This window comes from Festucalex cinctus, chromosome 7, assembly GCF_051991245.1.
Source record: "Festucalex cinctus isolate MCC-2025b chromosome 7, RoL_Fcin_1.0, whole genome shotgun sequence".
In the NCBI taxonomy this organism is placed as follows: domain Eukaryota; kingdom Metazoa; phylum Chordata; class Actinopteri; order Syngnathiformes; family Syngnathidae; genus Festucalex; species Festucalex cinctus.
The window spans coordinates 17939481-18070971 of NC_135417.1; the positions used below are offsets into that span (position 1 = coordinate 17939481).

At 39.1% G+C, this 131491-nt stretch overlaps 4 protein-coding genes and 1 long non-coding RNA gene across 5 annotated transcripts; 4 read left to right on the plus strand and 1 right to left on the minus strand.

Annotated features, from left to right (window-relative positions):
• Nucleotides 1-8660: 8660 nt before the first annotated feature.
• Nucleotides 8661-23488, plus strand: vegfaa (vascular endothelial growth factor Aa). The gene is made up of 7 exons (XM_077527778.1): nt 8661-9339; nt 10557-10599; nt 11915-12111; nt 13100-13176; nt 13261-13293; nt 18696-18827; nt 20577-23488. Exons 1-7 carry the CDS (start codon nt 9274-9276, stop codon nt 20596-20598), a joined length of 570 nt encoding a protein of 189 aa, XP_077383904.1. The 5' UTR covers nt 8661-9273; the 3' UTR covers nt 20599-23488.
• A 36519-nt stretch (nt 23489-60007) lies between these two features.
• Nucleotides 60008-64142, minus strand: LOC144022460 (uncharacterized). Its single transcript, XM_077527279.1, has 2 exons — nt 64031-64142; nt 60008-62016 (listed from the first exon to the last, which is right to left on the minus strand). The coding sequence occupies exons 1-2, from the start codon at nt 64050-64052 to the stop codon at nt 60539-60541; spliced, it is 1500 nt and encodes a 499-aa protein (XP_077383405.1). The 5' UTR covers nt 64053-64142; the 3' UTR covers nt 60008-60538.
• Nucleotides 64143-65318: 1176 nt separating this feature from the next.
• Nucleotides 65319-71475, plus strand: LOC144022894 (uncharacterized). Its single transcript, XR_013284431.1, has 2 exons — nt 65319-65622; nt 70351-71475. It is a non-coding gene; the product is annotated as an uncharacterized LOC144022894 (long non-coding RNA).
• Nucleotides 66563-69968, plus strand: rrp15 (ribosomal RNA processing 15 homolog). Its single transcript, XM_077528083.1, has 5 exons — nt 66563-66737; nt 67146-67429; nt 67660-67757; nt 67837-68029; nt 69465-69968. Exons 1-5 carry the CDS (start codon nt 66578-66580, stop codon nt 69573-69575), a joined length of 846 nt encoding a protein of 281 aa, XP_077384209.1. The 5' UTR covers nt 66563-66577; the 3' UTR covers nt 69576-69968.
• A 1335-nt stretch (nt 71476-72810) lies between the features above and the next one.
• On the plus strand, nt 72811-110890 carry tgfb2 (transforming growth factor, beta 2). Its single transcript, XM_077527926.1, has 7 exons — nt 72811-73831; nt 100108-100271; nt 104291-104423; nt 104506-104616; nt 104728-104902; nt 106550-106703; nt 106790-110890. The coding sequence occupies exons 1-7, from the start codon at nt 73486-73488 to the stop codon at nt 106946-106948; spliced, it is 1242 nt and encodes a 413-aa protein (XP_077384052.1). The 5' UTR covers nt 72811-73485; the 3' UTR covers nt 106949-110890.
• The last annotated feature ends 20601 nt before the right edge of the window (nt 110891-131491 follow it).

Consider the following 131491-nt stretch of genomic DNA (forward strand, 5'->3'; position numbering starts at 1 on the left):
CTCAACTGGCAGAAAAATGTGGGCAAAATTTTTTTTTTTTAAATCAGCTCCATCAAGTATGGACAGAGCTGAGGACGCAGTAATGAACCCCCAAAATCTCCTGGACTCACAGCAGTAGTTTACTTAAACAAGACACACATAACCTCAACTACATCCAGGACCGCCTGCTCCTGTGTGTCACTAACAGTGTGTTTGCTCTGTTTACTGCTGTTTTGGTTTAAATGCAGAGCAAAAATGTCATGAATATGCATGGTCAGGGTACTTCAGATTCGATCCTGCCAAGATTCAAGTACCGACTAGCCGAGGGAAAATGCTGAGGCCAGGCTAGCAAGGACCCCATTATTATTATTAATATTTTTAAATTGTCCAACAAGAGACAGAGATGTGAGATTGAGTATATTCAAGAATTTATTGTCAAATAAAAAGACTAAGATGGTTACAGACCAGAGAAGGCTCTTGCAGATCTATGAAAACTTTCCTGAACTTGTTGACTTTCCCCCCTCTTACTATCTCCAGTACCTACTTGAATGAGTTCCAGAGACCAACCACACAGCCTTACTCAAAACCTCTCAACCCACACTTCACTTTCAATAAATCCACGTTCTTCCTGTCTATCCTCGTGTGGGTCTGCTCCTGGGTCCAATAGTTCAATGTTGGATGCAACCTCTAAGTAACTTCATTTCCCCAAATGTCACCCCAAAATAGTGCCGCATTTTATATGATACAACTGGGTTTGTAATCAACTACATCTGGATAAAAAAAGAATTGGGTATAGGGAGATATACAGGTGAATGAATTACTATTTTACATAATAAATGATGATATATTAAAAGAAGTCAAAATTTGCAGATAAGCAACTTTTGGTTGTCTTATGATTATTGTGACGACCAAGGAAATGTTGTTTGACACAATACCATTATTCAGGATGCCTGGTAAAACTCATGATCAAGACATTTCCTGGTCTGTCTGATAGAAATCCAACTTTTTAAAAGTATATTCTGCGCTAGCAAGCGGATTCGTGCACTGTGCAATGCTTGCCAGCAGTTCTGACCTTAACTTCCAGACATCCTGTAAAGCAAGGTTGACTGCACGTTTCAACTCAGACCATCCAAACGTCATTTTCTTTACTGCTTATCATGTTCAGGGTCACGGAGAGCTGCAATCTATCCCAGCTGACGAGCGACGACAACACCATGCACTGGTCATCACTCAGTCACGGGGCACAAGGCAGACGAACAAGACCTCATTATTTATTTATTTATTTATTACAATCATTGTTTTGAATTTGGTTGATCAAATTGTAGCCTATGACCAATAAAATATGTGTGCCTAGTGCCTACTTGACAATCAATAACTCCAAGAATTTTATGAGGTCTGTAGCAAATAGATTAAAATAACATGAACATTGTCATTTAGTTGAGTTATTCATGTCACGCAGATAACAGCATGCAGTGCAAGTACAAACCGTTTTCAAGACACTCATACATCAACCAAGCACATTATGACCACGTATGTAATGATTCAATACAGGAGCCATATCAATGTTTTTTGCCTTTATATGATGTAATAATGTTTTGGTTTTGTTTGACATTTTGATGACAGTACTGATTAAAAATGTGTTTAATATTGTGGTTGTATACAAATATATTGCATCTTAATGAGAGGCTAGCTGTGTGAAGGAATCTTAAAATTAAATATTCACAAAAGTAAAATGGCAAACAAGGTGGGTGGGATTATCTAAAATACGAAATTATCGCTCAAATCATTGGTTTATACATTGTGTTGAAAGATGAATAGAATAATCCATTGACTAACTTTTTTTCCCCCTTTTAAATCGTATGACAACTTGCAACCATATTTCAACAGCGTTTCCCCCCCTGCAAGGATTAAGTGCAGATGGGAAAATCTCTTTGTTTGACAAGCAAACATCGACTCTTCTTTTAAGCCAATGAAGTTATGGGTCATTAGCAGTTCACTTTCGAAGTGCTTTACACCATCAACTGGTTTTATTGTTACACATTTTACCCTCCCATCCAACGCTTCTTCAAATAATTCAGAGGCCTACTAACTGACTCATCAGATTTTCTACTCTTCTGTGGTGGTCTTTGTTTCTGGGACTTATTTCTGTTGTGTTTTGAGAGGTTGGATCCCAAACGCAGACACAAATAAGTCTTTATTTATTCACATTGAGAGGCAGAAACTAAGAGAGCGGTACACAGGAACAGTTGAGCAATAATCCGGCAAAACACACACAATTCTCAGACCCTTAAATAGACAGTCAATCAATCTCATTGGTTGTCGCTAGACATGTGAGCGCGAGTACTGACATATAATTCTCTGATTGGCTGTTGACTCCGTAATTGAAGATAGTTCCTGACATCAACAAACATCATATAGCATAAAAGATCCTTAACATCATATAGTCCAGACATCATACAGCCTAAAACCAGTTGAAACCGGATGCTGTTACATCAATGCCAAAAGAGACACGTAACGGGTCGTCATGAACTCTACTCAAACTTAACCCAGGCGTGACCCCAGACATGAGACCAGACCCGAACATTTCTCCTGCATGACTCGAGTCATGCCAATTTCTCATTGTTTTTCACTACCACTTGACATGTTTCCCCAAAATAAATACAGTAAATAAAGATCTCCATTCATTCCCAATGGATGGATGGATGGATAGATAGATAGATAGATAGATAGATAGATAGATAGATAGATAGATAGATAGATAGATAGATAGATAGATAGATAGATAGATAGATAGATAGATAGATAAAACTTTGTGTGCTTCTTTTATTGTTTGATGTTGTAATTTAAAAAGGTTTGCCAATATCTGAATTCAGTCCCCTAAAATGAGCTCCTTTGGCATTAGTATTGGAATTATTATACCATGCTATATGATTGTGTAAAAGAAAAGTGAAATATCCTGACAGGGATCTTCTATAGAGTTAATAAGGTCCAGTTGGTGATATTTTACAATGGGTTGTAGCAATATATGAATACACACAAGGACAACCAGTGGGAAAAAAAGCAGATTAAACAAAAACAAAAGGTTCAATTGTTGAACATTTAATTTCATGCATGCTTTGGAGAGTTATACAAGATGGGTACAATCACCAACATGCTACAATCATGACTACCACAAAAAAATAACTGTAAAATCCCAGTCTGACACTCTATACTGTAAATTATCCCTATGCTTAGCATTAAATTTAGTGTTATTAATGTCTGCCTGAAGCTACAATCCTGGGAAAAGTTTTTAGGCCACAACTCATTTTCAGTTTTCATGACCTTTTTCACTGTAGTCATTTTTTTTCTTTTTTTTTTGCAAATGCAATTAGCATCTTCCGGGCCAATTTTTGGTATTCCGGGTATTTTTGGACATTTTGATAACTGTTGACCCAGAAAACACGGAGAATAAATCTTTTGTAATTTGGTTTTGAGTGAAATGCACATTGTTATGGAGAAGATCACCCGCAGCCAATGATGGCCGGCCCATCACAAATCATTTGAGTCGGGTGTGGTTCTTTAACCTCCGCCGAACTCCTGAGACTGACTCACCGAACCCCTTGGGTTTGATCGAACCCAGGTTAAGAACCACCGCCCTAAACACAAAAGTGATAGAAAATAAATGAACACCTGCCTCTGAACTGTGAAAATCGATTATTTGTACAATGCACCATTCCAAGCATAGCATGTGTAAATGTTATTTATTGTAATAATTTATTTGAGATACAAATTACGTCATCTCCCCGCTGCTGCTGCTGACCGAGGCACCTTGTCATGAACTGACGACTCGAGAGACTGTCGCTCACTCTTATTTGTTTTTATGTGCTATATTACATAAAAATATTTACACTCCTTTAAACGTCGCCTTTTCTTTTTTTGCCACTTTTTTCGGCTAAAAACAAACCAGTAAGTATCGCGACTGCTGCTCCTCCATGCTTGTTTACTCGGAAGTCAAATTTAATCTTGAGAGGTTTTGCGAGACTTCCCGTCTAAACAGGAAACATTCATGAATGAAATCAGTTCGTGGCTGCACACCACACAAAATTGTTGTGATTTTTTTTCACGTCGTGTGTGGATTCTCTCACAGTTTAGAAGTTGGCAGACAATTTTAAAATCTTGCCGTGTGAACCAGGCTTTAGCTAGTGCTAGCGCTTGTCTGCGTTCACCGGGAGTAGCTTTGGCTTTTTCGCCCTCTTTCCTGGCTTCCCCTCTTCTTTTCCATCCTCTAAGCAGTAATGACAGAAAAAATCAGACTTTTACGGAAATTGGGGTTACATCGCCAGCTTAGGAACGGAACTCGTTCGTAACTCAAGGACTCCCTGCACTTGGGTAGACGCCACATTAGCCGCTAGCTAGGAGAAACGCATTCCAATGAACGCTTGTCCCCATAAGGAGTGGTGTTTCAGTGAGTGGTTCTTTCCTTGGTGAATCATGAATAATTCATAACAAGACTACGTTCACTGACTGATCTGGCATGGCAGTATGTTCACTCACTGATACATTCGCGTCTTTGTGAATGGGAAGCTCCCTTACGGACTTGTCCATGAAAGCCAATAGTGCGGAAGTATGTTCAGTAAAGTCCCGCCCCTGTCTGACGCTGGCCGCTGATTGGTCGTTCGCGAAGATTGCGAACATGCGCGTGGCTGAGCTCAAATTAACTGAGAAAAAAATGAGTTAGTTCAGGAAGTGATATGTTCGCAAAGATGTGTTCTTTTTTTAATGAAACGTATGCAAACGACACAACACTAGAGTACTTCCTATTTTGTTTTTGTGGTTTGATGAACTTTGATCACAATATTGCTCAATATATTTAAGAACTCTGAACTGTAAAGAGGAACTGTGAAATCGATAATTTGTGCAATGCACCATTCCAAGCAGAGTCGCTTCCGTTTTTGTTATTGTGGTTTGATGAACTTTGCCCACAATATTGCTCAATATATTGAACAACTCTGCCCCATTAAAAACAAAAAACTATCAGGGAACTGAAAATAAGACATTCCCGTGTAATATTTTCCCATGATTCTATCACCGTCTGTGATTCTTCAGCATCCTGATGCACAGTCTGCTTCGAGCCAATCAGCTCAGTGGGATCCATCTGGGTGGTCCTGTGTCCCACCGAGGCCCAGACAGAGCGGGATGTTAGCTTCCTGGTGTTCGGCTCCATGGGGTGACCCATGGGAATGCGCAAATTGTCCGTAGGCACCCCACACACACACCAACCTTCCACCCAGAAACTTCTGTCTCTTGCTCACGCATACGCGCACACGCACACATCTCTACATGCAAACATATTTGGGGTTCTACAGACTACAGGTAGTCAACTTCACTACTCCATAATGGTGTTTAGATGTCAACTAGTCGCTAATTACACAAAACTCATATTTTCTCAAGATATGAGTCCGCTAAGCGAATTGATTCCATCATTTTAATTGTTTGAAATTGTCTTTTATTTCTGAATGTGCAGCTTTAGTTTGTGAGGGAGAATCAGGGAATGTAACCATTTTTTTGGCCCACAAACTGAAAAGACAACAGTGAAATATTACACATGAAGCAGGTCTGTGATTATTTGTAAACATTGCAAATTCCAACTATGCTTAGCCCTCTCCTGTGGTGGGCCCACAGTGAGGACAGTTTTCCCCATTAGCTGTCCATACTCCTGCAATTTTTCCTCATTCCTGTGATTTAAAAATAAGTCCCGGTACTTCTAGTGCAAAAAAATATCAATGACATCATCAGCGACTAATTAATGTCAACTTGACCTCTTTCCCATTCGTGTGACACAGAGAATACCAGTAAGCATGTCAAAACTTATGTCATTCATTAAGCTGTACTCTCAATTGAGGAAAAAAAAATAATTCAAGAGAGGCAGTAAAAATCCAAAAATTAATTCAACTCAATGTTAGACACTTCCTATTCATCAATGGGGTCTGGGGGTGGTGTATTCGCGTCCGACATGCGTTGTTTACTATTTGTTGATGGGTGGGTGCGTTGTTGGGAAACTCACCGCCCTTGACTGTAAAGACAAACAATCATCAATGGGAAAACGTTCTAGCAAGACTTTGTATCTGAAAATTGATGTTGATTAATTCAAAAGAAGATTTGGCAGACATGCGCCACAAGTCTGACAAAACCGGACACTGAAAACATGAACTAATGCAATTAATTTATTAGATTATTCATTCATTCAACACTTGTGTTTAGATAATGTATCACGGGGTTTACAGTCAAGTTGTGTGATATTATCTTTTTCGGAAATGAGTGGATTGGAGAAATGACATAATAGCACAGCGCTTGTTAACGTTACAGACCGCACACCTGTTCCTACAGCCGCGCTAATGCGTCTTGCTCTCATGTGAGCTGTCATGGAAGACTCAAACACAGTGTTTTGTATTTCTAGAAAGAGTGATAGCGACTTAACCGACCAGTTGTCTACAAACTGCAGTCCCTGCCCACGACAAACGCAAGCTAGCCACCGGTGAAGTGAGACTTATCTTCTGAATCTCTAATTGCCTCGCACAGGCAAGGGGCCAGAGAAATTACATCGGTGTCAACAGTACATCATAAATAATAATTAATGATTGAAAATAAGAATGGAATGTACACAGCAGAATTTGCTCCTTAAGTGAAGCGACAGATCCAAAGTACAAGCATTTCCGTCACTAATCATCAAAGATACGTGTGAGTACATAATGTATTTCTGTGAACAGTAACTTATGTTTACCATCCATTCACATAACTTGAAAATATTATTTTCGTCATCACATTTCTCCCCTCTTCCGGCGGATGGAGTCAGAACTGATGACATAATTGTGTAATTCACTATTTTACTACTCATGCTGTCTGGAAAATTAATTTGTAGTGACTTGTGCATGTGACATAGAGTATGTGTGTAATATGTATCTGCATCATGCTTTACTCATCAAACGCTGACCTTTACCGTCTGAGTGGAATAGTCATCCGAGCTCTCCAGTTTGAAATAATAGGGTAGTGTTTTTTCAAGCTGTTTTTTTCTTTTTTTAACAAATTCATGACATTAAGAATGTATCACAAATGTTATTCATAAAAATGTTCCGCATCATGCACGCTAATCTATTCTCAATCAGTGACCCAGATACGTTTCTGTTGACAGAGGGCGGGGGAAGGCGGGCCCCCCTGAGGTGGATGCCGGGGGCCACAACCCCATTGGCCCCACCTGATGCACACCCCTGGTTTTACAACTTATTTAGTCTTGATTTGTGAGCATTTGCCTATAGCCAATAAAACAGCTGCACAAATCATAGATAATTGTCATGATGAGAAGAGTCAGGGTTTGGTACTTGAGAGATATTTGTACTGATCTTGAGCGTTCACTCAAGGCCGAAGGACAGCTGATGCACACACACGAAGCAGCAAGACAAGTGGGCCAGGAACCATGGAAACTATGTGGAGTAGTTTTAGTGGCGCACTGTACCATCTCGCGATAAAATGGTCGCACTACTTTGAATGGAAGCAAGTCAGACAAATGTTAGTTGACATCCTCAAAATGAAAGGTTAGCTTGCTAAAACAAACTTAAAAAAAAAACATAAAGCTTAAATTAACTAAATTGTGTGTTTATGTGTATGTGTTGAGAGTTTCTCTAGGTTTTGTGACAGCACTTTACAGTCAGTCGTAGAATGTGTTTTTGCCTAAAATGCTTGATTCAGTGTCATGGAATTAAAAAATAAGAAATGTACTTAAATGATATATTATTCAGCATTCTATTGAAAGTGAAATAAATGTTTGTATAGCAAAAAAACGAGTTCATGAACATACTTGAAGGGATAAATTCAGTCCAAAAGCATTTGTGAATGTTAATGTGGTATTTATTAGCTGTTAATGATACACAAATGCAAAAGAGTATAAAATGATGGAAATAAATGTTCTTTCCTATTGCCATTATTTTGTGCATTTGAAAGGAAAATCTGTGTCCAAAAGTGTGCATACTTCTTCAGATGCATATTAATTGTTTGATTACGTTTTTTTTTAATAGTGTTGTAGGTCCAAAGTTACCAGGATGTCTTCGAATGCTACATTGTTTTCGCCAATATTTCCAGGAATAAGAATAACTTTCATAAACAAAGACAGTGCCAAAAGGATGGGTGAGTACTGATCGGGGCGATACCAGCTTTATTTCAAGTTATCGGTACTCGCTACTGTCCTCTTGTGTCCGTTTTATGATCAGGAACTAGAAATTAGAAGAGCAGAAAATTGCCATTAATTTCATGCAATTTTGAGGAAAATACTTAGTTGGGATGTCTTGATCTTTCTTTTAAAATTATCTGTCTTTTTTTATGTTTCGAAACAGCACGTATAAACAGTGGTATCTGTACTTTGTATCGGTGCAGTGTCTACCTGAGTTGGGTACTTGTACTGGTCTGAGTAAAAGTGGTATTAAACATCCCTAGCAAATATTAAAATATTATAAATATTATCACAGTGTCAGTGATTATTTATTTGTTTATTTATTTACGTGGCCAGGACATTGTTAATTGTGCCAATAACTGTCCATTTTCAGACAAACTTGATGGGTGAATAATGTTACATTAATATCAGGCCAGCTCGAGCTGTTATTGGCTGTCTCCGACCGTTGCCCCGCCTCCTCCACTAGCCTTCTGCTCTCCGATGCTGCTGCACCTTTATTAATAAGCATTGCAACCCGGCTCCAAGCACCTTAGAGCAGTTAGGACGCGAGACAAGCTGGTACAGCTGAGCTAAGCCGGTGAATAGAAACCAAACAAGCACACGCAACAAACGAAGACGGCGGCTTTGGCCAAATAAGGAACAACAAAAGGCGTGAAGAAAAGGGGGAATTGGATCACTTTCTCCCGACAACCACTGCCCTGATCCCGCCACACTCCTTCATGCGGCCGTGGGAGCAAGACAACCGGCGCGTAAAGTTGCTGAGCTGAGTTGAACGTATGTGGAGGATCGACCTGTTCCCGTGTGGATTTCAGACCCCATCCCAGCGTCTTTGTCCGTGGATGAGCAATGCCTGTCGGATGGTAACATTTCCTGCGGAGTGTTGCAGCGAGGAGACGACAGCGTGACACATGCTCCCGGAAAATATTATGGATTCGCTTTCACTATAGCAAAGATTTGCCGCGGGTTTTTAAAATATTATTTTTTCCCTCTTTAGACTGTTTACTCATTCTTTTTTTTAAAGTTTATTATTATTATTATTTTATTATTATTTTAATCGACCCCTGGGATTTTTAGACTATTGTGGAGTTACAATCATGAACTTTGTTTTTAGTTTGGTACAAATTCTCTTGGCAGCGGTTCTTCACCTATCCACTGTAAAGGTGAGTTTCCTCTTACTATAATTAATAACTAGTTGACAAATTGGCAGCGTTTTATTGGCATATGTTGCGAGAAAGTCTCAAGGAAGTCAAACGTATTTATTCGAAATTGTTTGGTGTGGGCTACGTCTTCCCAGTTGGCCAATTAAAAATGTGATTCTATTTGTAACTTTAGGGGGAAATTGCTTCAATGGAAACTATAATGTAATTTATAACGTTAACTGTGGCATAATGTGCCTCGTCACCGGTGAGATGCGTATGCTACATTATGCAAGGCTCGATATCAAAATATTTCGACACAAAATCCCTTTTATTTGCCACATGTGCAATTACACAGCGAACATTATTCCCTGGATTAAACTCCTCCCAGCAACCTTGCTGCCTTGGTCAAGGAACTAGAAATATAACCTAGCCAACATGTGTTTGTTTAGTTGTGGTGGGAAACCGGAGAACCTACCGGACAGCTCACGTAGTAGGAGAACATACAAAGAAGGAGGGAACAACCCCCCACCACCACCACCAAATCAGGTGTTAAAAACGGCTACGCTGGAATCGAACCAGGAACCGTCTTGAGGCAAGACTCATGCAGGCTGAAATTATTTAAAACAGCAGTAAAAAAGGCAACACGATCCCGAGCAAGATCTTCATACAATTTAGATTCGAACATCAATCATCACCTACTCTAAACGGAGACATTACACAGACATGGTTTAAATGCTCGATCGATGAGACGAGTTCATACGCGCAATACATTATTAGATCCAGTGGCTCAAGAGTTCAGTCTCGGTCATTTTTTTTTTCTCTCTCACGGTGATCCGGCATTAGTGGACACCGAGAGGTTCGGTTTCTCGGAGCCGGCCTCCGAGCAGGGTGCCAGCCTCCTTTACACCACGTTTCCCACACGCAATTTCTCACGCAATACCTTCGACCAATTGCAGCAGCCACGAGGTAAACGGATGATGCAGCCGTCGTCACGTCACCTTCTCTCACTGAGAGAGAGAGAAAAAAAAAGGTTTGCCCACGTGAGCAAACAGATACAGAATAATAGAGAATAATGCCTACTAGAAACGCCTTTTACAATTTAACAACGTGACTGAGTTATAGTATGCTGATATTTCTTCACAGGGCATTTAGGCCTACTATCATGGTCGATTCAATCATATTCATGTGCTGCACTTGTTTCAAAATGACACACGTGTGCTCCTGTGCATTTCTTGCAGACTGCCAGCATTAACAAGGGAGTGGATAAGAGTAAAAATGAAGGTAGGTGTTCTATTTCTTATTGAAATGACAGTCATAATCTGCAGTAAGGCCATCTGAACATAAGGCCACCTAGTGGACGTTTAATGAACATTTGTATCTTCATAAATGCTTCATATATGATTATATATACACATGTACAGTGTTTACATTTTAAATCGTAAATGTAGTATTTTCCCGTTCTCTAGAGGAGATAGTCAAAGTTCCCAGGATGGTTAAAGGTCTGACTTGGGACTTTGGAGTCCCAATAAAAGAGGTGCAGATTACTCTGCCGGGATATCTGTGATAATTTGCATTGGGAGGAAGTAAGTGTGGCTTTATTTGAAAGCATCTGTTGCAGCAGCAGCTTGCCAGTCAATACATCTGCAGTCAGCCTTGGTTCAGTGTCATATGCTTGTTTGTTTGACAGTAAACGCTGTTGTGCTTAGGCCAAGGTTGGACCCTTTCAATGGTGATGGATGTAGACACCGACATCATCTGAGCACAGGGTCGTGCGATTGTTACTGGGGTGATAGTGTCGGTTTGTGAAGTTCAAGAGCACGCAGGTGGCAGACTTGCTGCTCCTTTTCAAACGCTATCGCGCCACCTGTCAGATTGACAAGAACAACCGCTGGGTTTTTAGCAGTATGGATTTGGTGGTCGAATAAGGCTGTTGAACAAACGTTGAGCTAATTCGAGTCAATGGTTGGTCAGCATTTTGAATTAGTGCACAGTCAATCAATTTGAGTGGATTCTACAATTAGGATCTCAAGGGATCACGTAGTTGTCGTGAACATAAACTAAAAACAGTTAGCTCATTGACTCTCATTAAAGTCACCTGGCATTATTCCAGATACTCAGCCAACACAGAGCTTATTGGGTCACATGTCAGACATGACCTGTGGCGCCGCAGTGCCTGAGGTGAGGCTGCTCTGACCAAGCACAGGGCAGAAGTTTTGCAAAGGGTCGCTGAGGGCTCAGTCGGGTGGGCTGCTGGGTGGATTATTCTCGGCTGCTGTGATGGAAAAGCAGGGACTGAGTCTGTCATTCTAATATTGACTTAACATTTAACAAAGGATGTACTGAAAGCAATTCCAATGCCTAAAAAATGCTCCAAGAGCACCTGGTACTAGGGTTAACAGATACAATGGAAACAACAGAGGCCCCAGAATTGAACCCTGTGGAACACCATACGTTCTGTTATACATGTGTATTAATATTGCGCATATTTGTCCGACCACTTTACAATAATAAAGAAATCACACGACGTACCATCGCAACAGTCGCAAGTCGATTACTATTATTATAGTATTGAAATTGAATGTCCCCTCTTTTTCAGTTATCCAACTCACAGATGTCATCTTGAAGAGTCGATGCCAGCCCAGAGAAATGCTTGTGGACATCTCCCAGGAGTATCCGGAAGACACGGAACACACCTACATCCCTTCCTGTGTAGTGCTCACTCGGTGTGGAGGATGCTGCAATGATGAGGCGATGGAGTGCGTGCCAACGGAAACCCGCAATGTTACGCTGCAAGTGAGTTGAGGATGAACGCCGAAAATGTGAGGATGACCAATCATAGCTTACCTGTTTTCTGGAACTGAGCCGTGATTGGTTGTTAACTGAGCAACTGTGATGTCATTTTCACTCGACAGTAAGTGGCAAAATGGCCGCCCGCTTAGATGGATAAAATTGGGTGGATTTTTCTGCTTAATTCATATTCCTTTAATGCAATATTAGAATATCGTGTTTGGACTAGTGGTGGCACGCACACACAATATATTATTGTAAATAACATTTTTGGGTTGACCTTCCCTTTAATGTTCAGTTTTATCTGATTTAAAGGGACAGTGTGTATATATATTTTTTTCCATCTAGTGGTGAACTTATCGAATGTAACGACCTAAGTTCGAAGCACGCATTTTGAAGCACTAGAGAGACCATGCTTCCCAAGCCTACCACCCATTACTACAAAGTTCTTCTCCTCCAGCGTGACATATATAATTAGCCATTACTAGACCTTACTAGGCCTGCGATTATATTAAATAAAAATGTACATTGCTGTGATAGAACATTTTTTGTATACTATTGAAATTAACATTGGTATTTTAAAATGAATGAACATTGGAAAAGAAAATTCTAGAAATTCTACACACTGTCCCTTTAATGTGAAAATTGTCAGACCACTTTCCGCACGCTTTTCTAGAGCGACAAATTTTCTTTAGAGCAGAGAAAGTGAATCTGCAAGAAATGGCATTCCAAATATGCTTGTTTACTTGACCGTAATGTTTCCAACCATATCCGTGTGGTCAAAGCTTCTCCCGGCTTCTGAACACGCGAGCAATTTGGCATGCAAGGTGGTCGAAGAAGCATGATTGCGCAGACGTTCACGTCTTCAAGTCTTTCCATGAGGGAGTGGCGAGGTCATCGGGTTTATGCACGTGTCCCGAGCAAGCAACCTTGTGGAACAGTTGATATCTTTAAGCTTACCCATTTCTTTGTCATGTCCTGTTTTTTTTCCAAGGTAATGCGGGTCAGATCAATGGTTACGCAACATAAAATTCAGATGAGCTTCACAGAGCATCAAAAGTGTGACTGCAGGTGAGAGAGTCTGTTTTTATTCAATTTCATCACAAGAGCAAAAAAAAAAGCAAAATCTAATTTTCACGTTATTTTTCATTTTAGATTAAAGCCTGAAGTTCAAGCAAAGCAAGAATAGTAAGTATGTTGTGTGTGTGTTTATGTGTGCGTGTCAAGGGGGATTACGGGTTAGTTGAAGATTTTTTTTCTAAAGCTCTATGATTTTGCTTGGATGTGTTCTTGTGCTAGAAGTAAAGCAGACTTGCATATTTTCCCCACTGTGTCAGATAGTTTGGCTAAAGATTAATGAATGGTTCCGTCTAGCATTGACATAATACCACAAAATAATGGAAATATTTCTAATTTAAACTTTTAAATGTGATAGACATTGAATGGTCCTCCATTAGGTGGCAGAAGGTGCAATCATGATGTTTATTCATCTGTTGCCATTCATACAGCAGAATAAGTCATGGCTTCCTGTGAGTATATGAGCTTTGTGTTCAAACTTAGTTGTGAGTAAATTGAGACGAGCTCACCATTACTTCAGTCAGTATTTATACCTTTTGTGACATTTTCGTTTGGTGGTGTGCTGTGAGATATTTCTAATGTCAAATGGCTGCCTTAAACCAGTCAAGGTTGGGAAACATTGCAATAGTTCCTCTCACTTTGTCAGGAAGCACATTTGGGACATATTTTGGTTGACCAAAAAGTGACATGTCCAGCCTTAGTGCTACAATTTAGGAATTCCAACACATGCAATCCAGGCCAAGTGCGCGCTTCAGATTCTTTTGTGTTCGAAGTTAGGGATGGGCAGTTGACTTAATAATCTCCTTAACTGATTGTTCGGAACTCTGTGTCATAGTGGAGGTGTGCATGGATGCACTTCCCTGATCATGACAGTCTTTTTAAGACCCCCAAAACTGTGATATTAATTATGGACCATCAATTCTTCTTAAATATCAAGGACATTATAAAAACTCCACAATTCCAAATTAAATTTTGTAGCAGCAGTAACTGGTTAAATGATTTAGTTTATTAACGAAAGTAACACTTGTCATAATCACATGCTACATAAACATTGACATTAGGGATGTAACGATAAGGGCAATATTGTGATATCGTGGTATTAAAACTTCCACAATATTGTCGTCGTCATGTTCACAATATTTACACATCTGTTAAAAAAAAGTCAGGTTGATTTCCATTTGTGCAGTTCTAGCACCCTCTAGTGGCTGGTTTATTAGTGCAACTTAATTTTCATTAGGGATGTTTTGGCCTTCTATGTTTAAAATCTATGCTAATTGTCAGATGAAGGGGAACCTAATTTGCTTGTGAAGCGATCATTGTGTGCTTGCATTAGCAAGAAAGTGCCTCAATATTGTTATTAGAGATTGTAGGTGGTTATACGCATTGCTATTATGTACAAAAGCACAATATTGTGCTTTTTTTTTTAGTATGAACTTTTTTTTTTTTAAACAATATTGTGATCTTATTTAAATATCGCCACCCCCACAATATCGTGATAATTATCGTATCGTGATATCGTATCAGGATATCGTATCGTGATGTTTGGATATCATTACATCCCTAATTGACATCAACAAGAATGTGATGAAAATGAATTGTCTGAAAGTGCAGTAAGTCAAGTCTTTCATAAATATAAGAAAAATCTTTAAATTCACGTGAACATCATATTTCAAGAAAACAGTAAGGTACACAATTATGGCCTATTAAAATTCTCTTTTTTTAATGAATTTATGGGAAAATTAGATATTAAAATAATCGATCCATGGTTTATGAATTGATATCAAAGTCCAAAAGGAAAATCTTTTCAATATTTATTTTTTTATTTTATTTTTTTAAACCAGCCCTCAGTCAAGGAATGCTGATATTTTGGAGTCGATATTCACTTTCACTAAACGGGAAAATATTGGTGACAAAATAAATAAATAAACACCATCTCCAACTCTTAACTTTGTTGAAATGTCTTGAGGCGTATATTTGTTCAACAATTTTTCAGATTTGTAAAATGTTGTTGAAAAAAAAAAAAAATTTGACATTTGACATCTCTGTTCCGAAATTCTAAGAAAAGTTCAGGGAGCTCCCAAGGTCATCAGCATGTCATTAAAAAATGAAATGAAAACTTAAACTGGTTTCTACAGTAAATAAAGTGTTCCAAAATTTCCAAATATCTGAAATGTTAAATTTTCACTTAGTTTTAATTTCTAGCAAAAACAGAAGATGCAGAGAGTTCCCAGGGTCAGCAGCATTTTTCATAAAGTGAACTGAAAGTTTCAATCAATATTTCCCCAAAGTTAACACAGCTTTAGATTGATCTATGTCAGATGAAAAAAAAAAAAAAGACCAATTGCGATATTTGTCAAAATGCTTTATATCAGGGCTGATATTCAGTCTATTTCTAATTCATACTGTATACGCGTGTAGCATTTTTCAATGCCGTATCCTGGTCTGCCACTCGTCTTTTTTTACGGCAGCGTTTGTTTCACGGTGTGGCAGTAACAGTGGGAGTGACAGAGGCACCGTCTGCAGCCTGCAGACCACCCGCTGCTGACTGCGCTCTGACTCCAGTTGCACAAATCTAACTACCTCCCCAGTCTAATTGTAGCAACAGGTGTCAGGCACTTAATCTATTTTTACTTCTAGTGCCACAAATAGAGGATGAAAAGAGTGATGAGCGGAGACCTTGTCGGTTAAATCAGTCGACACAAATCACTGTCTTTCGATAACTCCGCCGTCGTCACTTCATTTTCGGGTCAGGTTTTGAGACTCACATTGTAACATGCAGCAGCGGTGTGCACACTTTAAATCGGTCAGTCAGTGAGTGTGTTATTTAGAGTGCAAGAGCATGAACAGGTCCGCATAAATCATTCACGTCTGACTTCCCTACTTAAATGACAAAGCAGAAAAATACTCTGCAAAGAAATGAAGGTGAATAAGCAGTAGGTCAAGCTATATTTAAATAAAACTCCACCTCTCACAGTCAATCCATGCGGACGCATTTATTAATACAGTGACATATACATGTATCCATCTTTCCCACCTCTAACTAGGTCAGGTTTTTAAAGCAGATAAGGGCGAGCGTGCGACCTGTTTTTACGACAGCATCTTAAAAGTTGAAGTATTTAGAAGTCAAGGAGCCATGAGATCTGATTACCAAAGTCAAATCCTTTTGTTGTGAGGCTGAAGTGACCTAAGCTTCACTATGCCGTGTTGGAGGCTTGCCTGTCTCTGTGCGCAGTCAGCTACTAAAGAGGATGCACTCTTTCATCTTTGGTCACAGGGACATACTGTACGTCCAGTTTCACCTCCACGATTTGGATCAATAACCCCCCACCCTGCTAATGACGAGACTCGATGAGAAAGCAGAGGCACTAGTGGTTGATTAGTTTCTTCTTGATTTTTTTTTTATTGATTTTGCCAAGCACCAACCTGCCAGGATGCCCTTCGTTTGCCTTTAATTCCACTTCAGCACTAATGGAGAGAAATGAAGGAAAAGTTTTCTATGATCAAATCTCTAACGTGTATACTCTCATCTGGTCTGTTTTGTCCTGCCCTGATAATTGTTTGCTGCTCTTGCGGCGCATCTTATCTTCTGTCGTGTCTCCTTTTGACTTCAATGATAGGTGTATTTAGAGGCAACAGTCAAGTCTTGCATAAATATAAGAAAAATTCACCGCATGGATTTTTGTAGCCTTGAGGTTTAACTGATAAGTAGAATGCTGTGGGTCATTAAGCATCTGTTTTCAGACAGACGTTTGCAAATCTGATACAGAATTGATCACAATGCCTGGACGTGAGACAAAGCATTCCTCTTTACAGTCTCACTATATCCACCAAACAAGCACAATATATCAAGTTAGTTCTTTGTTTTGTCTCAATGGTGACCTTGCAACTTGGGAGAGCACTTTAACAGATAACGTGACGACTTCAATGTCTAGTTCAAATTAATTAACATTGTATGCCTGCTACAAGTATAAGCTATATATGATCCCTTTGTTTTCATTGGATATTGTGTACAGTATGTTATGTACAGGGTTTGGAGGGTTACTTTAAAAATGTATTTCGATACAGTTACTATAGTTACCTGTTATAAAATGTAGCTAGCAACGTAAACCGAGTAATTACTTTTGAATTACAATACCAAAATATGATATACATTTTTAGATTTGTATTTTGATAAAGTCAAATCAAATGAATTGTCTCATAAAAACTATGTATTCATATTTATTTATTTAAATTAAGAGTGTGGTTGCGGGCCACTCCCAACTTTCTAATCTTGCTCTAGATTGAGAGCTGGATAGTTAGCTAGCTAGATAACTATGATAGCTATCTTGCCAGCTAGACAGCTAGCTAGCTAGCTCGCTAGATAGATAGATAGATAGATAGTCGTTGTTATAACAAGTGAAAGGTAAAAAAGAGGAATTAGCTTCAATCCCCCATCTCATACACACATGCGCGCACACACGTGCAAACTTTTGATAGGATAATATGTGACGCAAACAGCGAAAAAGACTCATTGTTTTTTCCCGGTGACAAATTTAGCAGATGATATTGATAATATGGTGTTTAAATAGTAAAGCTGTGGGTGATTGATTCGTAACAGGAAGTATTTAAGCTGCAGCCGTAGGGCTATAGCCTGCTAGCTTCTCCATGGTAACAAGCCGTTCCGGATGAGTTTGACAGCTCACACCTTTGTTTGTAAATTTTATAAGCCAAAATGGTGACCATCCATTCTCTTTGAGTCACTTTTGAACCTGACCAAGCTAAAAACACAGGTAACCAGCGAGTGAACTGTCTGATTTACTTGTTGGCCAACAAAAACCTTACGTGGGACGACCACTGAGCAAACTGAAAGCTTGTTTGGCCAACAAGTTTGAGAGCAGAGTCGAGGAATTGACTGCATTTTCTCTCTCGTCGCATTAAAAGTCCAATCGTGTAAAATAATCTCAATTTTAAATAAATGTACCTGTAATCTGATTACGCGTTTTTTTTCGGTAACTGTAACGGAATACAGTTTATATTTTTTCCTGAATAAATAACGCTGGTACAAGCTCCTTCAACAAAGTGTGTCACTTGATACTGAAGCAAAATAACAAAATCAATCTAATAAACAAGTATTTTCAGCTTGACATGACATAAATTTATTGCAGAAGCCTTGGCACTCACCGTGTCATTTTACACAAATACACATCGTGACCATGTATGAACTTGTGTCATTCCTGGAGGAGATGAGACAAAGGTCTTGTTATGCGGGGGCCAAAGGGCACAAGGATCCCAGAGTTGCTGGATTAGTCCAGTGCTGAAATGTCAAATCTGAGCCACAAATCTTGTCTGCGCATACATTTTCTTCACTCAGCAATCTTGATCAATAAGCCGATGAGGGGCGGGTTGGGATATTGCAGGCATTTGGGATTTTGGGATTTTGCATGAGTGTCTGTGTCTGTCCTTTCTGCCGAATTCGCTCTGTAGCTTAGATCTCTCTCTTTCTCTTTTGTCTCTCCTTTTTGCTTCCCTTGCAGCCAGTGTGCGCCTTGTTCAGAGAGAAGAAAGCGCTTGTTTGTGCAGGACCCTCTCACCTGTAAATGCTCCTGCAAATTCACACAATTAGACTGCAAGTCCAGGCAGCTTGAATTAAACGAAAGAACTTGCAGGTTTGTTTACCATACGTACGATAAACAACGTGTCTTGAAAAAAAATATATATACATATCCCGGCTACTTAGATCTTCACCAGCTGCTGTGCTTAAGCATGCCATCGCTTGCTTTTTGATGTTGTGGTGTACTTGTACATGAATGTTGCCGTTTCCTTCTTCCCAGTGCTTGCATTGTCTTGTCGAGTGCTATTGAGACTCTAATTAGCATTGAAACAAATTGTTGTGGTCATTGATTATGACTTGTCATTTTAATTCAAAGATGTTGCATAGAATTGGGTGCACAAGATTGTTATTCATGTTCAGACTCATTTTTTTAATCGCAAGAATCCCAGTTCCATTTTATGTTTAGTTTGTCAACAAGAATCATTATTAATTTAAGAATCTGGTATCTTCCATTTTCCAGTTAAATTCATGCATAATCATAATCTCAGCTATGCATAATCATGCAAAATCATAATCATAAACTCAATCACCAATCTCAGATTGGTTCCACCAAATTAGGCCCAAAAAATAAAATCAGTTTGGCACAAATGGTATATTTACATAGAAATGTTGTAGCGTTTGCATGCATTTATGTATCAAGTTTTATGTGTGGATGAAAATGCTGATAACGCTTGCCATGTGCATGCCCATCAATTGCTTATTCTCCCCGTCTCATCATAAAGTGTACAGTGGACACTTGCATATTTGCAGTTTGACATAGGTGAACTTATCCACCATTATTCACAAAAATCTCCTCTTATTAACATTTTTTTTTAGATGGGGTTGGAAAAAAGTTTTGTTGTGGCAATTACAATGAGCCTGAATTATTCGCAGATTTTTGCTTTTCTTGTTCAGGCTGGTTCCTATGCCACGAATAGTGATAGTCACATTATATTATGTAAACTTCTCTGGAGTAGTACTAAAAATATCATACAATCGTAAATAGCATTTAATGTAAGTTATCACAGTCACACAAACAAAAATACTTTAGATTTTTTTTGTTGACAAAATTGAAAACACATAATACAGATTCATTCATGACTGTCCATTTTAAAGAATATTTACACATTTCCAAATACATTGATAGCCATGTTGCTTGATTTATTTATTTTTTTATTATGCTGATGTACCATCCATGAATTAGCATAATTCAGTTGAGTAAATGTAGAGTCGTCCCCATACCTCCATGAGGTCCACACCCCAAACGAGAGGTAGTCGGACAACAGCCTGTAGTTAACAAGGGTACACGACCTCCTGTGACCCAGTCACTTATATGACCTCAGAGCTCCCTGGGCCCCCCACACTGGGCCCCACACACTGATCTGGCTTTAGAGAGCCCCACACATGTCAATGAGGTAGTGGGAGTTCAGATCCCTTCAATTTACAGTTCTAGTTATTAATGATGCTGGCGTTGATCCAAAACCCCGTAAGTCACAATTTGACAATATAAACTTTTGATTGACCAATCAAAAGTGTTGAAAAAGATTTTTCTCTTTGATGATGCAATGCTAATTGGTTGAAAAGTGACGATTATGGAGGTATAAGGTTTTGGCCCAATGCTAGCAATGATCATTTGCTATGAAGCTTTAAACGAAAAGGTAGAAAGCCATACAACCTCGACCCAAATCACCCTCACGCTCCATCCTTTCTTTCTGCCTGGTCTCGGAATATGTTTATTTGCATGCACTATGTATTTGCAAGACAATACAAGTAAAACTACCATGTCTCCAAAGATGTAATCATATTTCTGTGTCTTCTTCTGCAGATGTGACAAACTGAGGAGATGAGACCAGGAGGTGCAGACTACACTGTTATGAAGGAATTGTTTATGCCACAGCACTTTGAAATCTGAGGATGCATTCCCTGAAAGGACACTCAAGGACAATGCAAGACAGGACGTTCTGCATTCTGATCTTGCCACTGTCTCTTTTCCACCTAACGCTATTAATATATATATATATATATATATATATAAGTGCATATACTCCAAGTACAGTACATTAACAGTATGTATTGCTGCTACTATTTAAAACGAATGCGCTGTCAGCGTGTGAATGGGAAATGTGACAGAGCTCCTGGGTAAAATTGGGGAGAAGATATTTTATTTTATGTGAGACTTCACTGGATGCTGGTCTGCTGTGGATATGAACCTGAAACACGTCCGACTTTCTGGAAAATTCGGTGACCACAAATTCATCCATTGATGCCGACAAACGCCGAACTTGCCCTAGTGGGGGCAACTGGATTTGAAAATAACGATGGGGGATACCTGCGGCACTTGAACTGTATGGCAGGTTTCTGAACTTGTTCTCCTCTGTGACACGATTAGACGTTTTGTCTGTACTGTAGGAAGCGACAACACTTAATGTGAGAATATAACGACATAATATGACACAACTGCTGACACAGGTTACGTGCTGTGGTGACGAATAATGTGACCTTCTTCCCAAATAGAAGTTCAGTGACGATGGCAAGATCCACAAAAGTTTGCCAAGTAAGTTTGATAAAGAATTAGCATTAATGCTAGCTTGAAAGAGAAAGTTTTGTCAGGGTTTCAAGGTATCGAACCACTACATGTCTGGTCCTGCCTCCATCACATAACTTTTTTTGGGTTGGAAAATATTTTTTTTTTTTTTATTGATATGCAGAGTTTATTATGGTTGTTCCATGCCAAATCACCTCCATAAAAATCGGGAATTTTAACCAAGCAGATTTGGATTTTAATAAAACTTGGTGTACATGTTGATCGTGACGGTGCCATATTAAATCTCAAATTTTAGGTCAATCAGAGCAAGGGTTTTGGCGCTACGGCCCACCAAATTTGTTGGAAAGGGGATTCAACAAGTATTCATATTCAACTTTCAATGAATATTCAATGAATTTCTTAAGACATGGATACTTTGACTCCTTATTGCTGTTAAAAAAAAAAAGATTACATCTCTGAAACTTTGATATGTTTTGGAGAACTTGTGAGAGATCACGTTTTATGAAAAATTTTGCTAAGAATGACCTGTTCCATTTCAAGGTCAAATTATAGGTCAAAAAGGTCAAGTTGCTAAAATATGCACCAATCTTCTAGACGATTGAAGATTTGGAATCCTCGTTGAATTCCCTTTGCAACCGTACCTGTTTTGTAAACATTGACCCAGTGTTTTCTGAGATATGAGGGTTCAACAGGTGGCCACAACCCATTTTGCCATAAAAAATAAATCAAAATTTGGTGGACCATACCGCCAAAATCCCTGCCCCGATGGACCTAAAATGTGAGATTTGATGTCACGCCATCACTATCAGCAAGTAGACCGAGTTTCATTATAATTCAAATCTGTTTGGTTAAACCCATTGGGTGATTGTCATAGAACAATCCATTATTTGTATTTTTATTTAGAAATTGTGTTAGTTTCACAACATGTGTTGAGACCATGCAAAAGGGATATTAATGTAGGTATACACGACAAAGGGTATCGACTAGATGAACTCATAGGTCAATCTAGAACCCCTCAACCTTGCTGTTTTTCTATTTAATGGCTTTGTCTGTGTTCCAAAGAAATAGCCACGCCTCCACAGCAGAGCAAGTTCTTGTTAATAACGTCTGTATATACTTACTGGATATCCCTTTTTCAAATAGACTCCATTTAATTTATAGAATGTGTTCAGTATTCTGTATTATAATATTTATATTAATTGTTACAGTGATTTTCGTTTCCCCTCCCTTTCAATCTGCCTTGAGATTGAACATGTTTGACTGTGGATTTTTGCTGGGTGAAAACAAAGCTCTGACATTCCTGATTTCAAACAAGCTATGTTACTCACCAGCCAAACGGGGGCGTGAAGTTTCCGGAGGGGTTGGAGTCGGAGGGAGTGGTCATAATGGGCATTTGACCGATGGAAACCCCAGTCACAAGTATGTGCGTGTGATGCACCAGCACAGGTGCTTTTCATTTTGGACGCAGGACTCGGGCAGCAGACATGTGGTTTTGCACTTTGCTTGCCCGCAGACACGTCATATGCAGGACTGAAGGAGTCTAGTTGCTGCTGCCGCTCAGCTCGGACCGAATTGTGTGAAGATTCTTGTCTGGGTGGGCTCTAGTGGAGGGGTGGTGAACTGGCACTGCACTTTCTCTGGCTTTTCTGACAAGCACAAGTGACACTCCAGGATTTTGTTTAAGCAGGAGGTCACAAGTAAAAGTCGACTTTGCGTTTTAACTGTTACCATATGAGGTCAACTCGCTTTCAGAGTTCAAATAACTGTGCTGTATGTAAAACAAGCAAACAAAAGAAACAGATTGACAACATGACATGCGCAGCACTAGATGCAAAATCTGCTCAATGACGTCAATTACACAACGAAGCTTTTCTACCCCTTGCAACACTGTTCTTTATCAGCCATGTGAGCCAGCAGTAAGTCCTGATATTGCCACCCTCAAACTAAAGTCCTGAGACTGAGTTCACTAAGACTATCAGCTGGGTCAGAGCCAATGCCTCTCAAGTCCTCAGTTGATGAGAACATTCTTTTTGTATTTAAATGAACAAAATTGTCTTGAGTTTGTACAGCCACATTTTTTTTTTTTTTTAGCATATTTTCACATTAATATATTTATTTGTGCGGTAAATTCTTTTACAATATTAATACTCTTTTTGTTGTTTCTAGTGTAACTATTAAACATATTTATTTTTAAAATACATTGTTTTGCTTTTTGTCATTTCTGCTTTTAGATTTGAACACATGGTGTTACAGCCATTTTATCCTTTTAACTATATCTACAGTAGCTCAGAGAATATTTTCATTATCAATGACCGCCTGAAAATATGTTTTTTTTTGGGCCATTCTTCACCTGCACAGTGAAGCACTGGCAGTCATTTATGTAGCATTTGACTGAATATGACATAATTTTAACTCATTCACTGCCAGTCCAGGACAAAAAAAAATCTTTGACGTCTAAAACCGTCTATGGCAGTGAATGTGTTAAAGTTGGGTGTCCACATGTTTTGAATATTCTTGGAGACTACACAAAAGTTTTTTTTTTTTTTTAACTATGTGTAGTAAACGCTGCAATTTACTGTTGTCGCTTTAATACCAAGTTGATGCATAACGAAAAAGCTTTTTTGCACATTGTTTTATTGCGTGTGTAGGAAAAAAATGAATCTTTGACGTCTAAAGCCGTCTATGGCAGTGAATGTGTTAATGAGCTTTAATTTTCTTATGTCATAACTATTATTAAGAGTTATTGTTTAGCATCAGTAATAGGCCTTTTAGGACTTCACCCAAAGATAATTGGAATAATTATTTCAACTAAAAAAAAAAAAAAAAAACTTTAAAAAAAAGTGGGTGCATACATGTGTGCCTCTGAGGAAGCCATTTTAACAACTTACCAGACTTTATATCATACAAAAGTGTTAGAAGTATTTAAGCTCTGCAGCTTAGTAATCGTGCTGAGTACTTTTGCAACTAAATACCCCAAAGAATGCTGCAAGTGATTTGATCTGCAATTAGAAAGGATTTTTATTCTAAGTGAGGCCAACTTTACCCTCATGGCAAAAAAAAATAAAAAATAAATGAATGAGTGAACTTCATACAGCTCATTCTCCAAGGCTATATACCGCCTACTGAGAAGACATACATATACATACAGCACATACATGTATCGGTATCAGCCCAATTGGCCTTACTTCAAGCTACCCGTACTCTGTAGCCAATACCAGTATCAGCTGTCATCTTGAGGCCATTTTGCGATCAGGAACTAGAAATAAAAACAGAATATTGTCAAAAATTTCGTGCAATTTTAAGGAAAATGCTGTAATGGTAAATATAGGTCTGTTTTTTATTTTATCTTTTCTTTATTATTATTATTAATATTATATTTATTATTATTATTGCTATTGCTTTTGTGGGGAAAATGTTGTGTATGAAAAGTACGAGTGAAATCAGTTCATGGTATTGGTACTCGGTAACTACTTGACATGAGTACTCATACTTTCTGAAAGTGGTATTGAATATATCGCTAATACATACAGTAAATATATGTTGTGTGTCAAAAGTAATCAATTAATAACAATAACTATTTTGGTAATCAATTAATCATTTCAAACCCATCCATCCATCCATCCATTTTCTTGACCGCTTATTCCTCACAAGGGTCGCGGGGGCTGCTGGCGCCTATCTCAGCTGGCTCTGGGCAGTAGGCGGGGGACACCCTGGACTGGTTGCCAACCAATCGCAGGGCACACAGAGACGAACAACCATCCACACTCACACCTAGGGACAATTCGGAGCGCCCAATTAACCTGCCATGCATGTCTTTGGAATGTGGGAGGAGACCGGAGTACCCGGAGAAGACCCACGCGGGCACGGGGAGAACATGCAAACTCCACCCAGGAAGGTCCGAGCCTGGACTCGAACCGGAGACCTCAGAACTGGGAAGCGGACGTGCTAACCACTCGACTACCGTGCCGCCTCATTTCAAACCATTTAAAAAAAAAAAAACTTTTTAACTTGTCGCTTATTCCTCACTAGGGTGGCTGGAGCCTATCTCAGCTGGCTTTGGGCAGTAGGCGGGGTACACCCTGGACCGGTTGCCAGCCAATCGCAGGGCTATGATTGGTTGTTTGTCTCCAAATGTGCCCTGTGATCACTAATTAGATGGCGACGAGTTCAAGGTGTACCCTGCGTTTTACCTAAAGAGAGCTGGGAAAGACTCCAGCTCACCCATGACATGACAACAATGTCATCTGCTCAAAACATAAAGGAAAGAAAAAATAAGGGTTTGTTTTTGGTTCCTTTCCAATAATCTTAAAGTGATTGGGCAAGAATTAAAAGGAAAAAGAAATATACCGCAAAAAAACCCAATACCAGCCTGCAAACCGCAACAGCAGCAGGAGTTTCCCAGCAACTGACGACTGACTTTCCGCTTCAATAATTACTCCAGGAAATCACAAGCAGGTTCAACCACACTGACGGGAGGGAATGGAAAATGCGTGCGTAATCTCTTTCACCTTGTAATCATGAATGTGCTTCCATGGACATGTGCGAATGCATGTACGCATTCAACCCCCCACCCCCACTCTCACACACGCACTTCTTGTAGACAAACAGTAGACATTAAACAGCCCCAGTCAGTCTGGTCGTGTCCATTGTTTGTTCTCACTTGTAAATACTGTACACAGAATAAATATAGTAGCCTACAAAAGTACTGGGACGGTGAGGCTTTCATTTTCACTGTATGCTGAAAATATTTGTGTTGACAACAGAATATGAGACAAAAGACTAACATTTAAAACTTTTCAACAAAAAACAAAGTACTAAACGTTTTTTTATATATATATATATATTTTTTTTTTTTTAATTGTGAATGGGTTCCTCAGGTGCCGAACTGCGAGTATGGAGGGGTCTACTTTAGTAGAGGAAACATGGGCCTTTTTTACACATGAAGAATGCAAAGTATACGGTCTCGGAACTCGCCAAGTAATGTCTTCCTAAGAACATAAGTCGGAATGTTCTTCTGAAGAACATGAGTCTCTTTGTAAATTGGAATGCCTGCGAACTTAACTCACGCCCCGATTCAGATGTAGTTCCACAATAACAGCATGAAATGTATCTTGGGACATTTTCCAAGCCAAACTTTCACAAATATCCCATGGATCTTTTGTTTAAGCTGTCAAGAACAACATCTGGGTATTCCTACTGTGAGTTGTCGGGGGGGGGGGGGATCCCATAATTTCAACTGGAACAGTACTTGGGCCGCAATTGATGACGTTTCACGAGATCACGACGACGTAAGAACAGACAAGAACGCAAAACAAAAACAAAAAACAATGGGCACCACACAGTTCCCCCGTTTCTTTTTCATGAACTTATTCTCGTGATTCAATAGTTTAACACGCTCATAAGAACTGTCATTTTCCACTACCCAGTAAGTCTAGAAAGTAAGTAGTACAACATGGCAACATGATCCAGGGCTCAATTGTTGATTTCAGTATATGCTGGCCGCTAAACTATGGACACTTAGCCCCAATTGGTATAGGTTGGACATCCCTGATCTGGCACTACTACAAAAGTATTTGATAAGGGTGGAGCTCGACATGCCAATGTCCATGGTTGGCTGGCATTTGGTTACATCACAATGGGAATGAAATCTTTTATTATGGGCTCATGACAATTGCATTTGGAGGCGAAACTAATTGTTCCCAACTTGTTACATAATCATGCCATTTGACAGATTAAAGCACCTGGACAGGGGCCCACAGTACAAATGCTAATCTTGTGGGGAAAGAGATAGTATAATTTATAACTATTTAATGGCACCGGCGGTTTGAGAAGAGACAGTAGAAGTAGTGATTGTAGTAGTAGCATTAGTAGTAGTAATAATAACCACTGATTACCATTCTATAGTTATTTTTGAAAAAAAAAAAAAAAAAAAAAGTTACATAACTGTTTTCTGTTAGCGGTTATAAGGCAAGTTTAGAATTTCCAATATTTCGGGGTGGCCTCAGCCCTGTATCCCGCTAGACTAGATCCACCCCTGCACTAAACAGTAACCAAATCCAATCTCAACGCTCAGAAGTTACCAAAACAATAGCAAACTGGAGTTACTTGAGGATCATTAATGTTCATAAATCGAACCTTGACACACAGCAGAAATTGGGAGAAACAGTTTTGCTCCGACAATTGAATTATTTTTATTCACTACGGTGTTGTGAAGAGAAATTTTGTATCATTTTCATTGAAAAACTAGTTATTTAGAACCATTTATTAGTTGTAATGGTACATACGTTTTCAATACCTTCTATTCACACTGGCCACATCTACCCATTTTTTTTAAATAATTTTTATTATTATTATTTTTAATTATTTTTATGAGCCTTGATGGCCATGTCAGGTGTCACTTTTACTATATGCTGCGGGTCGCTGAAAGATGGATGTATTTGTTATGTGATGGGACATTGCAACCTCATTTCAAGTGATCATTTAAAATGTGAACACTTGCAAAGATTTATAGACATCACATGTTGCATATTGACATTTATTGGTTTCCTAATTATTGTGAGAAATCATGAACAAGGCTAGAGGCTTCACATAAAATGACAGCCAAAACAAAACAGACAGCCAAGCCAGTCAAACCCTGGAGGATTTCAAGAGAATATACTTCACAGAAAAAGAAACTGATGATGCCCAACCTGCGTCAGCCAAACAGCAATGAAAAGATAAGTCAGATTTCATTCAGAATTAAATGACTATTTTGGTGCTGACTGTTCAAACATGGTGCGCGTGAGATGGTCAGATTGGACGTGTTTGACTTGCTCAAAGTACATTAATCAATCAAGACACTACACAGGCAGATCCTCGCCAATCACCATGTGCAACTGTTTCCTGTAAACTCATGATTATGGTACTCTTGACACTTGCCACATAACTGCTTGACATGTCCATTCATGGCATAGCTGAAACTATGTAGTTGTGGTTTCAAAGCAAAAGTGAAATAGTGTGTGACTCCACCCAATAACAAAAGCAATCTCAGCCATTGTCACGCCGCCACCAGGCGTGGCGGTTCATGCTTTTATTTTTGTGTCTCTGTTTCCCGTTTTACTTTGAAATCCTAACTCTCCTCTCACCCCAGGTCACTTGCCCTTCCTGCCGCGCCATAATTACCGGTCCCCGCCCTTGATTATCACCACCTGCCACCAATCACCTACTGCAATAAAAGCCACCTGCATTCTCCCCTCAGTGCCGAAGTGTCACAGTCAGTGCATGGAAGCGGCCCACAGTCCTTATGTCCTCGTTCATGTTGCCACGTATTTTTGCCTTGTTTTTGTGCTTTTTCCTCCCCAGTGGAGCGCCTTTTGTTACCCCTTTTGCCTTGTGCCCTTTTTCCTCCCTAGCGGAGCGCTTTTCGTTGTCCCCAGTACCTTTTGCCTGTTTTTTCCTCCCTAGTGGAGCGCTTTTTGTTCTCCACTTTTTTGCCTCCCTGTTCTCCTCTCAGTTTGAGAGGAGACCCCTGTTGGCCGGTAATAAACCTGCTGCCTTGGTGGCTTACCTTACGCCTGCGTCTGAGTCCTACCTTACCTCGCCTTGTCAGCCATGACCAACCGCTAACAACATCCTGGGAGGAAAATAGACTCCAACTCTGGTTGGACAAGCTCCAAAAGGAACCCCCATCAGTTGGCATGCAGATACCACTTGCTGAGGAACTCTCTCCTTGCTCAAACTCACCTTTGACCCAATGGAAAACCCTGACAACAAGAATACACAACAACATTTTACATATAAAGAATTCTTCTCAAAATAAATGCGTGTTTTGTGGGTTGCCATAGTCTTGTGTCTTCCTTCCTTAACTCATTCACTGCCATTGACGGAAAAAGACGTCAAATGATGCATTTTTTTTGCTGGTCTGGCAATGAATGTGTTAATAAATAACTTAACAAAAAAAAAAAATCAAAGTGGCCCTTGCAGCTTTCTATTTTTCTGGATGTGGCCCTCAGAGGAAAAAGTTTGGACACCCCTGCTATACATGATATCAACCATTTACAATTGCTTCATTGATTTTTACCATGTTACCATGTTGTCATTCACTGCCATTGATGGAAAAAGACGTCAAATGATGCATTTTTTTTTTCTGGTCTGGCAATGAATGTGTTAAGGGGGGCCTTCGCCTTCGTTCTCGGACCCCGCCTCGGGTCCCCGCCTGGGACCTTCGCTTGTGCAGATCCCCCTTTGAACCGCTGGCCGAAGTGGAGTTGCGGTGGTTGTCTCGTAAGACGGCGTTTCTACTTGCGATCGCTTCCGCTAAGCGGTTGCCTTTTGGTCGTCGCCCTGCACGTTCTCAAGGTTCTACAGCTTGGATGTCACCTCTCCTCATCCACTGGACGTGGTTCGTGTTCCTGCGGAGGGCCCGTTGTGAGGTACACTTTGCAGGGTCTTCGTGACATCGCTGGTACTCGGAGTTCTGTGCTGGTTACAGCACCGCCACCTGGCGACGAAATAGAATGAAAGTTACGAATGTAACTACGGTTCTATGAGTCCCGAACGACCGCCAGCATTGCTTGTCACTCAGAACCCTCGTGTTGGTTTGCGCAAGAAGCTTCTAGAGGATGTGTCCTGGCGAAGTTCCCTTTTTATATACGGAATTACGTCAGCCGGAATTAGGGACAAGCATATTCTGTTATTCTTGCTCAAACTAGCTCACATGCTGAAGCCTGTTCTACGCTATGTTATCAACCATTGTTCTCTTCTCAGAAATCTGACGTTTCGACTTCACCGGTTAAAAGGCATCTCCGTAATTTCTAGCAGGATGCTCGATCCGCTCTGTCCTAGCCCTAGTAAATAACAGCTGACCAACCGCAACAGGATTGGTACCATCTGGAACAAAAGGTTTGGTTTGTCGCAACAGAAATTGGCTCGCTGATTTCTTTGGTCATGTCTCTTGAGGAGCCGGAGGTACAGTATCTGGTCAACTGGGACAAATATGGTGCTGAAGAGGGCTATTGGGGCCCCCCACTCCTGTCCTGGATCTTTGATTTGTCATCATCTGCTACTTCCACTCACTCCATCTCTCCAAGCCATGGAGACCACCAGGGCGTCTTTTGAGGTGAGGGGGTACTGATATCTTCCGGTTTGTACCTTTATTTAATACTGTGGTTTGTGTTTTTCCACTCTCCATTGTGCTTTGGCGGGCAGAGTCTTCAGTGCCACGCCTGCTCTCCGTTAGTGTAGTTGGGTAGTAAGATTAGAAGGAGTAGAAAGAAGGTGCTACTGTATTTGCTCATCATAAATGACTCCACTTTTTTTTTTTCTCAGTTAGTATATAGTTGATAGAGTATCTTCAGTAAGTGTGCTGCCATTGGTTCAACTGTGTTCGTCATGAATGAAGTATTACTGTCTTTGCTTTGTTAAGCGTTTCCTTCCTTGAGCAGGTCAGATTTCGTTTGTTCTTGTTTGGTTTGTATGCCTATGTTACGCTGCGGTTTACCGCCTTGTATTGTTTGCTATTTTTATGCGTAATCTTTTGTGGCAGCAACCTTTAGGCCTCTGTTGTTTTTCTATTTATCATGCAGTCTTGTTTCGTTGTGATGACACATTCCCTTGGTTTAATAGTTTTGTTTGATGGCTCATTGCCTCTTCGTGTCTGATTTGGGTAAAAGGAAATGTGAGCAAGTATTGGAAGATAAACAACAAAATTATTAAAAATAAATTAAAAAAACAAAAAAAAAAAACATCAGAGGTATTGTGAAGAACCCTGTTCCTCAAGAGCCGCTATCCTGCCTGTTTTTGATGTTTCCCACATCCAACACAACCTGATTCAATGCTGCCTGTGGGTAAGATGTCTTCTCAGAGAACCTTCACAGTCCAGCAGATGTGATAGATTTCATGAATGACCAAGATGAGTGAAAATATTCACAGTCACGTTTCTTGTACATGTCACAACAGGCACACCTAAACCACAAGTCAGACAAGGTGTCTACTTTGTACTGATAGTTCAGTTGCAGCTATTGTTTGCATGCCAGTAGTGGGTGGTCTATTGAGAGGAATGTTACACAAATTTCAGTGTGTAAAAAATACAAGTTAAGATAAAACTAATTAAAAACCCCATAAAGTGAATTCAGAGACTTGTTTCTACTATAAATACAATAGATAAGTTCAAAATAATTGTTGAAAATGTTCAAAGACTGAGAACTCTGCAGCACTGAATTGTGGGGCTATATAGGACTAAAACATTTTCAGAATTTCATTTATTTTTTTTTTTGCGACATTGCTAAATTGGGGACAAGTGATGCACTTGAGCTTCTGGTATATGAGTTGCCCATTCTCCACTATATAAGAACTTGAGCTGCCCAGTGACATAGTTGGGAGACCGGCATGAGTATCTCGTTCCTCCTGATATAATTTTGACCATGGCAAGTTGCTAGTGGTGGTTCGCTATCACTCTGAAAACACATTTTCCCTGAATGCTACAATTAGCAGGTCTGTTGCTGAATTGGTGTTAAGTATGGAAAAAGCAGGAAACCAAATAAAGCAACTGTATTAATATTCATTTGTCTAACAACAACATCAATTTCCACATGCACACACAATATAGTCCCTGCTTTGTAAACAAGTTCAAGTGCAGCAAAGTAAAACAGCCACTCAGATGAAGTCGAGCAGTTGCAGCGTTGCGTAACAGGGCAAAAGTCAGGGAAAACTCGTGATCCATACTAAATAGTTTTACGTAATTCAGGAGCAGGTGATGAGGATGCCTTGAATAAGCAACAAGGTGACGCAGCAAACATATCGATGCTAATAATAACAACAGCCATGAAAGGGGTATACCAAGAAAATATGGGCCACATAAATAAATGCCAAGCAGTTGGGTTGGTCGAGTGGTTCAGTGTGCGTATCTGTCTCAATTTGTAATTTTGTTTGACGGTATGTCCCGTTCAATAAACAGCTGAAAGTGCACCAGCGATGGTGGTGGTTCTACTGGTCTACATGCTGTCACATTACTGTACCTCAATTGCTCCTTTTTTTTTTTCACTTCATCCGAGCGGCGACATATCTGAAGCTTGCTTGGAACTCAAAGCAAAAACTCGACAAAGCAATTGCTTGTTACTCATAAAGTAAACCAAAATAAGTCAGAAGTAAGAAGAAACAAAAATCTTTCGCATTGTTTCGACTAGTGGTTCTCAACCTTGTTGGAGGTACTGAACCCCAACAGTTTCCTATGCACATTCAGTGAACCCTTCTTTTTTTTGGAAAAAAAAAATGTTTATTTATTTATTTTTATTTTATTTTTATAATTGTTCCTCTAGTTTTGCTAGATAGCTCATAGCTGGACTAGAATTAATCAACTTGGCATTATAAATCATGCAGTTAGGATGCTGACTCCCATCACTCAACTCTATAATCACCGAGCACTTTAAAACAACCACCGCTGTTTTCTTAAGATCTAACTTGGGGGCGGCAGATACAATAAAAGCAACAGAGGACCCGTGAACCCTGTGGAACACCATATTAAATGTGACTATTATATACATGTGAATTCATATTGCACACCAACCACGTTCTATTTTTGCTCGACAAAGCAAGTATGAATGGATTACAATAATAAAAAAAAATCACACGGCGTACCCTCACAACCGCTACAGGCTACAACTCGACTACTGAGCGTACCACATTGCCTGCAGCACAGATAGGCCATGCAATGTAGCGTGATCACCTGCAGCCAATGTTGGCCAAGTGGGGCGTACCATCACAAATTATATGAGTCAAATATGTGTCTTAATCTTCACTGAAGTCTTGAGACTGACTCACCCTGGGGTTCGATCAAATCCAGGTTAAAAACAAAATGAACAGACATGTACCAGTACCAAGACAGTATCTAGTCATTGTAATGAAAAGAAAAAAAAATAGAAGAAAAAAAATTATTTATATTGTATTTCATACACAACATTACTCAAAATGCTTCACATACCGTACTTAAGTACAACATTTATAAGCAGTTACAAACAAAGTTAAAGACATTTAAAATGAAAGTATTTTGTATTTTTTAATGTGTTAAAATTTCAAAAAAATAAATAAAATAAAATAAAAGCCTACAGTGCAAGAACAAGATATTCAAATACATCCATCCATTTTCTGAACCGCTTATTCCTCACAAGGGTCGTGGGGGTGATGGAGCCTATCCCAGCCTATCCCTGCTTCGGGCAGCAGGCGGGGTACACCCTGAACTGGTTGCCAGCCAATCACAGGGCACACAGAGACAAACAACCATCCACACACACAAGCACACCTAGGGACAATTCAGAGTGTTCAATTAACCTGCAATGCATGTCACTGGAATGTGGGAGGAAACCGGAATACCCGGCGAAAACCCACACAGGCACGGGGAGAGCATGCAAACTCCACCCAGGAAGGCCAAAGCTTGAGACTCAAAGACTTGATCTCACGTCCTCTGCAATGGGAGGCGAACATCTATATTCAAATACATGATTTTAAAATATTTTGAAACTTGAAACTTTGAAAGACTTTAATGATTGGTATGAGAAAAGAATAGTTTTTAACCTGGATTTAAAAGCATTGACACCTTATTGGTATGTTCTGAATCTTTAATCGTTCATATTTTTTCACTTAGAAAATAAAGCGTAGCAATTGGGGGACTGTATTAGACACAAGTACAGAGAAAAAAACTGCTCTGGTTTTCGGGGAGAGTGTTATACACCGGTTCATGTTATTCATGGCATTTTACAGTAACTTAAGAAACATCTTTAGGTGAAATATACAACCTTTGATTTCACAATGAAATAACAAATTTGCCCACATTACTTTTAATGGTGATGATGATGATGATTATCATCATCATCATTATTATTATTATTCATTATTATCATGATATGTGTCTCTGGTAAAGACGTTGATCATGTTATTTCTCATAATTTCTCACAATGATGAAAAATGATTAAAGACGGGAGGAAACAAATCAATTTGCAACACTTTTTATTTTTATAAATCGCTACAACAGTCCTAGGAAATCACTATGTCCCATCACGACCTGTTCATGTTTATGTTTGTGGCACCTGGTCTGGATACGATGTGGATTGCCTTTCTTCCATCAACAAACATTACGTAAATGGCTGAATAAACAATCGTCCAATTTTTAAGAACCTTAAAGTTGATGTTGTATAGCAATCCAGTTACATTACAGTGTAACCGCTGATTTGGATTCCAGCTCTGTGGGAATTCAAGGCCTGTGAAATAGGGCACGTTGCCTGGTTAATGATTATGTGTATTAAGATGGGAATTTTAAGTAATGCCTGTCAAGTGTTGACTGTTGATAGTCATGATAACAGATTTAAAAACAACAACAACAACTAACAATTCAGTGTCCACATGGATGTTGAAAGCAAAGATTATTCAAAATGAGTTGAAGTTTAATGTTTGACCTAAGCAGCCTTACTCTAACAACATGCGCACTCCCCATGCGTCACTGATGATAACATTTGTTGCTGTTTGAGTCATGAGATCTTGGAGAGAACATAGAACCCCGAGTTTGTTATGCACATCCTTCAATGAATATGCATCAAGCTAGAACTTGGGTTCAATAGGCTCAGAAAGCCCATCACTCATTTTAATAACCCCTTCCCAAATATTTCCTTGCTAGTCGCATGAGACTGATTGACGTAGAAAAATCAGACTGAGCAACTGCAATGGCAACATTTTAAGGCAGAGGCGGTTCCAAGGGGTGTTAATGGGTGCTATAGCTCCTCCTGGAATATTAATAGCACAACCAGGAAATTTGATGGGTTATGTAATGTTCAGTCAGTTAATATTGTGTTCCTAAATTCTGCAGGCCCTTGCGACACTGTATTCAAGTGTGGGTGAGAAAGCAGCTGGTGATTGATGAAGAACCAGAAAAGTGAGTGGTGTGTATGTGTAGCAGATGTATCAGGGCTATAATGGAGGCAACGCTAATTTGGATTACAGCCTACAACAGTAACTGAGTCATGATTTCTAAATAAGCAGTGAATCTCTGTTTCGACTGCGACGACACTACTTTTACATTGAAAATAATGCTTTTGATTTGTCAGCTCTGCCAGCAGCAGCATTGAGCAAAATGTGTCCACGTTAGTGTGCCTGACGAGAATGAAATGCCGCCAGTGTTCAAAAACTGGATGGTAACTTTGCAAGAATGTAATGCGTGATTGGATAAAGATGCCAAATCATCTCTTCAAGTAGTAGTGTGGATTGTGACAGTTGTTGTCTAGATTACATCAGATAGTTATATCTGGGTATCTCCCACCTCACTGTGGATTTATAATCTGAGCCAATGCACTCTGAGATACAATAATGGGGTAGCGGTAAATATATTTAACTTAATGATTAATTGCGTATTTTCATCTTGTGAAATCTAAGACCAGGTATCAATTCTTGACAGATTTTTGTCCACTTCATCTGGGCAATAATTCGATGCACCAGATGCAGAAGACTCATTTACTTGTCCAATTGTGAGGCTGGGAAGCACTGGGAGCACTTAAATTTGGGGTTAACTAAACAAAATTATTTTAACATGAGGCATGAAAAAAAAAAAAAAAAAAAATCCATGTTCCAGGATTCCAGGTTCAGTGCAATTTCATAAACTGCCTTAGTGCTCTGGGATGGGAAACATGAACACTCAACAATATGATAATGGCATAAATAGTACAATTTTAAAATGTGATCTGCTTTAGGAATAAACTGAAAAATAAATAAGATGGACAATTAGTAAAACCTTCTGTATACGTCTTTTTTGGGTGCCTGCTTAGCTTTGGTGTTTGTTTGTTGCTTTTGTCACTTGATGCGCCAGCCACCAGCCAATAAGAGTCAACAATTATCAACGACAGCCTCTGAGGGCTGACACACAGCCCACTGAAGGCCGGATGAAGGCAGACAGTGAAGGACTGTGTCACCGATGCTCACCGATTGCCCAACAAGAGCCAACAGCCGATCGTCAACCTGGTCTAGTGCAATCTGGTTTATATGCAGTAACTCGTCCACATTTGGTATCATATGCGCAACCAGCAACTTTCAGGGAAAGCTTTATTGTCAATCATTTGTGCAAAACGTACTACTCCAAATGAAAACGCCTAGAAAGGAACTTGGAGAAAAATCAAAATCTAAAATCAACCAAGTCCAAAAATAAATAACATCAAAGCTCAAAGTAACAAATTACTAGGACACACAAAAAAAAATAAAAAACCTCACTACTACAAGTGCAAACTACGTGACTTATGACAACGACAACTATCTGACAGACTGCTTCTTCTCTTAGTTTAATGGTGGATCACAGCTCATAGGTGCATACCGCCACCTACTGTACAGAAATATGGGGAGAGATATGTCTCAAAATTATTCACACATTTTTCAGATCCACAAATACTGTATATCCATGATATTATTTTGTGTATGCATTTTTCATGACTTATCATTTGTAAATATTAAATTCTACTTGCGAGTTGTCAAATGTGCATTTGTGGGTCATCAAGCATGAGAAAAATCTCTCCCCATATAGGAAAAAAGCCAAGGATGGGAGAAAGTCCTTCCAACACATCGCCAACACACAAACACTGTACGCATACACAGTATAACGATATCCTTCTTATTAAAACTGCATCGTTCAGAAAATGAAAAAGGTTTCTGTGCTCTGTGTACTACTTGAATAGTATATGATCTACATCAGTGGTGGCCAAGGTCGGTCCTCGAAAGCCCCTATCCAGCCAGTTTTCCATGTTTCTCTCCACCAACACACCTGATTCATGAACAGGATCGTTCTGCTAAACTTGCTGATGAGCTGGTCATTAGATTCAGCTGTGTTGAAGGATGGAGAGATGGAAAACAGGCTGGGTAGGGGAACTCGGGCACCACTGATCTATATCCTCTAGAATACATGTCAAGATCCGGTCCTCGAGGGCCCGAGTCCTGCATGGTTTTTAGGTTTCTCTTCTACGCACCTGATTCAATGAACATGATTATTATCAGGCTCTTATAGAGCTTGCTGATGAGCTTAAATATGAATCAGCTGTGTTGAATGTGGGAAACCTCTAAAACATGCAGCACTCAGACCCTCGAGGACTGGACTTTGACACCACTGCTCTAGAAGTTGGCAAACACTGCACAGCCCATCCCTGTCAACCTTAAGTGTTCCATTAAGACCAGTGTGACCCAACCTTAATCTACCATACTGTGTCCTACTTCTGTTCATTTTTACTTATTTCTGATGTGACCCACCCCCCACATTTTCCTGAATCACATGATTGTGCCTTGAATTATGGTCTGCCTCACATTCATTTTGCCATTTCATCAGAATTTCAAATGTTATTGTTTTTGGTTTCTCCCTTCTCCATTGCAATATTTACTGCGATATATTCTTTTTCCAGCATTTCCTTTTATATTTTGTAACCCCAATGTGCTGGGACCCAACAAAACTCAACCATTATTCCATTTGAGAAAGACTGATATAGAGCAGGGAGCGAAAAACAAACCAACTGACGGCACAACGAGGAGCACCTGGACAAGAGTGGCTGAGAAACCTCGTTGGCACCACAAGGGACCAGGTAAAAAAAACAAAAAAAAACAAAAAAAAAACAACAACTAATGAGCTACACAGACATAACATGAAACCATCCTAAATATAGTCTAATCTAGACAAAAACACAAATCATGACAGGTGTGTTCTGAAGTAAAATGTATAAAGTACAAGATTTCAAATAGAAGAACTCTTTATAATTTGCACACATGCCAAGTTGGCGCTTATGAACTTGACCAAACACAAAGTAAATGGTCTGAAATGGAAAATTAAATGCTGCCACCTTAAGTAAAACGCTCCATGATAGAAGTTAAACTTGTGTTGTGTTATGGAGTTCTCAGTAATACGATACACCTTTCAGCTGTCACGCATGGTGAGCAAAGCCAGTAGTGAGGTATAATGTATGTTGACTACGCTACACGTGTGATTCCCTCCTCACCCAAAGTCAGCTCATTTGGCCCTGGATACATAACCAGCACTGTAGTTACTGAACAGATAACTTACAATAATTTGCATCATATGTATTGTTAACATCACAACATCACAATTTATGAATCTGGGTTGTTATTATTTATGTGAAAAAAAAGTAAAAGTATATATATATATATATATATATATATATATATTTAGCCATGTTAAAATGCTAATTCCTCACGAAAAACATCACCGAAGTGGTGTTTTCCTACGTTCACGCCTATATGAGAAATTCTAGTTCATTCTGCTCTCCAAGCACCAGCCCCTCCCAACCTAAGGAAATGAGCTTTGACAGTGCAGACCCACCCCCGTACCGCCTCTGCGGACTAAACACACGCCCACTTTCTCTGAGCCCTCCATGCTTGCAGGATAGTGATAAAAGTAGCCTTTATCAGTAAACATTCTGTCCAAATGAATTCAAAGCAAATGCAATGCCAAAGTTCAATGACAATTGGCAGTCTTAAAATCCCAGGTTGTGGCTGACAATTGTGTAAACTACAAGTAAAACGTTTGCACTGTTGAACGACACTGAGTAAATTGTGTAGTGGTTAGTGCGCTCGCCTCTGTAAGCAGCAGGTCCCCGGTTCATGACCCACTCAGGGGTTACCCCCCACTTCTTCTTTTTCCTCTCCTCCCCTCCTCCTCCACTATGATTATTATTATGATTATTTTCGGTCTTCCTCTTGCTCTCCTTTTTCCCCCAAACAGCGCCATCCTCATCACACTTCTACAGACATACCGGTAATGTAGTCACAATCTCTTCTCTGGACGTGTCCAAACCATCAAAATCTGCTCTCTCTATGAACTTAGCTGTCCTTCAAATGATCTCATTTCTAATCCTAGCGATTCTCGTGACTCCTCAAGAAAACCTCAACGTCTTCCGCCACCACCAGCTCTGATTCCTATCGCTTTCTTCAGAGCCACTGCCTCCAATCCATACATGGCCTCACAACTGTCTCATAAACGTTCGACTCCACCCATTCCAACCTACTTGGATCAGTTTTTTTTTTCACCTCCTGCCCACACTCCTCGTTGCTCTGGACTGTTAACCCGAACTATTTAAAGTCCACCTGGCTATCTCTTCTCCCAGTAGCCCCACTCTTCCTCGGGGGTGCAGTCCAGCCTTTGGAGGATCGGGCAGTTTTGGTCCCAGTCTTTTTTATCAGTGGCGGAGCCAAAACGTGGCAAATGGGTGGGCCTGGAAAAAATCAAAATAGGCCTGAATATTTCTTTCAGTGAGCATAATCCTCCTGTATCAACACTTCGTATATTGAAGTAAAATGACAAACTGAATAAATTTACGTTTGGATCTTCCTTAGACAACGACAATCATGCCATCCCCCCCATGAATCTCACGAATCTCACTGGCTGTGCAGTCTGTTAATCTGGGTGGGCCTGTGCACACCCAGGCCCACCAATGATGGCTCCTCCAGGGGTGGCCCCGTGCGGCTCTTTCTCTGTGGCTATGAACTGTAAGCAGCTCCTGGTCCAGGTGCCGCTTAGTTCTCAGACATGTTTCATCAGCCATGTCATAACTATCCTGCTTTTACACGTGACAGGGGTGTAAGGTGGCCCACTGACCCAGGGAATGAGAGTGGGAGGGACTTGCTGTCTTTTATTACCTGTTCTGTGGAGCACTTTGTGTTGCTTTTATTTTTATTTTATTTTTTTTTAACTGAAATGTGCTATATAAACATAACACTGATTGATTGATTGATTATGTGGCAGTAAAAAGTACACTGAGGCTAGCCGCTGAGCCTAAATGCTCAGGGAGTTTGTCTTAAAATATTTTTGTACCAACTTAAATGGTACAAAGCTAATGTATAACATATGTTGTTGGGTACTTCAAGGAAGGCGTAAACTTCCTGAAGCACTTTTAAAGTGAGCTACTTTCTCTCGAGAATGCCATTTAACAGATTAGCATAATGGCAGGTTATGTCAAAGAAAGACAGCTAGAATTAGCCTATGATGCTAACAAGTACAAGGTCAAAGACCAATGAAAACACAATAGAAAGTCATCTTCAGGCACGACTATGAAACTTCAACACTGTCCTGACTGCTGGTCTGGTTTCTTGTGTGCATCGTCTTCTGTGATTAAGGTAGCATTCATTCATACACTGTTACTTTTCTATTACGGACCTTTAGGCATACCGTATAATTAGGCACAAAGTCAATGAACGTGTCTATTCTAAAACATTTCCATACATAGGTTATAAGACTTTATCTCTATGACACATTGTATGTTAAATAGTTTATTATAATTGTACCATATGTTTATATGATCGATTTAGCGCTATTATGCTAAGTTAAAATTGGACACAAAATGCCGGGTAGCGCCACGAGACCCCACTTGCTTTTTTTTTTTTTTTCGCCACCAGAAATGCTCAGCTTGCGTTCGGTCTGACAACAGCATTCGGTTAGTGGGATTACATTTCCCATGATTCTTAGACACAGAAGGAGGAAATAGTTCTAGTTCCGGAAAGTCCGACATACTATCCTTCTAGCTAGGTACTAGGTACCTTCTAGCGCCCTTGTAGGCCAGAGAATACGTAAGCACAGTGTAGTTTCATGGTTTCATTTCATCATTCAGTACAGAATAAACATGCACGAATTGCTGCCAGATGACAAAGCTTTAAAACAAATTACAATCACACATCAATCACATGAAGGTTTATAACAAGACGCAAACCACTGGTAACATTCAAGTACAAGAAAGCCTCATGACACTGAGCCACACAAATCTAAAAATAAATAAATAAATACAAAAAAAGCCCTGCGATTGGCTGGCAACCAGTTCAGGGTGTGCCCTGCCTGCTGGCCGGAAACAGCTGGGATAGGCTCCAGCACCCCCGCTACCCTTGTGAGGAGCGAGCGGTTAAGAAAATGGATGGATGGATGGATGGGGGAAAAAAGCTTCCCATTTATTATGATGTAATAGCTTTATGATGAAACTAATAACTTGTATCAGAATGTGAAAGAAAGACAATTATGGAGAAATACCGGAACAGTTCATACCAAAAATTATGTAAGCAGCATTATAGAATTGACATGCTCGTAGCTACTGATGGAATGGCGTCACTGGTCTTTATTTATGATGTAGCTGTTGACAGAAGTAACAAGAAGATAATAAATGTTTCTTTTGAACCATGTTTGGCTGTCTGAGTCATGCTATCAAGTCCACCAGCTGCGGCTCTGATATTAAGCAAGATGATCTTACTTTGCCTATCCCTTCTTTAGTGGACCACCACAAAACGTTTATTAAACTGCACTCTAATTCTGACCCTCTTTTGTGACTATAGAGGTGCATGTTAAACTACTCTGTACGGCACAGATAAATGCCTGTATTACGTTAGTTTATTCTCCCCTCCAAACTCACTAGTGTCAAGCGTAGGTGACCTGCTAAGGATATTTATGGACTGAGGGCCAGGGTCATTTTCTCAGTACTGAGATCTCACAGGCTCATAGCTGACCCATCCAAGATGTTTTTCATGGCGAGTTGGCTGGAAAAATAGCTGATATGACACAAGCACGTACACAGAAAAAGGTGTGTCAGAAAAGACCCAGGACTGGTGTCATGAAAAATATAGTGGACCTCTGCTGCTCGCGAGGTCTACATAGCTGGCCCACCAGTAGCAAAAATTAGCGTATAATTGAAGCCCATTATATATGTATTAAAAATCCAAAACCCCTAAAAATTCTTTAAAGTGTGGATAAACCGCCAACAAGAATTTTCCACGAGAAATGGGGATTGGCACGTTCCCAGCCTTCTCAACACTCCTGCACTCCTGGAAGGATTCTCTCGGGATCCTCAGAAGCTCTGTGGTGATCTTGATGTCATCCACATCTTCAAAACAGGTCTACTTGATGACCCCAGTGAGCCTGGGAAAGAGGGTAAAAAAAAGTCTCACGGAGCAAGGTTGGGTGAGTAGGGAGATTGTGAAATGTGGATGTAAATTAAAAAAAAAGGTCCTGTGTGTCATCTGTTGGTAATGACATCTTGTCAGTGTAAAATCCTCTTATGTGCAGGTTGATTAGTCTTTGGGAGCGTACTACTGTGTTTCTGTGGTTCTTGGTGTCAAAGTAATGAATTTGAGCTTGATTTGCTGCTTGTTTACTTGCAAGGCTTCCGCCAGTAGACAGGTTTCTTCTGCACATCAGTGTTCTTCTCAGCCAAGAATTCTCGGATGCTTGGAACATTGGAATGGTGTGGTGTTGGCAGCCGAGGTTTTTTTATCTTCAGCTGGAATTGGGGCCTTAGGGAATTATGAACAATTTGTTGCTACTTTTAACTAGTGTTGTTCCGATACCGATACTGGTATCGGCAGAGGTGCCGATACTGCATAAAAACAGTGGTATCGGTATCGGTGACTACTCACAAGTAACATGCCGATACCATTAATTCCAAAGCTAATATAGGATTTTGGATGCAGCATCTTGTGTCTTACTCGTGCACAACATTCACTGATATGTGACATGTTCACTGCATGCCGATCTAAGATATCCTATTGGCCCTTGAATGCTCTGAACCAATGGCAGGACAGCTTTTTCATGTGGAGGAAAAAAAACCTTAAGTATCGGTATGGTATTGGTATCGGTCGATACTGCAAAGCTGGGTATCGGTATCGGTATCGGGAGCCAAAAAACGGTATCGGAACAACACTACTTTTAACCAATTGTGTGTTGCTGATCCAAAATTATTTGTTCATATACTAATTAAGTTGATGATACACTGTGCACTGCCAGTACCGATTACCATTATTGAAACACGAAGTCACCAACGCACTGCCTGTCAGACAAAGGTAGGCTACATGATCTAAAAAGAAATTAATGCCATGATCCAAAGAAGAGAAAAGAGAGAGAAAAAATAAAAAATAATAATAATTGAAATTAGTCTGGTGAAGGCAAAGGACTCCAGTGAACCACGGGCAGAGCTCTTATCCACAAATGGAGAAAACTGCGAACAATGGTGAATCTTCCCGGGAGTGGTTTGAGAACCAAAATTACTTTGAGAGAAATGACGACTCATCCAGGAGGTCACTTAAGAACATGGTGCAAGAATAACACTGCAGGCATCATTGGCCTCAGGTAAGGTCAATGCTTATGAACCAACCAATAAAAAAATAAACAAACACTGGGAAAGAAATTGCATACTCTACAGTATTGTCATATATGTACAAAATGAATAAGTATAAAGTACAAATACAACAGAGCAAGAGAGATACTTTCGTTCAATTCCTCAGTAACATAGTGCATACTAAGCTAACAAAGGTCTTCTGTCACAGTCTCAGGCATACAGTAACTACAGTAGTAGTCCATTGGCCATGGCCTGTATGTTCAGGGATTTACTGCCTCCCAAATCAAACATGCATCATTAACTTCTTATTAGTAGTCTAGGGGGAAAAAAGAGACTGTACTTTCTGCCGGTGACAGCAGCTTGATTAATGTCATCCCATGCTGATGTGAAGGGACTAATGTTGTTTGTTCCACAGGAAAGCACTGCCAAAGTACGACATGATATTGTAACAGATGGAACAGTAACAGATGTGCTAAAATCAAAATCAGCTGAACAGAAAAAGACCACTTTTTAGACACAAGTTCATCTTGCAGAACAATGTGTCCACCTTATTCTTGAGAATGTCAGTTCACAAGAAGAATTTTACCTGGTTCGTCAGTGGTTAACCTGACAAATTCTGACATCTGAATCAAGCACTGTTGTTGAGAATGGAAGAGGACATAGCCCTACAAAAAGGCTGTAGTAGTATGACAGACATTATCCACAAGGATTTCCTTATGTGGAGCAGGTCTAGAACTCTGTTTCTAACCAAAGAAAAACAAGTTAACTCCACATGACCTTAAACAGAAACTTAAACACCCCAGTAATGGGTGGCAACATGTTTAGACTTAACTACTAATGATATAAAGACCACTATCCATTCATCCATCCATCCATCCATCCATCCATTTTCTGAACCGCTTGCTCCTCACAAGGGTCGCGTGGGGTGCCGAAGCCTATCCCAGCTGGCTATGGGCAGTAGGCGGGCTACACCCTGAACTAGTTGCCAACAAATCACATATAATGAATCAACTATATTAATGATAAAGGATGGCGCTTATTGTTGTTGGCTGCATCTCTGAAAACAGAATCACATTACACTGGGGAAAGAGAGATTGGAAAAACAAGTTCAGTGACAGGTTATTAACATACCACATAAATATGGATCAGACAATAGCACACATAAAAACATTACTGTGATATTAGGAGTTGAGGTGTACAGTACTATCAACAGGACTAGATGGAGAGTATTTTTTTTGCAGATAACTAAAAATCAATGAATGTAAGAAAAACTGTATGGAAAAAGTATATTCGAACAGCTGAACTTCCTGATTTTTGGTCTTAGTTTGCATCCCTGAATTTGGGAATTGTAGCATGGACCGAGCTTCTTATATTTTTGTTTCTTTTGTTATAGCATCCCAATTGAATTGGGCTCATCATTTGATCAGGCCTAAGTAAGACTAGTGTCAAGTCGCACACTTTGAGCTGATACATGCCAATAAATTGAAGATGGGAGAACATTATCATCTGATAGACATATAGTACGAAACATTCATTTGCTTGTGTGTATTCAACTAATAGGAAATTAAACATGATTAGGAATTGATCAAATAAGAGTGAACGGAATTACCATTGTAGTTGCAATTACAGTACCCATGATGTGCCAGTTGTTGGATGGGTAGAGCAAAGAGTGCATTTCACGCCTAAAGGGCCTCTGCAAACTGTACGATGCTTGTAAACCCGACTTGGACTGGACTATTGGAAAACATGGAAGTTGGCCACTCACCCCCGCACATATGACTATTTTGATATATGGACACCCTGTGTCTTGAGCTGCACGAACCTGTATCGGGTTCTGAGACGCCACATACAATATGTTGTTCTGTATCACTTTTTCTCATCCATGAAAAGATAGTGTCAGCCAAGGAAGAGGCAGGTTGCTTCAGAAAGAGGACATGGGTGAAAATAAAAAGGGATGTGTGAATATATTGAAAGGCGGGGCTTGCTCTCATTAACTCATTTACTCCCAATAACGTATAAATAGTTTTTTTTAATGTTCTAAGTGTCCCAAAGACGTATTTATACGTTGTTGTTTTTGTTTTTTTTTGTTTTTTTTTATGCTAGAGCATACAGAAGGCTTTGATGCAGCCTCTCAACTGCAAAGAACGGTTGCAGAAATGGTAGTTATTACACAAACGGCCAGCAGGTGGCAGCAGAGCAAAGGAGATCAACCAGTGCCATCTAGAAAGAAAAAAAAGCTCAATTACTTACAATTTTAAATAGATTTGTGAAAACTGATGAAACTTAGCTCTCTTCAAATGCTAATTGCTGCAAAACGGAAAAAGATAGAAACATACTTTTTTTTCCTGATGAAAGAAGAGACTTTAATCTTTCTTTTGATAGGTTCCATGCTTTTATAGCAATAGAACACAATATTCAGTGGGCCTTGCAAAATCCAGTAAAACAGCCGGGAGCGAACGGGACTGCTTCTGTGAAAATGGCTTGGAGTGAATGAGTTAATGAGAATGTACCCAGTGTGATACGTACCACTAGAGCAGGGGTCCCCAACTGGCGGACCGCGGTCCAGCTCGGGTCCCCGAGACCCTTTCATCCGGATCTCCAAAAATGTATGCTTGGGGGGGGGGGGGAAATATATTCAGTTTTACCGGTAGACGAAATGAGAGCAGCTTAATGTCAATCCCTTGTCATCTACAGCAACAACAAGAGCTGAGCAGCACTCGGAAGATGTGCACTCCCAGATGGACAGCCACAGAGCCATCCAAAGTGGCCGGTGTATTTCGCTAGCTGTGGATGAATCAATCAACTGATGTAAGTGACAATAACTCAGCTTTTGGTGTACGTCTGATTCTATCACGAGGAGACTAAAACATTTATAGAGGACATTTTGGGTATCACAGCTTTGAAAACACATACGAGAGGAAGAGGACATATATTTGGCCATAAAGGAAATGCTGAAAGAGAAAGGAAATAATGTGAAAATTGTTGTATTCATAACTAGTGATGGGGACCCTTTTTTGATAGATTTAACAATTGAATATTTGCACGAAAATAAATAAATTAATTAAAGAAATATTTTGTCAAAATTTTGTCAATTAATTGACATGTTCACAATTGAATAAAAGAGCAGAAAATGAAATTGTAGTTGTGTGTATTTCTTGTCTGGAACCCCTCTTGTGTGGACCCCTGCGCTAGAGGCTTCGCTATTTCATCCTCAGGTGCATATTAAATAGGGATGTAACGATAAGGGCAATATCGTGATATTAAAACTGCCACAATATTGTCGTCGTCATGTTCACAATATTTAAAAGGAACACATCTGTTAAAAAAGTCAGGTTGATTTCCATTTGTGCAGTTCTAGCACCCTCTAGTGGCTAATTTATTAGTTCAATTTAATTTTCATTAGGGATGTTTTGGCCTTCTATGTTTAAAATTTATGCTAATTGTTAGATGAAGGGGAACTGAATTTGCTTGTGAAGTGATCAATGTGTGCTTGCATTAGCAAGTAAATGCCTCAATATTGTTATTTGAGATTGTAGGCGGTTTATATGCATTGCTGTTATGTATAAAAGCACAATATTGTGGGTTTTTTTGTATGAGCTCTTTTTTTTTTTTTTACAATTTTGTGATATTTTTTAAATATCGCCAACACCCCCACAATATCGTGATAATTATCGTATTGTGACCTTCATATTGTGATATCGTATCGTGATGTTTGAATATCGTTACATCCCTAATATTAAAGTATAAATATGGTTAAGTATGGTTAAGTATATCTATAAAACACAATATGTGTACTGTATATACTCTATTTTCATGGCTTGGTATTGGTCTCGTTCTCATAAAACCCGGAAATGTATTTTTAGCCTGTGTGAAAGTTTCCGTGGATTTTGATCGGCTGTAATTTGCAATGGTGACGAGTACAACTGTGACTAAAATTTTGAATCACCGCAAAACCAGTGGCCCACTCATGAAAACACTTTGCCGAACTCTGGCACTGTGTGAGACTTTAGTTGGGTTCGGCCGAATCACTTAGCATATGGCAACCCTATAGTAATCACCGATCATCCCTGGCTTATTGCCACTCTGTGTCCATAGGCAAACACTTGTGCTCAGATAAACTGTAAAGCTATTAATAAAGAAAAAAACTCCATCTACAGCAGATCAGAGAACTCGACCTGATTTGACTAAAAAGGCAACCATGTATTTGAATCTAAATCGGTGGAGCTCCACTTTGCGTGGGTGGTACTTTAACAAGGAAAACACTGGTTTCAGGAAATTGTGTGTGCCCAGTGGCACAGTAATGATAGTCTTGTCAGTCAGAGGACATGAACAGCCTTCCGTATTACAAGGTACCCGCAAGGATACCACAACCCTGCCAAAAAATGTTTGGTATGGATAAATGCCATTCTTGTCACGTTACTTTGCTGTAACAAGTTTTAGGCTTGACAATGTTGAACACAGAAACTGCCTTTCTGCCTCTAATTTCCACATAAAGTCTAACTAACTGCCTTAGAGCGAGCGGGATATGCTAGGAGAAATTAAATATGAAGAAAATGGTCTATAATTTACTTAAGTTGCTCAGTCAATCGGCTCAAAATAACTCTGATTCTTTCATAAAATATGGACAGTATTGTCTGCATCCAATCATTATGGCCACTTAAAATTGTCAAAGATGAGTACTGCATCTGTGTGAATCAGTAAACGACTTCTGTGAGGGAGCGTTCAGATATGCTGCTAGTCTGAAGTTTGTCTTTGGTTACTTTTGATGAACAAGTTTGTTCTTGAAAGTATTCGTGCTAGTGTTGGTGAAATTATAGCTCATAAAAATTCAGCTTTTGGTCATCCTAGCACCTGTGTAGACTATGACGAAGCAAGTTAAGTTGAAATCATCAGTAATCAGTAAATCAGTACATGATGTACTGGTCGTGTTTTAACCTGATCACATATATTATTTAACAGTAGTTCATTTGAGACTCCTTTGATGTTATCTGATCGCTGATCCTGAAATGACTCACTTTTTTTTTTTTTTTTTTTTTAGCACTAGTTGGCCCTCTCCTGGGAAAAATACTTTGGTGTCTGGAACAGTCTTTGTCATTATTAGAAACTCATAGTGCATAGTCTTTATTCTTATCCGACATACCACAACCCCACCCTTAACCAAAAAGTCAATCATTACTGAACTTCACCTGAAATTGAAGACCAACAAGTCCAAGGTGTGCACTTAACCATTTTGTTCTTTTCATGTGAAGTCATGCTGGCGCTCTTCTTTCACAAAGGTTTGGCTACACCCCAGTTACATGTTTGTGCTGCAGTCTGTATTGGACTGAAATGTTCTGGTTATTTTGGGTCACAACATCTTTTGCATGTCCTTATGTGACCTCTTTGAGGCCTTCTTCAGGCTCTCTTTTCCATCTCATAACATAGCACTTGTCTTATGTTCGTGCATATTGTTAAGAAACAAATAACACTGTAGAAAAAGTCTTCAATTTTTATCATGGAATAAAATTTTCACATGCGTTGTGATTTCCATAAGAGATGTCACACTGAGAAGGTTCGGAAACTGTGTCAGGATTATTGGAAAGACTTTGCATAGTACTGTACAATCCAACTTTCAGAATAGGGTGCCGTCTTTGAGTCACTGAGTTGTCTCCGAAACTTTGATAGACCAATTCAAAGTTCACTGTGCGTTTTAGCTGGATCAGGACCAGTGATGCTAATAGCATAAAATAATCACAAAATTGAGCAATCTGCTCATGCAAGTACATTTGTCTTGCTGCAGCTGATCCTTGTGGTCTCAACGGAATGCTAAAAACTGCAGGCAGCTCGTTGTTCAAGTCTTTAACAACTGAAATGTCACAGAATCTGAAGAGTCGCACTCCTTCACAGCAACACCAAAATTAATGATGGGACTTTATCTTTGGCAATGGGGATCAAGAAATCCTCTCTCGTTCTAGCAGTGAACATGTTGTAGAATTGGTGCAGGTAATTTATGATGGATTGGGACCCTTTGTTAGCTGCCTCTCCTCCCAAAGGAGGGCCTCACAAGACACCAAATGCTGCACACTTCTTTGGGGTCAAGAAGTGCATTGGCCAAGGTTGCAAAGAAAGAACACTTTTTGGGCATATTAGTGGTGCATTTTTTTTATTATTTTTTTGCAGATTTAACAGACATGCTTATTTTTCTTCCACTAAATGTAACTCCTGCTCTTTGGCTTTTTTTTTTTTTTTTTACCGTAAATTTTTCAGTCAGGTTTACATTCCTGAAAGCAGGATGTTTTTTTGTTTGTTTTTTTGGACACAAGGTGCCCAGGTCTGTCATTGGCATTGGAAAGACCAAAGTTTACGAAATGTTGACAGCTCACTTCAGCCTTTGTTATATGCAAATTCAAAGCTTTACTTCAAAGAATTCTTTCTACTAGGGCTTAACGATTAATTGCATTTGCGGGTTAAACCGCAGTTTGACAACACGCGATTACGCAACGGCGGAAAGCTGCGGTTTAAATACTCATTGAAAAACAGAGTGGAAGGCGGGAAAGAAAGAAATGGGGGAGCAGGACCGTTACCGCTGTAATTAAAGCCTAGCGCCGTAAGTGCTCGTAATTTTGGTGAGTTTTTTGTCTCATGACAACTTGAGACGAGTGTCTAATATTTTTAATATGTTTGAGCTTGGTTTTAAAACAACACTTCACTGTTGTGAGTTGTGACTTTTCGGCTGCCGTAATTCGCACATTTTGTAAACTGTACACGCAAGAGTACGGCAGGCGGCTCCTAAATTTTAGTTGCCCTATATTTTGAGGCTATACAGGTCTGTATGTGGTCATATGTTGTGTCGTTCCATTTGATGAATGAAGATTAGGGCGAACGCAATCATTATTGCTTGTTATTACTCACCATTATTTAGATGCCGCCGCCGTAGCCTCTTTAATGTACATGTATTGTAGCGTTGGTGAAGTAAATAGGCCAAGCGGCGAACAAACAACAACTTTAACTCATTCTGTCGGCCGCAGCCACGCCAGAACACAACAGCTCCGAACACGCTTAGTTTACCAAAACAAATCCTGTGTTGTCTTCCCGGACCGTCCAGACCATGTGAAACTACCCAACCCACGACCCAACCACAAGGATAGCTGCAGAATGCTAGTGTTTTGTTTTTTTGTTTTTTGTTTTTTAAATCAAATCGGAGATGTTACGTCATATAAGCAGGTATAATTTTACCTTGCCTACACTTTAGCATGTGTGAGTTTAGTGACTGAAGTGATTTTATTTATTTTTTTAAATACGTATACTCAATGTATTTATTTATAAATACAGTGTTTACATATCATGTTTCATGCAGCATGAAAAGTTGAATAAACTGTAACTAGTAGAAAAGAAACTGATATTAAAAGGCTTAATTTGTCTTTATCTTAATACCCTGTAATATATAATAGCTCTGATATTGTTGATTATAATTAACTTTTTGTTGGGTAAAAATTCTAATCTAATTTTTTTTGTACACGTTTGTCCCTCAAGGTTTTTGCCACATTTGGTGTATTCATACTTAAAATGATCGACGCTCAAACTCTGCAGTTGTGTCTTTATCCACATTTGACTGCAGCCATTGCTCTTTCAGTGTCACTTAAATCATCATCCATTGTTATCATCAACCCCGTTATCACTTGGGTTGGAAGGCACAGGGTTCGCAACAGCAGTTTCACTTGTGGTGTCAGTCTCTGTATTGTTTTTGTTTTCTTCTCCTAGGCCCTAGATCATTGTTTCTTGTCAACAGCACCATGGCTAAGGTAAGAAATTGTGTGGAGTGTATGTCTATGTACTAGTATTCTTCTGCTGCGCACTATTCATGCCCTCCTAATTTATAAGTCAGGACCATTATAAATCAGTGACCCCATAGATTTTAAAAAGACAATACAAATTACAGTAATTAGATAAAGTAGATTTCTGACAAGAAATGTTAATTAACCTTGTGTAAGTCAATTTAAGATTTCACAATCTGCCCAGGGTGAAACTCAGATCAGTAGGCCTACATTTTCTTGAGAACTATCTGTGGCTCATCATAAAATGCTTACAATCTGTTTTGCTGGAGGTAATGATCATATTTGTAAGCTTTGTTTGACAAATTTGTCACAAAACGTCAGTTCAGTGCATTTATTTTGAAGATACACACAGTCTTTGCGAAATCTTTCTTTTACGGGATCAACAAACCTGACCATCAAATGACTCTCCCCACCCCTCACCCCAACTACAAAACCAAAGCATCTGAAGAAAACCTGGCAGTGGCGGAGTATACAGTATATTGAAGAGGGTTATATTTTAATTATTTTCAGGACTGAGCTGCTGTGGATTATTTGAAACATGAATTGCCAGCAGATGTAAGCCAGCTGGCATGAGAAACAGAAGAGTGTCTCTTAAAAGGACCAAGGGAACGAACACCTTCTCTCCCGCTGCGTTCTAACATAAGTTACATAAGAGTTGTGTTTTTCCATAACAAACCAAGTGTTGAATTATTAGCCACGTTTCAACAGATCGCATGAAGACTCATGTGACACCTCTCAGAAGTTGTTGATTTGTTGTAAAAGAAGTAATAGAATGCGCTTGGACCACTGGATATTCTAACTTTATCTTAGATTTTGAAGCGAACAGCAAAAAAAATTAACTTTATGTCCGATATTTGTTTAGCATTCAGTTTACACGCTCAACCTAGCTATCAAACTACCGGTCAAACAATTGTGATTAGGGGTGTGCTCAAAAAATCGATACGGCAATATATCGTTGCGGGCCTCATCACAATACACGTATCGATACACAGGCGTCAGAATCTATATTACTCGTTAACTTTAAATAGGCAGTTAACATTTGACTTTGCACCTTGCATTGTACCTAAAAAATAAAAACCAGCAGCGTCTTTGAAGTTAATTGCCTTCAATTAATGCAAAAATAGCTCGCCAGTGATTGGACACTGTGTCTTGCTAAGAAAAATGAAAGCAGAGGAACGATATCAACATTTATTTACTTATAACCTTAACATGGCACGTGTCTCAATGTACCAATTTTCATATATTTTGTTTAAAAAAAACAAACAAAATAAAATGTGTTGCATGAAAAAAAAATGCTGTTTTTATTTCCCCAAATATTTCAAATAAGCACATTTTAGAGCTGTAATTTTAATACTTTGATATTTTTGGTCATATCGGCTCATGCCTATTAATAAATTTTCCCGTTGTGTCTGTGAAAACTTCTCCCTGCTCTGCAGCCCGTACACATTTAGAGCAGGCACGTTTGGTGGTAAACCATAAGACTATAACAAAAACATTTTTGTCATCCAGCATAATAAACATATCCTTTAGGTATGCATATAACTGTTATTGTAAAATGCAAGTAAATTAATGTAAACTATTCCGATAGGTATCGCCTTGAAGATCATGTTTTGGGATACATATGTATCGCGATACGTATCATATCATGACCCCTGTATCGTGATACGTATCGTATCGTGAGGTTGGCGGCGATACCCAGCCCTAATTGTGATCGGATGTAATGTAATGCAAATGTAGCAGCACTAACAAATGTATTCCTCTACTGTCTGTGTTCTGGACTGCTTCATTCTAGTAGTTGGCAATGTAAGAGACCAGTTACTGCAGCTCGAAATGAGATATCTGCCAATATGGAGTAATGGGAGACATTTATGTGGCATAAATAAATATTCACAAAAATCAGTGAAAACACCTTATATAGCCAGGACATGATTTCAATTTCTTCTTTGTTAAACATTGCTGTAGAATATTGTTGTCCAGTGTTTTTGCAGAAAGATGTATGAAGGCAGTCTCAGATTTTGAACTAGGAGCGCATATTACAGGCTGTAATCTGGGATTGCTGCATGTTCAGTTACGCATGCAACTGCTGGTTGTGCAACCTAATTACTTATATAATGGGCTATTTGAAACTGTTAATTGGTTCGGTTGTACGTGCTGACTGTCAAGTCCTGAGCGCTAGCCGTGTCATCTGATGTCAGTGGGTTTTTAGGTTGAGGTCCCACATCCTGCCTTGGTTAAGAGTTGAATATGGCATGATATAACTAAACCAACATTTGTGCAGAACATGAAAACTGAATTTTTGGAGGGGGGGATTATTATTATTATAAGAAAAGAATATGCATGTGCAGTTTGTCAGTAGAGACTCATCGTCCTTACATCTCAAGCAGCTGCTCCACTTTTACTACTTTTGCGATGGCAAGTTTAAGGTCGGACAACACCAGGCATTACATCATGTCATAGCCACAGCAGGAGGTTCTTGGAAAAGTAGCCTTTCATCCTTGATGGTGCACTTTGTCATGCTGAATCGGAATCTAAAGCTCACTGTTCCTGCTGCACCTTCGCATGAGAGAGTAGGGTTGCAAGGGTCAGGAGGCAAGGGGTGCCATATTAGTGGCACTAAATCAAATGACATCAATTTTAACGTCAGCTAATCTCCTGCAGGGAAGTTTTGGATCAGATATCAAGGTCTGGTCATCAAAATTTCTATGCTCAAGGTAGAATGATTTTGGGCGGGCCAGTTCAAAAGTAAAAAAATAAATAATTAAAAACAAATAAATAAATAGAAAAGCTGCTTTGGAGGATTTTTGTTGTTTTTCCATCCCCATCCATCCATCCCACTTTAAAGGCAGAATGTTCAACAACCACACTGCCAGCACCAGCACATTCAGTTGTCACACCAAAATATTTTGCATCGTAGCTACCCCACAGCTAATGATATCATCGCCGGTATGCGTAAGGTAGGGAGTTGAATGGCTTAAGACTATAATGATGATAGTTAACATCTCCAGGCAACACGATGTCAACTGGAGACATTTCTGGGAAACCCAAATTCCCAAGCAGTAAGATTCACTGAGAGGGAACTGACTTACTCCTGGGGAAATGAACTTGGATGCCATTGGCCTCTGTTTGCACATTGATCCCATATTAGAGGTGTCTGTAATTTTACAACCATTAGGTATTTGTGAGTAGCCATCATGGCCCTATATAACATGTACAGTATACACACTTGGCCATTAAAACAAAGGGAGATTTAAAAGATTTTTTTCTGTCTTGTTGATACAGGGCAAATGTATACGTACTTTTAGACATTGATACTGATGACTTGTGTTTGCATTGCACTGTCAAAATAAGGGATGTAATCATGTAACTATAACGGTGATACTGCGATATTAGCATTGCCTAAATATAGTCGTGGTCATGCTTTGATATTACAATATATGATGCATTATATTACTAAACAGACCATGCCAAGATGACGAAGAGAGGCAAACTTCATGGCATGGTTTTAGCAGAAAACCTAGGTTGATATATCCAGTATCATGACTTTTTTTTTTTTTTTTTAATAACAATCTCCCCATAATATTGTGATATCATATTGTGAGGTTCATATTGTGACGTTTCGCTATTGTTACACCCCTCCATAGTCAAACCATGGTTTGTTGGCATTCATTGCAAAACTGACCCAAAAATAAAAAAGACAATCAAACAATGTATGTATATTGTTTTTAATTACGCTGCATCTATTCCAAGTGACCAAAGTGCTGTTTGAAATGTTGCAGCACATTTTGCTACTTTGAACACATATGACTCTTAAGAGTCAGACTTCACCAGCATACTGCAAAAGCCGATAAAAAGAAAGTGATGGCTTCAAAATGTGCGTTATACCGGACATGCGAATGACGAACTGCTATACGGTATATAACTGTTATCGCTGGGACTCACTATACAGTGAGCCCTTGCTCTTCACAGACGATCGGGACTTGGCCGTGCTACGATTTACGAGTACTATCGCTCTTCAGAAAGGCTGCATGAAATAAATGGATTTTCAGACGTTGTTTGAAGCAGTCCAAACATTCAGGAGATCTAACAGATTGTGAAAGATGGTTCTATAGATTTGTGGCTAAAAATGCAAATGCACAGTCACCATTTGACTCATACATTTGTGCGGGATGAATATGGACATTTTAAGTCCCTTATTTAGCCATTTTATAAACCCACAAGGTCATCATTTTTGTATTGTTAAACAAGATATCAAATGATGGTTGATAGATTACTGATGTTTGTTTCCTAAAATGTTTGTAGTTTATAGTTTAACAGACACTGTACCAACAACATGGGGATAATAAATAACAGAATGTAGTACCGGCTGGTTGTTAGTCTGCAAATGCACTATGGATGTCCCCCATTTAAAGGGTTAAGTGGTTGCTCTTAGCCTCTTTTGTAAATGTTTTGGCATATATGATCACACACATTTAAAAGACACATGTATGACTCAGCATTTTTTTGGTGTTTCTCTCTGTGGATTCATCTGAGAATGATGGCAGCTGGCAGAAGGGTGCTGACCCACACTGACCTCAGGCGGACCAAAAGGGGGCTGCGTGGGAAAGACGTGGGTGGATCTGGACCACTTCCCCTCTAACATAGCAGAATAGGAAATAGGAAGACCCGGGAGTAAGTCTGGAAGACGAAGCAATACATCTTCCATAGTTAGACCACTTGAGCAATGAGAACTCTCTTTCAAGTGTGAAAAGTACAAATTACAACATTAATTGTGGACAACAAGCACCTCAAAAGATAATCCGCGAACAGGAGAATATGCTCCTTGTTGGTGGTCCGGTCCTGGTGCAGACGGCTCTGTGAGTTGTTGATGCGCTTTCGGCACGTTATCCTTAGGGCATCGTTCCATTACCTTTCATCTTGTGTACATTTGCATGTATGTATTAGCGTCCTTGTGGACACGTGGTGTGGTGTAGGATTTTAACTCAACTTATCTCAACTCAACTTTATTTATAAAGCGCTTTAAGAACAGGCGTTGCTGTATACAAAGTGCTGTACATAAACAAACATCAGTTTTGCAGTAAACAAGAACAAAGCAAACATTTTGAAGTGCGAACACAGTTGTTTTTTGTTTTGTTTTTTACAAGTAAATACATTTTACATCAGTAAATAAATAAGAAGTAGTGAATAAATAAATACATAAATAAGTAGACTAAACATCAAACTCATACACACCACAAAACACCAAGAACAAGTCTCATGGTGCGCCAAAAGCCAAAGAATACAGATGTGTTTTAAGACGTGTTTTAAAAGAGGATAACGAGGGGGACTGCCTAATATTTAGTGGAAGGTCGTTCCAAAGGGAGGGACCTATTTGAAAACAAATAGAAGAATCTTAAAGTGGATTCTAAATTTCACGGGCAGCCAGTGAAGAGAGGCCAGTATAGGGGTTATGTGTTCCCTCTTCCGGGCACCAGTAAGGAGACGAGCAGCAGCATTTTATTGTGAAGCATCTTTAAATGCAGCATAAATGAATATAAATATAAATGCGGTATGATTGATTGATTGATTGATTGTAATGGGAGTCTATGTTGGGCAGGTCTGGTGGTAATGAGTTCCAGAAGAAGGGAGCAGAGTGACTAAATGCTCTCACAGTTATGAAGCGGACAGGCAGCATAGTGAGGTGTTGAGTATCGAAAGGTGCAAGACGACGTGGCAATCTGTATGATGTCCAACAGGTGTGATGGGGGTGCAGTTATGGACTTGAAAGTGAGCAGGAAGGTTTTGAAATGTATTATAAATTTAACGGAGAGCCAGTGACGCTATTGAAAATCTGGGGCGATGTGGTGGAAAGATGGGGTTCTTGTAATGAATAGCTGAATTCGGGACCAGTTGGAGTTTATGGAGGGATTTATAAGGGAGATGAAAAAGAAATGAGCTAGAGTTGTCCCTTGCTACTTCGCGGTTCACTCTATCGCGGATTTTTATTTAGGTCCATAACATAGGTCAATCACTACATAGACAGTAGCGCCATTGAAAACCAAAGTGCATCGGGTAATGTTATTTATAACAGCATTTCGACAAAAATAAGCATTAGAATTCACACTATATGCATAAAGTATGATAATATGAAACTTAGGGCATTCCTGCTTGATAATGGGGTATATGCCACGGAAGAGGCGGGACTTCCGACTTCCGTGATTTTGTACATGAGTTTGGTTCCGGTCCGGGTTGCGAAACGTATACAAGTATTTTGTCGCAACCCACACGTCGCAAACCGAACTGGAACCAAAGCAGATCTGCAAAAACAGTCCCGCCTCTTCCGTGGCATATACCCCATTCAAAGTGGATGGCGATGGATTGCATTTCCATACTGCTCCTTGAGGGCGGACATGTTTCGCTCGCTCGTTTGTTGTTGAAAACCGGAAGTATGTTTAGTGATAATACTTTTCTTTTAAACATAAATACATTTAGTAATTACCCATTAAAACAATTGGTAAACATTTTTTAATAACAAAGAAATATTTGTAACATTATTTAACAACAACAAAAAATGAATTGAAATGGCACAAAGAAATGTTTTAATTCATTGCTATTTGGCATTTACAAATTCTATCTGTAGGCTACTTTTCAGTTTTTTTCCCCCACAAGATGTTAATATTTAGAATTTGTATACTTTAACAGGAGATGAATGGTTGTCAGATTATGGAGTGGGGATTTCATCAATTAGCTGATATTTTTCTTTACAAAAAAATAAAATAAAAAATAGAGAGAATTGCAGCCAAGATGCCTTTGAGCAAGGCACTGTTCCCCATATGCAGAAACACTCGGACCATTTCACAATTTTATGTCATGCATGTAAAACACAGCCACATTTACATGCAGTTTAATATTGATAAAATGTCTGATGTGTGAATAATAATTTAAAGTTAAATTAAAGTTTAATTAGTTTAAAAAGCTAAATTACGGGATTTTTTTAATGAACATTTATTTATTATATTATATATTATTATTATATATTATTATTATTATATATTATTATTATTATTATTATATATTATACTATTTATTATTATACTATTTATTATTACTATTATTCATCCATCCATTTTCTTGACCGCTTATTCCTCACAAGGGTCGCGGGGGGTGCTGGCGCCTATCTCAGCTGGCTCTGGGCAGTAGGCGGGGGACACCCTGGACTGGTTGCCAGCCAATCACAGTATTATTATTATTATTATTATTATTATTATTATTATTATTATTATTATTATTATTATTATTATTATTATTATTATTATTATATTTTATTATATTATTTATTATTATTATTTGTATTATTTATTTTTTAAGTTGAAGTTTTACTGAATATGGCTAAATAATGTGCCAGTTTAAATTGTTGCAACAGTTCCAATTAATCTAATCTACACAGTTGTAAATCAATTAGATTTAGAAGGCTAAACAAAACAAGATTAAACAAGCTTATACCCATAACAGTCCAAACGGATTTTATCTCTGTGACCTTGCATCCCTTCAAAAGTGAAAGTGGAGGCTCACAGTCACTCATCAAGAAAGTGACTGTCTTCGAGAGAGATGAGCAAGGATACTGTACGTTGGAGTTGGAGCACCTTTTAGTGTACACTGCCCTTCAGTGGTGAACCACGGTAAAATACACATTTTGAGCAGTTTCCAGGATCTCTCACTGTTATAAATTTGGAAGACTAAAATAAATTATCCATAGTTGTCGTATAGTCAAGTAGTGAAAGTATCTGTTGGGAAGTCTTCTTTGCTGCATTATTATTCGTTACCAGAATGTACTGTTAGATTCATGAATATTTACAATATTACAGAGTTGTTGTTGTTTTTTTAAGTATTATAATTTATCCCCAATTCACAACTACAATAAACTTGACATAAAGAATGAGATGCAAACACATGTCTAGAGTTTATATCGGTATATCAAAACTGGCCTAAACTAGATTTTTGACTGTGCTGAATATGGGCAGCGGAGAGCCAATGCATTTTCAAGAGTTGAACTAGTAAAACTATATGTAGTGGGTGATTGCAATTAGATAGGCGATTCAAAAGTACAATTTACTCAAAATTTACTATAAGTAATGTCAACAAATTCGGCATTTCTTTGAGCTGAATAAAAATCTGTTTTTACCGTGTGTGGCTCGCCCAAGGGGACAAAAGTATATGCTGTCATGTAGTTGAATAATATGCGCAAATTTACAAGACATTTATGTTTACTTCATAGATGGCTACCTGCTTTATTGACTTGAAGATCCAATATAAGTGTAAGAAAATCTCTGCTTGGACTGCATGAAATTGCACAAGTAAAAAATTGTGAGTGTAAACTAGGGATGTTCAAGACCATTTTTTTACAGACCAATACCAGTCTGAGTATTTAACACTTGAGTAATCACCTATACCGAGTACCGATACCACTAGTACTTTAGAGATATAAAATTTCCCTCCCAAAAAAACAGTGACAGATAATTTTAAAGAAAGATCTACATTTCCCAATGTAGCATTTTCATTAAATTTGGATTTTAACAAAAAATAATGGAAACGTTCTATTCTTCTAATTTCTAATTTGTAGTTCCTCATCCTAAAACGTCCACAAGAGGGAGGCCAACTGGTATCAGTGGCCATTGGGAGTAACAATACTTTGAAATAAAGCCTGGTATCGGTATAAGTATGGTTACTCACCCATCCCTAGTATAAACCTATGTACATTACATACTCTGATACAGATAGTGTATGCAATATTGTACTAAATGTATGCTGTTAATTATCAAAACAAGACCCCGAAAGTGGTATAGAGTTTTTTTTATTTTGTTTTTTAAAATGAAAAAACATAAAAACAAAAAAAAAACCTTCTGACTCATATACAGTTGTTGTTGTTGTTTTTTGTTTTTGTTTTTTTGCCAGATAAAATAGTTCTGATGCTGGTGGTGCTTTACTAAATAATTAGAGAATAGATTCCTCAATTAAATAGAGAGTCCTCAATGGTACAATGGACTCTACTGCGAAATGAAAGTCAACAAATAATGACTGAACATTTGTTCTCAACTCTACCAAGGAGTTTCTTTTCATCAACAACAATACATTTGGTTTTGGCACAAGTGTCTTAGGTTGGAGGTATGTAAAAGTTTTCTTTGAAAATAGTTTTGTCAGATTGACAGTCTATGTCTGTCTCCCAACTGATTTGAACTAGTAACTTGGTCAACTGTATTATTGGCATAAAGTGATCATTTGTTGCGCAGTTTCTTACAATGGATTATACCATTGGGATCTGCAAATTTGCATGTCCATACTGTTTGTATTTGCTGTACATCCTTCAGAAAGCATTAGTCATAGCAAAGACATAGGTAACAAAAAGTTGTACTATAATCATGATAAAATGTAAATTACCCATGACTAATATGCCAGTAATCACACCTACTACAGCTCCCGAAGCACGCGGCCATGATGAACTCTGTGCTGCCATGGCTGCCACTGCACCCGCAGACACCCCAGAAGTACCCACCACCCCCAGCAGTGCCCCGGCTTTCCCTCCCTTTCCCAGTATTGGGGATAAAATCTCCACCCCAGCTAGTAAAACTACGGAAATGATCGCAGCCCCGACAATGACTTTGCCCCCTCCAGCTGCATGCCTGACTAGGGGCCCCCCAACTGTGGCCCCCAAACTCAGCTGGCAAAGTTTGGCTGCGATAATTGCTGTCTTCAAAGCTTCTCGAGAGGAACGGTCAATCATGCGTTCGGTGACGCTGTTAACGTTTTCGTCCTGCGCTTGCCCTTTCTGATTCATGGATCGCTTTCTGACCTCATCTCCGGCTTGTACGGTGAGCAAGGCAATAACGAACGTTGCCAGCATTCCCATGCATCCGACCAACATCCAGAACTTAAAATCAGATGACTTCATAATCGAATAGGCAATGATTGCGACGAGAGCTACGAGTACGATGAACACAGAATAGTGGCCTCCATACCCGAATAAGCCAAATAGTGACGTTACAACAGCAACCACAGTCATTGGAATTCCTGAAAAAGCCAAAAAGTCCACATATTTGATCATCACAGTTTTGATCCAGTCTTGGAGGGTCCGTTGTTTGACCTGCGCCTCTTCAGCCTCCGTCTTCTTCCTCTCGAGTCCCTCCCGCAGCTTCCGCTCAGTCGCCCATTTGGTGACGTCATTCGTGTCAGCGGCGTTCCCCCCATTATTTATTGTCAGGATCCTCTCTTCTATTTGCACGGCCACCCTTTCTCTCTGCTCTAAATCTGAAATCTCCAACTGTTTCCTTTCTGTGTCCCAAACCATCGAGCCTTGAGTGCAACAGGCCTCTCCTTGCTGCCAGAGGACGTTGAATACAAATCGCAGAGGTGGTTTGAGGATGCTGAAAACGGTCAGTGCGCACAGAAGGCCAGTCATGCCATAATTACTCACAATCACTTCAATAAGAAAACCTAGTGTGGCGCCGCTGAGTGTGGTCCCGAGGGCACCAGCAAGTCCCGCGTTCGCCCACAAGTTTGCGTAGTTTGGCTGCGTTGTCCCACAATTACTTGTGGAGACGAACAACGACGCGACCACTGCTGCCATGATGACGCCGGCTACAACTGAGGTCATGGCGATGGTCAGTGCAGAAGCTCCCATGACAGTCCCGAGTCCGAGAGCACCCACTGTCCTGATATCGTCCATCAGCGGTTTCAGTTGACTCGTTGAGGTCATTGCAGCCAGGGTTGTGTCAACAGGGTCATCTGTGGCTCCCATTATGGAGCCTCCCACTGCTCCCAGTGCAAAACCTAGAGCTGCTTCCTCTAGAAGGATAAGATGTGAATAATATATTAGAGCTGGCAAACAATTACATTTACATTAACTCATTCGCTCCCAGCCATTTTCACAGAAGCAGTCACGTTCGCGCCCGGCTGTTTTACTCAGTTTTGACTGATTTTGCAAGGCCCACTGAATATTGTGTTCTATTGCTATAAAAGCATGGAATCTATCAAAAGAAAGATTAAATTCTCTTCTTTTATCAGGAAAAAAAAGTATGTTTCTATCTTTTTCCGTTTTGCAGCAATTAGCATTAGAAGAGAGCTAAGTTTCATCAGTTTTCACAAATCTATTTAAAATTAATTAATTATTAAGTAATTAATTAAGTAATTTTGCTTTTTATCTCGATGGCCCTGGTTGATCTCCTTTGCTCTGCTGCCACCTGCTGGCCGTTTGTGTAATAACTACCATTTCTGCAACCGTTCTTTGCAGTTGAGAGGCTGCATCAAAGCCTTCTGTATGCTCTAGTATTAAAAAAAACAAAAACAAACATATAAATACGTCTTTGGGAGACTTAAAACATAAAAAAAAAACGTATTTACACGTTATTGGGAGCAAATGAGTTAATCACATCTTGGAAATGTAATTAATCACGATTAACTCATTTGCTCCCAAAAACGTATCAACACTTTATATTTTAAATATTGCCATGGTACCATGTTTTTTTTTTGTTTTTTTTTGTTTGTTTTAATGCCAGAACATACAGGAGGCTTTAATGCAGCTTCTGGCCTGAAGAGGTCGCTTAAAGCAATGGTAGGTATTACAAAAAAATGGCCAGTAGGTGGCAGCAGAGTAGAAGTGATCCGCCAGGGCAATGTTGCAACAAGCTCTTTTTCAGTGTTCACAACAGGTTTGTGAATGATGATGAAACTTCGCTATATTCTAATGCTAAACAGATACAATATACTTTGTTTCCTGATGAAAAAATATACTTTAATCTTTCGTTTGGTAGGTTCCATGATTTTATAGAAATAGAACACAATATTCTGTGGGCCTTGCAAACTCAGTCAAAATCCATTAAAACAGCTGGGAGCGAAGGGTGTTGCTTAAGTGAAAATGGCTGAAATATAAAAGGCTTTTTTAATCAACATTTTTTGCCCGCCAAATTTAAAGAGCACTTGTGTGTTAATTTTTTTTTACATTTAATGTTATGAGGACGTCTTCAAACATTTTTAGCAACTGCACACACTCATTATTATCTTTTTCTAATCAGTTAATTAGTTGCATAAGTTAAAATGGGGGGAAAAAATTACCCAGATGGTTTGACATGAACAAATATTCTGAATGTCATACACATTTATTAAATGCTTTACTTTAATGCATGTAGTTATGTTTATTGCTCAAACACATGTGCTAACCATCCGCTATCAGCTAAAGGATCATCTGTGGACAAAATTAATAGTGTGATTAATCTGCGTTAATGCATGATTAATATGATAATTTTTTTGTGATTAATTAATTAGTTAACACTTTGACTTTTACAGCACTAAAATACTTATTCCTTTTAGTGAGTGAGCTGATATCTGCTATTCACTTGTACTGTAAATAGAGTCCAAATAAAAACAACAAAAGTCTGATCGCGATAGTTTACTTATACTACGCTTCACGTGTGTAATGTTTTTCCAAAGCAAATCCAGTTTAATCATTATTGTCTTTCATCATACTAACACAGAGTAGGAAGCTGAGACTTCTTTTGATTTTGCCAACAGTCATACTGTGCACTCTAACAAGACTGGTTGGTCAGGTTAAACCAGCAAACAACCCATGCTGCTTTGTGTCACATCCTCCGCCACACTAAGTTAATTTAAAAATGGTGGACATTATGTCTAGTTTTGCAAGTATTCTATTATAACTTGGCTTGGGCTAACCTAACATACTTGAAGCAGAATTAACAAACAGCCAATTTTACACAGTTAATCCCAAGAAGAAAAACATCACGTTGTCAAAGTTAGATTTTAAGAGCCAGTAGCCTACAGATTTAGTCAGTGATGATGTACTTACTCAATTGTCTCGTCATCATCATGTTTGTTGTGTAGAAAATAAAGAGGGAATCCTCCAGATTGTCCACCTTTTTTCTGGACCGGCCCTGACTAATAACCAGCTACAGTTTGTCTCCTGTTGATAATGCAACTTTAGGACACACCCACACACAGACCCACATGCTCTAATCGCCATAATCACTATGCAATACCGGTTTAGTTTCTTGTGTGCACGTGTGTAGCAGCATCCTGGTATGTCAGTTTTTGTCACAATCTGACTGTCTTTCACAATGCCTGTCACTTTCTTAAAGAGACAGTGTGTAATATTTACTGCCATCTCGTGGTGAACTAATACTTCAGTCATTTTAAAAAACCACTGAGTGTACCCCGCCTACTGCCCGGCTAGGATAGGGTCCAGCACCCCCGCGACCCTTGTGAGGAGTAAGTGGTAAGAAAATGGATGGATGGATGGATGGATGGACATATCGTACATTTTTTAATTTAATAAGTCGGTCTTTTCATCGCTAATTATATTAAATAGGTGGCAGAGGCTCTTATATGAGGCTGACGTTTTTCACCGCCATTTTCTTGCTACGCATGCCCAAAGGACAACTTTGTGAACATACTTAGCCATGGTGGTGCTTGCATCAAGTCTAAGTCTGGTCTCTCTGAGTCACCGTAGTGCTTCGACTGCATTCAGTTATTTCGCATCTAGTAGTGAACTATTACACACTGTCTCTTTAAATAGAATTTCTGACAAAGAAAAAAAATGATATTTATGGAAAGAAGTAACATAACAGGAAGTGAGCAAGGCATACTGTAGATGGCAGGAGAGATGTCAGATAGGATACAGTGGAACAAGATAAAGATAGACACCGGTTTAAAGAAAAGCAAGTCTACTCATTCAGAGGAACGTGATAAGGGTTGAAGATATTGAAGAAGAATACAAATCAATTGTGAAATTCATTCAGTCGAGTCCTTGTTTGATGAGTGCAATCCAATCCAACTAACCTTTTACAAAAGAAGGCATAGGTAAGGCACACGTGACCGGAGTGCACATGTGCTGTGTGGAATGGAGGGTCATCTGCAAGGAAAAATACCAACATGATAGCATCGCAACGTAAGTCTAACCAGAAAAGTTGGAAATGCATGCAGGCAAAATAGCTATTAATACAAAAAAAAAAAAAAAAGAGAGAGAGCTCTTTTTTTATATATATATATAAAAATGACCATTTAAAGATGTCACAAAACTACCATTAAAGTCACAGTGTGTATTATGTAGTGATATCTCGTGGTGAACTGAATGGAACAATTTTTAAGCACGCACAGTACGGTACCACAGAGACACCACTCTTCTCACGCCTACCAACCAGTACTATCATTTATTATTTGGCATGAGCAAGCGAGCAGCCCGACGAGCAACAAGTGAGCAGACCGGTGACCAATGGCGAGAGACCGAGCGAGCCAGGAGTCCAGCGAGCAGGAGTTAGCTGGAGTGACTTAACGCGATCGGCTAGAGAGAGAGAAGGTAGTAAAAGCTAGCGAATGCAAAGCAGATGGAGAAAAGTGACGGGAGTCCGAATCACAAGACCCCAGCTGTGGCAGAACTTGTAGGTAAGCGGCGGTCCGACACTAGCTGCAAGCTCCACCAGCCTGGGCTAACTAGGTTTGTAAAGTTCTCATTTGGGTATCCTTAGAAGAAAGATGGTGGTGAAATATGGCAGCCTCCTGTAAGGCGCGGCGCGACCTTTGTAATTACCGATGACGAGACCCACAATTCTACAATTCCACAATTGTATTTAAAAAAAAATGTAAGTTAATATAAACATTTTTTTTTTTGCATATTATTGAAATCAATAGGTTTTTAAATGAATGAATAATTGGTTCACCCCTAGATGGCGCTAAATTGTACACGCATATTATTATTATTATTATTATTATTATTATTATTATTATTATTATTATTATTATTATTGTTGTTGTTATTATTATTATTATCCATCCATCCATCCATTTTCTTGACCGCTTATTCCTCACAAGGGTCGCGGGGGGTGCTGGCGCCTATCTCAACTGGCTCTGGGCAGTAGGCGGGGGACACCCTGGACTGGTTGCCAGCCAATCGCAGTATTATTATTATTATTATTATTATTATTATTATTATTATTATTATTATTATAAACGTACTGGTGGTATATACCTGGAGGGGAACATTAATTACTATTAAATGACTCTGCAAAAAGAAAAGAAAAGAAAAGAAAAGAAAGATCATATATTTAATTTTGGTTTTTTTTACCACCTTATTGAAAATTACTATTAACAAACACAGAGGATAACATCTGAACATAGCAACAATATGTAAACAAAAAGGAGTAGATAAAATCAACGAAAAGGGAATTAATGGCCTACATAACAACTTGGCATTCGGTTTTGGCACCTCAGGGCATTGAATCTGTGGTGGCGGCGGGATGTTAATATTTTACAGTATTAAAGGTTTTTTTTGCATGGATAATGATATCCGTCTATTTACTTATCGACACTCCAGCAGTTCGGTAAGTGCGGATCACCGTTCATGTTTCTGAACGCTAGTTGCCAACTACCGAACCGTATGAAGAAGAAAAGCGGAACCAATTACTGTTCGTACTTCCACTCTTGGTTGCACTCGGAACCATTTCCTTGTTACTCTACAATGGCCGCCTTGGTGGGTACGCGTGTCCCGATGGAAGATATAGGTAAGTATTTAAATCTTTCTTCTGCTGTACTGTATTCAAATTATTTTTCGAACTTTTTGTTTTAATTCTAAGTATTTCGTATATATAACAGCGCTCATATTACACGAGAAATATTGTCAATATTACGGAAATTAGATGTGAGTACCTACTAATAATGACGGTGTAATATTAGAAAATAAAACGTGGAACGCGAGATTTAGCAGTTAACTCGTATAACGACATCACTTTGAAAATCTGAAAATTAGATGCACTTGATAACAGCAGTATGGGTTTTTTTTTGGGGGGGGGGGGGGGGGTTCCCAATTTTTGTCTTTCTATTAAAATTTTACACTATTCACGTATCAGACATGAAGCATTTATACAGTATGTAAGCGTTAAATTAATTAGAAGTAATTTCTTACTCTGCAGATGATGCAGACACAAATGAGATGAATAACTCAGATGGGGGCAGTGATGCTGACAGTGAAGCTGACGGAAAAGAGGATGGAGGGAATGATGGAGACGATGCAGAGGATGAAGATGGAGGTCCGGAGGAGGAGGATGGCAACCCCAATGCTGGCTGGGCAGAGGCAATGGCCAAGATTTTGGGGAAGCCAACACTCAAAAATAAACCCACTATCTTAGTGAAAAACAAAGAACTGGACAAAGTGAAGGCAAAAGAGCGACAGGAACAGTTGGAGAGGAAGGAACAGGTAATTATCAAAGTGCTTGTTAAAGTATGAGTTGCCGACTATAGTGAGTTAAGTTGTAAACAATATGTATAAATCAATCTTTAATCAACAGTTAAGCATGTTGTTAATCTATATAGTAATACTTTATAACTTCAATTGTTGCCTATCAAAAATCCCTGCAGCTGGTATAATTGCAGAAGTTTTGGATGTGTTGCAAATCTATTCTTCTCCTTGCTTTCCATGCCCACCAGACTGACAAGAAAAGAGCATGGGAGATGATGTGCAGAGTGAAACCGAATGTAGTGAAGGACCGAGAGGTTGAAAAAGCTCTGCAGAGAATCGCCACAAGGTATGCTATTGAGTATTTTAGTGTTGTTCCACTGGAAGTGAGTGTAAAGGCTGATTGTGTTGTTTATTTTTCCATCTAGAGGAGTGGTGCAGCTGTTCAATGCCGTGAGAAAGCACCAGAAGAGCATTGATCAACAGGTGAAGGAGGCTGGTGGCTCGGATAGGAAGAAGGCAAAAATACTTTCCTCAGTTACCAAAAAAGACTTCATTGATGTACTAAGGAAAACAGAAGGTGGCGCCAGAGTCACAGTCAAGGAAGAAAAGGACACAAGTGTAAGTGATTTGTTTTTATTCTTAAGTCACTCCTCAGGAAAACCCCCCCCAAAAAACTCAAGTATTCTGTATTTGCTTAGAAGCAAAAGAAAAAAAAAAATCTTGAATCGATGCATATTGTCTCATTGTGCGTGCTTGTCGTTGATGGAGAAATTATATTTTTTTTAGTTCGTTTTAGTTGTCTGAATGCAATAATTGCGTGACTGTCAGAAGTAGTCGCTCATTGTGTACCTCTGTCAATCAGTTTATGAGTAGATCACTGATTGTAATTGCTTACACGGTATTGTAAAATGTGGTATGTAGAGCACGCTGCACCTATACACATATGAGCGTGCACTTTGCCCCTGCCTCCTTTGGTGGACACACCTTAGTTGGGCCTGTTGCACAAAAACATTTCCAGGTATGAAGCGCGATCGAGCCGGCTACTGCCAAGCTTTACCAATGCAGTATGGACAGTTTCATGATTTTATTTATTTATTTTACTTTTTTTTGGGGGGGGGGAATGATTATGTTTAACTAGAATTCAAAAGCATTACTTGTTTTGATTTTTATTGGTTCATTATCAGTTTATTTGGATGATTAATTTTGTCAGTTTTTAGTTATTTGGGGTTTTTCTCTATTTTGACTCATTGAGCCATTTTCAGTAGTAAATTGTTAATATTTTGACAACAATTAAGGTGCTAAGTTCATTATTTTTTATGTACAATTAGTACCTGTAAAAACCATTTTTTCTCCCCACTTGCTGTCATCTGAAAATGACACCACCTGTTCTGAGGAAGCAGGTAACGACCAATCATGGCTCGGGTTTGCTGACCAAGCCCAGAAAACGGGTGAGACATGATTGGTCATGGAAGTGCAACTCTCTCACAGTCCAGGAACTGTTCACCCAAAATTAAAATTACAGTATTTAAAAGCTTCATCTTGCATAATCTTGCATAGCTAGCACAGTGGTGAACGGCATCCCTTAGAATGGACATAAACTCTTCCATGTTGTCACTGCATCTATGGAAGTCTGCTGCATGCGCTTGCACAAAACCTTGTGCAATTTTGGTTAGACTTGTTGATGAATGTCACTAGAGTGGATTGGATTTCTTGGCAGATGAAATACACATGTAACGTTTTTCAAAATGTCCTTTGTTGCTTCATAACATTTAGTATAAGAATACACTATCTTGCATGTTTAGTAAGTTTTTTTAATTTGATTTTGATTATGCTACAAGATTACCAATAGTACAGGGTTTTCTCATTGGTCAAAACCAATATGGCCGTCTTTACGGCGTTTCTGATTGGCTAGTGAACAGGTAGCTCCAGCAAACAGGAAAACCCATGAATAAGGTGCGTTGCTATTTAAGATGTAGAGGTTTAAAGCTGGAGGGAAAAAATGTGCGGCTCATAGTCCTAACTTGACGTTTGTTGTGTCTGTTCATCTCCATAGACTGCTGAAGTGGTGGAGAAACCAGCATGGAGTGTCCTCAGTGACGACTACATGATGGGAGCGACTATGAAAGACTGGGACAAAGCGGAGGAGGAGGCCAAGGATTTGTAGTTGTTGATTGTCATTTGGTTGAGACTGTAACACATCAACAGGGGGCAGTGTTGTATTCAGGGAGCAAACAGTACTCTGCTTAGTTCTGTGAATGAAAAATTATGGGAAATTCTTCATCGGATTGGAGCCTGCTCAGAAAGGATTGAGGAGTTCCAGAAAGGTTGTCCTTTGTTGATATGAGAGAGGTAGTTCATATACATGAAAACAAAATAAACATTTTTTCAGCTGGGCGGTGTACCAGTTAAACACAGAGCTGCTTTGTTCAGGCCCAATATTCAAAGCTTGTTCATAACCATGTTGTGTACAGAAGATTTTTATGTTGTGTTACCTTGTGTAAATATCACACTTTTGTACAGTGCCACCAAAATAAAAAGCAATTTTGCCTACTAAGACCGCAATGTATCGGTGTGGCTTAATAACGGTGCTCACTGTGTCCAAAATGTTCACTGTCCTTTGTTTTTTGGACTAACTTTGGTTCCTTCATTGAATTGTCAAATCCACCCTAGAGAGATGAAACTATGAATGGAAACAATAAAAAAAAATACTCAACTCAGTATATTTACTTATCTATCAAATGTATTTAAATTTGAGATATGTAGGTCAATGTTTCCCAGCCCGCTCCTTAAAAAGAATTAAAGTACCTAAATTACAGTACTTGGAATGCATTGATGACAAGCATAAATGTGTCCGTAGTCCGGCAATGAACTCCAGCAGGCTGCCAGTGGTAACCTAACATGCCACCGGCATTTTTTTTGCTGACTGTTTGATTCCTGAGCTTCCTGTGTCTGGCCCACGTCGTCGTCACAACCTGGGGAAATATTTGCACTTGGTGTTATCAACAAAGGAGAGAGGAAAGCGGCGAGTCAGGCTGTCTGCGCCGTGCTGGATACGCGTCTGTCACGGCAACATTATGGCCTGCCATTGTGGTATGCCGCCTTCTATCCTGGCACGTTGACACAATCTGCCAAGGACACGGGACCTTGTGATGCTTCAGTCACCATCCCCATCTGTCATGCTGCCTATGGGGTATATGCCACGGAAGAGGCGGGACTGTTTTTTGCACAACAGTTTGTTTCCGGTTCGGTTTGCGACGTGTGGGCTGCGTCAAAAATACTAGTGCTTCCGAATTTGTGCCCCTGGGTTGCACGTTCGCAACACGGAACGGAAATAAACTGATGTGCAAAATCACGTCCCACCTCTTTCGTGGCATATACACCATCAGTGACTTAAGGAGTAGGTACAGCTTTTCAGAATCTAATGCTGATCATGCTGTTAGCTAAGATGCTAATCTGTGCTCCTGTCATGTTTCAGTTTTGGGGGGTTGGGTTTTGGTTTAGTTTTGGGTGTTTATGTTGTCTTGTCCGGTTTTGTCTCCCCTAGCTCGTCATAGTTAGCGTCCGCCACCTGTGTGTGTGTGTCGCCCCTCCCCGTATGTGTTGCTAATTAGTGCCCTCTGCCTGCTGTTTCCCAGGTGTGTCTTGTTAGTGTCTCGTTAGTGTGGCATTTAGTGAGTCGTGTTTGTTCATGTGTCGTGGGAGTATTGTCTTGTCCTAGTTTGAGGTGCTGTGCTTTGTTCGTAATGATTGCTATCTGGTCAAGTTTCTCTACGTCTGGTCAAGTTTCTCCACGTCTAGTCAGGTTTCTCCTCATCTACTCAAGTTCTCCACGTTAACTCAAGTTCTCCACGTCAACTGAAGTTTCCACATCTAGCCAAGTCTGTCCACATCTAGCCAAGTCCGTCCTATCATGCCCAGTCTGTCCTGCCAAGTGTGTCCACATTCTGCTAAGTCTGTCCATGCCATGCCAAGTTTTTCCCCATCATGCCCAGTCTGTCCACGTTCACGTCCCATCCGGTCTTCTACTTGGTTTCAGTTAATAAAGTTATTGTCATTTCTGCCTCTCTCCCTGCCTGGTTTCTGCGCCTTTGGGTCCATCTCCCCTCATCCACTCTATACCCACATATCGTAACAACTCCTAGATGCAGCTCTGCTTACCTTTTGATTTTGACATGTTAGTTCTTACCTGTAGTCTGGCCTCGTGTGGAGGCGGTCTTACGTAAATTAGTCATGACATTGTTGCATCACAATCTGAAATGCAAAATTCAGGACAGCTTGCTTGGAGACAGATTAGTACAAAAGATTTAAGTGGTTAAGTATGAGCAATTTAAAAAGTAATATTTCCACAATATGTCTCATTATGCAACATTTGCAGGCATGAATATAGATAAACTTTTTTGTGCATATTTTCTCTTGTTACCTGGAAGCTTACAGCTACCAATTAAACATAACAATACCATCAAAAACTTTGTTTACAAGATTGAGGTTCTCCTTGACTCATGTGTCGCTCTCTATCGTTTTAATAATCGTTATTTAAGCCGACACCTTGTCCAAAAACTTGAATTTCCTCAGAGTGGCGGCACCTGGCAAATTAATTGCTGAAGGTGAACTCTGTTGCAGTGGACAAACTAGGTAACTTCGAAATGTAGCCTCCATTTTTCTGCTTGTCCAAACTTTTTCCTTTGCGGGCTACATTCAGAAAAATCGAAGGAGCTAAGGCATACTTTGATATCAATCCAGCATTTATGCACTATAGTTATTTTTTTTATTATTGTTTTTGTAATACCTCTTAAAAGGTATTAAGGCAAACGAACACTTTTTTTTGGGGGGGGGGGGGGGGGGTGCTGCAGCCCTGTATCCCACTAGAATAGATCCACCCCTGCCAAAACAAAAGTAGCCTAATTGGTAATAACTATGTTCACAAATCAGACTTTAACACTGACAGCAGAAAGAGAAGGAAACTCCTTTTTTCTTCTGAAACTGAAATAACTTATTCATGAGGCTGCTACAAACTTACTATTCCAGTTGTAAATAGTTGTTTAAAAAAACAAAACAAAAAAACACAGCTCTCCACAAGCCAAATTTATTTTTTATTCCACACTTTTCAAACACCCCGCAGCTACAACGAGGTTGTGTGAAATGATTTTATACTGGGCTGCTAGAAAATGAGCAGTGGGACGCAAACGGCCCCCGGGCCATAGTTTGGACACCACTAGTTTAGTGCCAAAAACAAACCACCTTTTATAGTGTTACGTCACAGGTGGTGCGTTAAACACTCCTATTTAAAATATGTCACCTCACTTCTCAACTAACAACCACAAAGTTGGACTGAAGGGGGGGTGGACACGTGGTATAATCGGTCCCTTATAAATATCATTCAAGTGGCCACAGAGGTCGGCTGCCTGGCACGCGGTATTAGACGAGCTGTAGATGGAGTGAGGAGGACGTGCGAAGGCACTGCAGCGCGCACAGTAGGAAGATCATCAGCAGGAAGGTGGAACACTTTCGACTGTGTGGATTTTATTGAGGAAATCACCTTCGAGCCGGGCTGAACTGTGGGACCAGACTGGCGCAATACAACAACTGAGCAAAACAAGTTGGGATTATACATTCGGGAATGGGTCGTTTCGTTTCATCTCGAAGCTGTTTTGACGTTTCGGAAGCTGCTATGAACCCTCTGATGCGGCGAAGGTGTGCTTGAGTCTCGCGGGTGAGAAGTATAGCTGGTGCTTTTCATTCTTGTTTTCACTTCCATCTTTGAGCAGTTTAATGGCGGCAAACATAAACTCGGCCAGGACTTGGCTGCACTTTTACGCACACTTGATGTGCCAATGTTGATCCCTTTCCAACCGAGTAACGGACTTACTAGCACTAAATTATTGAATGAATTACTTAGCTAAAGTAGACACCTTGCAGCCGCCTTTTAAATTACTTGAGAGGCGCAAATGCGGTCAGAAGCTTTAGATTTTTGTCCCTAAAATGTGTATTCTTGGTGTCTTCTAAGTCACCATAGTGAATGCTACTTTTTTTTTTTTTTTTTTTAAATCAGTGTAGTTTCAGTCCTCGAGGAAAAGATGAACCTGTGCTTTGTCAGCCTTCTCCTCACTTTGGATTTAGTTAGTGTTGCGCTCAGCTTGTCCACGTGCAGCATTTTGGACATGGAGCAGTTCAAGAAGAAGCGCATCGAGGCTGTGCGAGGGCAGATACTGAGCAAACTCAAACTCGCCAGTCCTCCAGAGGACTTCCCCGAGCCCGAGGACGTTTCCAAGGACATCGTGGCCATTTATAACAGTACACGGGACCTATTGCAAGAGAAGGCCAATGAACGAGCGGCAACCTGCGAGCGCCAGCGGAGCGAGGAGGAGTATTACGCCAAGGAGGTGCACAAGATCGAGATGCAGCCCATCTATCCATCTGAGAGTAAGTGTATTAATGAACTATATAGTCAAAAGTATTGAGACAGTTGCTCTGCTTTCTTTTCGGCTTACAGTCACACATGACAAGTCAATTTACTTTTGTCTGCATAATCAACACTGAGAGTTCACAGAATGTGTGAATTTACTTTGTGGTTGTTTTAAAAAGTCCGACCTCTGCTAGCTGGACAAGCCAGAAATGAGATTTGTGCAATCACCAACAGTGTCAGAAACCTTTTAAATTGGTTTTGGAGCTGTCCACAGTTACTTCAAGCTTTTGATTTCTTCACTTAACATGCAGCTAATATGGCAGTATTACTGTCAGGACCGTGCCTGTAAGATGTCAAGAAGCCTTGAAACAGGGTTCGTTCAAGGTTGCAAACGTTCGCCAGACTTTCACCGACAGTTTTAATGTTTTATCTTGTGCACATAAAATTTCCCAAAAATAATATATATATTTTTTTTAAATAGAAAGATCTATATATCCCAATGTAGCATTTTGCCTTATAAGTAGTGTTGTTCCGATACCGTTTTTTGGCCCCCGATACCGATACCCAGCTTTGCAATATCGGCCGATACCGATACCATACCGATACCTAAGATTTTTTTCCTCCACATGAAAAAGCTGTCCTGCCATTGCTTCAGAGCATTCAAGGGCCAATAGGATATCTTAGATCGCCATGCAGTGAGCATGTCACATATCAGTGAATGTCGTGCACGAGCAAGACAAAAGATGCTGCACCCAAAATCCTATATTAGCTTTGGAATTAATGGTATCGGCATGTTACTTGTGAGTAGTCACCGATACCGATACCACTGTTTTAATGCAGTATCGGCACCTCTGCCGATACCAGTATCGGTATCGGAACAACACTACTTATAAGTGCATAAAAATGAATATCAATTTTCTATTCTTCTCATTTCTAATCCCTAGTTCCTGATTAGGGGTGGGACGATATGGGTAAATCACGATTCAATACTGTGACACTATTTGGCTCACGATATCGATAATATCACGATACACGATATCTACGATTTTTGATATATTGCAAAAAAATTTAGTAATATATCACGATATGTGACTGAAAAAAACATCAAATGCCCATAAAAAGGAAAATGTCTAATTATGCATTTATTCAATGCCAAAACTTTGTACACTGTACAAAGAAACATGTACATCTTCTGTTCTGCATAGTGCCTCGCTACCTCTTAGCCTTATAACTGTAAACATTGTAAAATGAGACAAATTAAAGTGTGTAAACATTTAGAACATAACACTGCACAACACATTACATCGATATCTACCATCAGTGTATCGATAATTTATTGCAACAGAGAGCGCAACAATATATTGCAATATCGATTTTTTCTCCCACCTCTATTCCTGATTGTAAAACGGCCACAAGGGGGCAGCCAATGTTGGTATCGGCCGCCATTGCAGTACCAATACTTTGAAATAAGGCCGAGTAGCGGCCGATACCGATACATGGGATCGGTCCTCGCCCGTAATAGATAACACCAGTCATAGCTTAATTTGACATCTCACCTCTAGCTCACTCAATAGACTATAAAATCCGTTTTCACGCTATTTACAGGATTTTTTTCAGAGTTTATTTAATTTGTTTTAAGTTTGTGTTTTTTTTCTGTTAAAAAACAAATAGTCCCAGACCACTTTCAAGCCTTCCTCTTTTGTGACCTCTTCCGCATCTTGTTTCCCAGTTCTTGCTAAGTTTGATCTCATGAGATTTCTGGCCTGGAAGTATAGATTAGTATACATGGGGTAATAGAATGGGAAATAATGTGTTTACTCCCACAACAGCGTAAATAAAAACTTCTACCTACACTCCTCTATGAAAATTCCAAAAGAAAGCAATCGCCACCTATATAGAATGCACTTTGTGCTACATTTGCACTAGGCACAAAAATAAGAATATGCATTTACCATTGTGACAACTGTTGAGAACCAATGACTTATTCTAAGATCATGAACAGATCACATTTTTTACAAATGTATGTTGAAATCCAGGTAATTCCAAAGGGTTCATAGTCATTTCCTCGCAACTGCATGATATAAATATGGAAGCGTAACAACAGGGGACATGTGAGCACAAGAACTGAAGCAAAAATAAACTAGCATGACATTCTGAATGCCCTTTTGCTTTTAATGTTAGCCTTAGTTCATTCTGCTGTGTAAATACCTTCAATATGAGGCAATTGGGCCTGGATCCAAGTGCAGTCAGGAAAGCATTAACAGGTATAAATAATACCAGAGGGAGGGAAGGAGCCAAAATGGGTTGTCATTCATGTGAACTGGTGACACTGGCCATGTCTTCACAGCAACAGACAGAAGAGAAACATCATGTAGCTGCTCCTTCAGTTCTGTTTATTTTGTCTCCATTTCATATGCATGTGTAGTGTTGCAAAAGTGACTATCACTTGCTTACAGTGGCATCAGATTATCCAGATAGTCTTCAGAGGCTGTAACATTTGGCTCAGCAACAGCTTTCACAACTCAGGACAGTTTGAGGTGCTGTCTAGTATTTAAACCCAATAGGCACCATGTATGTCCTGTCTGCCACTCGATGCTGCAATTTGCTTTATGGAAAATCAACATCATACATATACAGTAGTATATAGGGACACAATCTCTGACTTTTTCTCTGTGTGCATTCACAATAGCCCACTGTCATCTTTGTAAGCAATATTGCTCAAGGTCTGCGATACTGAAATCACAACCGAAAGGGGAATTCCAACAATTTTACACTGAAATGTTAACTTGTCAGTGGGAATTTTTCCAGTTACGCAAGCTGTACTATGCATGTGGCTCTGCAGCTACTTTGTAAACCGTGACAAAATAAACACTATGATGTCACAGTGATGTCATTGGTTTGTTTTTCCTAAAAAAAACAACAGGAATGATGTTTGTGCAGTCTTTCATTGTTTGTTCAAGTCTTAACTGTTGGCTTCTTACAAGTACAAAATGTTGATACATGGCCTTGTTGTGATTTTTTTTTTTTTTAAATAAAAGTAGAAAAGCATTAGACCCTAAAACGAGTCCTCCAAATTTCTGGATGGTGTTTGGTACCCACTAACTAGAATGTTACGCCCCACCAGTGGAAAATTACGAATCCAAGTAGTTCTTGTTACAACAGGCATTTATTGCTGTTAAACATGCCGTAAGAACTGTACAAAATACAGAAAACACCATATTAAAGAGCTAAATAACAAAATAATTCTCACACAAAACACAAAAATATACACATTCAAGATATAACATCAATTTGCCATATCGTCCTGTAAACATCACCTAAATAAGCCTGCTAACATGCTAACAATGATAGCTAATGGACTAGTGCTAGCATGCTAGCGAGCTAACAGCAGTACACTACTTCCAAAAGGCCTCGTAAATACTAACAGAAAGAGTGCAAATGCTTGCAAATATGTTACCTCATTGGCCGCATGTACTAAAGAGGAGTAAAATAGCTTCTTATAACAGCTACCAGCAACAGCAGCTCTTACCCCGGGTTTTCACTGGATGCTGTTGCGGTGCGGTTGCGGTGCGGTGCGTCTTGACTGCGTGCTCCGGACGGGTCAATTTTTTTGTCAATCCACACCGGCTCCGCACAGCTGCGGTCCGGCAGCTCCGTCGCCGCCCACTTCCCAACGTGTCTCGCGGGACCGCGCGCGCGCGATCATGTGGCATTTCACAACGAGAGGTGGACTTCTTTTGATTTAACCTTTTCTTCTTCTTCTGCTATGAGATTCCATGCAGCATCATTTTTTTGGTTGTCCTTGTAAAGTATATTAATAACGAGAGTCGGATCAGTGCGGGTCCACTCTTTATTTCTGTCTTCCCCGTCCGGCTGCCGCTCAGTACGGCAAGCGAGACGGGCACAACAAGCAATCCCGAACATCAAACTCTCAATACATTACAGTCCTTATAAAAAGGATGTGCCGTGTCATATATTATTTTGTGGTTTTCCACCTCCAATTTATTAAACCTCTCCGCGTCCATGTTCGCTGGTGTCTAAACCGTGAATGAGCACATGGCCCGGCGACGCCCACGTCACGTTCTGCTGATAAGCTTGCGAAATACGAGCTGGCGAGTGTTTTATTCTGAAAGGTAACCGGAAAGTTATTTTGAAACTGCGTCGGTCTTCCTGTCCCGCTCGATGTGTTTTGTGCTAGCTTGCCATTTGCCGGAGGCCTACCGCATGCGGCGTCCGGCAAAAATAGAAAATAGGCTATCCTTGCGGAAGGCTTGCGGCACGCCGCAGGCCTTCCGCAGTCAACACGCAACGCACCCGCAAGCGGTGTAGACTGCACCATTCGAATGAATGGAATCTAATTGCTTGCGTCGCCGGACCGCACCGCAACCGCACCGCAACCGCATCCAGTGAAAACCCGGGGTTAGGGTGACTTTCCAGGAATGACATAACAATGCGGCAGTCATTAGCGTCCCCATACAACACGCACATAACGAGCATTGGTTCCACTATAAAACAAACCCTTAAAAACAACAAAATTCTACCAAATGCATTAAATAAATCTTTATATTTATTATGTAATTAAACTAAATGTATTTAATTTTAAAGCTGACTCTACTGGCAGCTACATAGAAAGCGGGACTTTTTGGTTTGTGGGTCAAATCTGATTTGTGTGAAGCTGTGTGTGTGGATAAAATTATCTTCCAATGGGTGATGGGAGGTGTAGGGTGTCATGTTGAGAAGGTAAATGGTACTTTTTACAGACCTTAACCTGAAATGCAATGAAAGTGCATAAATTCTATATGTACCCTAGTTAAATACAAATTGTGTTCTTCAAACTTTTGCATGGTAATAAATGGCCGTGTAAATGAGTTGCATGATTGTGTTATCTGTGTGTCAGGCAACACATAAAGTAAACCATCAGACAGTATCAAAGTTTTAATTTTCCTGGTATTTGGCTACTCAAGTGGTTTGTACTCCACAGTTTTTCATATAAAACACAACGTCTAATCATTTATTACAGGTGCTTCAACCTTCCGTCCAGAAGTAAATACACACAATCTGTTGGCTTCTGTAAGTGTGAACGTAAGTGGACAGAAAGGCTGTTTGTTAAGGCCTGTGTGTCCCCCAGTGTGCTAAATGTCCCTTGGGTGTTATCTAGTTCCACACACACTAAAGTCTCTTATAAAACAGTTTTTGTTGGCAACTCCCAAGCGTAAGCTTTTCAAACCTTAGTCTTGTACTCTTACTTTGGTATATACATAAAGTGTATGGCTCTTTTGTAGTCTGAACAGTCACAAAGCACATGAAATCCGATTTTTGCAGGACGGATTGAAACCACATGTGGGAGGTAGTTTCATATCCGATTTGAACAGGATGCGTGTCAGTCTGATCAGCTCGAAACACTCAGAACTGATTTGACTGTCCGTGACGTCACTCTATGTGTACAAAAACCCAATGCGCCCGCGCTGTCGATATCCAATCGATTCTTTTTTCTTTTCTTTTTTTCATATTTTTAGACTAATCTTCACATTTCTGAACATTTTTGGAAATTTAAAAAACATATTTCCAATGTATATAAACCCTAAAAAAAAACAAAAAACAAAAAAAAACAGACACCTTAAGCCAACTAAGCTTTCTGAACAGGTTTCAATTGAAATTAAAGTAGCTGTGGTCGATATTCTCCCAGACTACAGGAGGCAGTAAAGACTGAACAGCGCTAATTAACACCAGAATAGAAGTTGAACATGTTTTTTAGTCAATAAACTATCGACAAAAACAGTTTGGATGAGTTAGCAAAGTAAATAAAACACAGAATTGTAAAGTAGAAAACACTGTTTGTAAACCGTGACAAACACTGTTTACGACAGCGTTTGCTCGTCCGACTCCGTGTAATTTACAAATTCTCGTAGGTACACGTGTGGGCAATGTGGACGTGTCGCGGCGCGGGAGAGTTGCGTACCCGTCGGCTGTCGGGTAATGTTCCGAGGTGGCAGAGCCGCGCTCGCACCGGCGGGAGGGGGGGGTCCCCGCGCCGGCAGTGGCCCCAGGCCGGGGGGGAGCGCAAACCGAGCCGGCCGGCCCAGCCGCCTCCCTGCGACCCCGCGGCTCCGGGCCGCCACGGCCGGGTGGTTGGAGCTCCCGCGAGCGTCCGACTCATCCGCGCGCCCTCGGCCTCGTGTTTGTGTGAGTGAGTAAGTGGAGGCCACACGGATACATCAAGCATAAATCAAGCTTGAGCCCACATAAAGTTGAACTGTATAGAATGTGCCACAGACGATCTTGCCAATCTGTCAGCTTTATGAGATCGTCAACACATTAAAGTTATTAATGATCTAATATCGTCATATCGCCCACCCCTACAACATAATTTTCTTAATGTATCAATATCGGCGATACTGGCCCTGTATTTACTTTTAAATTTGCAGTATCGCACACCACTAATGTGTAGAGATAAAAGGTTGACCACAAATATATACTATAGCACTTTTTACCTTGAAGGTAGAAAAGAAAACTTTCATACCTTTATTCATTCCTTTATGCAGCTTTGGAAAGAAAGGCAATGACTTATTCAAAGTGATGAATCAGGAGCAACCTTCCGTATTTTGCCCCAAAATCGACAGCACTAAATAGGGAAACTCGGAATCCCACCAGAAAGCTTCCAATTGTTGGACAGCACTACAGAAATGAGGAGTGTATTTCTGTGGGACACTGTGATAAAACTTGATCGCTCCTTGTAGGCCAACAGACTTCTCCTCATGGCTGAACTGACTGTCTCCTTTCAAAACCAAATTTTCCACAGTTAGTAACGATACGAGTCGCCTGATTTATTCTTTTGTGTGCTTTGGAAGTGGCGTGGAAATGCACTTAAATAACAGTACACACTTCATCAGTGCTTCAGTCACTGACACAGTTTGCCCACAACTGTAAATCTTCTTACAAAAAATAACTGGGCTAACGTTTCAAGCAGTCAAAAGAAACCCTATTTGTAAGACACAGTGGCCGTAGTGAGCCAAAGCCTCATGCTTATTTACAAAGCAAATGTGGACCACATGTTGCTGTCTGCTATTATTTAGCGGGCTGGATCCTAAAGCAGTAATTAGCGCCCCATTAGCTCTTAATACACTACACTGGAAACAATTTAAACAGCTTTAACAAGCGTCAATTGTTGTGATAAATAATTCATAAACATAATTGTGGTTTTGTGTGTTGAAAATTGCATAAAACTCAAGAAATTGTCCTTCAAAGGTGGTGGCAAAATACAGTACATCTACTAACCTTTCAATTCTTGATATAATAGTTTTTCTAATGTCATTTTTTTTTTATGTTTGGGTGTGCACACATATCCAGAAACAACACTGGCAATTGTTAGATTTGTATCGTGATTTGCACTGACGGTACAATTTCCACTCCTATGAAGGCAATCACTGTTTTAAGCCATAGCGTTGCTGTGCAATAAACATTAATAATGTATTGAAATGGTGCCTTGATTTTGCATTGCTGCAGTCTTGTTTGGGATAGTTTCTTAACGTTACATTTTTGTGTGGTTTGTTGTTGTTGTCTTGTTTGTGGGTTCTCACTACAGTCCAGAAACATGTGTAGTGGATATAAAAGTCAACACATTCCTGATTAAATGCCAGCTTTTTGTGATGAGAAAAAAATATTTAAAAACTAAATAAAAAAAAAAAAAAAATCACCATTAGTGCGACCTATAGCATATACATCCCAATTGTAAAATAATAATAATTGAGAGGGGAAATAAACAACTGAGATAATGTGTTTGCTGAAGTGTGCACACCCTCTTATAACAACCAATAACATCCAAACACATATTAAATATAACTCAGCACATACCTGCCACCTAGAGCCGTATATAGCGAGAGTCTGGCCAACTGAAAACATGGACGCCATATTGTTACCCTCGACGACAGGGCTGGGCGTGCACTTAAGCGTGCAGCGCATGAGCATGCCTATCGTTCTGCACGCAAAACACTCAATAACTTTCTTTCACAAACGCTAGCCTGCTGAGATGGGCGCCAGCACCCCCCGCGACCCTTGTGAGGAATAAGCGGTCAAGAAAATGGATGGATGGATGGATGGATGGATGGATGGATGGATGGATGGATGGATGTTCAAATAAGACATCTGATTACATGTATTTGCTTTATCTCCTGTCTTTGGCTCCTGATATAACAAGCAAGAACTTGATACTAAACTTTATTTACAACACAAAATCCACAATAACTCATTTCCATATTATGGGCCCTCTTTTACCAAGAGTTAAAAATCGATCATAATTTTATTTTAAGTTAATTCACTTTGTACAGTCTTATAAATAAAGTCGGTTACATTTTTATTTTCAATGATAACTCTTGATAAAAGGTCGAAGGCCGCATTGTGCAGTCTCACCTACTTCAAATCGTGTTATTTTACTTTACTTTGCACAGCAATGAAGTGTTTACTTGCTTTCCAGTACTCTCATTTAACTTTCATTTCCTACAATTTCCTCCTTTGTGGGTCAATACCATGCTGAACCAAAAAGGCGTGAGTGGAACATGAACGTGGAAACACCTATTGCACTACATTATGTAATCGCAGCAACTGGGTAACAACATGGCCTCCATATGTCATGTGACCAGCAGTTGACCAATCACAGCGTAGTAGATCTGAAACCAAGTTGGCCAAACTCTATTTACGGTTCTGCTGCCACCAGCTGAAGTGACTCTGATTCACACCAAATAAAGTTTAACTGTTCTAGTATGCTTTTCCTGAAATATTTTATGTATTTATTTATTTATTTATTTATTGTGTTTTAGCAAATGCCTTTTGCACTAAAAGTGAGCAATATTTGGCAGAGATGGGAAAACCAGGTCAAGAAAGTAAAAACCCTGCCAGAGTTTGGCTTTAGCCACAGGTGCTTCTCGTAATGACCTCGTTTACCTGCCAGTTGAGTACAAGCACCTGTAGCTAATACAAAAACTCTGGCAGGGTTTTTGGATTTCCCATCTCTGATATTTGGAACTCTTCATAATTCCCTCCGACTGAAGTAAAACCACCACCGCACCGCCATGCTGCACTGTTAATGGTTTTCTTCTGGCAACAAGTAGATGAGATGTTTGCACCAAACTTGCCACCCTAGTACCCCATAGACCAGAATTTGTGGAGGAGATGGGAGATTGTTGTTACTTGTACTTTACAGTTAGTACTTGCCAGAAATTCCTTTAGCTCTTTCAATGTCCTGACCAGTTTTCATCTCATTTTTTCAGCATTTTTTCCCCCTATAAATAGGGGCTTTGTGACATGGCCATCTGGGCACTATCAAATTTTACAGCACCCCTGAAATGTTGATATGTTGTAGACAAATGACGTTAACATTCCATGTATGATTTGCGCAGTCCTGACACAATGACAACATTGAATGGCAAAATTGTGTTGTGTAAAGTATGTTGGGCGTGTGCATGATGGATCGTGTTTAGTTAGTTGAAGCGAGAACTCTGGTTTATCTCTCCCGCACTCTAAATAAACCAACTCGTGTGGCAGCTGATGGTTTGTAAAGGGAGGATTGTAAAAACAACCAAAAACATGAAAGAACACAAACAGTCTATGGTAGGTTTCAGTGAGGTAGGGAATGGTGCTATGAGTTGAATTGATTTTAATTTGTGGTCATGATGAAAGGGAAGACAAAAACTTCACTTGCATCATCAAAACTGGTCAGTCTGCCTTTAGAGTTTTAACAAACAAAAAATACAGTTAAAATAAATCATGTGAATCGTTTTCACAGTAGTAAAGAACGCAAGTCTATTCAATTAATCAAATCTGAAACATCAAAATTAACAATTAATGCACTCAAAATTAAAAATAATGCTGATGATAGATTGCATTGCGTAGTTCATGCACTGACAAAAAAAGCTTCATTGATAATTGTATACCATTATGTGATATGATTCTGTTTTTGTTCCCACCAGCAGCCTCAAAGGACAAAAAAGGAAGTTGAATTGATTGCCATTTGGCAGATAATACTTAGACTGGGGAGCGAATGATGAATGACTGATTGAGGATTTTGCTTTTTCTTTGTAGAAGAGTCCAAATTGTATATAGTACTGTAGTGCCGAGTTAGTTGTTAGCCAACATGTTTGTGGTTTCATTAAACAGATTTACACAAACACAAACATGAATCAGATTGTTTTAGTATGTTAACAAGCCACAATTTTGGATTGAGGTTTTAGCTTTTGTTGTGTTGGAGCTAATGATGATGGATGTTTTGAGCTGGAAGTGGTACAGACAAAACAATGAGTCATTGTTTTAGTGTTTACAGATTACATGGTAACTCAATATTTTGCATTTTTGCAAGCATGAAGCAAATTTGATGTGCAAAATGTATTGTTTTTGTCTCATATTCAGTATTGTATTCACACTTTTGAGTGTTGCAGCTGAGAAACATTTTAAGACCTTGTGCGACCTTGTCCCTTTGCCTGAGCGAGGGACTTCACCAAGGAATTATAGTGGAGAGTTCGCTTTCTGTTCCCTTATGCAAGACCTGGACACTGTTGCCATACTCCACCACTGTGGCCAACTATCATTGCATAATAGAGCATAAGAAAGTGAGCAATTGAATGAGTTAAATGAAAAACAAGTACTGCTTCAAGAGTTTCTTTTATTATTTACAGCAGTGGCAATGTCTTGTGTAAAATGATAGGAGTGAGGATGCAAGCAGAGGAGGGTGCATAGTGCACATGCTCAGCTGTGCTGTGGCTCACATGCACGGACAGAAAATCTTGGCCAGCATTTCTGACCGTGCCAACACTCCACTCAGCTTCGGATTATGCAACAGTCTGTGATCACAATGGTGTGTGTCACTCACAATTTAATCATTTGGTGGCATATTCTCTTCAGATCCTCTCATCGACTTACGCACCTTCTTAAAATGTATACTTTCGGTGCTGGCGTGCTGAAATGTTAGCTTGAGTTTCAGGAGTTTACTTAAAACTAATTTGGGATTTCCACATCCGAAAAATAGAAATTGCCTATCCCGTGTTTGTTTCAGAAGTGATGTGGATTAGCTACATTTCTTCTCAACAGTTAAAGGTAGCTTAAATGATGTTCTCGAAAAGTGGAAGCCAAACATCTGTTTGACACATTTTAAAAAACTGCGCATGCGGAAGACCATCCTACCAGCTCTCCTGCTCGTCCGGGGGAAACGCCTCTCAAATGTCACTAACGTCCGAGCTCATCTTCATCAGTCTCTGCAGCCAGCCTCGCTTCATAGGATATCCTCTTGCGGCTCTCAGCTATTTTCAAAGTACGCAGTCAGCTTGGTGGAGCTACAACGATGAATGGCCAAATTCAAAGCTCACTACACGAAGCTAGCTACATGCTACAAACATTCAAAGTGCGCATGTGCAGCTAGGAACGAGCACGCATGACGTCGTTACGGATATTGATAGATAGGATCAAGAAACAATCGTTAAGATGATCCACCCAGAAAACGCAGCCACAAAAATATCCCACCTTTAAAGTATGTTTAGCACCTCCAACTGATCAATTTATTGTTATAGTCACACTCTATTATAGGCTAGCAGTGTAGCAGCCATGGCTGGCGTTAGCTTGTTTACAGTGCCAATGCCAGCTTTGTATTGCTAGCGCTGATATAGGGTTGACAACTGTCTCGTATTAGCCGGGATGCCCCGTATTTTGGGCTAAATTGTTATGTCTCTGACGGGACCTCAAAAGTCCCGTAAAATAATTCTCAATTCTTACATGAAATGCAGCAAACGACATCTTTGCTATTTTTGGACCATGGCTGCTCCCTTAGTTTGACAAGTGACAAGGAAGGTGCTTGTAGCCAATAAAATGAGTCGCTGGGTGTGACGTTATGTGGAGATTTTGCAAGGTAAGAGAGGCAACTAGGGAGAGAGAGAGGCACTTCCTGGTTTCGTCACAGCTTCATGTCGCCTACTCTCTAAACGCCGATCTTAATATGTCGGCTGCTAACGTATCAGCGGGAGCAATACAAGATGTATTCTCGTACTATTTATGAACAAATACTGCGAGAATTTAGCTTGCTGGCAAGTTTCGCAATCAGCGCTTAACACAGCAAACCGTACTCTACAGGTCCTAGATCAGCTTAAACGGCAATGTCACTAAACATGGCACCTGTCAGCCAATCACAGGCATCAGGCATCGTCACGTGCATTTGTTGTAGCGGTTTATACTGCACAAGTGGCTACAAAATATTAATAATAATAATAATAATAATAATAATAATAATAATAATAATAATAATAATAATAATAATAATGTGTAGTGTTGTCCGGTCGGTTAGGAAGAGAGAATGAATAAACCTGTAAGAATGAAAAGACTGCTGTTACAACAAGTATCCATGAAAAAGTAAATTTGGTGAGTCACACTCTTTTGCATTTTATTTATTTATTTATTTATTTATTTTTAAGGAAAGAGACAAATTGTGGTTTCTTTGAGGTTTAGTATGAGGTTACATAATTATGGCCTGCAGTAAGGATTAAAGGGAATATACAAACTGTGCATTTTGAATCTAATCAGAATATACATTGATTTCACACATCATTCCCACACCACCGTGCCGCCGTGCCGTGCACCTGTCCCTTATTTTGGGATGAGAAAGTTGGCAACCCGATGCTGATATTTTATTGAAGCTGACAGTGTTCCTGTGATCACAACAATGCGCATTAATAATTGTATGCTATTATGACTGATCATGTTTGTAAATTGTAACAGGTGCAGTACTTAAACCGCAAACTCCACTAGGAACTATTTGTAACAAATTTAATCGATAGTCAGGCTAGTGACCGGTGGTTGTGTTATTGCTTTAGCTAATGCTAAATGCTATCTACGTTGACAGTTCAACAGCACTAAATAAGCATTAAATAAATAAAATAACCATTATCCAACCCTTGATGCTCGGTCCCGGTATTGTGGCAAATTACCCTGAAAAAATTTGTATCCCCTGGAACTTGAGTTGACATGCAGCTGTTCTGCTTCTGGTGCGTAAAATCAATTATGAAATATTTCCACGTACTCCCTGCAATGTGCTCATGCTCTAGTCATCGCTTTTTGGCGCATTGAATTAGTATTTCCATTGATATTGAGATGTCCTACGGTGAGCGTAGTCATTGAACACACCTCGAGTCAACTGCCTAAAGCGAATGAGTACAGTACTTGCTTTCTTTTGTTTCCCCACACAGCTATCAGTCGTTGAATATGTGTGCATCATGTTTCCACTAATCTAATCATCCATTCCTCCATCTTATTTCGAGTTCACCATGTGGTAAAATTCAGTTGGTTGGACATTATTTAGAAAGACACACACATCTCTATATAAGGTTATGGCTGCCAGGCTGTAACATAAAAAAAAAATGTGGAATAAGTCAAATGCTGTGAATACTACTTTCCGGATGCACTGTATCTGGAGACTGAGAGACCCATTGAGTCCATATGTTACATTTCAGTAAAGGGGTGTATTGTGTGGTTAGGTATGATTCACCTGTATCAATCATATTTTGTGGACCATGACAATATATTTTGTTCATATATTTTGCATTTTGATTCTAAAGTTATAGTATTTGACAAATGGCAGTCTTTTATTGTGGTTTTAGGCTTGCAAGGAGAGAACACCAAGAAAAATCATGGAACCATACTGGAATGTATAGCCTATGCACTAACGATTTCCATCAGAAAAAAAATGTACTGTATATCCCCAGCGGGTGGATCTCAACGTCACCCTGAAAGCTCACCTAAATCTGATCTCTATTTTCGAACCAACTCTTTGTTTTCCTTGCTCATAGTTGAGCATGCCAGGTGTTCCTCTCATGTGGTGGAGAAGCCCTAATAGGATTCCATGGCTTGCTTCCAGTCACGGAAGCTTTTGTGGTGAAGGCTGACTTGAAATGGCTCCCCTGACCCAAATGAAACATTCAGCTGTTAAATGTGTAGCAAGGATAGCAGGCTGAAAATTGCATTCGCTCATGAAGGACGTCGGCCAGTCCATCCATGTGCACCAGGCAAAAAAACAATAAGAATAATTTTCATGCCCAACGGGGATATAGGTTAAGTGTAAAAACGATGCAACAGCATCATTTCAAGTGGCCACACGTAACACGAATGCTGCATGATTTAGAGGCAAGCTGATTTCGGGCTTCATTCGAGATTTGCTCACGTCTGTCTTGTGTGTACGTGTTGCTGAGTGACACTGAAATAACATGTACACAAAGAACCTGGGATTAAGTGTGGAGTTGTTTTCAATTTGCTACTGGCAGGTGAGTGACCGAGTGGAGATATGTGAAAAACATCCAGCCAAGTGGGAACTACTCCCCCGACCCCTTGTCATCTTCTTCTCAGACTTTTCTTGTATTCTCTCGTCGTGAGGACCTCAACACCACCTCCTCCCCCACGTCCCCCAGCCCCTGCTATCCCATCCTTCGGTCGATCCGCCTTCATTTCCTCTTGGCTCCGATGTGTTTCAAGCTGTCTGCTCCTGTCATTTCCACTCTCATTCTTTCATTCCTTGCCCTGTTGCTTGTCAGAATCACTTTAATAGTGTCGGCGGAGGTTGTTTTTTTTTTTTTTTTTGATCTTTCATCTCGTCAGTCTGGTTTTATGGTTTTGTATTCACTAAAATGGGAATCGGTTTCTTATCTCATTCGCAATACCATTCTGATTTTGCATATTTTTCTAATTCTGCTTGTTCTTAGCAGCTGATCTATTAGGGATGTAATGATATCCAAACATCACAATATGATATCACGATATGAAGTTCACGATACGATAATTATCACGATATTGTGGTGACGTTGGCGATATTTAAAAAAGATCACAATATTGTAAAAGAAAAAAAAAAAGCTCAACTATGAAAAAAAAACCAGCACAATATTGTGCTTTTGTACATAACACCAATGCATATAAACCACCTACAATCTCTAATAATATTGAGGCGCTTACTTGGTAATGCAAATACACATTGATCGCTTCACAAGCAAATTAGGTTCCCTTTCATCTGACAATTAGCATAGATTTTAAACACAGAAGGCCAAAACATCCCTAATGAAAATTAAATAGCACTAATAAACTAGCCACTAAAGTGTGCAAGAACTGCACACATGGAAATCAACCTGACTTTTTTAACAAATGTGTTCCTTTTAAGTATTGTGAACATGACGCCGACGATATTGTGGAAGTTTTACTATCACAATATCACGCTTATTTTGACATCCCTATGATCTATACCCCATTAACACATATCATTGTTTGTATCATACTACAGGTATACTGTATATGGCGTTTTCTCCAATGATATGACTATCATCAGTTTAATTTGATATGGTACTTTTTATTTCATTTTTTATTTTTTTCTTACAAGTGCAATTTTCTTTTCCTGCATGTCGAACCATTTAAGGCCCACTCCATAATATTGCCATTACAGTTAAAGACCCTGTAAACCAGTGGTGTCCAAACTACAGCCTAGGGGCCATTTGCGGCCCGTCATACATTTTTTGGCGGCCCACGGTAAATACTAAAAAGAATTTTTCAATGCTGTTTAAAAAAAAAAAAAAAAGAGGGTTGATTAAACGTTTCTAGCTACCCAAAGACACAAATTTGCAGCTAATAATTCAGTTTCAGAAATAAAAATAGTTTCAATCACTTGTTGCTTAGTGTCAAGGTCCAATTTGTGAAAACATCACATTAAATTAATGGTGTGGTCAGTTTACTACCGATTGTTCTTGTGGTTCAGAATGTCAAGTTGGGATTCAGCTGCTGCTCAGTGGAGAGGCGTATCTATAATAGTGGCACACAGGGGTCACTATTTGCCTTGTGACTGTTAGCAGTTTTCAATAAGTATCTGCACATTATATCAACAATTTATAATTGCTTCATTGATTTTTACCATGTTTAATAACTAACTAAAAATTAAAAATTAAAAATAAAAGTGGCCCTTGCAGCTTTCTATTTTTCTGTATGTGGCCCTCAGAGGAAAAAGTTTGGACACCCCTGTTGTAAAGTGACAAAAAAGTATTGTCAATTTGACCACCACAGAGAAGAAGCCTATGAAATTTGAATGAAAAATAATAAATAAATAAATAAATAAATAAATAAATAAATAAGTAGGACCGAACTTGGCCAACCCTGCTAGGGTAAACTGTATGGTGAGGAAAATGCTTAATGCCCATTAAATCCCAAATACTGTGGCAATTGTTTTGATATTTTCTGAGGTTGAAGTGGACATGAGTAGAAATGTACATGTGAATTTTGGTGATGATTCATAGCATTTTTGTGTCATTTAATTTTGTTTTGTACATGTAGAGTTGTGCTCATAAGTTTACAATCGTATGCAAACTTGTAAGCGCAACTGTACATGCCCTCCTAAAAATGCACACAGAGAGACAACAAGTGACTGAAATCAAACTTTTGGGGGTCACTTTAGATCAAACTATGTTCTGGGCTATACATATAAATAATATTGGAACTAAAATGAGTTGAAAAATCTCATTGAGTCGATACAATAGCAATTTTATGTCATTAGAAACAAGAAAACTCATATTGCAGTCACTCGTTTTACATCACTTTGATTTTTGTCCCTCTGTGCTGCCAAAAAAACATATTGGAAAAACGTCAGATTTTACAAAATCGTGCTGCGAGGCAAGCGATCGGTTGCCCGTTTAGGACCAGTGTTAATGTAATGCATGATAAGTTGTCGTCCATCACATTCTCTCAACTTCACAAGCGAGAGCTTATTTTCACTCACAAGCTTTCTATTTTTCACGCTGGGTACACCTCATCAAGTACAAGTGGAGTCCTCACCCAAATCCCCAAAACGCAATTTTGTAACTGCCCATAGATAGTCAATACAATTTATTTTTACTTTTTTATTGGTTGTTAAATGACACAAACCTCTTTGTCATATCTGCTGGGTTAAACAACAAGGTGCTGTCGTCTAAATTGTGTTTCTGGTCCAGATGTAAATAATTGGAATGAAAAACCTGAAATGTTGATCTTATCTCATATTTATCTTTTGATGTCAATCCCAAATGTGCATGTTCAGCAAAAATAATTGACCTCATTGTTCCACTACTTTTGGAGGGGAATGCATACTGTACTATGGCATGCTCTTATTGAAATCCATCCGCACATCGTTTACCTGCGAATGAACGGATCGTGTTTTCTCTTGCACCATTATGCTTCTCACCTCTGTGCATGTCTTATTGCAGTGAGAAATATTCAAAAGTAGGTCAAATAGTTTTACTCAAGTCATTCCCAGAACTTTGCTCTTGCAGACAAGTATGCAGTCTGTTTCCATTCTAAAATTCTGAGGTTGTAGACAGTTTCATCCGGTAGTAAATCACAAAATCCACGCACATTGTCCAGCCTAAGGAAAAAACAACAGATAATCTTCAAAGAAAAAAATAGTTACATAATGTTGTGCATATCTCAATCCTATATATTCTATTTCAAGGCTCTTCACAATAACTACAACGATCAAATGATTTGAAAATACACCCAATAAAACTAGCATGTGTAAGAAGAGAAAGATGATAACGATCAGGATGTGGAGGCCAGAAGCCACTAACAGCACTGAGGAGTCGCAGAGCACATGTGGATTTCTTCAGGCCAGTCCTTCTGAAACATCTGCAAAAGCAGTCACAGCTGAATTCCTAACAGCTCGGGATCACAGCGCAATTATTTCACTTGCAAATGTTTTCATTTATGTATTCCCACACTTTCAATCTGTTTTTGTTAAGCTCATGGTTTGGGCTGAATTGTACGGCTGTCACCTGTTCAGGTCATTGAGGGGAGCTGAGGTTTGGAAAATAGAACTGGAAACGCTACAAAAATGCTCCTATGGCCTGATGTCAGAAAAAAAAAGCTGAAGGGGGGAGTATAGTCGCTGCCTAAATCCTCATATCAAGATTCCAAATGAAACAGTTTAACCTCAAATTGTTCTTTGTGTCTTTGAGATCAGATGTTTGCCCACTGCAGGTGTCCTCTAGTCAAGGTTATAATAACCCTTTCATGTCGCAAACTCTGACTACTTAAAATGGCCAGTAAAATTGGGGCCAGGTGATCCATAACAACTATTCCGCAGAAACCATGCAAGTGTGAAAAGATCAGAGATTGGTCAGCTGTAAAATGAAACACGAAACAACTCTGAAAGTGTGATCCTGGCAAGTACACAGTAGGTTACTACTGCGTTTCCACGCTTGCGTACATTTGATGTGGTATTGGTGAGTCAGTCTCAGGGATTTGGTGTACTCAGTAGTCGACTTGTAGCTGTTGTGATGGTATGTCATGTGATTTCTTTATTATTGTAATGCCTTCATACTATGCAGAGCAAAAAAAAAAAAAAGTGATCAGACAAATATGTGCAATATGATTTTGCATGTATGATGGAATGTAGGGTGTTCCACAGGGTTCAGTTCTGGGGCCTCTACTGTTTTAATTGTTTCTAGCTATCGAGCAAAACTAAATCAACACTTCCTTTAACTGCATAATACAAGAACACTGTTACGTACTGAGGTTGGATCCCAAAAACGCAGACACAAATAAGAGTTGAACATTTTATTCACATAACATCAAGAGGCGTAGAACTAACAACTAGAGAATCGAGAAGCACGAGACACCAAGCCCCCTTGGGCTGTGGAGATGCACAGAGGAACAGAGGTAATAATCCGACAAAACACACATTTCTCAGCTTATATAGACAGTGAATCGATCTGATTGTTTGTGGCTAGACATGTGGGTAACATTACTGACATGGAATTATCTGGTTGGCTGTTGCCCAGATAAAGAGATTAAAGAGTCTTGACATCACATAGCTCCTGACATCACATAGCGTTTCACCAGTTGAAACCAGATGCTGCTACATCAGTTCAAAACAGACACTTGACCAGACGGTCATGACCCAAACATTACCCTGCATGACCCTAGTCATGACAAACACAATGCTTTCTGAATTCAAGGTGAAGCGAGCTAGATTCGATGAAAAGCCTACTCTCCCAGTTCATTTCGATCACTAGCAAACCCTATACAGTACGAAAACTACACTGTGTTTTGACCTTGAAAAAGTATTTTCTGTTTCAATCAATAAGGGTTTGGGAATGCGCATTGGAAACTGGTGGGATGCATTACCTCCAACAAGGTTAAGAACCGTTGTATTAGACACAATATTGTATTTGGTGTGTTTATGCTCACATGGCTTCATTCAGGGTGCTTTATGAGCTCACTCATGTATGGGTTTAAATGAAAACAGATATAGTCAAATTAATTAACAACATAGAAATGTGAATTTGTTCATCGTCCTCTACAGTTGTGTATTCTGGATTATGGTGTATGTGCTGCTTGTTTCTTGGCAGGGATTTCTACTCTATTTGAAGTTCTTGGTCAGTGACGTTTCCCTGGCTCTTGCAAGGCCTGTTTCTTTACTTAATCTTTGAGGACATATTTAAGTGCTGTAATCATACCAATTTGTGCCAATTTCTGTCCAAAAGTAACAGTGAAATAATATTTGGCTGTTAATTTTACTCTGTGAAGGGCTTATTGCTAATTAGCACAGTTTCCTCCATGTGGGCTCACCCAAGAATAATAATATATAATAAAATAGACCAAATACTTTTTATCAAAGAGTTGTATATTTGTGTTGGAGGATCCCTTCAAGAGTTTAAAGCTAAAGCTACTGCTAATGTCACAAGCATTGAATTTGAGTGGTGGAGTGTGGAAACTAGAAGTGGAGGGCCCAAATGTGAGGAAGCGGGAGAGTCAACACCGGGGATCAAGAGTAATCGGAAAAAAAGATTTTATTTTCAAAAAGCTTGTGTAAACTGTGGATCAGAATTCTCGCACAAACTCAAATAAATGCCCGTCGAATAACACTTTTTAGGGGAGCTGATGACAGAAAGGCAACATTTTATTATCATTATTATTATTATTATTGACGAATGAAGAAAAATCATGAGCTTCAGCAAATTGGAACTTTGCCATTCCAGGCAAATGGCAGGCTCTTGAGCACCTCTAGGACTTTTTCTGTCCGTGGTGAGTGAGTGGCAAGTGGCTTAAAATGTTTGAAAAAGGCAGCCTTAAAGGGGATTTTGTAGTGTTCAAAATCATGCTAGCAAGTTTTGAATATCGCTTCATGTAACTTGTTTCTTCGTTAGGGTGATTGTATCCACTTGTGTCCCCATGCCCTGTGTTTAAAGTCTTTTTGGAACAATTTGTCAGATTGTCTTGACAAGAGTGTCTTGTCTGGAACCATTAGTGAGTTTGACCTTTTTGTTTTTTGTGCTTCTTTAGTTAGTTTTCACTTCTAGTTTTTGTTGCTGGGCCAATTGCCGCTTACCTTCCACAGCTGGGATCTGCTGGTGGTTGTCACTCCATCCTGTAATCTGGGCTACCGTCACTTGTCTCCTTTTGCTTTGCTCTTGCTAGCTTCTCCCGCTAGCCATTCTTATCAGACTTTCTAGCTAGTTTTTGCCATCCTGTGCTTGTTACTCGCCCCTTTTTTGCTAGCTGCTCTTGTTAGCTGCTCCAGCAATTTCTTGCTAGCTGCCGCAGCAATTTCTTGCTTGCCACTCTTGCTCACTGCTCCCGCTAAGTCCTGCTCGCCGGGCTGCTAGCTTGTTCGCTCAGTCCAAATAATAACTGGTAGTAATTGGTGGCAGGCTTGTGAAGTGTGGTCTCCCTGAGGCACCATAATGTGTGTCCTTGTTCACCACTAAATGACACTAAATTCATCACACTGTCTCTTTAATTAATTACTGTGTGTAAAGAAATTAATCACACCTTCCAAGTTACCATTTGTATTTTTCATGTACAGATCAAAGATGTTTTCACATTTTTACAAAATATGAATTCCTGATTCAATCAATGTAGTTAATCTCAAACATGTTATGAATTTCTGGATAGTATTGTGTCACACTGCAAAACAAATAGATGAACTTTCACTGCTCCTTTAAAACTTTGCCAAATAACAGATGCTTTAGTACTTTACTATTGGTATGTGAGGTAATGGGAGTGATGAGTAATGAAGTGACGGATTACAGGAGTCAGGGGGCCAGTGTCGGCAGTGTGACAGCGCTGAAGTGACATCAGCCCAAAGGGAGGAACTAATAGAGGCGTAGCAATGCCATTCTGTCATATGTGATGTCACCTGCCTAAATTCTTGCTTACACCCGTCAGTGTGACGTAGCATTTCACACATACATAAAAGTTTAAATATAAAGTTTCTTTATATTATTTTCATCACAAGTTCATATGTATTTGGTAAAGAGTGTTCTGCTTTAGCACTGCCTGAGGACAGTGCAATGACCTGTTCGCTTCCACGAACGCTAATTTCCATATCACTAGAACCAACTTCTGTAGTTGTCGATCAAATGAAGTACCCAAACGTCTTGGCTTCCCATGGGTGGGGGTCCCATGTCATCTCTTTGGCAGTCCTGGCCACCAGGCACTCGCCATCTCTAGGCCTGGTTCCAGAGAGGGCCCTTACTGACCCATGTCCACTGAACAAAAACTTAAGTCTATTAATATTCATTGTTCTAAGTGGTCTTGAGCCATGCGTCTGATGATCCTTCATCTACAACTTGTTTGACTTGGCTGGCCCTACCAGGGGCATAAAGCCCCTGACAAATTCCTTGGATAGACGGACATGCAACACCCTCCAACACAATATTATGACTGAGTAGGGCCACTTGCTAACTAAAATGTATGATTTGCTGTACAAAATTATTTGTTTTGGTTTTGAGAGGTTAGAGATAAAACAACTGCTGACCTAATTAATCCATGCTTATACAACAAAATGTCCCAAATCTTGCACAGTCTAAAGCCCTTTTCATACTGCACTCGCTCAGTGTGAAAGAGTCATGCAACAACACAAAATAATTGGTTTGAGCGCATATTTAGACGTGCTGACATGGCAGCCTACCAGGAAGTAAAAATTGAGATTTTGCCACTGGTTAGACAGCACCTCGACACGAAAGCCATGACTTTGCTCAGTTTAAGAAGGGAGGACACGACCAGTAGGGATGTAACGATATAGGCAATATCGTGATAGCACGATATTAAAACTGCCACAATATATTGTCGTCTTGTCACGACATTAAAAGCAGGACATCTGTTAAAAAAAAAAAAGTCTGGTTGTGTTCCATCTGTGCAGTTGTAGCACTATTTGGTGGCTTATTTATTTTATTTTTTATTTTTTTAGTGCAGTTTAATTTTCATAAGGAATGTTTTGGCCCTTCTATGTTTAAAATCCATGCTAATAGTCAGATGAAGGGGCACGTAATTTGCTTGTGAAGCGAGTCAATATGTGGAGGAACTCAATCTGTGTGTGCATTAGCAACTAAGTGCCTCAATATATATATATTATATTTATATATTTTTTATATTATATGTGATATTTTTCATTGCAAGTATGTACAAAAGCACAATATTGTGTTTTGTTTTGTTTCAATATGAGCTTTTTTTTTCCTTTTTTTTTTTACAATATTGTGACCTTTTTGTATCACTAACCTCCCCACAATATCGTGATAATTATTGTAATGTGAAATTCATATTGTGACAATATCGTATCATGATGTTTGGATATCGTTACATCCCTAATGGCCAGCAGAGAAAGAGTAATAGCTTTGTGAGATTTGGGATAGTTTATTGTAATTGTCAATTCGTCATTCCAAAGCTAAATGGTAGTACATCAATGTTTACATCATTCAAAATGGGAATCCATCAACGTTTCTGTCATTGGTCTGTCAGTTTGTCCAAGTTTGTCAATTATCATATTGACGGAATGCCCACCTACCTCTGACTAATATTACGTCTGTCAAATCAAGAATTAAGCATATTAATCTACCCTTTTTCATCCATCTCAGGGGCCTGACATTTTGTCCTGCACCGCCCTCTTCTGTGGACTAACATTGACGTCAAAATGCCCTCAGGCTCGCATTGCATTGGTCACGTCACGGCTCATCTGTTTTCTGGGTTTGGTCACATGACGTTCACAAAACAAGCCCGAGGACATTTTCTTGAATTGGATAGATTCCCGCATAAAACGCGAGGAACCTTGGCATTACGTCACTGGCCGCCACTAGTAATCATTCAGTGTCATTTTGATTTACAGTTCTGCAATTTATTATTTTTTTCAAAATTTGTCATGGATGTCGGGGCCACAGAGCACTGAACATCAAAATGTGTCCGCTACCACATTATGGATCAGTGTGGGTGACTGTCTAGGGAACCTCTGTTCAATGTAAGCAGTGTTGTGTCAAAGCACAGCAAACTCTTTCACAAGGGTCTGAAGCGCTTTGTGTAAACGGTTTTCATTCAGGTCCCCTTGGAGCTGGAAGTTGAACTTTCTCTGTTGACAGATTGGAAGGAAGCGGACAAGAGCATCATTAGTCTTGGCTACTGCTGCTGCTCACACTATAATGGTGAAGGGATGTCAAGTGATCAACACCAGAGAATGAATGACTATGAGCGTGTGAACAGAAGTGCTTTTCGCATAAAGTAGGCAGTGAGGGTTCTGTTCAGGGTTAATGCAGGTACACATTTTCATTGTTTTTGTTTGCTGTCTCTGCTGTTCAAGTCTTCCTAGTGCTAGTTAATTTGTACATGCCTTTTGGATTCTATTTAACATAGTTATTGGTGATTCCAAAGTGCTTTGTTTCCTTTGAGTTAAATGTTTCTAATTTTATACGTTTTGATTATGCACCTACATTGTCACACTCCTTCCCTGCACTTGGATACTCAACCTTGCCATAATGTAACATGACAAGACAGAGAGACCAGGCTGACTACTGTATTCCTGGTTAGTGGAAATATTGAACAGCGGTTAAAAGAATGTGAGTGACTGCCAGATTTGTGCATTGCTGCAGAAAATGTAAGGATAGAGCGATGGACACTCTGGCAGCAGAGATATTTCACAGGTGTCTGTAAGAAATCCAAGACTTGGCTGGACAAACACTTCGAAGCTGAATCAGTAAATCTGACACAGTAAATCCTTCTTTTGCTGTATTTTTGCCCTGCAGTCTTCCACATGGAAACTTCAATTCCACTTGAATAGTCATGATTCTCATTGGATTGTTGGGATCCAAGACAAATGTATGACAAATTAAAATGATTTAATACAGCGAGTCATCGAGTTATGTCGTACACGACCTACATCGTTTAGACTTTACGACCCCAGTGCGCCTTCTTTTTCATTAATTTCCCACAGTAATCACGCAATTTTAAAGTTATTTAAAGTTGTGTTGTTGTTACCTCCAGCAACGGACGTCCATTGAGCAAGCCGGCTCGCAATGAGGCGCGTCACATTTCTGTGTTTAAGTTTGAATTAGCTCCACTCCGTTAGCAATGAATGGCTTTGCGTCTTATTTAAAAATTATTAGGGTTATTTAGAATTTGCATAGAAATTACTTTTCTGAAATGTAATTATAAATGAGAAATGTAAACGTGTATGGTGGCTGTCAGTGCTACACGTGTCACCCTGCTCATGTGGACCTCTGTCTAACCTTAGTACATGCAAGTGTGTTCATGGGGGGTTGTGAGGCTTCTACTGTGCATGGCTCCTGTTATTCAGAGAAAGTCTTCTGCTGCTGGGGTTTTGCTACACGAACACTGACGCATTTAGCTGATCTTCTTGGGAAACTTAACGTAAATATTGTCAAGGTTACTTGGGCATGCTTGAGAAAAGAAATGTCCATTGATAATCTTGTTTGAATCACACTATTGTTATTGATGTAGAGCATTTAACAATTGTATTAGACCTCCATGCAATGTAAGATTCATGCCACAGTTCCCCTAAATAAAAAGTTGAGAATAGCAAAACTTTTTGTGTTTCTGTAATGGTTAATGCAGAAGTTAATTGCTGTTGTATCGTATGAGGTGTGGAATTTTGGACCCAAACGCAGACAAGACATAAGAGTTGGGAGTCTTTTATACAAAAATAGGAACCTGGACGTACTGACAAAAGTGTCATTCAGTAAGTCATTAGAGCTACGCGCCATACTTTATGACAGAACAAACGCTTTATATGACGAAATAAGAGTCACAAATACTGACCCAATATAAGAGTGACAAAACGGATAGATGAATTACAGAAACATAGCAACTGTCAACTTCATCACCACAAGGAACAAAGCAACTGCATAGCAACTGACCGCATTATCATTGTAAGAAACATAGTAACTGTATAAAACATGACAAACTAAGAGTAGCTAATACGAAGGAAACATCATCATCATAAGGGACATAGTAACTGTATAAGTATAATATATTCAGAACACAATGAGCCCCTGACCTGCATAAAAATAATAACTGCATAAGCATACAGTAATACAACATCATAACACAATGACCCAACCCAAAACAATCGTAAACAGTGGAAACAGTGGAAAACTCACTGAAGGCGCTTGATTAATTTCTGAGCTCACAGAAGCTCCTTGCCGACTCAAATTTGGATACAAACAGGATACATTTAATTCTTCATTCACTACAAAATGTTAAAACATCAAGAAAGGAACATTTGTGAAATTCAAAGAGTCCGCACTAAAGCTCATTGTGGTGCTGGGTGGTATTTTGTGACATATAAATTAATAATAATTAGCACTGCCTAATAGGGATGTAACGATATCCAAACATCACGATACGATATTATCACGATATCAAGGTCATGATACGATAATTATCACGATATTGTGGGGCGTTGGCGATATTTAAAAAAGATCACAATATTGTAAAAAAGAAAGCTCAAACTAAAAAAACAATATTGTGTTTTTTTACATAACAGCAATGCATATAAACCACCTTACAATCTCTAATAACATTATTGAGGCACTTACTTGCTAAAGCAAGCACACATTGATCGCTTCACAAGCAAATTAGGTTCCCCTTCATCTGACAATTAACATAGATTTTAAACATAGAAGGCAAAAACATCCCTAATGAAAATTAAATAGCACGAATAAACTAGCCATTAGAGGGTGCTAGAACTGCACAAATGGAAATCAACCTGACTTTTTTTAACAAATGTGTTCCTTTTAAATATTGTGAACATGACGACGACGATCTTGTGGCAGTTTTAATATTACAATATCACGATATTGCCCTTATTGTGACTTCCCTACTGTCTAACCTACAGACTCACTGTGGATTCGTCACAGGATATGACTGCTGAAAATATGAAATCACCAAATTAGTTGTATTAATAACTTGAATGATGACCAACGGTCTGATTTCTGTCTGTCGTACACTTTGCTGAATCTGTCTGTTTCCCGTGTTTCAGATGTCATTTCTCCCACTTTCTTCAACCCTTACTTCCGACGGCTAATGTTTGACGTGTCCTCCATGGAGAAGAACGCCTCCAACCTGGTGAAAGCTGAGATGAGAATCTTTCGTCTTCAAAATCCTACTGCACGAGTATCTGAGCAACGCATTGAGCTGTACCAGGTAATGTTGCTGCAAGGACCGTCTCGAACATTATTTTACTGATATTGCTGATGGAGTTCCAGTTATGAAAATGGTCTGACGTGGCTTACCAATTTAAAATTGACTTCATCTAGCCTCATTTTCACTAGTGTTGTTCCGATACCGTTTTTTGGCTCCCGATACCGAGACCGATACCCAGCTTTTCAGTATCGGCCGATACCGATACTTAAGGTTTTTTTTTCCTCAACATGAAAAAGCTGTCCTGCCATTGGTTCAGAGCATTTAAGGGCCAATAGGATATCTTAGATTGGCATGCAGTGAACATGTCACATATCAGTGAATGTCGTGCACGAGCAAGACACAAGATGCTGCATCCGAAATCTTATATTAGAGTTGGAATTAATGGTATCGGCATGTTACTTGTGAGTAGTCACCGATACCGATACCACTGTTTTAATGCAGTATCGGCACCTCTGCCGATACCAGTATCGGTATCGGAACAACACTAATATTCACCATGTAGTTCAATTCCTTTTTTTAACCCCCAGTTCTTGATTAAAGAATTGTTTCCAACACAGTAGAGAATTTAGATGAGTGATTTGGTTGTGCAGCCACCTGGAGCTGGCTGTCGGTCAGCCAGTCTGCAGCAGCCGGTTTCCATGCTATGTTTACATCCAGACAAGGGGATGACAGCTGGACTAAACACAGCTCTAAACAGGGAGACTCTCACGCCTGTAAATGCGTGAGGGAGGAAGGGACAGGCCGGTACGACGAGGGAGACCTGATAACATCCACCTTACACGCATATATCATGTACACATACACACTTACTCTTGTATGTATACATAAATAAACACAACACTTAATCTAGACGTAAAATATACGAGCCCCTGAATTGCTTTTAAATACTTTGCCGAGATGAAAAGTATGTTGAGGTTGTTTCCGAGATAGATATTAAAATGCTGGAGTAGGCAATTACTTTTTAGTTTGTATTTGAGATTATATTTGATTCACTAGGCTCTACTATATAATCATATAATCTAATAATATATAATATATATAATATATATTAATAATATATACAAATATATAATATAAATATACAATATACAATATACAATACAATAATATACACAAATAAAATCAATAATAATAATATATCTACTAGGGGTGTGAATTGCCTCGTACCTGACGATTCGATCCGTATCACGATTCGATTCGATACCGATTAATCCCGATATGAATTTACAAGTCGATTGTTGCGATTTTTTTTTACTCAATTTTAGAAAATACCATTCAGTAAACTTGTACATGTAAACTGTAAGATTTGTATGAAAATGTATTATTTATTGATCTGAAACTTCCGTTTTATAACTGTGAGCCACTGTATTTAACAAACAGGTTGTAACCTTTTTCATGGTAAAACAGCATTGAAATAAAATATTAAGGCTTAATGTTACATTAATATAACACTCTTCCATGCTTAAGGTATGAAAGTTAGAGATTTTGTTGAAAATGTTTCCAGCAAAAATGGATGTTAAAAAATCGATTCGGCCGCCTATTGAATCGATTCGAGAATTGCGTGCTGTAGTATCACGATATATTGCCGAATCGATTTTTTTTAACACCCCTAATATCTACTAGGCTATACAGCACACATGACTAAAAATTGGTGCATTTTGATGTTTATGCCGGTACAAGCCTTGTTTAGCCTGTTTGGAATCTATGCCATGCAGGGTGGTTCAAGAGTGTTTTGGTTTTCTTTACATACCCCCTGCGCACTTTTTTTCTGCTGAAAGTAGTCTAAACCTTACAGTTGCTGAAGCCAGGGCTAATAGTGGCGCAGATAGTGTAGTGTAATGTGATTTTAGTGAATTGGATCAAGGCAGGCAGGCAGGTTTGAGGCTAATATATTCATACAGTGTGGGTGTGTGTGTGATGATGTCATCGTATTGTCACATGAATGCAATTTGTTGCTTTATAAGTCTCAATTAAAACTATTTTTAATCAGGAGTGTCAGGCGATTAATATTTTTAATCGTAATTAATCGTATGTCTCCAATATGATTAATCATAAATTTTATATCTGTTCTAATTGTACAATAAAATGTACAATAAAATATTTTTCTAAGTTTTAATACTCTTGTTAACATAAAAAATTGAAACTAATAGAAATATGGCTGCATTTTTTTAGTCATTAATACAATAATTTCATAATGACTCTTTAAATTGAGTCACAATTAAAAAGATGAAAAAACGAGTGTGATACTAATTTGTGTTGAGGTCACTTTTCTGCCTCTAGATGGCATAATTGCATTTGTAAGACGTTGGTGACAGCTCAGTGCATTTTTCTTTTCACATTAAGAGTTATATAATATTTAATATATAATATGAAGTAACTTGTGAAATTCTGCACATTTTTAAAATTGTCTTCACAAATATATGCATTTTTATTACATTTATTACTGCTAGATTTTGACGTGGACGTGTATGCTGCATTGCGACTGGAATTCCCCCAGTACAGGCTTTCCAAGTAAGGGGCGGTCATTAATCGCGCGTTAAAAATAAATAAAAAAATAGTGGTGTTTAAGGAACTTTAAATTAACTCAAAATTAACACACTTATTTTTACACCCCTATTAATCATACAAACCAAAGCATTAAAGCATTGATTAAAAAAAAAAAAAAAAACTTCAATAAAAACCGGTACTAACTTAACAGTTCCGGCGAAAAAGAAATCCGAGTTGAAGCTACAGGAGTTGTGTTTTACACATTAGTTTAAGATGAGCCAAAATAAACATACGGTTCTGAAGGACAGGACAGCTGAGTAATAATAGAGGCTTGTCTGCCATCTGGTTCTGGGTCCGCTTTTGCTCCTTGACAATCCATCAAAGAGAATGGAGGCTAGGTAGAGTTCAATTCAAGCTTTGGTTTACTATGTTAATAACTGGATAGATGTTGAGATTGAATCAACAAATTAACACTTAAAAAAAACAAAAAGTTAACCATTTAACACTGGGAGAAAGTACTTTAAAAAAAAAAAAACTATCAGAGTTAAATTAACAATACAGGAGTAGACAAGTAACTCTTCTCAGAAACAATTTATTCTCTTATTACTCTCTTGGTTCGTGTTAGTGTGACTCCTTAGAACAGTGGTGTCCAAACTACGGCCCTGAGGCCATTTGCGGTCCGCCGTCCATTATCTCGTGGCCCTCATCATATATGAAAAATCAATCATTGATTAGACTTTGACAGCTTTTCTAGATATGTAAAGAAACGATTTACAGCTTAAAAAAAAAATCTATTTTCTTAATTTTTATGAATTAAGATATTTCATTTTCAGAAGCAAAAACAATTTCCTCCACTTTTGCCTGTCTTTCAAGGTCTAATATGTGATCATATAATGATTGACTAAAATCCTTAAGCCAACACTGCTTTAAAAATTGTCAGGGGCAGGGGTGGATCTATTTTAGTAGGTTGCAGGGCTCAAGAAAAATCCCAAACTGTTTGCCTTATCATCTTTAACAGTTGTTAAAACTAACTAAAAGAACAAAAAAAATAAAAAATAAAAAAAAAATAAGAATTGCTAAAATAACTAACACATAATTGTTTGATTGTGTGGTTTTAGTGTGTTTAATCGAATCGGACAATGTCAAAATAGCCCTTAGATCATTCGATTTTTCTGTATGCGGCTCCCAAATGAAAGTTTTGACACCCCTGCCTTAGAAGTTTACCCACTGGGATTTGATCCCCATTCCCCCGAGCCCTAACTCGGCGGTGCTGCCAACACTACACATTACACATTATGAGTTAAAATCAACTCCCAAAAAATTAACCCAGAAATTTTAACACTCCAGTTTTTGCTGTTTATCAATAAGGATGGAAAGTTAGACAAATGTACAATTTTCCAATTATTTTGTATCTTATGCCTTGGATTTAACACATTCACTGCCATTGACGGAAAAAGACGTCAAATGATGCATTTTTGCTGGGCTGGCAGTGAATGTGTTAATAATGTCTCCTACCTGTTATCTATGGTCAGATTTTAGCACACAAAGACCTGACATCCCCAACCCAACGATACATCGACAGCCGAGTGGTACGAACGCAAACAGAAGGCGAGTGGCTGACCTTTGATGTAACAGAGGCAGTGAGTGAATGGATGAATCACAGAGGTGAGTGCAGTCCTACACGCATTTTATTATTGGATGACGGGCACTGTGACATCAACTTGACGTGACATGTGTCTCTCCTCAGATAGAAACAGTGGATTCAAGCTCAGCCTACATTGCCCTTGCTGTACTTTTGTTCCATCTAATAACTACATTATTCCCAACAAGAGTGAGGAGCTGGAGGCACGGTTTGCAGGTTATAAGCTTTATAAACAATGTTAGGTTAAGATTGAATCTCATTGCCGGGTAGTTACATTCGAATCTGTTACATTCTTTGAGATCAATTGCTTATGTATTTATGCTGTAGGTATTGATGACAGCTTCATCAGCGGCGGTGATCTAAAAGTATTCAAGAGGCTGCGCCACAATACTCGAGCGCCACACCTTCTAATCATGCTGCTGCCCTCGTACCGATTGGAGTCGCCGTTTCACCACAAAACTCATCGGACTAAGAGAGCCCTGGATGCAGCGTACTGCTCCAGGTACACAAATCCACTAGATCAGGATACCCAACATATGAATCAACTTGCTATTTCGACAAAAGTTGGCTTTCTAATTGTTTGTGTTGTATTGGTGATGGGTTGAATATTTGTGTTTGGGGGTGTGTCTGTGCTGCATGTGCTGATCCCCACACTAATTCTACAACCCCTAGCAAAAAGTATGGAATCACCAGTCTGACATTTTATTGTGTAGATAAAAGCATGAAACAGTCGTAAGGTCATTTCAAAGTGCAACATCTTGGTTTTCAGAAACACTAAAACAAATGAAGAAAAAACATTGTGCTGGTCAGTAAATGTGACTTTCAGAGAGCGCGTGCAGGGACATTTCTGGGGACCTACTGACTGGTTTAGTGAGTCCAAAGACTACCCCAAAATTAAACAAAACTCCACCTTTTGGAGTGGCCTTTAACCGTGGACAGTCTAAGGCACACCTGTGCACTGATCTTGGGGTCTAATCAGCATCTTGATATGGCACATTTGTGAGGTGGGATGGATTATCTCGGCAAAGGAGAAGTTCCCACTATCACAGATTTAGACTGGTTTAGACAAAAGCATTGTGGTTAGATTTTAGTTGAGTGTATGTCACAAACATGTTATTAAAACACTGGCAAACTCTTTTAGAAAGTGAAAAAAAAATGTTTTACTTCTGTCTAAAATATATCATTATTCATTAGCAGTCTAGGAATATAATCAAAAATCAATAAAATAAACCATAAATGTTAATGTCTTCTTTCTCAGTACGCTGCTAATCTATTTACATTTTCAGGAATATCGGTCCAAAATATTCAATTCATCTTCACCAAGATTTGCCAAGTCAACTCCAAAAATTGTCTTCACAATACGTTCTATACAGCACCACTAATCTAAACGAGACATTCTGATTAATATTGGGTTTGTGAAATAGCAGCAGCAGAATCAACCCGAGTTACTTAGGGCTCAGGTAACCACCAATCAATGGCTCACCTGTTTTCTGAAACTGAGCCATGATTGGTCGTTACCTGAGCCCCGAGCAACTGTGATGTCATTTTCATGTCATGGCCTCTCCCTGAGATGGATAAAAACGGGTAGATTTTGCTACTTTATTCTTACAACACAAACTCAATATTCATGCAGAATGCTGATTTTACAAAGAATATTTTTTTCTATTGATATAAAAACATGGAACCTACCAAAAGAAAGATTAGAGTCTCTTCTTTCATCAGGAATAGTTTATTTATATCTGTTTTCGTTTTCCAGCAATTGGCATGAGAATATAGCAAAGTTTCATCGTTATTCACAAATCTGTTTAAAGCTGTGGCGGAAACAGCTTTTTGCAACATGGCCCTGGTTGATCTCTTATACTCTTCTGCCACCTGCTGGCCGTTTTTGTAATAACTAGCATTGCTTCAAACGTTCTCTTCAGTTCAGAGGGTGCATCAAAGCCTTCTGTATGTTCGAGAATTTAAAAAACAAAACAAAACATAAAAAACGTGTTTTTTGGACACTGGTGATATTTAAAATAGAACGTATTTATATGTTTTTGGGAGCAAATGAGTTAAATGTGTTTGATTGATGGAAAAGGTGCTTAAATATCACATAAGAGCAGAACTATCAAACTGACACCTCATCTTATCCTTTTCTGAATTGTAGAAACGTTCAAGACAATTGCTGCTTAAGGACCCTCTACATTGACTTCAAGAAGGACCTCGGCTGGAGGTGGATTCATGAGCCGAAGGGCTACGAGGCCAACTTTTGTGCTGGAGCCTGTCCTTATCTATGGAGTGCTGACACACAGCATGCCAAAGTACTTATAAGCTTTACAAAAAAAATTAATCAATTGTGAGTGAGGAATTGTTCACAATAAAGTTAGCGGTTTGATTGTGTTTGCAGGTGTTAGGCCTTTACAACACGATTAACCCCGATGCGTCAGCGTCACCCTGCTGCGTGTCCCAGGACCTGGAACCCCTCACCATCCTCTACTATATCGGCAAGACGCCGAAAATAGAACAGCTCTCCAATATGAAGGTCAAGTCTTGCAAGTGCAGCTAGAAACGAAGCCAGCACAGGCCACACCCACCTTCCTTCACACAATAACGCACACACACAAATGGCAACCATGCTATCTCTTCTATTTTCACTCACACGGGCCAGTGTCATATGTTCAACATTAGAGAGGTACTGAACAAATAAACCTCATTCCAAACTGGCACTGCAGCGCTCTTACAAATACGCGACACAGATCGTGATTCCATGAAGACTTTGATGCCACGTGCCTTGTATTTGTTTTTTCCATGCTGTTTAGCAGGCAGCAAATCTGGCTCGTGGGTAAATATTTTGATGATGAACATCAGTCCAAGTTGAAGTGCGCCTCCAGTTTGCGGCGCCCTGCTTGCTTTGCCAAGAATCGGCCCCTGTCGGCTATCAGATGTCAAGATTCAACCTGTCATTTCCAATCAAGCCGCTTTCTCCTGGAAGGGTAACAGTGCAGTTATTTTTGGTGCTAACAGAGTTAGGCCGAGGTATTGTTCCCATGCAGGGCTAGAAAAAAAGGGCTAGAAGAAAAAGAATCCCTTACTATTTCTTAATGATGTTGACAACCTTGAAATGACTGAATATGTAAACAAGACTAAGGCAATGTGCAGTACAACAGCGTATTAGGACCACGTATAAATTAAAAAAAATATATACATATATTGTTCACTCACAAATTTACGAGAAATAAACTTGCAGATTAGCAACAACAAAAAACTCAGAAACTTGCGAGAAATACACGTAGCGTAGATATAGTCTGGAACACTCTGTAAAATAATAAGGCAGGACGGAGACGGATTTCTTCTTGAACTTTACTCGAGTCACACATGGCAGCTACAGCAACAACACTTCCTGACCCCCTATCAGCTGACTAACACTAACCAATCAGAAGCTAGCAGACTTTAGGTAAATGCAAGTGAATGACTGAGAACAGCAGATGCAACACTTGTATCCAACGCTTCAAATTGCGAATGCTTAATATGATATGGTTAATCTCTGCTAAACCCGGCCGGCCTGGCACAAATTTTCTCGCAAATCTGCAAGTTTATTTCTCGTTAATTTGTGAGTTTTTTTCTTGCAAATTTGCCACTTCATAATATCACAAATTTGCGAGTTTATTTCTTGTAATTTTGTGATTTTTTTTCTTGCAAATTTGCCACTTAATGATGTCACAAATCTGCAAGTTTTTTCTCATAAATGTGTTTTTTTTTTCTCGCAAATTTGCCACTTTGTAATGTCGCAAATATGAGTTTTTTTCTTGTAAACTTGTGAGTTTTTTTCTCCTCACAAATTTGCCACTTTGTAATGTCACAAATGAGTTTTTTCTCGTAAATTTGTTTTTTCTCTGAATATTCCCCCACGAACGAAGTATATATATTTATACTTGCTCCTAATACGCCGTTATAATGTGCGTTATGTTTACCATACAATTATTATTCATTACAGCTGTCTTTCAGAGAAACGAAGTGAAATTAATGGAAAGCCAGTTTTAATGAGATCCAGTTTTGACTCGCCTCATTTTTCCTCAAAATGAAAAAAAAGCACCAGTTATAGCTCTGTCCCTCATTACCTAATTTGGCAGAATTGTTGTATTATTCAGTTGTGTTCGTAGGTCAGTTTTGCCTGACTGACAAAACAGAAGAGTTACAAATGACAGCTGACTTGTCGCTACATGAGCTATCATAATATTAGATGGCATCCTAGATTAGGGTTTCCCGACCTTCAGTCGGTCAAAGCACACGTTTTACATTGAAAAGATCTCATAAAACACAATTTCGCAACAAGTACAAAGTACAAAGACTAGTACGAAGTACAACAAGTACGAAGACTGACTTGATAATGATGATTAAGGCCCTATTTTCTAAGACGTTAAAAACAGCTGCATCTTTATTTTCATGCCTCCAAGCGCCCAGGGGAGCCGCTTCGATTTCGCGGAAGTGGGCTGCATTCCCTCCCACAATGGCAACAATGCCCATTTCTACCTGCACTAGTCTAGGAGAATAGCAAAAGAAAGAAAGCTGCAAACATTTTGCGCGAGACTTGCGCTGGACACAAAAATAGGGCCCCTGGTCTCAATTTACTCAGAAACTGACTTGACAGTGTGAAATGTGGCTCTTTGTAAATTCTTCTTTGTAAAATCTTTGTACACAAAGCTGATCTACATTATTCTGTTTATGAATGAAAACGTGGAAAATTTTATTGTACCTTCTGCCTTCAAATGGAAGAGCATTTAATTGTTCTCCCTGCCACTATACGTCATTGGCATAGATAGATGAAGATATGTACTTTTTTATTATTATTATTTGTGACAAATTAAGTAGAATGTTTAATTTTGTGTGCCACACCCCCTCCCTGTTTGGGAATCATTGCCCTAGATAGCCTTGTCATATGTTGATATTAATGTTTGAAGAACAGTGACACTAACATGAGCACCCCCCAAATTCCCCCAGTCAACATGAATCACCTCACGCACTTGTCATATGAGACAGAATAAGGCAAACACTGGAAGTTATGTGATACGTATCTATATGTGAAATGACACAGATCCACCCTCAATCCATCTTTTGTGCTCTCCTTTATTCATTCACGTTGCATCCTCATTTGCAATTGTCTTGTTTTTTGTATTCTAGTTATGTTTAATGTATTCATTGTTTTGCTATTTAAGATGTTCGTGCTTCAAGAAACTTTGAATATATTTGAGAAGTGGACGGTTTCCTTTGCGTTGTGGAAATGGAACCTCTTCAAACTTTTGTATCTTTCAGGTGCTCTATTAAAGATTATTTTTGTTGTAAAATGTTGGTAGTTTGGGAAATAACTGCTGTCAGCTTATCTGGTGAAAGTGCAAGCAACTTCTACTTGTGTTCCAGAAGTGCAGCTTGATTTCCAAAACTTTTTTTTGCAAAACAGCTGACTCTACAGTATGAGATATATATTTCTGTCATAAAAACATTGTTTGCCAGCGCTGCAATCTGATTTTTGCAGCAAATTGATGGCTTTTCTGTATCATTGTTTTGCATTACAAAGCAAAAAGCAGCTTTGAGATTGATTATTTTTTGACAGGCCAAAGACCTTTTCAGGTCGAGTGCATCTTACGAAAAGGCTAATAATGTCATTGAGTTGCTATAGTTTCCTTATGACGGTGGAAGTGACTTTTTTTTACAGCAAATATTTCAGACCACTTACTGTAGTGAGCATGTTGATAACATGGGCATTAAAGCAGTTATTATAATGCATGTCAACATTTGACATGAACAGTGCTGCAGCATTTTGTTAAATGCAAAAGACGGAAGAAGCTACTGAAATTCCTAACATTCACAATTTCATATAATGTAACCTGGCATTCATTTAATATACGATTCTTTTCCAAGAATTTTTTTTTCTTTCTTTCTTTGCTGAACTCATATTTTCTGGAAAAAACAACATTGCTTACTCATGTCCTCTTGTACGTCAATTTGGAGTAGGCTGACTTGGAGGAAATACAGCCATTCAAAACAGATCAAAACCGCAAAAGAAATTGTTGCAAATTCCAGGATCAAATATAAAAACTTTCTTTGGGAATATATGACAATTAGAAGGAATAGATTGGATATTTGCATATTAGATATTAATGGGGAACCTTATCATACAATTGTAGAGGAACAATGTCTTGTCTTGTGGCAGTATATTTCTTTACAACTAATCTGAATTTACATTTTCCTACTTTGAATCGAGTTATCACTGGGGGAAAAGTTATGCTAGTCTTCTTTTTCAATTAAGTACTTCTTTAACAGTACCTATTACTGATATGAGTTTGTATGAGTCGTGAAAAAATAATTAATAATTTCATTTGCATAGTTTATGCTTTATTCTCAAGGAAAGATAACAATTCTATTTCCAAGTTCCCCCCTAACATAATTTTTCCAGCCTTTTGTAACCTAAATGTCCGTGACTGTCACACGAGTCAGTGTGTCAACCCCCCCCCCCCCCCCCCCAAAAAAAAAAAAAAAAAAAAAAAAAAAAAAAAAAAAACTATATTATAATAAACGCTGAGTACAATTATTGAGATTCGCCCAATTGTTAAATATTCTTATACTAGAAGATGAGGCCTTTCAAATGTTTTAATGATCCAAGAACGTTACAAAATGTATTGATCGGTCAAATTCCACTTCCTGAACTTAATGTTATCGATGAGGCTTACTGTATTTCTGCTAACATAAAGCGTTGTTTCACCCCCAATTTCTGTCTGTCAATAGCTTTTAAAACAAATTGCACTGATGCTGTTTTATTTTTAGTATCTTCTTACTTTCATATTATTTTTAATTAATTAAAACACTCTCAATCTCCACCTTCATCAAACAAGGAATGTCGATGACCAGCCCAATTGGGCAATTGGTGCCAGTGGACATCCTGACGAGCAGGGAAAAAAAGATTCCCACACACATTTTTTTTTGTCAGAGCAGAGCTGTTGTTGTTGTTGTTTTTTTTACGTGTATTTGTTGTTTTTAATGATGTGACCCACTATATTGTACTGCAGGTATACTGTGGCACTAGTGGTAAATAAATTATTTATGTTTCAAATAATTCACTGTGTCATTATTGCAATGGGTTGTATGAAGAGAGCCGCAGTCTCCCGTTAAAATCGTTTTAAGTATGAACAATGCAGCTATATTTTTCCTCTCCACATTTTGCAGACAGATAAGCAGAAAATGTGAAACAAAGTTTTTAGTTCACTTAATCCTTTCTGTTGGCCTCCGTCATTCCAAACCTCAGTCTGAACACTCATGTCGTTTCTTCCTGCCAATGCCTGATTAAAACTGCAGTTAAGTTTAGACCAACTTGATGGGCTCTATACCTCACAAATCAAAGCTGCATGCCAGTGTTGGAAGTTGTAATCAGTTGCTTAACCATACAAGTATGACTAATACAGTGGCACGGTTTACACAAGTTTAAATGATAGTACATAAATCTGCAGCTAAACGGTCATACAATTTATGACACATTCAGAGTTTCCATCTTTATCTTCGTCTTCTGTGCTGACCTTATAATCAGCTTTTATTTGAGGACGTCAGAAATGAGGGAGAAAGTGCAAAATGGGAATTTATTTTTAAAGCAACATGGTGAGAAAGGAATCAAGCGTGTCTCATCTTAGGCAATTGTCACCACACTGAATCTATTTTAGTCCGCTCATGTTTAAAAGTGGTCATTTGAGGGATATACAGTACAGAACAAGAATACCAACCAGTGGTGGCTGGTCAACAGCGCCGCCCTTCTGCTCAGTTGCGTAACCCACTGAAATGGTGAAAGAAAGTAGCTTGTACCCTCACCTTTCCAAGTTAGCACAGTGTTACTTGGCTGTACCTGGAACCTCTATCTTTTACTAGAAAACAAGAACACCTTTATTTTTCTTGGGCAAAACACAGAAATGTATTGAAACGTTTTGTTAAAGGTGCTGTCTGCCAGTTTCACTCTGGAAAAGGCACTTTTTAGATACAGGATGCACACACTTTAACTCCTTCTCAGTCTACTCCTCTAGGCTTAAGTTAATGTATGGTTGTGATTTTTTTAATTTACCCCCAACATCCAGCCTATATTTTACCATTTTGTGTTTGTTTTGTCAACAACGGGACGTTTCTGGGTGGTGTCTGTGGACAGACGGTTGTTTCCCCCTCCACCCAATCGCAGAGTGGGGGTTGGGAGTGGGCGTGGCTGGAGCGGCGGGGGGCGTGTAGGCAGACGGGTTGTTTGTTTACGAGTAGAGTGATTAGAGTGATCAGAGGCAGGGGGGCGGTGGGCAGAGACAGGGGGTGTGAACGTTGAGCTCGTGTGGGTTGAGCCATGGGAGGCGCCCATTTTGAATTGTTTGTTTACAAACAGAAACGGTTCGTTTACTAACAGAAACTGTCAAACCTACTCACAGGCCCTTTAAGTGTTTTAGTATTATTATTATTACAGCAGTTCTGGTTTATTTATATGCAGCTAAAGGCAAGGCAAGGTAGCTTTATTTACTGTATATATTGCGTTTCATACAGAAGCTAACTAAAAGTGTTTCACATAATTAAAAGTAAAACATTTAAAAACAATAGAACTGAAGATATTGTGTGACCATTCATGTGCCTGTATAGTAAAAACCCAATTGGTCACGTATCTCAAAACAAGGTAGTGACGTGCAATAGCAGTGCGGCAAGAACAACATTTTGAACAAAATCACATATCAAGCAAAATGCCTATTTTTTTGTACCGTCACAAAACCGCAACGTCATTGAGCCAACTTTAGTACCGTGAATATTTTGACATCCATAATTAATTATCAGGTTTTTTCCTCAAATTCATCTGTCAGGCAGCAGCTCGCTAGTTGCTTACCAACCACTAGTGTAAAGGATTTTGCCACACGGGCTCAAGAAGACTTCTGAAAACTATTGTCAAGTAACACAGTTCGTTACTATCTACAAATACTAGTTAAAGAGCTATTATGCATAGCGAAAGCCATTGATCAACAACAGCTAAAACGCACTGCCGGCTTCTTTGGGCTTGAGCTCATCTGAGAAGGACAAAAGCAAATTGGAAAAGTGTGCTGTGGTCTGATGAGTCCATATTTCAAATTATTTTTGGAAGTACACATACACCATTTAAAAAAAAAAAAAGTTCTTAGGAAAATAACTTCACATTGTACTCTTCCAACTGGTTGTAAATGGTTGACTCATATACATACATATATATATATATACATACATACATACAAATCAGCGGTTGGTATGTTGTTTGCCTGATAGGCTGAGGCTATTTTGCTTCGTTGTCAAACTATAGACCATGAAAACCAGACAAACAAGACAAAGATGGAAAGTATTTATCCCTTAAGTCCTTGTTTTACCGCAAATGAAAAGAACAGCAAGTAACAGAAATGTGTTGTGATCATTACAAAGGCTTTGCAGGCATTAACCCAAGTGAGAATTATGCTCCTGACCATTAAGAGATGAATGATAAATTTAAAACATAATGACATGATGCCACAGACAACTATAGAAAGTTGAGAGAGAAAACCGCTTGAACAATAGCTTCTTGTGGGCCCTTCAATTCACTGCTTGATACCGTTTGAGGAAACAAAAGATATAATATTTAAGCGCCTTGCCTCAAAACTCAAAATTATAAAAATAATTCTCAACAGAACTAATGCAGTTGCAAACTATGACCTAACAACCTTAACAATGTGCCTTCACTCTTTCTTGTTACATGTTAGCTCACCTTCTGTTAGCATGATAGCATTCAAAGTATCTCAGGATTAAACATTGTCGTGCATGCCCACTGAGGTTCCAGGAATAACACAATGATTCTATGCAGGCTGTTACAATTCTTGCTAGGCTTAGAATTGATCTTACCTGACCAATATCAGATACACAAATGCAGGGTAATAATTTAAAATTTCCACAGGAATATTTCGAGTTAGCGAGAAAATGTCAACGTCTTGCGTTATGCTTTACCACCATACATATAGAGTCAATGTTGCCCATTAGTTCACTATTGTTCTTTTTAATCAGTCCGTCTCTATCTCTCCTATACCGTGCTTTCCTCCAGCCCTTCCGCTCTTTCTTTATCCCGCTTTCGCTGATAAACAGGCAAAAGAGCGGAAAGCTTACAGGTCAGGAAACCATTGTGGTTCTGTGAGGGGACCTTTTTTTCTACTTGAGGCAGGAAATTCTTGTTCATGTAAGTGTCTTTATGAGTGTTTTAAGAGTAAGACAATAATACACATTGTTGTCTTGTTTTGACCCCTGACAACTCTTATCGGGGGACCTGAAAACCAATGTTTATGGAGCATGCAACTCAAATTCCAGTTTAGAACAACCACCATAATCCATCCAGCTCTCAATTGTGCCAGATGAAGATGCTGATTAGACATATAACGGAGGATTAACTTTCAGTTACATGTTGGTTATATCCATTAATCCATGAATGTTAAGACAGGACAATTCTAGACATGTGTATGTGTGCATGCCCAATGCTTCTCTGTTGGAAAGTCTTCTTGGGATTTAAGTACCTTTTAGCACTGGTTCTCCACCCCAGTCTTCAAGTACCCCTATCCAGCTTGTTTTCCATGTCTCCCACAGCCAACACAGGTGTTTTAAACGATCAGCTAATCAGCAAGCTCTGCGTGAAGCCTGATAAAAATCCTCAGCTGTGTTGACTGTGGGAGACATGGAAACAGGCTGGATAGGGGCACTCGAGGACCAGGGTGCAGCGTGCACCTAATGATTCTGCTTAAGGCAGCAGTCTTACTCTGTGACTAATTAGTTGGGAATGTTCTTGGTGGTTGCCCGTGAAGAGAACTAAAATAATTTGTACAAGGCTGGCTTGCTGCCAAAATACTAAGAGACATTCAGGAGGAAGTCTGCAAATACGCCACTGTTTTCTTGAGTTGATTGAGCTTTTCCTGCTGACACTTCAATGGCTCCTTCAGGTGTTTGTATAGGATCATTTTAATTAATTTGGAATTTCTTGCTCTCAAGTGGGCAATGACAGAACACCCGGGAATGCAGCCTACATACAACAATCCTTTTTGCAGTCTTCATTCTATCAAACTCGGAGAGGTGGACTGCCTTTGACTTCTCCCAAAAATAAATGATGGACCCATTTTGAGCAGGTTGGAAGTCTTGGAAAGATGTTTTGGTCTTCTGGAAAAGGCAGACCCGGCCCATAGTGATCAAGACCACGTTATCTGAGACTTGCCCAAGACCAGAACTCACCAAGACCAATACAAACCACGAATTCTGTGAGTCGAAACAGGGCCATGAACATAAAAATAAAAAAATTATCAAAAGTTTGGCATTCCATTCGTACTGTCAGTCCGTCACCAGTGTTGGAAATGTTACTTTACAAAAGTAGTTCGTTATTGTTACTCATTACTTGCTTTAAAAAAGTAACTGAGTTATTTTTAGTATAGTTATTTGTAGTTTTTAGTATTTTCACTACTTTAAAAAAAAAACCGTTTTTTTTTGTTTTTATTATTATTATTATTATTATTATTATTATTATTAGTGTTGTGTTTGTATGCATACCGATACTGGTATCGGCAGAGGCCCCGATACTGCATTAAAACAGTGGTATCGGTATCGGTGAGTACTCACAAGTAACATGCCGATACCATTAATTCCAACAGTAATATAGGACTTTGGATGCAGCGTCTTGTGTCTTGCTCATGCATGACATTCACTGATATGTGATATGTTCATTGCGTGCTGATCTAAGATATCCGATTGGCCCTTGAATGCTCTGAACCAATGGCAGGATAGCGTTTTCATGTTGAGAAAAAAAAAAAAAAAAGCTATCGGTATGGTATCGGTATCGGCCGATACTGCAAAGCTGGGTATTGGAATCGGTATCGGGGGCCAAAAAACGGTATCGGAACAACAGTAATTATTATTATTATTATTATTATTATTATTATTATACAAAGAAAATATTGTGTAATCAGCATCTTGATATGCCACACCTGTGAGGCAGATAGAGTATCTCGGCTCATTAACACGGATATAGACAGATTTGTGTACAATATTCAAGTGAAATGGGCCTTTTGTATACACAGAAAAAGTCTTAAATCTTCAGCTCATGAAAAATGGGAGCAAAGTGTAGTCTTTACTCTGTTTATATTCTCCGTAAATACTTTTAAGCTGCACCCCATCACGCTCGCACTATATCAACTTTCTTGTAAACGTATATTCATGAGCCTTCCTCTGCCAGGTTGCAGGTTTCAGCTACAGCTCAGCTTGTCACACTGATAGACAAGGACAGTTGGGTTTCCTGGCAGCAAATCAAGGCCGTCTTGAGGGACAATGGTCCATTCAATAAAGGGGGTTCAGGTCACGTAGCCTTGCCCAAACAACCCTGAAATAGTTTCAAACCAATCTATCACGGTGAGCCTCATATACAATCGAATAGCAAGTCAACAAACATTTGGCAGCGCTACAAAGATAATTGTATCACAAATGATTGTAACATGACTAATCATCCTGCTAAATTAGATTAGGATTATTGAAGAAAACAGAGTAAATATGAAGGGTTCAGAGATTATGTCATGCTTGTGCTCAATTCCATTAATTACTCAATTTCACTCAGGCGCCAGGTTTTTGTTTTGACAGCGCAATTGACTGCGTTCATGCATGCAGAATTTCGGCAACAAAAATGTTTCACATTGAGATTGTTATATGGATTGAAGTGAACATAAATGGACAAAGGATTGTCGGAGATTAGCATCCAAACTGTTGCAGCAGTTAATAACAACAAAAAGGGCAAATAGCAGCACAGAAGGCTTTAAAAATGAGAAGGGTGATTTCCCCCCTCCCAGCAAAAGACACTGGCTGCTTGTAAGGCTGTACATAGTTGACTCTTTCTTCTCCTTCTTTCAATTGAGAGAACCTTGGGTTCATATCTAGGGCATCATTTAAACCAGGGATGGGCCTCGAGGGCCGGAATCCTGCAGGTTTTGGAGGTTTCTCTCTTCTAACACAACCTGATTCCAATCAACAGGATCGTCATCAGGCTTATGCAGAGCTTGCTGATGAGCTGATCATATATCAGCTGTGTTGGAGAAGGGAAACATTCAAAACCTGCAGGACTGTGGCCCGCGAGGACCGAGTTTGCCCATCCCTGATTTAAACTGAGATCCGGGAACATAAGTATAGGGATTGTTTGTTTGTTTGTTTGTTTGTTTGTTTGTTTGTTTGTTTGTTTTCTCCTTCAGACATCCCCAGAAATGTCCATATTCATGTGTAATGGACACACACAAAAAACACAGGTAGTGCATATATGTATGAATGATATATGAATGATTATTAATTAAACCAGTACACCAACCAAGTCCGGTTCTCGATAGCTGCTATCCAGCCTGTTTTCCATGTCTCCCTCCTTCAGCGCAGCTGAATCTAATGATCAGCTCATTCGCAAGCTTTGCAGAAGCCTGATAACGATCCTGATCATGAATCAGGTGTGTTCGTGGGGAGAAACATGAAAAACAGGCTGGATAGCGGCTCTCGAGGACCGAATTTGCCCACCCCTGCATTAAACTTTTACTGCTGTGGTTAAACTCTATAGTGAAAATCAGCGCTCCACAAACTTTTTTTGTGTTATGGCCACTTTCACAAAAACCTTTTTTTTTTTTTTTTTTTTTTTTTGGACAAACCACCGTACAAACAAATACAGTAATAAAAAATAATGCAACTGATTAAGCTGAATGCAGTTGTAATTAGTGGTGACCCTGCACTTGTTTCTCTTCAATGGTCTTGTTATTTTATCCATACTCACTTGGCCTGGTTGCTGTCATTGCATAAAACTCTACATTACAAAGATATGTTGGCAATGGAAGCAATGAATTGTTTTTTTGGCAATCGCAAGATAATCTGCCTTGATTTGAATCCAGAACACAACTCGATACGCCAAAGCAGTTTTTTGAAGGCTTCATTGCATCATTTGAGAGCCTGTTCCAAAATATGACACTGAGCAGGCTTGGTGCGTATTGTAATCATAGAATACAATGGAATAGTGCCATTTATTGTCACTATACACATGTATAATGAGAATGAAGCAGCTTCTTGTGCAACTATATATGAAAAATAAAATGTATTTAAAAAAAAAAAAAAAAACGAACAACAAAAAACATGTTTACAGCAGAAGATACATAATGTAAAATGTATTACACATTTTAGTCCAAGGTTCACGTTTGTTTAGAAAGAAATGTCTTTAATGCAGTGTAGAAAATTTAAACCAATATAGATTGATGTGAGAGATTGAGCACTGTTTACAGCATTTAGCCAAGTAATAGCTGGCAGCTGCAGTGTTAACTTGTTTACAGTAACATTACAAACATTAAGTACAATTTATCTTGCAGACCTAAGTGTACGCTAATTCACTGTGGGCCAATTATCTCACAGCTGAATGAGGTATCATTAGTTTCTTCCCACTGGCAAGGGCCAAAGAATGTATCAGAGGGGGCATGGGACAAAGCAGAGTTCAAGTGCACCTGCAGGTCACCTATGAACTTGAGCGTGTATGATCTTTAGCTACATATAGAATTCCGCTCATTACGAAATGCCAGAAAGTTTAGTCTGTGAACAGCAATGACTAAGGGGTCAACTGTGATTTTGAGGATAAATTAGCCTACATCAGGTTGTCAGACAGGGGGGGAATTTATGGATGAGGTTCTCAAATGATTTTTTGGATGATGGCACAAACCACCAGTAATAATACAGGGCCTTTCCAGTACTTACATAGATGGCATCCTTCACAACTCACAAAGGAAGGCATCACAGTTCACAAGGCGGAATTTACATTTTACACCTCATCAAAATACATTGAATAACAAAATTGAGAATCAACCACCAAGACGGTCCCAAAAAAGGTTGCTGGTCTGATGTCAACAACCAGAAGATAGTCGGATGTCGTGGGAAGTTCGGTGTTACTTATGCCGCAGCATCGAGCTAGCAACAAGCTTCCGTCACCTACTAGAGTGCGACTAAGCAGGTTATAGAGTCACTCCGAAGACAGTAATCATCGCCTCCATGGCGGGGAAAATAAGTTACATTTCTGAAAAGTCAGTCTCACAAAAAGATGATGAGAAAGACATAGCAGCCATGCTTATTGCTAAGCTAAACTAAGATTGACACGGCTAGCTCGTTTAACACTGGAATTAAGTGCTTAGGTTATCGAGCACAACTGACTTTTCACAGATATCTGACTGGAACAGTGTTAAAAGCGGAGAATATCCAACTTTAAACAATAAATTAGAAGGCAAATTAATAAGTCTCTCGACTGGAGAGAAAATCATAAACAGAATCGGAAGCAGGAATGAATTTACATCCGTTACAGACTCGTATATGTCAGCTAGGAGGAGTGGCCTATAAGGTTAAAAGTATGATATCAGTAATACTGTTTTCTCAAGTTCAGTCCAGTTTTTTACTTTGACTTTTGACGTCTACGCAATAAATTATATAATACACAACATTACTAAGTTAATTAATCCTTTCTCCTTGACAAGGAAATCCAATTTGCTGCTATACACAACGTAAAGGTTAAACGTCTCGTTAAAAGATATCTGCCCCATGACCTGAATAAAATGGAGACAGTTTCCTACCACAGAACGTCAATAAGGTATGACGAGAGGAGTTAGTTGTGTGTGTTCGAAACATTCTGGTGGAAAGTTGAAGGATTGTGGTCGGAGTGGTGGATAGATTTACTGCTAAATGTAGAGGACCATCTTCAATTCCAACTCAAATAAGATTTTAGTTCACCTACATCAGCCAAACTGTCTTAAGTGTCGTCTGATACTGTTAGTTGCAACCAAAAGTGGCATACGAGTTATCGCCTGTGGCAAATGACTAAACTAACGCATAAAACATTAATAGAATCAAAAACGGTGCACATTTGTGTGTCATTAATAAAGTAAGAAAAAAGCGACAGAGCACGAACAAAGAAAGATGGGGAAAAGATTCATCATGATAACACAGACTGTGGCAGTGAACCAACACAGAGGCACAAAAACAGAACAAATCTCACAGGCTGACCAGACAGCAAGACCGTACTCTGCGTTCTGTGATATTGAGAAACAGCCAATGACAAGACGAGCAGACAGGAAAGTCACGAACAGGACACATCACATGACGTCATGGAGGGGGTCTTGCACAGGCCATTCAAGCTAGCAGCACCACTGGTTGTCACTGATGTGTCTTCTCATTGAATGTTTTCATTTACTGTATGTATACCGTCATTTTTATGTTTTTACCAGCCTACTGAAAAGTCCTTTGTAAGAATGTTAATGAAGGGAACTCTGTATTTGTGACTTTTTTTTTCTTTTTTTTATTCCACTTTGGTCGACCTGTCTCCACTATTGCCAACCAATATTGTTTTTAGCAAGAATTTGTTTTTATTTTGTAAGGTTGCCCCTACGAGTTGCCTTGTTGAGAAACATTACATCATCTAGTAGTACATAAAAACACGGATTGTCATGGATTGTTACTAAAATGTATGTGCATAAGGATATAGGCCTATTATAAATATCGTAAGTCTGAAAATATTATAACTAAACTCACAATAGTTGGGATTATTTTGTAAGGCGTATGCATATGAATGTTTCAACCACCACCAAATTAAAGATTGAGTAGCACTGCAGCATATTATTGTGCAATTTCAAGGTACTACTGTAAATACAACATATAAATTCCACTCTTGGGATTTCTTTTACTTCCAATTTTGCGCTTACATTCATTACAACAAATTGTTGTCAGCTAATCAACGGAAAGTTGTGCGGCAAGCACTACTCTCTGTAAGTCGACTATACTGTGAGTATCTCCATCCATCCATCCATCCATCCATCCATCCATCCATTTTCTTGACCGCTTATTCCTCACAAGGGTCGCGGGGGGTGCTGGAGCCTATCTCACCTGGCTATGGGCAGTAGGTGGGGTACACCCCGAACCGGTTGCCAGCCAATTGCAGACTGTGAGTATCTTTTTAATGGAAATGCCAAAACGGTGAAATAAACAATAGATAAAGAAGTGTCCAAAATATTGCATAGAATTGATTAATTGCTGATATTATACTGTAGAGTCATTGAGTAACTGCTGAAGTGACTGATGGGAGGGTTCAAAAAGAAATGTACTGTATCTAGGTAAATGTACTTTCATGGATAGTTCTATTAATGTACACAATGAGTTAGTTACTGTAGTTTGCAGCTACAGTATAACTGTCCCATGCGAACCGGTGATTATTTGTTGAATTGTTACTGTAATTCACATAAATATTCACAAGTTAAACCAAATTCCTTGAGGTTACTTGTACTCATGATGCATTCAAATGATTACTTTCAAGAACTATAAATGTGTGATAGAGAAATTGCAAATTGCTCTGCCTGCTCAGTTCAAAATCAGCTTTTTAAAATCATGCCTGTGGTTAGCAATAGATGTGTGAGCCAGCATCCCGAGATGTCAATACCAGATCTCCTCAACATTATTTCAAGCTCTCCACACACCTCAGGGCACCAATGAGGATCTCCAGCTCTGTTTTAGTCCAGATTTCCTCCTAATTACTGTCCGTTATTATCTTTAGTGAAATTTTAAACACACAGAGCTAAGGTTGCACAGGGTCAGTGACCCTACATAGAATGGTGGTTACTTAATCTCCATGTTCTCATCCCTGAACTCATGCACATGTAGTTTATAGTAGATTTAGACTGGGGTTTAGACTGTCCCATGGCCCACCCACACCATTCCACACGGTACTCCTTGTCAGGATGTGGATGTGGTGGGACCCAAAGGCGGAGAAGCATGACAGGCAAACAAACGGGAAGGACAATATATGGAGCTTTATTTACTGCATCAAAGACTGGATGGAAAGTGGACTGACGTGGCATGACGTGACTTGGGTTGACGAGGAAGAGACTTGGCATAATGTGGAGATGACTAGAGTTGACGGGGGGACTGGAGAAGACGAGGTGACTGGAGTAGATGTGGCGATGACTGGGGAAGACGTGGAGATGACTTGGCATGAGGTGGGGAGAACTTGACCAGACGTGGGGAGAACTTGACCAGACGTGGGGAGAACTTGACCAGACGTGGGGAGAACTTGACCAGACGTGGGGAGAACTTGACCAGACGTGGGGAACTTGAACAGACGTGGGGAACTGAGTTGACGTAAAGACGTGGAGAAAACTTAACCAAACGTAGGGAAACGGGAACAAACGTAGGGGAAACTTGCAGCACAACTTAGCACACTGGACAGGCCAAGAAAAGACAAGGTACAACAATGCTCCCACACCCACGTGAAACAAACAACACTAACGAACCACTAACAACACACCTGGGAAACACAGCAGGCAGAGGGCACTAATTAGGTCACACGTACTGGGAAGGGAAGACACATGCAGGTGGACAAGGTTAACGATGACGAGACAGGGGAAATACACAAGAACACCAGACAAACTCTCACCAAAATAAAATAAAACCCAACCCAAACAAAACCGAAACATGACACATCGGCTCAGTAGGAAAATAGAAATATAAACTGTAAAGCAGAATCTACTCTGCACTACTTCCCACACTTCAAAAATAAAAAGGCAGCTGTCGGTACTAAAGGGTGTTCGACTTTCTTTCATTTCTAGGAATCCCTTGACTACAAATTGACCCATTCACTAATATTAAGCCAAATAATACGGTGTGCCTAATGGTCCAAAAAAATATAGTAGTTTGGAACGTGTGATTGGTTTGGGCCGAGTACAAACATGGAAGGGCGCAACTAAAGGAGCAAAAATTCTGAATGTCCTTGCTTTATTTAAAGACCACAAAAAAAAGAGAGAGAGAAGAAGTTCTTGGCGCGGCAAATCGGCACGACAAAACAAAGAGGCGCCACCATGTGGCGTGGTGCCATACTATGGATTGTTACAAGTTGTGGTGTACAGTGTCATGGTGGTAGTCACAAGCCTGAACTGCTAGTCGAATTGCAACACTAAAAGCAGCATTTTCCCATCGATTTATTAATTTACTTTTACAGAAACAAGAGCCAATGGTGTCCTTCACTCCCCCAAATCCTCCCAGATATTATTAAAGTCCCAGCTGTTTCACTCTAATCTTGTTTTACATTACAGGCCCCTAGTTCACTAAAGCTGAGGTCAATGTAATGAGAGAGTGGAAAAAGTGACTTGTATCTCTTTCCCTCATTCTTTCTCTCATTTCGACTATGATGAACATAACATGTTGAAAACCATGAAATCCAACCGAACATGGAAAGCCTGCCCACTGCTCACCAGACTTTCCAGGTTTTTTAACCCACTTTTAGTCATTTTCCCATAGTGTTTGATAGGCAACCATGGGTGATAAGTCCTGTTTCATTTTATTCTGCAATCTGATAACCGTGGCCACTATACTATGCTTCTGAAATTTCCATTTCCTGTCAAAATCGGCCTTGTTTCCCACCAATAATGAGAGTATATTCCCCAGTCTGGAGCTGTAAAGCACTTTCCCATGTTGTGGTGATTATAAGCATCCATTTTCAGTCATAGTAAATCAACACGTGAGCTTGTTGCTTGTGTAAGGTGTGATGGAAGTTCGCTCAGTTTGTTGGCACTAATACGATCCATTTCTGTTTCCAACTAAGGAAAAGGTGAGTTTTTTGTGACTGCTAATCTTCACTGTAAACCAGAACATTCGAAATAATCAAATAGATTAAGTACACTATACTCAAAGTTTTATAAAGCTACTACTAACTTTTGTTTTAATTTTTTTAAGTAATATTTACAAATAAAGTTACTTTTATATAGTACATACTAAAAATAAAATTTAACGTATGTAATGTATTATTTTATGTTTTGTTTTATTTTTTGTGTATATGTTTCATAATTTATTTTTCTTGTTCATTTTATTTTAGCCTTTTTTACTCTGTCTGCAATTAACATTGTAAATGATCATCTGTTCTCAGTTTCCTTACCTGGTTAAATAAAGTTTAAATCATTTTATAATTATTTATGCCAGATTATTAAAATAGCAACATTTTTTTCTTCTAAATTAATCTGATTCATCCTTGTAGTAGGTGGCATGGTGGCCAACTGGTTAGCACATATGCTAAGAGGTTGAGAGATCGAATCCAGGCCTCTGGCCTTCCTGGGTGGAGGTTACATGTTCTCCCCGTGCCTGCGTGGGTTTTCTCTGGGTACTCCAGTTTCCTCCCACATTCCAAAAAATATGCATGGTAGGTTAATCGAACACTTGGAATTGTCCCTAGGTTGTTTGTCTGAGTGTACCTTGCGATTGATTGGCAACCAGTTAATGGTGTAACCCGCCTACTTCTGAAAGACAACTGGGATAGGCTCCAGCATTCCTACGACCATGTACTTATTGTTTGGACTCCTTAATCCAGAAGAACTAATATTTATATGGTAGTAACTGAGAATAATTGACTTGTTCTAACAGAAAGCTTCTAAGTGACTATGTATCAAAAAAATTAAGTCATCGAACCATTCAAGTTATGGAAAACTTTAACATTTGAGTTACCGGTAATCAACTCAAAATAAGTGAGACAACAACTCAAAAAAAGTGAGGCAACTTTTGTTTAGTTCTGCTAACTTATTTTGGTTAACAGTGTTCATAGTAATTACAGGTACTCCCAGTCTAATACTGTAATATAATATATGCTACCATCACATCCAAGACACAAGTGGAACTAGCTAGCCGCTAGCTAGTATGACCCAAACATGCAGGGTAATTGTAAACAATCAAGTCGACTGTCTCAGTCGGACCTGATGGTTTGACCTTCAATTGTTGTGGGAATGCATTCATTCCCAAAAATTTCTCCTGAAATTGCACTTAGTCTAGTTAGCATTGACTTTCTGTTGCAGGCAATTTAATTATAGGCTACACTGTGAGTTGAAATTCAAAACTAGCATGTCTAGAATTTTGCATTGCATGCACTTCTTTTTTCTACTTAATCCTTGCCCTCGACTGATGATGAATTGACACAATATGTAAAAGTACTGGAGACATACCACATTCAAATGCATTTCTTTTGCATAAAACAATGCTGTCACTGTTTCCGTCAATGGTACGGGAGGCCAAAAGGACTCTGCATTCACTTCCCAATATAATCCGTGGTTGGTTTATAAAGGCCTAAATGCAAAGATGACGTCACTGCAATATCCATAGAACATCCTGTGCAAACTTTAGCACTCCAAATTTGATGTTGGAGGACCAAAGGAATCGCATAATTAGAGAGGGCTGCCATGTTGCTCAGGTGCCGGCAAACATGTCAGTCAGTCACGAGAGTACCATCTCTCAAGGAGTCTGGTATTACATTACACATTATACCATCTGTTTAAGAATGTGTGGATGATGTCATGGATAAATAAATTCTATTAACTCTGAGAGTGGTTGGACAAATAAAGTCGTCGCCAGCACTGTGTGTTGTTTCTGGACTTCTACATGTGTCAAAGAAAATAAAGAGGTTAAATGAATTGTGTTGAAATATTTTGAGAAGCTGCATATCTTGGCTATCACAAAAACATTAAATCAATTTAATAACCATTAATTAGCATGATTGGAAAATAACACGTTTGTTATTGCTAGCGTATCGTTGTGGTCCAAGACATTTGTGATTTAAGGATAAGATCTTTTTTAACAGACAACAAGGACATAATGACATCAATGTTCCCATTTGCACAGCTCAACCAACTTTGTAAAATGTTGCGTTCGATGTTTTTTTATTTTTTTATTTTAAACTCTTAACAGGACTAACTATACAGCATTAATTGAGAGTCTATTCTTTGTCTCTGTCTGTCTGTCTGTCTGTCTGTCTATCTATCTATCTATCTTTCTATCTATCCATCTATCTATCTATCTATCTATCACCTAGCTAGCTAGAGAAAAGTACTGGTAGGTGTCCTATATTTGTGACCTACATAAAGAACTCCTTGGACCTCAATATCATATATCACATAATAATACCAATTCATTATTCAACTTTTTACTCAAAATGCAGTTTTGTTTTGTTTTTTTTACTGCCTATTTACTTTGATATCAATTGTTTACTTGTATTTTAGCTCACCCTTTCTCATATCATTTGCATTTTTTACCTGATATGTTATGATCTCTCTTATTTTCTATTGATTGGTTGTTTTCTCTGTTATTATTTTTGTGCAATGTAATATCTTGTTTTCATGTGTCCCGATCATGTCTTTCCAATCCCCTTATATTGTCTTCAACTCCAGCTGTTGTGGTTCTCTCACTGAGTATTTCCTGAAACAGATCCTATATTGACAAAGTGAAGCCGTATTCTGCTTCTATGCTTCTCAAATGAGAGTACCTGAGATCTGCTCTAACTGTCTGTACCTTTAAATCTGACCTGAAAAAAATGTCTTGTTAGACAAACAGAATATATCCCCCACCGACATCGTACATTTATGATCTTGTTATATCATGTTGGTACCATTTACCGGTACTCTGTTTTCACCAACAGTAATATTATGGAAAACCAATGTTGGTATGACTATTTCCTCTTTTTCCAAGGGTAGAGGAATAACATAAATGAGTTACAGCATGCAGTATAACAATATTTAGTTTTGCTTTGGTCATTATGTTCTAAATCCCTGGGCCAGTTAATGTTTTATAGACTGAACATTCTTCAGGAACATCAACATGCGGTAGGAAGTGATGTAATGGCTGAATTAACGTGACAGAAATGAGAGGAGACTGAGAGTTATCACATTGCTGTTCAAAAGATGTTTTTGTCGGAAAAAAAAAAAGAGAGTTTGACTACTGTATGTCATAACGCTCTAAATTTCAAGCATCAATAGAATTCTGTGCACAAAGCAAAAGAAAATCATCTCCATAAATCCAGTATGTGAATAGAGTTCGGCTTGACCTTCACAAATACTGATAAAACTTACCGTGGATATACACTGCTGTTCAAATGTTCTCATTTGAGAACAAGATTGAAAGTAGTATTATGTTCAATCACTGACTCTTTTGTGAACGACAATAGTATGGCAGTATGAAGCTGCTTCCCCTAATGGCACTGGTTGCTGATTGGTCATTCGCAAAGATTCACAAGTGAGTGACAGACTCTGAAGTTCCATTTCTGCTTTCTAGCTGACGATTCGCAGCTGAGCTCAGACAAACTGAGAAAAAGGACGAATCACTTCAGCAAGTAATCTGTTCATTCACGTTCACTCAACTGATTTGTTCTTTTGAATGTAACTTTTGCTAATGACACAATATTTAAAAAAAAAAAAAAAAAAAAAAAAAACTGCCCAAAGCTTGGGTTTGTTTGGAAGATTTCAAATGTCTTTGGTAGAAGACAAGACATTGTCACCTAAGTGCTAGTGCTTGCCAGAAAAGCTCCTTCAATGTTGCTATTTGTCTCTTGGCAGCCTCTGTGACCATTTTCAATCTCTTCTTTTCATCTTGCACATTTGAATTTGCCACCATCTGTGTGGAACAGAATCCAACGAGTTTAACTTTTGTGCTTACTGGTTCATTTTGATTACACTCGTTCTTTTCATAATTGTTTTCCTTATTGTTTGCTGCTGTAACCAATAAATATTCTGCCAGGTGGTAAGTGTACTCTTGTCCTAAGAGTGCCCATTCATACAGTTTTTACTCTCTTTTTTTTTTCTACATAAATCATCCAAGACAAAGTCTTAGCACTTAGAATTTACAGCTGTATCAATCATTCTTACATCACTTTGGCCTGAAATCAAGTTTTGGCAACATACTTTGGGAAACTGAACCCTTTCATGGTACTTGTGTGAAAATGTCCGGACAGCGCAAACATAATTTTCTCCAACACGTCTCAGGAAGTGCCATCCAAGTCATTTAAATTTACAGCACAATGGGCAGAAACCAGAAGCATTTACACATTTACCAGATGTCTCCAACCCAGAAAACTCGTCACAGTGCTCCTTGAAAATGTGATTTCATTTTTAACAGGTGTTGTTGGAGAGTGGAAAGAGTTGTAAATAGGTTGCCTCCTGGCTCGAAGGCTTAATAGTTCTTTAACTTTTCAAGTTGTAAAACATAGCAATGATCACTCTGTTGTAGCAATTTACTTGAACATCTGTTGTGAGAGGTTCAGTTCCGACATCCTCACGAAATTATCACCTCATTATACCTTTTGCTAACATAATCAGTATGGCTTAAATCAACCCTCCACTCAGAAAAAGGACATAAAAAGTGTCCTAATTTTTTTTTGTGAATTTTTATAATATTCTCTTGAACAAAGGAATTATAGAATGCATGAAGCTCATAGAATGTGGGTTAGTCGATAGTCCGAAATCCGAATTGTTTGACCTCTGATTTGTTCAACTTATGATGTCATTGATTGCTTAATATACAATTTAAATGTCTGACCTAGCATACTGTTTATTGAGTGTACCATACCAAGAAATGAAGTCTACTCCGGAGCCGTCTAATAGGCCTCGGGTCCACAGATCCCCCTCCCAAGCCCCTCCAAGGATCATGTTCAAGCTTATACGATTCTGGAATTGAATCAGTGTCTGTTTATTCACTTACCACACACATTTTCCACGGAGCTGGAATGTCTTCAAAACATTTTGAGATGGAAAATAGTAAAGGATTCATCGGACTGCCGTGTGTTCACACCAGATTATTCATTACCTTGTTTTTCTTTCTGTGCCAAATCTGATTCTCCCCTGGGAGTGTTATGAGAGTGGGATGCGTGGCTGTCAGCCTTGTGGTGTCCATTAATCACCAGGTCCACCTATGCAAATGCTATCTTTCCTTTTCCCTTGATAAGATGATCAACTCCAACGCATTCCCGACTGTTAGAATATTACCTCTGTGATTATCACCTGGGCATGGGGCATTAACAGTAGTAAGATAAATCTGTCTTGCAATGCAAAAACACTACATCTAAATACCACTTGCTTCCACACACTGGACTCTCCTTCAAGTACAGCAGGGGTGTCCAAACTACAGCCTGGGGGCCATTTGCGGCCCGCCGTCCAATTTTTAGTGGCGCGCGACATATGCTAAAAATGGCATTTGACTCAGTTCAAATGAAATAAAAACAAAAGTGTTTGGAGATGGTCAAAGTCAGAAGGGAGGGTGTCAAAAAACACAGGTGCTATTAAAGGTTATTTTAGTTAACTAAAACTAACGAAAAAACTAAAATTCAAAAAACAATTTCGTTAACGAAATAAAATAAAAACGAAGATGCTTTTAAAAAAAAGAAAACTAACTGAAACTACATTTTATGTTTACAAAACTAACTAAAATAAAACTAACTATAATTATAGCAAAAATGTCCTTCGTTTTAGTCTTTGGTAATTAATTTAATGCATGAGCCTTTGGGAATGATTTTCAATGTGATTTTTAGTAGATTTATTTTGATATAAACCGGAATAATGACGTCGCGCCCATGGTGTATTTTAAATATTGTGCACAATACTACACATAAAAAACTAAAACTAATACTGAAACTAACTAAACTAAAACTAAACATTTATTAAAGAACTAAAACTAATTAAAAAAAAAATAACAGAACCACCCTGAAAACCAATTAAAACTAACTAAATTTAAAAACAAACAAACCTCAAAACAAAATAAAAACTAAAATGAAAAATTCCAAAACTATAATAACCCTACTGCCATATTACAAATAAATTGGTTTATATACTGTCGCATTTTTCTTAATATGCAAAAGCACAAATAAATTATTTGTACAATTTTTAGGACTAAACACAATTTCCTTGCGTTCTTCTGATTTCCTGTATGTGGCCCTCAGATGTAAAAGTTTGGACACCCCTGAATTTGCCCAGACAGAACAATAGTCCTCGAAATCAGGGCAAGGGTCACAGATTATTGAGCAAACTATTTGAATTATTGACGCTTCATGCTGTCTTAACAGAAACAAAACACTACCAAAATGATTAAAAGACACTAATACTAATATATACAGTGAATTCTATCCTCATGCATCCTTATTTATTCTGCCTTTAGAGGCAAAAAAAAAAAAAAAAAAAATCTGGTCATTGGGTCGACTTTGGCAAAGAACTCATCTTCTGTCATAAAGAGCACATATAATCTTATAAAATAAAACGTACACTCCTTCATCATGCCTACCCTCAAATTTTTCTCGGTCTCATATTTCACCATCACACAATCGTTGCTTCTCTTTGAAATGTATCCCTTCCCTTGAAGATCTCAGTCCTAATCCAGTCCTATTGGAACCTGGCAAGGGGACTTGTCTGCTTCCTTTAACGAGGTCCAGTGCTGCCCAGTGGTGAAAATGAGAAACATTCTACCTCGGAAACAGCAGTAAACTCTATGCTCTACTCAGCTTATCTTCATTTATGCAGCACTTCGACAACAACCACAGCTGTGGGTACCCGGCGAATCAAACCGGCGGTTTGCTATAACACCAGTTCGATGGATGTCTGTGGGTTTTTTGTCCACAAAATGAAAAGAGGTGGTCTTTTCAAATTAAGATTTTCAGAAACTCATCTCCGGGTAAGCACTCGACACTGTACGTATTCTCCCAACAATATCTTCTCATGATGCATTTTCAAAACATTGCTCTTGGAGCCACAAACTCAACTTATTGCAGTTGTTAGGTTGACAAGACATAACAAGTTCCCAAACTGCGCAAGACATTTTAAATGTTACGGGAGCTAATGATCATTTACAAAAGGAAACAAAAACTGTTGTCTTCGTGTCAGACTGATTTTTTTTTTTTTAACTCTTTTACTGCCAAACGTTATCCAAAAAGACACCCCCTAGAGTGCTAGTCGATTTCGAGCATTTTCACTCATCTTTCAAGGCAAACTGAATATTGTGTGTAATGACTACGTAAACATGGTGAGTACCACGTGAAAGCTTGGATTCCATTCTCTCATTTGAAAAAAAGTATGACTCTACTACCTCATTCCATTCTTTAGTAATCACCATTTGAAAATAGGTAATTTGAGTGACACCAACCTATAATGGAAAAAAATGAGAAAATAAGCTTTTTGCAAAAATATAGATTTTCTGCACAACAGTGACTTTGACACTATAGTGTTAATTTCATCCGCCATTTTTAAATGTAGTCTCAGTTTTA

What these genes read in the sequence shown, in the direction of transcription:
- vegfaa (XM_077527778.1), top strand. Translation starts at nt 9,274, where the DNA reads ATGAACTTTGTTTTTAGTTTGGTACAAATTCTCTTGGCAGCGGTTCTT. An exon ending in CATCAAAAGTGTGACTGCAG is followed by an intron (nt 13,177 to 13,260) that starts GTGAGAGAGTCT and finishes TTTTCATTTTAG; the next exon opens with ATTAAAGCCTGAAGTTCAAG. An exon ending in TTAAACGAAAGAACTTGCAG is followed by an intron (nt 18,828 to 20,576) that starts GTTTGTTTACCA and finishes CTTCTTCTGCAG; the next exon opens with ATGTGACAAACTGAGGAGAT.
- rrp15 (XM_077528083.1), top strand. Translation starts at nt 66,578, where the DNA reads ATGTTTCTGAACGCTAGTTGCCAACTACCGAACCGTATGAAGAAGAAA. An exon ending in TGTCCCGATGGAAGATATAG is followed by an intron (nt 66,738 to 67,145) that starts GTAAGTATTTAA and finishes CTTACTCTGCAG; the next exon opens with ATGATGCAGACACAAATGAG. An exon ending in AGTTGGAGAGGAAGGAACAG is followed by an intron (nt 67,430 to 67,659) that starts GTAATTATCAAA and finishes CATGCCCACCAG; the next exon opens with ACTGACAAGAAAAGAGCATG.
- LOC144022460 (XM_077527279.1), bottom strand. Translation starts at nt 64,052, where the DNA reads ATGATGATGACGAGACAATTGA. An exon ending in GATGATGACGAGACAATTGA is followed by an intron (nt 62,017 to 64,030) that starts GTAAGTACATCA and finishes TTATCCTTCTAG; the next exon opens with AGGAAGCAGCTCTAGGTTTT.
- tgfb2 (XM_077527926.1), top strand. Translation starts at nt 73,486, where the DNA reads ATGAACCTGTGCTTTGTCAGCCTTCTCCTCACTTTGGATTTAGTTAGT. An exon ending in GCCCATCTATCCATCTGAGA is followed by an intron (nt 73,832 to 100,107) that starts GTAAGTGTATTA and finishes CCCGTGTTTCAG; the next exon opens with ATGTCATTTCTCCCACTTTC. An exon ending in GATGCAGCGTACTGCTCCAG is followed by an intron (nt 104,903 to 106,549) that starts GTACACAAATCC and finishes TCTGAATTGTAG; the next exon opens with AAACGTTCAAGACAATTGCT.